The sequence below is a fragment of the Macadamia integrifolia genome, chromosome 10 (assembly GCF_013358625.1).
Source record: "Macadamia integrifolia cultivar HAES 741 chromosome 10, SCU_Mint_v3, whole genome shotgun sequence".
NCBI lineage: Eukaryota > Viridiplantae > Streptophyta > Magnoliopsida > Proteales > Proteaceae > Macadamia > Macadamia integrifolia.
The window spans coordinates 34,016,538-34,135,564 of record NC_056566.1 but is presented as its reverse complement, the minus strand read 5'-3'; the positions used below and the strand labels follow the sequence as shown (position 1 = coordinate 34,135,564).

Below are 119,027 nucleotides of genomic sequence, written 5' to 3'. Positions count from 1 at the left end.
TCAGCATTTTTTTCCTTTATTTATTTATTTATTTTTTTAATTGCGTGGGTTGTTTATTTTCAGTTATTTATTTATTTAATTGCGTGGCTTGGGTCTTTAAATTCTTAGATGACGAATGGTTAGGACGTTATTTTTAGGACAGTAATTAGAATTAGATCACAACCATTAATCAGTTCACTTTCGCATTATTAAAAGAAATAAAAAATAAAGTGGCTGCTCTCCCTGTGTTCGACCCGTAGCTACACTGATCCGTACGCTTGCGGTTACATTTTAAATCTCAAACATATCTAAAAAAAAAAATCATTCTCATATAATCTCTCTCAATTTTCACCATTTTATTATCCATCATAGATCGGCTAAAGTTACACATCATATACTTCATTTTCGATCTACTAATCTTAAAACCTCTTGCTTTTAGGGTAGATCTACATATCTCCAACTTAGTGTTAATCTCTAATTTAGTCTCATCTAGTAGAACAATGTCATCGGCGAAGAGTAACACCAACAAACCTCGTCTAGAATGCTCTTGGATAACTCATCCATGATAAACGCAAGCAGATAGGGGCTTAAGGCCTAACCTTGATGTAACCTAATCGTAATTGGGAATTCCTTACCTTAACCTCCTGTATATCTCACAATAATCACCACACTATCATACATGTCCTTAATTATATCCACATATGGCTCGACACCTCTCTCTTTACCAAGGCATATCGGATTAGATCTCTAAGAACTCTATCATAACTTTTTCTATTGGTGTGAGGCAAGCACAAGTGACAATGATCTTGGCATATGGTATCGAAACAATGAATAATCTAACCTAGATTGTGAAGCCCAAATGAAAGACCATTTCGTGGTTCTCATATCGAAGCAAGTTCACATGTTTCTTAAAACATAAAAAATATTTGTTTAGTTGTACGAGATCTCCTAGCTGACTAACATTCAAATACTATGCATCATTGTTTTCGCTCGTCCACAATCGAGACTGAACAAGATTGGTGGCTAATTCGATGGTTAGAAGAATGAGAGAAAATTATCTCCCAAGCCATAAAATTGCGTTTGAAGACCAATATTGTCTGCATTGTATGACAAAATATTTTTTAGGGGAAAAGAATGCTACTTGGTATTTTGGGCCCTATGCCCAGACACAAGAGGGTGTGAAATTGTTAATTATGAATTTTGTGGTAAAAAGTTAAGTTTCTGAGTGCCGGATTGTTCATGTACATATACCCTATTCCAATGGGAGGATGAAAATTGTCAGTTGAGGTGTATGAAAACATGGTTTAAGGGGATCCGGATCCTCTCCATGGAGGGCATCACTAGATAGTGTTCGTAGGGGCTTGTGCATGTGACATGTGTACTTGGATGATATAACGGATTCAGCTCTTCTCCTGAGCGCCCATCGCCCAGGTCGGCCTATAGCTACCTGGACGAACGCCATCTATCCCGGTGAAGATCCAACGCTTTGAAAAGAGGCATGACAAACGAGGTGCAAAAAGGGAGGCATTGAGAACCGTTGGATCCTCGCCTGGACACATGGCACTTGCCCAGGTAGCTATGGGCAAGACTTGGGCGATGGGCGCTCAGGAGAGGAGTCAGATCCAGATACAACCGCCCATATCTTTTCCTCATAAAAACCATTCATAAAAGGTTTTTGACCCAAACTCGAGCAGTTCTAGCTGGAAAGTCTTGTCCTCCCCAAAACGACTCCAAAGTTGGTGAGGGAACAAGTTAAGCTTCTCCCTTCTTACTCGACAAGTAAAGACCTTGCTTTCAAATGCGTCCTGTTTCGGACATGAAGAAGAAGGTAGGTTGTAGCTAGTATCTATAAGAGTTGGGAGAAGGGCAATGGAGTCACTTCCACATTCCTCACACATTTTTTGTTTTTTGTAAGATAAGATTTCCTATTTTAGGCTCCTTTTTTATAGAATAGTGTTGAGTATATCAAAATCGCGACCATTGATATAGGAGTCGAGCGGATCATTGGAATGTTGTCGTTATTTGGAAGAAGATAGAATAGTAAAAACCCAATAAAGAGAATTTGCCTTAATCATAGAATTGTCAATGATCCCCTATGGGCACTATTTGGTTGATGCTCACTATGGAGAGGAGTCGGATCTGGTTTAAGGAGGTGGCAGTGAAAGCAATAGAATTGAATATAAGAATAGATCAGTTGGCTTTTTTTTTTTGGTAGAACGAATTGGTTGGCTTGCTTAAGTAGGAAGAGGAATGTTTGATAAAACCATATGCCGAAACTACTTGGTATTGTACAATAATGGCTTACATATTTTACTTCACTAGGGCTAAATTTGGTTGTCAAGAAATGGATATAAAAATAAAAGAAAATTGGGTTCTTTAAGGCTATGTCTTGGGGAAAAAACTTTTTCCTAGGATAAAAATCATAATGACATAATCGTTGAGTTATATATTTATCTCTCTTTTAAAGTAAAAAAAAAAAATTGATTTTTTTTTCTTGACATCCAAATACAGCCTAATGGATCCATTGAGGGGTTTCTTTTGTGGGTCCGAATATATGTATCACATGGTAATGTGAATTGATATCTTATCTTGTGGATGGATGGATCTTTTGGATTGCAAATAGGTACATATAGGAACCAAGAAGAAGGCATCATAAAAGGAAATGATTTAGAGCTATGTGATTAAGGCATCTAGAAAGCAATTTTTCTTTAGGAACACGGAAATAAGAGAGATGATGGGTTGATTAATGGTAAAAAATGAGAGATGTTTAGAAAATGAATTTGGGGGAATATGAATCGTACTCAATAGGGCCTGTTTGGTTAAGGGGATTTTGATGGGGTGGGATTAAGGGGTGGGAGAGTTGTACTTATTTTTTCAAAAACATGGTAAAGTCATATGTTTGGATATAATAGGGTGGAAAATACTCTATACAACATTATGAGATGAGCTTTCCTGTCTGCTGATGTGGCTTTCACCCCATCCCCTTTCAAAGTCCTACCAAATTGGTGGGACTTTGTGGGATGGGAAGTCATTGCAATTAGACTCTCTTTCTTCATTCCTCTATTCTCTCTCTCCCACAACTATGTGCTAACCGAATAAGATTGGGGTGAGAAAGTCCAACTTTCCTCCAACTTTACTTTTGTTGCCTTTAATGATAGAAAACATATACGCAACACATGCATGAAAATTAGATAAGTATACAATACAATTACTACATAGACAAAAACGGTGTACCTGAAGCCATGGATGTAGCAAAATAATCCCTTGTTGCAACACGAATGTTGTTGTTAGTTTGGTCTACCCTCTTTCCCTTCTCACTTTAAGTTTTTATCTAGTCATCTACTTAATGGGCTAGTGATAACTATTTATAGGGGTGAGGGTAGGGACCAATCCTGCAATGAAATTATAGTTTCCTTCCCATTAAGGAAATAATACCTTAGGTCCACACATAGTAATATATATATATATATATATATATTTTATACCATTAAGGTGTGATAATAGAATCCAATATCTCCATAAGGATTACTTAACATTATTGAATCATTTTTGCTTACTCCATCTATAGTCAACACCACTAAATCGGTTTTAGAAAATAATCTTGGACTATGCTAACCCACCTAATTGGAAATCTTACAATTTCTCACTTGGACAACATATGTCACAAATTGTAGATTTTAAAATTTATTTAAAATGACTCTCCGGTTTAGATAAACTGAATGTGACCACAAACAAACAGTGTTGAATGGAGTGCACCTTAAATCAAATGCCTTGGTCCGAATGAGATTACAAATACCAAACCGTATTGATCATCACATCTAAAGCGATATGGAACCAAACATGTTAAAGTACTCATAACCTCACCGACTTGGGTTGAACAATATGAAAATGTGGTATAGAAATAACAAGCAATAGTGATCATCATGCCTATTTTCAAATTGGTCTAGGCTCGGAAACCAAATGAGTCCTATGAGACAGATACCGAAAGTCTCATTAATTACAAGAGTCTCCCAAATGCTCAAGCTTCGATCAAATAAACTCATTGGAACTGGGTCCGGATATCCCAAAACACTAGCAATAGACCTCAATCAATCAAGGCTTTACTAGTGACTAAAGATGTTTATTGACTGGAACCTCAAATACTGAATGAGGTAAATACATCTCATATAGACTCAATTTTCTGAAGGAGGCAAATAAACAAGTATATACACATAAGCATTTATCCATATTAAAAATCCATGTATATCGCGAGAACAATAATAATGCATCACAAATACAAAAACAAATTGAAAGTCAGATGCACTTGAATATATGAGTAAAACTCCCACTAATAAAATATATCAAAATAACTAACAAATCACTTATTAGTGACATGCTCTTGGAAAACTTTTGGAATCAAGTTCTTAACTATTTAACAAATAATTATTTTATCTGTAGTAATGTAGTTCTAGAGAAATTTATGATTCATGAGCTTACTCTCACTAATCTTTAAATAAACCTATTTGATTCCTCTCACTTTTCATAAAGAACCTTAGTTTGAACAAAATTAACAACCACTGGCTTAAGAGGTACATCAATCCAAGATTAAAATCTATTATTATAATAGTCAAAGAAATATTAAAGGATTAGTTCAATTCCTCAAAATTTGAACTATTCAATGTTTTAATAGAAAATAGTTGGGAAATCAAAGCTGAAAAATATAACCATAGATATTTACTAAAGTATACAATATATGCAAGAATATAAGGCATATTAACATCCCAACAATATAATTAAACATGACTAATTGGGGTATTAATCAGATTTATCCCAGTTTTGTTTTCAATAGTTATAGAAAAACACGATTAAGGAAAGATCCGACATCATTGGGGTCACACTTGTGGTGGTAAGATCGTCCAACATGTAGTAAAATATTTCATATGCAAAGTTAGACACTCGAGACAGCATCACTTTAAAGATTCCGTCACCTATGGTGGCAAGACAAGAACCTCCAAAGCTGTGAAGCCCAAAATGTCACCCTCACACTATCAAGCGAAATCGACTAAACGAAGACTCACCTATGGTGGTAAGAGCACATCGTTAGCCATATGGTCTCCTTGACTGCAACTCATCCTAAATAGTCAATAGCAATTTCACAATCTCAACAACTATCCCACTCAGTGGAAGCGTAATAATCAAAATTATGAAAACCTATCGATTTGGATTGCTACCAAATGTCCATGAGTTTAGATTTGAGTGCAAGTAACAAGATGAACTATTTCAATATGTAATCGAAATATTTTTAGTCTAAGCCCACAAGAGCAACTCATTGTAAACCCTAATAGTCAATATGACAACATCATAATTTTACAGTTATCAAAGTGAGTACATTTTTAGTATGACAATTTTATACTTCTGGCCATTACCATAAATAAAAGAAATTATAAATATGATAATTTTCAATAATGATAATATGTTAAATATGACAGTTCATAACATTTATTCATGATAGCAAAAACATATGAAATATGTTACCTTATCCATGATGCATTAGATATAAGAAATTGTATACTAGTAGGATCGTTAGGCCCAAATGACTTTAATATTTAGGGTAATTTACAATGCCACCCCCTGGAGAATACCAATATTAGAGGGACACCCCCTTTCTTTCACCAAATTGGACTTGGACCCCTTGCCGTCAGTTTATGTTAAGTGATGTGAAATGACAATCTTGCCCTTATGAGTAAAACACCAGTATTATACTATTCCAAAAATACCCTTTAATCACCCTTGTCACTTATCACACTCTTTCCCTCGTTCCTTTTTCATACCTCAACCTGTGAGTCTGGCGAGATCCAGAGTACCCGAGTTGCTGTCGCCGGTAAGTTGTGCTCATTCCATCGACAGCGAGTGGTGCTGTCTCTGATGGTGCCTGTGCAAGTCTCCATCTCTGGTATTTGGATCAAAATAAAGGATTTCACCGGACTCAGTTTCATCTTCTTCCTCCTCCCATTCCTATTCATGGCCATGACTGTTTCATAACCTTTACCTCTCTGCAACCTCTCTGATTCAGGTCCAATGAGGTCGGATCTGTCGGTGGCAGACATAGAGGCAAAGGTCGTGCAAACATGGAGGCAGAGGCGGAGGTGGCGACGGCGGCAGCGGTGGTGGAGAAACAGGAGTTGAGGGAGAAGGTTTGGCGCCCGGCATCGGTGACAGCGGCGAACAACAAGAACTCAAGGTGGTGACGGCAGTGGCATCAGTGACGAAACTCTCTCTCTACATCGGAGGTTCGACAGCGGCATCTCCCGAACCGCTATCATCGACGCCGCTGCCCCCACCGCCGTCATTGCTGTCTTGATTCTCTCTTGATTCTGGTTTTTTTTTAATTTATTATTATGTTTTATATATTTTTTTCTCTATACAGTAATCTGGGTGTTCAGATAATGCATTCCATATGCGATGGGCATATTGACTGTTGCAATTTGCTCTCTGCTATTACAGGTAATCCCAATGCCATAGAGAGTGGTGGAGGAGTGGTGTCAGTGGCGGTGGTTTGGAAAACTCAGCCGTCAAACCTCCAGTGTAGAATCAAGAACCATAGAGAGAGAGTTCCGTTGCCGATGCCGCTGTTGTCACACCGTGAGTTCGTGCCGATCGTCGTTGTCACCGATGTCACTGCCCGCCACCGCTGTGAGTTCATGCTGATCGCCGCTATCACCGACATTGCTGCCCACCACCGCTGTGAGTTTGTGTTGATCGCCACTGTCACCGATGTCGCTGCCCCCACCGCCGTGATCGCTGGTGCTTGATTTGGGAGAATGGTATAGGAACTATTGATTTGAGGATGAGACTCATTACATGGGCATTTTAGGGACTTCACATTTAGTAAGGGAATTTTCGTATTTCAAATAAAATATAATAACTGACATCAGCATAAAAGGTATATTCCTTAACTGAGACTGACGGTAGGGGGTCTGAGTCTAATTTGGTGAAAGAGATGGGGTGTTCCTATAATACTGACATTCTCCAGGGGGTGGTGTTGTAAATTACCCTAAAATTTAATACAAATATTTACTTATAAACTTTAAAGTCAATCACAATAAAATCTTATAAATTCTTTAAGTTAAAAAACTCATTAGCTAATAGGGCACATGAACCAAATAATTTATAGGCCAACATAACAATAAGCCCTTAACAAATAAAGGTAATGTTAGCTTAAATCCATAGTAAATATAAACGACTTCATAGACTTTATACTAATAAGTCATTAAAACTTCAATGGACTCATTTTAATTATTCAAGTACGATATATCTATTTTATTTCAATGAATTTTGAATAAAATTGCACTTTATCACAAGTACACATCAAACATAAATTCAAAAAAATATTACTTAAACAATGGGGTTTGTGATATTTTGATTAATAATGGGGTGTCAAAACTCATAATTAAGTGTCTCGTGACGAAATCGAATGTCACAAACCATAAATATAACATCGAAATACCCCAAATTGGCTTAAAATTCATGAAAACGACTAGTGTAGTGAACATAACTAAATAAAACATGTATAACATCCATCAGCCTCAATAGATAATATTTTATTCTCCCAGAAATATAACAGAATGGGGACTAGATGACCCAATAAGGGTACTGATTGTAAGAGTCAACACCAGTTCATATTAGAATTGGATATAACTGTTGGCTTGAACAAACATGGCCAAAATAGTTAACATAAATAGATTTTAGAAATCATTTCAATAAACGAAAATCAAATGATTTATGATTTCACTTGCATAAACTGTTTATGGTGTATCCAATTATTGGACTACAAAATTAGGTTTCAGTGAAACTTATGATCGATATAATTAACAAGCCAATAACATATAAAACAACATAGGATAATCTTGTATCACAAAATCTAAACTATGAGCATAGATATCAACATTAATATTAACCTTTAAGATGTCAACTTTATCCACAAGAATTTTAATTAAAGCTCATTTAAATAGTTCACACCAATAACAAAGTTTAATTTGGTGAGATTCACGTGCATTCACTGTAATGACTATATCGCTCAAGGGTTATAACTGAAACTGTATCCTTATCTTTTGGGACAGGGATTCAATGGCCCTCTCATTTCCTTGTATTAACTGTGAAAAGAATATTCAAATTTGAAGATTTAACCACCTTTGGGCAAAAGAACTCCTAAGTTAGTGTCCATTTATAATATGTGAATATTTATTCACAAACCTTGATGACACCACCTTTGGGAAAATATCATCTTTACTGTCAAGAAATACATAATTAATATGAATGTCTATAAACTTTGATGACATCATGTCACACCCTGTTCACACAGAACCAGACCAGTGATCGAGTTAACACCAGTTAACCCAAATCTGTCAGGATCATCTGATACAGTATCCAACCACAGCATACACACAACTAAGAAAGTGTTCATCAGTTCAGCAGAGACTTAATTTACCTATAAATATTCCCATTATACTTGATACCCAAATTTGTAATACATAGTTAAGTACATGTGGGACCGTAGGCATGATATTTACACAAAAGAATACAATTTACATATCAAGTACACAAAAGGGATCATCAAAAACACAAAGGGTACAACTCATCTTGGTATCAAAAGTAGAGCTCAGCTAGGTATCAAAAAGTAAAGCTCAGCTCGGTATCAAAAGGTAAAGCTCAGCTCAGTATCAAAACTGCGATCCCGCAACACAGCCCTCGCAAGAGCAATCCGTGCCGTGCTCTAATTCCTCGGGGACCCACCAATCCTCTTCAGGAAATTCAACTGTGGGGCCCGACCCGTGCTCTTCAGGTTGATGACCTGCAAAATCATCTAAAAAAGGTGCACATGTGGGATGAGCTCACTAGCTCAGTAAGTGAAAAGAAGGACCACACAGCAGTCCATACAACAAAACACATCCATTTGCACTATATGCTATGCAATTCATTTTAAATCACATCCACCTAAACAACATTACTAAATCCCCGGTTTAGTGCTACTACAATCACAGTGCGCATATACTCTGGGTACGAGCCGCGAACTCCATCCTGCGATACGCCCATACGGCTGTCGAAGAAGGCCCACCGTCAATACTCGAAAAAGTAAAACATGCCGACCACCGACTCTCAACATAAAATAAATGACAGAAATTAAAGGTGCTGACTCCAACAATTTAAAAGCAGTACGATTGGCCCTCTTGAATATACCACCGAGGTTACTGACTGTCCTAATGACCAGTCGGGCGTATGTCTAACCGCCACAGTGACCCAACAACTGCGACCACTGCTTCCCCCCAAATGGTAACCCAACACCTCAATCCCTATTGGGAAGGGTCATAGCATGAGAAGGTGATAATCTTACACCGCATGCTCCTATATGACATAGTACGATTGCATAGTGCCTCCGCATCCCATTCCATGGGCCACTAATGCTCTCGTTTCTAAGCCGACTACGGCATATAGTCTATTAATGCATTATACACAATGATGTCAACATTCATCTCATAAGCACATCATCATTTAACATTGAGAAAATAATCACAACACACATGGCATAAGATAAGATGAGGATGGCTAAGCTACATATAATTTGCATGATGACATGGTTAATCTATATACAATGGAATGATGCACAAAAAGCCTTAAAATAAGGCCAAATGTCCTCTCTCCACTTACCTGTAGTGTACAAGGACTCACGCTCGGTACGGGTGAGATCTGGTGCGAGAAACGTAAGATTTGGTGAACCTATCATAAGTGACCGGGGTTAGTATTTCACCATTTTGGGATCAAGATTAATACGACCTAATGAAAAAATCATGTTTGGAATCCTAAAAGAAGGTAGCACGTCCGTTTTGGGTCCGTTCGGACGTAAAAATCACGTTGGGAGCCTCTCGGGTGGGTCGGACAGTCCACCTGTTATGACCCACCGGTTGGCCCACCGGTTGGCCCACCGGCTGGGCCCGCCGATTGGGTCCGAGGGTCCTGCTAAGACCGGTGGGTAGGTTGGGCCGTCGGTCGGCCCCGAGGGTCTACCCTCTTAGGCGGGTGCCCTCAGGCGGGCCATTTGGCCTACCGGTCTGGCCCACCGGTGTTGGCAAGAAAGTGCAATTTTTCCCCAAACTTCCCCCAACCTTTGGGGAAATCAAATGGGGCTTTTCCAAATCCATTCTTCACACATTCAAGGTCTCATAAGATGGTTCTAACCTAGATCTAGGTTATCATCTAAAAGAGGTGCACACGTGAGATGAGCTTACTAGCTCAGTAAGTGAAAAGAAAGACTACACAACAGTCCATACAACAAAACACAACCATATGCACTATATGCTATGCAATTCATTTTAAATCACATCCACCGAAACAACATTACTAAGTCCTTGATTTAGTGCTACTACAACCATAGTGCACGTATACTCTGGGTACGAGCCGCGAACTCCATCCCGCGATACGCCCATAGGGCTGTCGGAGAAGGCCCACCGTGACTACTCGAAAAAGTAAAACATGCCGACCACCGGCTCTCAACATAAAATAAATGACAGAAATTAAAGGTGCTGACTCCAGCAATTTAAAAGCAATACGATTGGCCCTCTTGAATATACCACCGGGGTTACTGACTATTCTAATGACCAGTCGGGCGTATGTCTAACCGTCACAGTGACCCGAAAACTGCGACCACTGCTTCCCCCCAAATGGTAACCCAACACCTCAACCCCTGTTGGGAAAGGTCGTAGCACGGGAAGGTGATAATCCTACATCGCATGCTCCTATATGACATGGTACGATTGCATAGTACCTCCGCATCCCATTCCACAGGCCACCAATGCTCTCATTTTCAAGCCGACTATGGCATCTAGTCTATTAATGCATTATGCACAATGATGTCAACATTCATCTCATAAGCACATCATCATTTAACATTGAGAAAATAATCACAACACACATGGCATAAGATAAGGTGAGGATGACTAAGCTACATATAATTTGCATGATGACATGGCTAATCTAGAAACAATGGAATGATGCACAATAAGCCTTGAAATAAGGCCAAACGTTCTCTCCCCACTTACCTGTAGTGTACAAGGACTCACGCTCGGTACGGGTGAGATCTGGTGCGAGAAACGTAAGATTTGGTGAACCTATCATAAGTGACTGAGGTTAGTATTTCACCACTTTGGGATAAGATTAACATGACCCAATGATAAAATCATGTTTAGAATCCTAAAAGAGGGTCACACGTCCGTTTTGGGTCCGTTCGGACTTAAAAATCACTTTGGGAGCCTCTTGGGTGGGTCGAACAGCCCACCTGTCATGACCCACCAGTTAGACCCACCGATCATGACCGGTGGGCAGGTCGGCCCACTGGTTGGGCCCGTCGATTGGGCTCAAGGGTCCTGCTAAGACCGGCGGGTAGGTTGGCCTGCCGGTCGGCCCCGAGGTCTGCCCTCTCAAGCAGGTGCCCACAGGCGGGCCATTTAGCCCACCGGTCTTGGTGAGAAAGTGCCATTTTTCTCCAAACTTTCCCCAATATTTGGGAAAATCAAATGGGGCTTTTTCAAACCCATTCTTCACACATTCAAGGTCTCATAAGATGGTTCTAACATAGATCTAGGTTAGATTTAAGGAATGGAAAACCATCTTACCTTATTTGCTAAAGAACTCCTTCAAAACTCCAAAATCACTTCAAATCACCAATGCTCTTGCCAACCTTGTAAACACTTCTTCAAATCCTTCAAACTCAACATATAGATCATCTATTAAACCTTAGATTCATCATCTCAATGGGGATTTACAAAACCTTAAGAATCTCTACCCAAATCAAGGGTTTTACTTAGGTATGGTGAAAGTTTAAGAAATCTAGCCTTTGCTCACCTCTAAACGTAGATCTCGTACTGGAGATCACTTTTCCGGCATCGGAATGGAAAGATCAAGCCTCGGCGCCGCTAAAATCCATCTCTTCTTCCTCTTCCTTCTCTTTTCCTCTTCTTTCCCTTCTTTTCTCTCTCCTCTTTACTCTTCTCACCAAACGTCCGAGTGTCATAAATGAGAAAAAGGAAAAAATTATAATGATAGCTATTTATACCTTTTAAGATTTCTTGAAACCTCATGGGTGGGTCACTCAAGTGGGCGGATGCGCCCACCTGTGACCGCCCACCTGAGGGTCAAAAATTGGCCAACAAGTGGGATTTTGATGGAATTCGACTCTCGGCATAAGGTATATTATACGTATGCACTTTAAGATACGGCTACATACCTGTTTTATCCGTACATGGCCTTATGATATGTGCATGTACACGGCTTGGGTACACCCATCTCCTCTGGCACTGGCTCGGACTTGTCTGGCCAGCCTGTGTTTAAGGTCACCCTTGCCATCATGGTCCATAAGGAACCCGCCTTAACTCTCTCCGGTTCGGGTCCTACATGGTTAAACTGGGTCAACCGTGTAATCATACCGGGTTTAAGAAGTAGGGTATTACACATCACCTTTGAGAAATAACACTAACTTTGCTACTTTGAAAAAAAACCATAGAAGAATAAGATCGGCCACTTTGGTGGGTAACACACACCCTTTAATGGTTTCCATTAAATATATTATGTGGCCAAGCATGTGCAGAAGTTTATACTTAGTTTAATTTCAACATATTTATTCATCATATGGTGTTCCAAAAATGACATAAAGGCACAAAATGCCATTAATTTTCTATATATGTCATTCATCAATAACTTTTAATATCATGGTAATGATAAACCAATGCTGAAACATGAATATCGCTATTAAATAAAAACAAAACACTATAGTTGTTCCAAAACAGTTATGGAACACAAAATATGGGTCTCATTTTCTTATATTAAAATCAATCCAGTATATTGAACATCCACCTATTGGTAGAATCATAATATATATATATATATATATTTCATAGTACATAATTCCATCGTCCCACTAACTTGACCAGTCAAATAGAACTTGTCAAATCAAGTCAAGCCAGAGTTAAAACGGATCCTAAATGATCAACCAAAGTCAATTCAAATCAGGGTTGATCAATTGATCAATGCAAACCAATTGAATCGAAACTTATTAGATGGATTAGTTTCCTTGAGACCCATAAAGCTATTACAATACATTCCCATAGCCTAATTAACTAGGCTAGCTTGGCCTATAAGTTCAACAAGACAAATGGTTATATGGCTCTCCTATCTCCATTTAAACAATTTTGGGTATTTCACATAAAAAAAAAATCGAACATATTATTGCCCATTCCGGTGAAAACCCATTCCTAACCTCCTATTTACCTTTTGAAAAGAAAATCCCAATAACAAACCCACAACAAGCACGAATGATTTAAAAACATCTTCTCAGTCACCATCATTTCCAAATTGTTTCATTAATTATATTAAACTCAGTTGGGGATCAAAGGCCGCAATCAAGAAAAAGCTTACCACTTTTCTAAAGTACTATTCTATTTAGCGTGACTTGGGCCTATGATGTTGGCTAGTAATGACAAGCATACAGGTGCTCATGCACCTTCGATCAATGGGAGGAACCTTGGTATTAATTTTGGTTGCGACCACTTGCAATTGTAATCACAAAATATACGTAGGATAGCATCAACAATAATCTTAATTCTTAAACACCATTGACTATGGCATAGAGATAGGACCTCTTAAACAAGAAAGTCACATTTACCATATAAACATTGAACATCCATTCACCAAACCAAACAACATTAGTGCATTATAACTATAACCATCGCAACAATGCAATAATTCAATTGAGAATGAGAACTTTTATAATTTAAATAATTTAGATAATTTATGACAGATCAGTATTCTGGGAAAGAGTAACTCATTAAGGGAGTGGTTTCTAGAAAGAAAAAAACTAATGCGATTCAAACTTCCAATGTGTTTGGCCACAAGATTTCATTAGACTTGATTGTTCTTTATTATTAATTTCTGTCAACAGGCCCATCAAGCTTTAAATAAAACTTCAAAACAACCAAACCCATTATGTTTTAAATAAGCCCAAAACAATTTGACTTAAGGGCAGAGGTGTAATATCACACCCATAGGAGAAAAATCCCTTTGGCTGCTTCTTTCTCTCCTCTTCCCAGTCAAAGGGGGGTTTGTGCTCTACGGCTTTGGCCATGGCCCATGGGCTCGGTGGGTTTTGTCTCTGAGTGTTTTTTTTAACCCTTAAATGGATCAAATCAGTGGCCTTCAGCCCATTATATTAAACTTTTAGTTTATGAAACATGAAACACATGGGCTTAGCCCATTAGAAATAGCTTTAAATTTTAAGAAAACAAAAAACACATGGGCTTGGGCCAATGGATTCAAGTTTAAGTTTGAAACAAAATAAAAGATAATCACTTGTTACCATCTTTAACCGCGCTTCCTTTTCTCTATTCTTATTCTTATTTGCGACAAAAGAGTCGTCGCCGACCTATTTGGAGAACATAAATCAATTGAACGAAATCCTTTATAAATAAAACAATTTTAAACTTCAAATCAATTATTCCATTATTAAACTTTCTCTTTAATAGCTGACTTTTCAACTAATCAAACAAGGCCAGTGGAGCAGCCACAACCCATTTCTTCTCCTTTTTTTTAATTATTAAATTAAAACCAAAATGTAAATAAGCCAGAAGCAAAATCACTATTATATCCCATCATCTCACCAAATCAAAATGATGAAGGATCAACAATAACAAATTAATCGTTTAAGACACATGTTATGCACAAAAATAATAGAAAATTACAGCCCATCGTCTTCATGAACCGCTCTGATACCAATGATAGAAAACATATACGCAACACATGCATAGAGATCAGATAAGCATACAATACAATTATTGTTGTAACCCGGCAGTCACTGAGAGGGGGGGTGAATCAGTGAGTCCAATTCCGATCCCCAAAAACTTGTCTGATGTCTGACCAAGAAAAACCTGATATACCTGTCCCTGTTTGTACACAGTCGTATGCACACTCAGCCTCTCATAGGCACTTCCAAGTATGCACACCCATTCCACATTCCACGCACTTCAATATAAAATGCAAACAACAAGCACCCACAACACAGGGTTTTTACGAGGTTCGGCAATTTGCCTACATCCCCGGAGTAGTGCCTGTAAAGGCTTCGTACCTACTCAATACACTACTTTTGGCTGCACCCACAGTCGAGAGCACCCACACCCAATTTTCTCAAGCCGAAGCTAAGATGGCACTCATAGTGCCGATACAATGTGTAGCACCCACTACACGGGAACACCCACTCCCGGTGCTTAGCACCCACTAAGCACACAATAAATAATACAATTAAATTGGGCTTATATCAATGCCCTACAGTCAAGCTCTGCCTAGCATATGCATCCACAACTAGTTAGCATGCTTACAGTTCATCCACAACTAACCTAGCATGTATACATTCATCCACAACTAACCCTAACATACATACATACATGTAATGTAAAATCAAAGGTTAGAGAATCTCACAACCGATTGCCTGGGATGACTGGAAACTTGTACTGACAAGTTTGGTGCTCACACCTTCTCTCTCCTTGGCTTCTTGCTCTTCAAAGCAAACACATCCTTGCTTTATTCTCTTCTTCCTTGGCTTTGAGTTAATGTACCATTAACACACTTCAATCACCTCTTTTACCTCCTTTAATGGCCTAATAACATTTATCATTAAGAATGTATGTTCATTCAAGGACCAACAAAGAGGGGGAAGCTTCTCCTACCAAAACCGTAGCCTTCTTTCACTCAAAACCCATTTTTCTTGCTTCCATGGTGTAGGGCTTGAAAAAACGAAGAAGCTGCAACTTGGTTCACCCAAATCCGACTTAAAATGAGGGAGATATGACCTTTTGAAGTTGGAGCAATGAGATAGCCTGAAATGGAATCTTCGTACGGGTGGCGTAGGCTACACCGGCGGCGCGCGCAACAAGGGCGAAATCTGACCGTAGATCTCATATAAAAGATCTTATAATCCAAGCCGTCCGATTAAACCAACGGACAACAGATCCAAACCGTTAGATTTGAATCTCGATGACGTCATCATGACGTAGGCGCTGACATCGTCAGAAGTGTTGTCGATCTATGATTGGTTGCTTTTCCGGATTTTAAGGGAGCTTGTCTCCCACTCACAAAAGTGAAAATGATTATTGACCGTTGGATCCGAATCCTCCATGTTGGCTTTAATATGATTTCATGAGATCATTAAGATTGGAATCTTCTTTATATCTTCTATACACGCGCGAAACACACTAACATACTTGATAAGGTGTAGCGCCAGTGCATCAAGAGTTATGCACCTAACCAATCAAATCCTACGCGCAAGCATCTATCTCGTCCATATCACACCAAAATCTCAGCAGCCTTTGGATGGGCATCAAGCCTACGTGGTTGAATCTTGACCATCCATTTCACTTCCCTTTACTCCTCTTTATTACAATCAAGCCCCTGCCTCCATATGTTTCAGTGCTTAAAGACCCCTTGCAACTCAGACCTTCAAAATCTTTAAATTACACAAAAGCCCTTCGAATTTCAAAAATAAATTCCGAAAAATCCACCCAACACCGAGAGCAACTGATGGATTTTCGGTTTGGATTTTTGAACCGAATTTACGGAAACACTTATAAATTTTTCATACGATATCCGATCGAGATGAAACGAAGTGCGTTGGAATCGTAACTGGATGCTCTACGACTTTTCAGAAGAATCAATCTGAATCATCCATGTAAAAATACCAAAATGCCCCTACACATTTCCAATGACGTATATTTCTCATACGGAATCGGAACGTGATAAAATCAGAACTGTTGGAAATATTGTATTTTTTTCGTATTGTTACATGTAGAACACTTCCTTTAAAAAATTCATTTTCAATGCCGAAACTACCCTCGACTACCACAAATGCCGTAACTTCTTCATACGGTATCGGCATGTGACGAAATCAAATGCACTGGACTAGATAAATTACAATCTATCTTTTTCATGGAGAACCGATCTTCCAAAAATGTCATTTTCACTGCCGAAAATGCCCTCGATCGTAAATAGACTAATTTTACCAGTTTTGACCTAGAAACCCGCACCACCTATTAATGATGTATTAAACCACTCAATGCATACCAAGCTACTATGTTATCTCATCAGTGACACTGGACACTGCCATGTCATCATTTTCATCCACGTCACCCAAACTGATCACATCATCACCGCCACGTGGCCGAGTTGCCAACAAGAACAACCATAAAACAACAATTACTACATAGACAAAAACATGGTACATGAAACCATAGATGTAGCAAAATAATCCCTTGTTGCAACACGAATGTTGTTGTTAGTCTGGTCTACTTTCTTTCCTTTCTCACTTTAGGTTTTTATCTAGTCATCCACTTAATGGGCCAGTGATAATTATTTATAGGGGTGAGGGTAGGGACCAACCCTGCAATAAAATTATGATTTATTTCCCATTAAGAAAACAATACATTAGGTCCACACACACACACACACACACACACACACACACACACATATATATATACCATTAAGGTGTGGAATCCAATATCTCTATAGATATCACTTACCATTGTTGGATCATTTATGCTTACTCCATCTATAGTCAACACCACTAAAACGATTTTGAAAACAAATCTTGGACTATGCTAGTCCACCTAATTGAAAACCTTACATTTAACCCAACCATGTGAGATCCAATAATCAAACATTTCCACCACAATCTCCACTCTAAACAAACGGAGATGAGTGAAATATCTTTCCAAGAGGAGCATGGTGAAACGCTACTCCCAAGAGAAAATTTGAAATCACTTACTTACCTTTGCCTTAAAGGCGGTGGAGACGGGAGAGTCTCTGAGTCTCAACTGTCAACCATGTAGTGGAGAGAGATATTTTTGGGCATATAAATATTCTCTCAACAGACATTTTAATCCACTAGTAAACTTGCACGTGCAAATGCATGTTTGGTCAAATATTTAGATAAAAAATTCAAATTTTGTAGAGTTGTTACATTCAAGTGTTAGTTTTATTATTTAAAAACATATATTGCTCCTAACCAATTAAAACTGAAGTAGTAATAATACCAACCTTACTTATAGAAGCATAAAGTGAAAACAGAGGCAACAAAGAGAGATGGAGAAGGTGGTGTGGGTGTTGGTGGGGATCCAACAAAGAGAAATTGAGTGGATACTTATGCAGCAACCTCATTGAGTGACAGAAAAACATGAAATCACATAGCATTTCCCAACAATCTCAATGGGTAGAGTAAGATTGAGAGAGGGAATTTGAGATTGTAATATCTGAATTATTATTAATTAATAGAGGAGAATCTATATGGGAGTTTTGTCTATAGGATTCTGTAATTCATGGTCTATTCATCAGCAAGAACTTCCTGTAAGGTTGGAGCCTAGAGGAGTTCGACAGAATAATTGATCGGTTCTGAATTTCCATGTAGACACTAAAGTATATAGATTATAACTGTTTTTTTATCAAAGACAGAGGGTCCTATACAAGTCGAGGATTGGATATGTTTTGCTACCATAGAAGGAGTTGAAGAGGTTGATCTAGACTTCTCTCCAAGGAGGAACTTGAAGTTAATAAGGTTTCTGATTTTCTCTTGGATTGCGATAAATGTACGTTATTACATTAACTCTGTATGTTTAGGTCCTTGCTTTCAGCTTTCAATGGTTTGTGCCTACATACTCACCTGCCTATCTCTTAGACTGGTTGATGCCACTAAGACATAATCCAATATGTGTCTTAGACATGTTTGCTTATAGAGAACGTAGTTAGGCTTTATAGTCCAGATTGTTACAATCCATTTTAGAATTGAATATTAATGTCCCCATTCTTCGTTCACTGCATTTCTCCTCCAATTCTCAAGTTTAAAAGATGCAATGCTTGATTTCTCAGCTTCAATGCCTAAAGGGATTGATGAGACTTTATACATGAAAAACAAATCTTTCAATTTATTTATGCACGATAAGAGAATGAGCTGATGCGCCTCTTTCCATCTAGCACTCATGGGAAGATACCAACTGATCATTCAAGTACAAAAAGTATATAAAATTAGTGTTTTTACTCTAAACTAAAAAAAATCAAGAATCCAACTAATAATATTTTCATCGAGTTGAGCCAAAGGCATGCCCCAAAGTTGCTAGTATCTCTTCGCAAATCGAGATTCCCCTATACGTAGTACAAATTATCATATGATCTCCATATCTGATTGAATATTTTGGACTATCCCCAACGGAACTTTCAAGATAGGAGTTATCAACCAAATTTAGGTAAGCCCTTGCTTCCCATTTTGAAGTACTCTAAAAATAAAAATGAATTAATGAATAAGAAAATGAGACAATTATTGATTTCAAATTGCATAATGGGAAGGTTTACTCGGGAAGTTTAGAGGTTCATTTTGTTTTACCAGTATAGAAACCTATTGCATTGAAAACTTGACATAAACAAGCGTGAAATTTTTGTCAATTATGTAGAACCATATCATATTTCTTCATGATCTTTGAGAATGCTAAGAGTTTCAAAAATCTGACTAATGCAATTATTAAAAACGTCGATAACCTGCTACCAGAAATATATATTACCACTAACATAATAATTATTTGTCCATTTCTCAATTCTTCAGGGGATCTCATAATAAGAGAAAACCAAACCTTGTTACTCCTCTATTCAAATCTTCAAATATAAGAAACACGAAGTTCCTCCTTACATCTAGGAAAATACAAAAATTAGAGATGAAAATACATAAATACTTGTAAATTGGAACTGTAAGAAAAAATAGTCACACTAACTACATCCAGTAACAAGGGCTGTCTTTAGAGTTAATCTATTTCCATGAACGGGAAGAACTTGAGAGATTGAGACCACAATGTTCAATCCAACTAAAATTTCCACCGCAAATGAACCAGAAGCAGTAAAATCTGGTTTCTAAGTAAATATCTCGATCCAGAAATGCTTTAGCTATGAATCAATCTGAAAATGCAGGCTTTTACACAGTAGAGAAAAAGCATGCTAGTACGCAATAATCAAAGAATAAAGTAAGAAAGCAGTTTCTTTGTGATTTTCAGTGCTTTTTTAAAAACATTGAATAAAAGAAAAAACGAAAGAAGCATTACAGCTCTGGTTCCACCATGAAGAACAAAATCATATTCTAAAGAGGAAACCCAAAAAAAAGCAGAAAAAAGGGAAAGCGGTATTTATAGGAGAAGAGTAAGAGAGAATCTGAGGCAAAAAACCAGCGATTTTGTTGGAAACCTGATACTTAATAATTATAATTAATTATTACTCCCCTTTCTCCTCCACATTTAGGGAAAGAGGGAGAAGGAGTTATTTTGATCATCTTCCATTTTGAGGGATGAGAAGATAAGTGAGTTTTTTTTTTTTAAATAATTACAGAGATTTAAATATGGAGAGAGAGAGAGAGAGAGAGAGAGAGAGAGAGAGAGAAGAGAGAGAGAGAGAGAGAGAGAGAGAGAGAGAGAATTATTATTATGAATTACTTACCAAAGACAGTGAGAGGATGAGTGGGGTTGTTTTTTTCTTTTTTTTTAGTATATCTCTCTCCATATTTACTTTTTAATATATACATAATTGTTCATTCCCTCCCCATTCTCCATAATTCTCTCTATTTCCTCTATACTCTCTCCCTTTCTCTTCCACGTTTAGAGAGAAAGAGAATTATAGTGAGTTTGTTATTATTAATAATAATCATAGAGAATTATAGTGAATTTATTAATAATAATAATTATTGTAGAGAATTATAGTGAATTATATAATTATTATTTCTTTCATCTTTCATTTTGAGGGGTTTTTTGTCATTTGGATATTTTTTTTCAGTGTTTTTTGGTTATTTAGAAATTTTTTTTGGGTAGATGTCAATGGTTTTTTGGTATTTTTGAAAAAGTGTACCAAAGAAGGGGAGTACTCCCCTTCTTTGGTATACTTTTCAAAAAGACAAAAAAATCATTAATATCTACTCAAAAAAATTTCCAAATGACCAAAAAACACTGAAAATAATCTCCAAATGACAAAAAACCTCTCAAAATAGAAGATGAAACAAATAATAATTATATAATTCACTATAATTCTCTATAATAATTATTAATAATAATAAATTCACGATAATTTTCTCTCTCTCGCTCTAGACGTCGAGGAGAAAGGGAGAGAATATAGAGGGAATAGAGAGAATTATGGAGAATGGGGAGGGAATGAACAATTATGGATATATTAAAAAGGTAAATATGGAGAGAGATATAATAAAAAAAAATAAAAAAAAACCCCACACATCCTCTCACTGTATTTGGTAAGTAATTCCTCATAATAACTCTCTCTCTCTCTCTCTCTCTCTCTCTCTCTCTCAACGTGTAGGAGAAAAGGTAAGTAATTCCTATAACCAATTATGGAAATATTAAAAAGGTAAATAATAGAGAGAGATATACAAAAACAAAAAAAAAAAACCCCACTCATCTTTTCACCCCTCAAAATGGAAGATGAAACAGATAATAATTATATAATTCTCTCTCCCTAAACGTGGAGGAGACAAGGGAAGTAAAACTCTTTATAATTCTCCATAATTAATAATAATAATAATAAATTCACTATAATTCTCTATAATTATTATTATTACTAATAATAATAAATTCACTATAATTCTCTCTCTCTCTCTCTCTCTCTAAACATGGAGGAGAAAGGGGGAAGTAATTCTTATTATTACTCCTCTTTAAATCTCTCTCTGTCTCTCGCCATTATTAAATCTCTACAATTAAAAAAATTCTAAATGAGTAAAAACCTCTCAATACGGAAGATGAAAAAAATAATAATGAAAAGGGAAAGTAATTCTTGCTATACTCCTCCTTAAATCTCTCTCTCTCTCTCTCTCTCTCTCTCTCTCTCTCTCTCTCTCTCTCTCTCTCTCTCTCTCTCACCATATTTAAATCTCTATAATTATTTGAAAAAAAAATCACTTATCTTCTCACCCCTCAAAATGGAAGATGATCAAAATTAATAATAAACTCTTTATAAATCCTTCTCCCTCTCTCCCTAAAGGTGGAGGAGAAAGGGGAGTAATAATTAATTATAATTATCAAGTATTAGGTTTCCAACAAAACCGCCGGTTTTTAACCTCAATCTCTCTTACACTTCTCCTGTAAATACCGTTTTCTCTTTTTTCCAGGTATTTTTTGGGTTTCCTCTTCATAATCTAGTTTTGTTCTTCATGGTGGAACCAAAGCTTTAATGCATCTTCTTCTGTTTTTACTTTCATTCAGTGCTTTTGAAAAAACATTGAAAATCGTAAAGAAACTACTTTCTTACTTTATTCTTTGATTTCTTTCATTCAGTGCTTTTGAAAAAACACTGAAAATCGTAAAGAAACTACTTTCTTACTTTCTTCTTTGATTATTGCGTACTTGCATGCTTTTTCTCTACTATGTAGAAGCCTGTATTTTCAGATTGATTCATAGTTAAAGCATTTATGGATCGAGATATTCGCTTAAAAACTAGGTTTTACTGCTTCTGGTTCATTTGTGGTGGAAATTTTAGTTGGATTGAACATTGTGGTCTCAGTCTCTCAGGTTCTTCCCATTCATGGAAATAGATTAACTCTGAAGAAAGCCCTTGTTACTGAATGTAGTTAGTGTGACTATTTTTTTCTTACAGTTCCAATTTGCAAGTATTTATGTATCTTCATCTCTAATTTTTGTATTTTCCTGGATGTAGGGAGGAACTTCGTGTTTCTTGTATTTTGAAGATTTTGATAGAGGAGTAACAAGATTTGGTTTTTTCTTATTATGAGATCCCTTGAAGAATTGAGAAATTGACAAAGAATTATTATGTTAGTGGTAATATATATTTCTGGTAGCAGGTTATCGACGTTTTTAATAATTGCATTAATCAGATTTTTGAAACTCTTAGCATTCTCAAAGATCATGAAGAAATATGATATGGTTCTACATAATTGACAAAAATTTCATGCTTGTTTATGTCAAGTTTTCAATGCAATAAGTTTCTATACTGGTAAAACAAAATGAACCTCTAAACTTCCCAAGTAGACCTTCCCATTATGTAATTTGAAATCAATAATTGTCTCATTTTCTTATTCATTAATTTATTTTTATTTTTAGAGTACTTCAAAATGGGAAGCAAGTGCTTACCTAAATTTGTTTGACAACTCCTATCTTGAAAGCTCTGATGGGGATAGTCCAAAATATTCAATTAGATATGGAGATCATATGATAATTTGTACTGTGTATAGGGGAATCTCGATTTGCGAAGAGATACTAGCAACTTTGGAGCATGCGTCTGACTCAACTGGATGAAAATATTATTAGTTGGATTCTTGATTTTTTTTAGTTTAGAGTAAAAACACTAATTTTATATACTTTTTGTACTTGAATGATCAGTTGGTATATTCCCATGAGTGCTAGATGGAAAGAGGCGCATCAGCTCATTATCTTATCGTTCATAAATAAATTGAAAGATTATTTTTTTTTCATGTATAAAGTTTCATCAATCCCTTTAAGTATTGAAGCTGAGAAATCAAGCATTGCATATTTTAAACTTGAGAATTGGATGATAAATGCAGTGAACGAAGAATGGGGGCATTAATATTCAATTCCAAAATGGACTGTAACAATCTGGACTATAAAGCCTAACTACATTCTCTATAAGCAAACATGTCTAAGACACATATTGGATTATGCCTTAGTGGCATCAACCAGTCTAAGAGACAGGCAGATGAACATGTAAGCACAAACCATTGAAAGCTGAAAGCAAGGGCCTAAACGTACAAAGTTAATGTAATAACGTACATTTATCGCAATCCAAGAGAAAATCAGGAACCTTATTAAGTTAAAATTCCTCCTTGGAGATAAGTCTAGATTAACTTCTTCAACTCCTTTTATGGCAGCAAAACATATCCAATCCTCAATTTGTATAGGACCCTTTGTCTTTGATCAAAGAATAGTTAGAATTTATATACTTTAGTGTCTACATGGAAATTTAGAACCGATTAATTATTCTGTCGAACTCCTCTAGGCTCCAACCTTGTGGGAAGTTCTTGCCGAATAATAGACCATGAATTACAGAATCCTGTAGACATAACTCCGATCTAGATTATCCTTTATTAATTAATAATTATTCAAATATTACAATCTCAAATTCCCTCTCTCAATCTTACTCTACCCATTAAAATTATTGGGAAATGCCATGTGATTTCATGTTTTTCTGTCACTTAATGAGGTGGCTGAACAAGTATCCTATCAATTTCTCTTTGTTAGATCCCCACCAACACCCACACCACCTTATCCATTTCTCTTTATTGCCTTTGCTTTCACTCGGAGCAATATATGTTTTTAAATAATAAAACTAACAGTTGAACAATTTGAAAATTTTAAATTTTATATCTAAATATTTGACCAAACGTGCATTTGAACGTGCAAGTTTAATTGTATTATAAAACGAGGGAACAGGGGAGAGGAGAACCGCGAACCCTGAGAACAGTGATTTAACGTTCGAGTGACCAACACCGGCGTCTCATCCTGATCTCGTCCAGTCTGTTGAAGCTTTGGTAGTGCATTTCGCCTATACAACCATGACTTCTACAATAGGTGTGTCGTCCATTTACCAGACGCCGTCATCTGAACTTTGCGTAAGAAACTCTTATTTTCCTTCTCTACCCGTCTCCGTGAAGCTTCACCTGTTTGAAGGTTTAAGGGTTTCCAACAAGGGCTTCGCTGTTGCATCTTGTTCCCTGAAAAGGCTGAGGGATTCAAGGCGTGTTCCCCTGTTCATTCCTTATGCAATTGCCACCCCGAACTCGGTCTTGAGTGGACAGGATTTTAAAGGTTTTGGCAGCTTCTCTCAATCCCAGAAGACTCTGGAAGTGAAAGATGAGAAAGACGATTATCAACCTGAAACACGTTTGGTTGGGGGCGAGCAAGGAGGAGAAGACGAACATTCCGTCGCCGATTTGGGTCTACCAACACAGCTGGTCGAGTCCCTTGAGAAACGAGGGATTACACATCTCTTTCCCATCCAAGTAAGACTTTCCAGCGAGCCGACCCTCTTTTTTCATACCCTCTTTTGAACTTTCAGGTTTTACCTATCACTCCACGATCTAGTGTTTGGATACTTTCGATAGGGAGAGGGACCGCTGTACCGCAAGTTAGTTCCATGACCAGTTGACAACATACCCATCATCACGATGGGCAGCCTTTGAGAAGTGAATACACTACTCTGGAGGGACAACGCACAGTTGCCTAATTGTTCTATTTTCCAATTACATTAGAAATAAATCGTTAGTGAACTTTTAGTCTGAGGGAGAGTTTAAAAATCTAATTCTCATCTGACTATCGCCAAATTTCACTGGAATGTTCTTGCTTGGGTGCCTAGGGGCCGAGTTGGGAATGGCTTTTACGCTGCCTGTGTTGGAATGTTTTTTCTTTTTCTTCTTCTTCACCTTGCTACGCCCTTCGCACGTCAAGAAAACCAAAACTGTTTGTTGTTATTATTATCATATTATTTGCTTCTATTATTACTGTTGTTGTTGCTGTTGCTGTTGCTATTACTATTATGAACAGTTGTTTCTTGTCTGGTACAGGTTCACGTTGCAGTCCAACTGGCAATCAAACTTTGTGGGCATATTGTCCACATCAACCACTGTAATAGCAAACTCTGCTATTGTTCATATTTAAGCTGAATCACAAAAACAATAAAAGGTTTTCTAATTATGGACTTTTTTTTAAAAATAAATTTCTCAGCCTCAATATTAGAGTTGCGAACCTTGGAAGGTATAGGAGTGCCTTTAATTAGGAATAGGGCTAGCATCTTTAGTCACTGGAGCATAAATTGGACCTTGATATCTTTCTTAATTGTGGTTTGAATTTTTTGCTTGAAAAGTCAACTAATAAAGTCAAATCAACCTTTGTAGATGGGGCGCAGACTTTGGGAAAAGATGGGATGAGGTTAGGATAATAAAACCCAAAGTATTGCAATGATTAAATGGTGAGGTTGAAGCACAACCACCCAAACAGTGAAATCTGAACTTGAAAAACCAGAATTTAGGATATTTTCTGTCGCCGCAAAACGGAGGTTCTCATCAGCCTGGTGGAAATCCTCTTGGGTGGCCCTTAGATGCCTCAAAATATTGGAGGAATATGATGGTCAGATTCTCCGATACAGCCAATCTTGTTTTCAACAAAAGTGGTCCAAAAACAGGCTGCCATCAGGTTTATCTTGGTAATCTCTTTCTGTGAGTTTGACTCCAGCGGTAACAACACAGTATTCCAAGGTGATGAAAATGAGAAAATCCTTATCTATCTCAGGTTAAATTGAATTTCAGCAAGCACACAAACAATAGAAGATAACAATACTTACTTGAGAAGGAAAACAAAACATAGAGAGGAAGGATATGACCTTTGGCTTCCCACCAGCTGTCTTATATCAGAATCCACTAATCCCAGGGATTTCTAATGTAGAAGTAGGTTACAAATAAACTACCTCCAACAGATTACACTCAAAACAAGAGTCAAACTGACTTGAAACAATCAGAAATAGAACTAGGAGAACAAAAGGAATGAAACAGAAATAACCCCCAAAGTACAAAGCAAATCAACCACAGAAAACCAGAAAATAACCCAAACAAGAGGAGAGAGAAAATGACCTGCGTAGGGACACAAAGAGATACCTGCAGCTGGGGCTGTGGAGCTCAGACTGAGCTGTACTTCTGGTTGATGGTAGGTCCCAGTAAGGGTACAAAAACCCCCAAATATCAAAGACTTCTGACCGCTGGTTATGGAGTTATGCTCTTTATTGAATTCAGACCTAAGAGAGAGAAGAAGACCAAGAATTGCAGGATCAGCAGTTGGAAGCTTCAGATGGGCTCCCAGAGTGGATCGAGTGGTCCACTTGGAGGGTAGAACAGACCCTCAAAAGGCCTTGCAGATCAGACCTCAGATTGGGGAGGTATTGGAGATCGATTGGACTTCAAAACTGGAATTCCTTTGATTCTGGTTTAGTAGGGCTTAACAGATCTGAAAACTCTCTCTTGGAAACCTCACAGCAACAGTAAATAAGACCAGAAAATAGTAACGGAAACTAAGAAGACAAACAAGAAGAATGTGGGTGGGATGGCTATCTCGGCCCTGGCATCTCACCCACAACTATCTTGGCTGTATCAAGCAATTGACTGCAAACTTTATTTAGTCAATTCTGAGAAATAAGAGTACCAGAGCTCCTCTATATATATAGCGCAGAACTAGCTATTAGCAGCCATAACATATTAGGAATTGGACTCCAACTAGGACTAGACTGGATACCTAATTGGAATAGGTAATTGCTAGTCATTAAACTAATAGCCACTAATGGGCAAGTTACAATCGATCGGCCCAATGGGCCTTATTAATTACTTAATAACTTAATAACTTAATAACATAAGTGACTAATCGATGGGCCCAATGGGCCCTTATTAATAACAACTAAAACCCACACTTAAGTGGGGATCGATTGTAGCTTCTTGGACTGCGCTTTCCTCTTGCGATAGCGTAGTCCAAAGTGTGTATCTACATCAATTTCCCTCCTTAACTAAGTCTCACAGAAACTCCGTTGAAGCAAAACAATTCGTTCTTTTCACCAAAAAATGTGGAGGAGCTCTTAGGCTCTTACAACTTATAACTAGAGTGGAGTAATTGATCGAGAAAATGTAAAGAAAAGTCATAAGACTCATAATCCACTGGAAACTAAAAAGACAAGTAAAAAAGGAACTCTCAAACGTGAAGGAATTTGATCTGTCTTAACTACCAATATAATAGATAACTAGCCCACTTGTGGTCTGGACGACCCAAGCCGTCAGAACATAATGAAGGCCACTAAGGCCTGTTTGGCCCCACTAAGGTACTAAGGCACTAAGGCCTGTTTACCTTTATGCTTCGTACGGGAGAATATGTTATGAACTCCCCTGCATCACTACTTGGTGAACCAAAGATGGAATTGTAGGCACAAAACCATATTGTAGGCCATGCTTCCCCATAGCACGTTGTTTTAGATTCGGCAAGTCTTTACCTAAGGGTCAGCTGTTCTTAGCATCCACATGAATGCGATGCTCAAACTAGATTATATAGGGCTGTTTGATCAAGTGGGAAACGCTAAATGGCCTACCCTGATAAGTATCAATCATTCAATCTAGTCTCCAGCTTGTATCATTGTTGAATTCCCTTCATATTGTTAAATGCCTAAAGCCAAACTTAGGGGGGGTCTTCCTGAGTTAAAAAACTGAGTCCACTTGAATTTGTAATGATACAATCACGCAAATAGGGTAAAAAATGCTTAAGCAATTGCTCTCGTCTCTATATATCCTCAAGAACAAAAAGAACCAAAATTGAGCTTCATGGTACTTACTGGAAAGGAACTCACTGCCTAACCATTTAATGCTTAAATATGGAGAATCTAGCAAATCTCTAATCAGTCCTGGAGAATATATTCAAGTAGAATTTCATAAAATATATCAAATATTGTTGCCTTAAATGCCGCCTTCATGATGACTGGGTCGACAATATCCCAAATTAACTTCCTTCTATTCTGAACATTTCTGTTCTCCCTCCCTCCCAGTGCTTCAATGATTGAGATGATTTGAGTACATCACTGAATCTCATTAACCATAGCTTTGAAGTGGGGATCTTCGGCTTTGTAAGGTGGTATCATAGAACTGCGGAACCATCTGGATATTGCTTTGCCTATCATTTTGCGTGATGTCTTCAGCTGAAAGCCTTTTTCAATCCTTTGTTGGCTTTCATCCCTCTCTTTTTAAGGAGCACGACCCATTTCACTAAATCTGGGCTCTTCTTGTTATCGTATCACTCTTTGCAAACTTGTCAAACATTTCCTTCACATTGGTTGCTCTACTAAGCCCAATAGGCTCCTTGCCCTTGCTCTTATCTACATGTGGACGACATGAGGAGCCAACACCTTGCTCAACAATGGTAAGACCACCACATACTGGTCTTGTAGTTTGACTTCTTCTCAACTTCTCACTTCTCTAGTCTTCCTCTCGTGATTGATGCATTACCCACGCCAATTCTGGATCTTCCTTTGCCTCCCTATCTGAGCTTTCATAATCCTTAGGATCCATAAGTTCTCAACCAACCTCTCCTCATTTTCAAGGTCTTGTTTCGCTCTATCATTACTTTGCTTTAAGGAGCACGACCCATTTTACCAATATTTGGGTTCTTCTTCCTCTTACCTTATCACTCTTTGTAAACCTGTTAAACATTCCCTTCACACTGGCTGCTCTTCCAAGCCCAATAGGCTCTTCCATTGCTCTTATCTACATGTAGACAGCATGAGGAGCCAACACCTTGCTCAACAATAGCAAGACCACCACATACTGGTCTTGTAGATTGAATTTTTCTCAATTGCTTAGTTCTCCATTCTTCCTCTCTTGATTGACGCATCACCCACGCCAATTCTGGATCTTCCTTTGCCTCCATATATGAGCTTTCATAATCTTTAGGATACATCAGGTTTTCTACCAATCTCTCATCATTTTCAAGGTATTGTGGTGGAGGGCTGGTAGGGGTTGGGAAGAAATCCATGAGATGGGTCTCAGAGTTGTAAGGGAGAGGGAGAATCGCACTAAGAAAGGGGGGAAGAGAATCGCGCATTGCCCTCAGGCGCTCAACTCAACTCAACTCATTCTTCTATTGTTCAATCTACCCTCTGCTTGTTCGGTTACATGTATTTACATAGAAAAGAAACCAACATTAAAAGGAAACCTATTATAATTTGGAAACTCAAATTAATTGAAAACTAAATCCTAATAGCTCCCTATTACTTAAGCTACAAAAAATAAAAGATTGCATAAAATAAAAATAAAATCCTAAAAGATCATAGCTAAATACCCAAATTGGATCCGGTTCATCTATGTCTGGATATCTAGATGGGTCTGGATCAGTCCACGGATGCGTATCTGCATCAATTCTTTTGGTGTTGACAAAAAATTGTCCATGAGTTTGTGGAACGGGAGAATCAACACCAATCAATCGGCATCCATTCTTACATGTATGAAGTCACCATTGAAACCATGATTGAATGCTATGAAATCTGTAACACGAAGTTCATTCGTGAAGTAATGACTTGGAAAAATAAAATTGATTGGGTCACGGAAGAGATCAACCAATTTAAATTCTACCACAAGTTGATTTTCAACTTCCAATGGCTCTTTTTTGTCTTCCACCATGGGTGACTCATCTTGTTTCTCGTTCACCTGTTTCTCAATGGTTGAGATCATGTCGTTGAAGGTAGAGTGCATACAATTAGATGTGATCAATGCTTGGCCTTTGAGGTCCCTGCATTGACGTTAAATCTCCTAGTAGTGTTGTTGAGTCTCATCGAGTTTCTCTCGTATCAATTGCATTTGTTGATGAATATCTAGTAGAAGATCTAGATCCATCGTTCAGGTTTGCCATTTAGAATTGTTATGGGCCCACTATAGCAAGAGAACACTTTTAGGAAAAGGTTGAATGGAAAATTAGTAAATATATGGAACTTGTAAAGGAGGATGGCACAATTGTAAATATGGGGAATGCTATCTAAACGCAAAGGAAGGTCACATATGGGTGGGGGCAAACTTGGAAGTTAAAGAAAAAATTAGGATAGAAAAGGGTAAAGGAGGAAGGGAGGGGTATTTTAGGAAATAAGAAGATAATTAAAGAAAGTAAACAAAAGGAGGGATTGTGGGGTAGGTCTATCGTCTCCTACTTGGAGTATGTACTCTGTAGTTACAGAGAGTCCAGAGAGAAAATCAGAGGCTGTGGTTGTGACCTTATGACAGAAAAGGGGTGGAGAACCAGCGGAGTTCCAGGAAAGGTTGAAGAGAGACTTCAGGAGGCACGACGGAAGGCGTCAATGAGCAACAGAAAAGGAACCTAAGAAAACAAACCCAACTAAAAAGGAAACTAATGTCAAATGAAACAAATCAGTAAATCCCGTATGCAATCTTAATACCCCCAGTTTAGGCTCATAAAACTGGCCTATTACACTCAAAACACATGGGATCAAAGGCCCAACATGTATGGAACCCAACTATAAGCTTATTCCTAATAAAACAAGCGTAGTTTAGTGAAGAATCTGCCTCAAACATCATGTATTTTTAAGCCAAATGCATCTTCTGTATGCAAAAAGACATGCCTAAGAATCATGGTTTAACTAAAAAAAGTGGGGGTTTTCAAGAACATTTCTAGATCTAGGGCTTGAATTCTTACTTCACAAGTGTTGGAGATGTACTTTAGAATCATTTTGGGCCAATGAATCAAAGCCCCAACTTGATTTCTTACAAGAAGAGGGGGAGATTCTAATTTTTTCAAGAATAAAGGAGCCAAAAACTCGCCTCTCTGGTTCTGGTTTCGTATCTGAGAAGTGAAAATGCACTTCCGACCCTATGCTATTTGTGGACTCTACCCCTGCAAAAGTCTAGTGTTCCTTGCCTGTCACTGTTCTATTTGTTTCAAGATTAACTGCTTGACCTGCAATTCTGAGTTAGTTTGTGTTTGCTGACTATGATTTCTCTCTCTCTCTCTCTCTCTCTCAATGCTCCAGCGAGCTGTATTACTCCCAGCGTTGGAAGGCCGAGATATTATTGCACGTGCAAAGACTGGAACAGGGAAGACACTGGCTTTTGGAATCCCGATAATCAAATGTCTTACCGTGGATGAAGAAGTGCTAAATCTATCAAGGTACAGCTGTCATGCTGAACATCTGATGCCCTTGTGTTTCTGCTTTCTTTCATTGGTTGAATTTATTTCTTTGTTTGTTTGAAGGCGATTTGGTTGTCTTCCAAGGGTTCTGGTCCTAGCACCAACTAGGGAGTTAGCAAAGCAAGTTGAAAAGGAGATCAAAGAGTCGGCACCCTACTTAAGCACTGTTTGTGTTTATGGGGGAGTTTCTTACAATACCCAGCAAAATGCACTTTCTCGTGGAGTTGATGTTGTGGTGGGAACTCCAGGGCGCATTATTGATCTGATCAGTAATAACAGTCTTAAGCTTGCTGAAGTTCAATATTTGGTCCTTGATGAAGCCGACCAGATGCTTGCTGTTGGGTTTGAGGAAGATGTTGAAGTGATATTAGAGAAGCTTCCATCTGAGAGACAAAGCATGCTTTTCTCTGCAACAATGCCTGGTTGGGTAAAGAAATTGGCAAGGAAATACTTGGATAATCCTTTGACAATTGATTTGGTATCCTTCTATTTTTCATCTGTCTATTTGTCTCTCTTATGACTATGAATCTGCTATGGATGTATTTATATTTCTCTTGTATTTCTGTTAGTTTCATTTGTTAAGATGTCATTATTTTATGAGTGTCACATGTACATCTATGTCTTGACAAAAATCTGCTCACCTGTTTCTGACATGTTTTCAGTTTTAAGCTATTAATCTTTTATGCTTTTCAAAGGATAATCATATGTTTTTCATAAAAATAATGGAAAAGACAACAGGATTTTGCTACTTATAAAGTTCGATTATCTCAGTAATCATTCATTTAATGTCCCTCAAAATTGTTTATCCATAATTAATAGATAAAATAAAATTAAAAAAAGGTATACAAGACATGAACAGAAGTACAAAGCTAAGGTGGGATTGTACTTCAATGGAAGCATGTTTTGGTTAGTTTGTTTTCAAAATCATTATGCCAGGTAGAGTTGAGTGGCAAAACAGGGTTTGTGTCGCTGACCTCATTTACATGGGATAAAGCATAGTTGAGTCGTACCTCACCTGGATCTGTCTAGTAATATGGTTCACTTACATCAATGATCAACGATCAACTTTGAGCCCTTAATTGTTTGCGCTTATCATGAATGATTTAAGCAGGGTAATTCAAGATGATGTTCCTTGGTGTATGCTTTTTGTTGAAGATATAGTTTTGGTGGATGAGACAAAATCATGGATTAATGCTAAGTTGGAGTTATGGAGATCATCCTCGGAATAACAAGGTTTTAAGATAAGTAGAACGGAGATGGAGTATATGGTGTGTAATTTTCGTTATACATGCACGGCTAAATGCAATGGTGAAAATTGATGAAGTAGATTCCGCAAAGTGATTATTTTAGGTATCTGAGTTCAATCATAAACAAAGAAGGTGATATAAAGGATGATGTTTGATAGGGAATTAAAATAGGATGGATGAAGTAAAGAGGTACGCTGTGTACATTTGCCTCTCCTAGATTCTGCAGTAGTGGGAGCCTTGTGCACTGGGTTGCTATTTTTTTTTTTTTGGATGAAGTGGAGAGGTGCTTTTGGAGTGCTGTGTGATCGATGCATTCCTTTAAAGCTTAAAGGAAAATTTTGTAGGACAATCATATGACCTACTATGGTGTATTGTGTGGAATGTTGGGCAGTTAAGAAACATCATATAGATAAACTAAGTGTAGCGGAGATGAGGATGTTGAGATGGATGTGTGAAAAAAGTTGGAAGGACAAAGTAAGGAATGACAATATTAGAGCTGATTGGGAGTAGCCCCGATACATGATAAACTTTGAGAAAGTTGTCTTAGGTGGCATGGCCTTGTTCAGTGGGGGACTTGAGATGCTGGAGTACGGTGGAGTGATTTGATTCAAATTGAAGGAACATAAAGCGCTAGGGGTAGGCCTAAAATGACCTTAGAAGGAGTGGTGAGGAAAAATATGTATAGTTCAGGCCTTGTAGCAAGTATGACCTCTAATAGAGCTGAATGGAGGGTACTAATCCATGTAGCTGACCACATTTAGTTGGGATAGGGCTGTTTTTTTTGTTTTGTTTTTTTTTTTTTTTAACACCAGTAGATGAACAAAGAACATTTTTTGATGTAGAAGCAATGGAAAATGGTTTTATGAAATAAGAAGAGGAGGGGGAAGGAGTAGTAGGGATGGAAGGGCAATTATGATGTGTGCGAGATAATGATGATCATCTGGCTTCACAAGTTACCACATGTTGAGTGCTTAAGGCAGAAGTATAACAAGTTTCTGTTCACGTACTGTTTTGAAGACTTTTAACATTGTGCATTTATGGCGGAGAGGCAGCAGACTAGTTGATTCAGATCTGAAATCCTGCAGGATGGTGGTATAGCAGCTAATCTTTATTTTTTTAATGATGCCTATTAGTTTTGGTTTTCCTGATATTCCGGTACTTCCATCCTGCTTCCAAAGTATGGTGTCTTCGTTTTCTCCCTTTTTTTTTTTTTTGGGTGTGTTTTGTTTTGGGTTTGTTTGATTGGATGTTTTGAGTCCTTAACTTGGAGCTGAAGTTTCTTTACTAGTGGCAAGTATATTGGTTTATTTCTGTGCAAAGGTATTATAGGTCATTTTACAGGGAGATGTTTTGAATGAGAGGAGTTCATTTGTTGCTTTGCTTCAGCTGCTATCGGTAGATGCATCTTTCGTGAAGCCTTGATGTCTTACACGTAGTGCTAATGCAACCTAGTACCTCTGTTAGTTCACTATATTTCTTTTGTTGCGTTTTGTTTATTCCTGTCCCCTACCCTCAAATTGGGGGGTTGGGTTGGGCTTTAAGCCATAAATTATGAGGGCATGCATTGTCTTTTTCACTTGGTTCTTTGAAAACGTTTCTCGAACTGTATCTGTGGATGCATATTGTTAATTTTTTTGGCAGTTAGCTTAACTAAAAGAAATAAAAATCTAACATATTTTGCAAGCTGCTTTTGTATGTTACCAAAGTAAATCTTAAGGTTTTCTAGAGCATTTATTTGTTCTTGTAGGTTGGTGATCAAGATGAAAAGCTCGCAGAAGGAATAAAGCTTTATGCCATACCAACAACTGCAACTTCAAAACGGACAATTCTTAGTGACCTGATTATGGTATGGATTTATGTGTTTCTCCTGCTGCAACTATTTCTTTGTTCTCTCCTGGACGTGGTGCTCTGTGATATGATAATGTACTAGAACTTTAATATGCCATGTTGTGTCCTACTTTGTGATATTTCCTGCTTTCCATCCTGCAACTAATCCTCTGTCTCCTGGGCATGGCGTTTTGTGATATAAACATGCACTAGAACTTATTTTTTATCCGTTTGTCTGGTGTGGGGGTGTGTGTGTACAAGTGAAAATTAATTATAATGGTGGGAACAGGTTGTTTTGTGAATTTGTTTTTGGGTACTACCTGTTGTTACTTAATAAAATATTAAATGCAATGGAGAAATGAAGCTTGACCTGGTTCTCCTGTTCTGTACCCTTTTCTGTTTTGATGCATGGTCTTGGTTAAGAGCTTACTAATTGTTTTTTTTCTTTCTCTTGTGAAGCTCGACAATGTGCATCTGGTTTTCCTTTGTTTTTCTTTAATGTCTTAACTCGCCAAGTACATGCTTAAATGTTGGGTGATTATGTTATAATTATAATCATCTTTGTGTTTGCATCTTTAGATCCATTTTGGTTGGATAATTGAAGGAAATATTTTTGGTACCATGAAATAAACCAGCAAAGAAGGTGGCAGTGAAAGGTCAATTGAAGATGAAGAACTGGATCTTCAGCATGGGGGCTGGGATTGTCTCTTTGAGCACTGAGCCCATTACAAGTGATGCTATTGAAACTGAACCTACACCAAGCCGTTTGGAACTCCCAAGGATAGCATAGATCAATGGTGGAACCAAGCTGGAGTCTGAGTAAATCCCCCCTTTCAGGGAAGATTTGATAAGAAAGAAAAGGAAGACAGACTGGGGGGGAGGAAGATGTGGAGGGAGTATAGTCATAGTAGGAAGACAGTATGATGAATTAATTAAGGGAGACATTTTGGGGGGAAGAATGGGGTGTTGATGCAGTTCAAGGAAGAAAGAGGTTTGATGGTACTGTTCACATGGTACTTTCACATGGAGTTGTGTAGGTCCCTTAATGGACAGATGTGCTGGAGCTTTGTTATGATGCTAGATTTTATTTAATATCTATTTTGATTAGTATTTATATTTATTTTGTAGAATACTTTTTGTCATTAAGTAATTACAAGTAAGATTGTAAGAGTACCTTTCTAGGGAAAATGTTTTCTATGAGGGAGTGTGGCCCCTACGCCCAGACACAATTTTTTTTGGGGGGGGGGGTGAGTGGCCCGCCCCTATGAAAGGAAAAGGGCTCATCTATGGATGCTTCTTCATGCTCTCCAAAAAAATTCCTTATTCTTGTAATAGCAAGGATTGTCCTTTTTGGAATAATCCTTGACTAGGATATTCTTAGTCATTGAGACCATTAGTGGTTTGTATTTTTGTAACTAGCAATCAGTTTTTATAAATAAAGAAGAGGGGCGCACTAGCCCACAAATTTTAGTGCTAGAGAAAACTATGACTATGCTCCCTATTTCTTTCCTTGCTCTAGATATCCACCACTAAGGCATGATTGCTTTCACCTGACTCTCCTTCTGCCAGACCAACCGAGATTCTCCCTCTCTCTCCTAACCAAGATTCCCTACCAAGAGTCTAGATCTCTCCTTCCCCCTCCCGATTCTCCCTCTGATAGAGTTATCTTTACCCCTGTTGCTTGCCGCCCAACCAATCTGGCAGCCCACCCATTCCACCATCACTGAAATCCCCTTCTCCCTCTTGGAAAGAGCTTATCTCAAACCGCTCCAACCCAGCAACCTGCACCATAGAGGCGACGTGATGGAGGGCCTGTAGAGAAAGGGAAGAAATCCCTGAGTGAACTCAGTTGCAGGGGAGAAGAGAAGAATAGGGGGGAAAGGGGTCACACGTCTTGCACCATACTCGACACTAAAACCTTCAAATCAATTCATCATTCCAAATCTTCCTAATTACTTGGGTTATATGCCTTTATATAATAAACTGAAATTAAAACTTGCTAAATAAAATCTAAAACTGAAATAGAAACTTCTAATTACTTCCTAAGTTCTAACTAATGACATAAGAAACGTAATAAAACTCAAATTGGTAACTCCCTAACTAACTATCAACTACCCAAAATAAAAGATTGCAAATAATCCCCAAACAAAATAAAATCCTAAAGATCCTACTTAATCCAAAAATCCAATCGGATCATCTCGGTTGAGATTGTCCGAAGGGTCAATCCGGTTCAGCCTCAATTCTGCATCAACTCCCCGATGTTGAGAAAAACTCGTCCACGAGTTTTAAAGAATGATAACAATAAAAACTCACGAACGAGGGTGAATTGCTCGTCATCTACATCCCGAACAAAATCCATGATGTGAAGCTTTGGAGGTGCATTCAAGTTCGGAAAATCTTGGGGAAGAACGAACTTATGATAGTGAACAACTGGGATTGCATTGATGTCCGTCATTAATTGATCCATGATTTTCTCACTTTCCATTGTCATCACCTGTTCCACAATAGGACGGTCTTTCACTTGTGTTGATGCATTTGTTTCATCTTCTGGTTGTACTGGGGGTATCACTTTCTTTAACTCAATCAATCCATGAATATTAAATTTTTTATGCATATGGTAAGCCTGGAGGGTGCACATATTGTTGTCACGATCAAGGATACCGTCCCGTTGTTCCAACCAACCTCGACCCAATTTAATGATGCGTTTAGGAGAATCAAACACTTCACAAAAGCACCATCATAATAATGAGAAACGGAAAATTCAACAACCACATCATTCTCTGATTAAAAAATGATCTGATTGGTCTTTGACAACATATCCACCACAGACCTAGAGACAAAATTATCATTTAGTCGCTCGTCAATTAACAATTTAGCAGGCTTTCCATTAGGCAACTGCACTCGAAATTTGAACACAAAGGAATCCATGACCAATCTTGTGTCAGAATTGCTATGGGCCTCAGAAAAATAAGACACCAACTCCAATGATCAAGTGGGTGGCACAACCGTAAATATGGAAGGTCAAATTTTTTATTTTATTTTATTTTATTTTATTTTATTTTTAATTTTTTCAAGGATGGCAGAATTGTAAATGCTTGGACTGGATTAGAAAGCACAATGGAATATAAAGAGGGGAGGGGCAAATTTGGAAGCTAAAGAATAAATTAGGACGGAAAGTGATATGAGAGAAAGGGATGGGTAGTATGGGAAATAAACAAAAAGGAGTTAAAGAAAAAAGAATATAGGAGTCGTGTGGGGCAGTTATACCAACAAGGGGAGGTATTCTTCAACTTGGAAACAAAAGCTACAGAACCAGCTGGGGTTTGCGGGGTTCTGTTGTCGAAGAGGAAGCCGGTGATCAACGATGGCGACTTCAACTGCGATGGTGGTGGTTGTTCGAACCAGGTAAGCCTTTTTTTTCTCCTGCTACTATCCTCTTCTTCTACTTCTTCTTTCTCTTCGGCTACTTCATTTTTGCTTCGTTTTTTTTTTGTTGCTGCTGTTGAGACCCTAGGACGAGGGGAAGGTTTTGATCGACAATCACAGGGGTGGGGGTGAGAGGTTTCAGCAGGTGGTCTTTTTTTTTTTTTTTTTTTGAACTCAGTTCTCAGCAGAAGCTAGAAGAACTGAATGATGCAAATTAATCACCAAAATAGGCTTATTTTATTAGGAATAAGCCTAGGGTTGGGTTCCATACATGTTGGGCCTTTGATCCCATGTGTTTTGATTGTATTGGGACACTTTTATGAGCCCAAAAGAGGGGCTCTAAGATTGAGTATGAGATTGCTAGTTAGTTTTCCTTTTAGGTTGGCTTGATAAGGTTTATTTAGTTTCTAATATTCAGTACTTAGTTAGCTTCTAATTTAAGTATCTGTCATTCCTAGTTTGTATATCCAGTTTTAGTAACTAGAAGTATTTTCTTTAGTTTCCTATTTCAGTTTTTGGAAACTAGAGTTAGTTTCTATTTTCTTGTAACCCCATCATTATTATAAATAAAGGAGAGGGCTCCCATTAAGCCCCACGATTTATGAATGAAAAAAAGAAGCTTGCTACTATGTCTCTGCTGGGACTGCTGTGTGTTTGGTCACAGTGGAAGGAAAAGAAAAAAAGTTTATGGGAAGGAATCGATTCTCTGTTGGAACATAGTTTTTTTTTCTGCTGTTCTCAGTCTTGCCAGAAACTAGAATTGAGAGGTGGAAGAAGATAAGGAAGGAATCTTTGCAGGGAATTCTTCGGCTCTGATACCACTTGATGGAGGGCCTGTAGAGAAAGGGAAGAAATCCCTGAGTGAACTCAGAGTTGTAGGGGAGAAGAGAAGAATAGGGGGGGGAAAGGGGTCACACGTCTTGCACCATACCTGGCACTAAAACTTTCAAATCAATTCATCATTCCAAATCTTCCTAATTACTTGGGTTAGATGCCTTTATATAATAATCTGAAATTAAAACTTGCCAAAATAAAATCTAAAATTGAAATTAAAACTTGCCTAACTAAAATCTAAAGCTGAAAAAAAATCCAAAAATCTAATCGGATCCGGATCATCTCGGTGGAGATTGCCCGAAGGGTTAACCCGGTTCAGCCTCAATTCTTCATCACGACGACTGGAATTTGGATTCTTACCCATAACCCAACATTGAAGCTCGACCTATAGACCATCTTTCCACCCACAGGCACATACCCATCCTCTTCCCTATTCCGCCGCTGCTGCATATCCCTGTTGGAGGTCCCGAGCATGACTATGTATAAGGCTACACTGCCAAAACTATAGACCTCTTACAAAAATTACTACAATTGAATTATTGAATTTGTGAAATATCCTTTTATTTTAATGGGTTGTGTTAATGACTACGCGCTCACTTATTTGCAATGGTTTCTGGCTGTCACCTTGGCATCATGGCAACTATCGTTGTTACACCATCGCTGTGATGGTGCATAATCTCTCTGGTTTGTTTTGATCCACCCAACTTTTGTGGATAAATGGCCCAAAGGGAGATGTCACCATGTTTAAGCCTTTTCTTGGTTCAAGTTTGGTTTTGAGTGGCGTCTCCAAGTTTTGGGTTGTGACTGGTATTGTACAAGCTCGAAAATTACTTACAACATACGTGCTTATTTTTTCAGCCAGAAAATCATAACATATTTTATTTATTTTCATAACATTTTGGTTGAATTCGATATGTTTCCATGCATTAAGGTGATCCCTTTCCACTTCACCTAATTTTTTTCTTGTTTGTTGAACAATGTTTATCGTTATTGTGTTTCAGTTATATAATGCATCTGAATTTGAATTTAGGGGTAATATATGGTATTGGAGGACCTTCCTGAATAAACATTAGCTAATGTTAGCCTTTAAAAAAAATCTTGGTATATAGTAAAAAAATGGGCTTTGTAATGATTTTCAGGTCTATGCAAAGGGTGGCAAGACCATTGTTTTTACACGGACGAAACGGGATGCTGATGAAGTGTCAATGACCTTAACTAACAATATTGTTTCTGAGGCACTACATGGTGATATATCTCAACATCAGAGAGAGAGAACACTAAATGGTTTTCGGCAGGGAAAATTCACTGTCCTCGTTGCCACAGATGTGGCAGCTCGTGGGCTTGACATCCCTAATGTTGATTTGGTAACCGAACTACAGTTCTGTTTATTAGTCCTTCTAATTGATGATTTATGAATCTGTATGCCATGATAGAAAAACTTGTAGTTGCTTCTATGTCATGGAATTGAAGGGATTCCTTGCTTTTCCTTGAGCATATCTTGAATTTTTTAGTACTTTCATTAAAGGTTGTCTTACAATAAATTGATATAGATTGAAACAGATGCATCTATGAGCCAAAATTGGTGACTGATTGTGGATGCTGATCGAGTGGTGGACATTGTCCCCATACTTTAAACCTAGGGAGTTTTTTTCTCACACCAGGATAATTGGTGCAGTTCATCAGAATACGATCCCATATAATCTCGAAAAGTTTTTATATATATATTACACCTCCCATAAATTAAACATGATTCAAGTAAATAATATTGAGTTTTCTTAAGAGTTTTGGACCTGTTGAGCTGTACATATGGGATAGATATTCCAGATCTGGTCTCCCTCCTAATTTTGTTCATTTCTGGGATCAGGTGTGATCTTTCCTCTCTTCTTCTCTGTTCTTCTTGCTCTCTAATATCTTCTTTTAGCTCCTCTAATTTCTTCTCTGATTTTTTTTCCTTTCTAATTCTCTTCTTTGTGAGAGAGATGATTTCTCCTACCATTCTATTTTGGTCCTCTATTAGTTTTATCGATTCTACATTGATCCTGGAACCTTGAACTGCATTATTTGTCATGCCACAAATGCAAGGGCCTCTAGACCATGGAATTCATTATCATCATCCGAAGGAGAATCTTAAATTAAATTCCATTTAAGAGAATTGGGAAGTCTGTGTTAGACAATTAATGATTGTACCATCCATGTGAAGGATATTGCATAAATTTTAGAAGAGTTTGGGGAGGAAATAAAGACTCCATGGGCCAAGACTATTTGGTAATTTCACCCAAGGCATTATGGTAATTGAGTATAGGACATAGGAGTTAGCTTTGTTGTCTGAAGGAGTCACATGTCTCAAATGCTCTGGGGAGGGTCATGAGGCAAGACTGCATACATTATAATCCTTCCTCGATGCCGCAGTGGTGGGAGCCTTGTGCACTGGTACTCCCTTTATTAGTGATGCTTGCCTTTCACATGGTCATCCGTCTTTGTCATGTCGCAGATGTGGTTGGTCCCTGTGATAGGATCCTGAACTCATCTTATTGGTCAAATTTCCCCTTGAAGCAAACATGGGTAGTGAGTTTGAGTTTCATAGAATCACAAGAATGCCATTTCATATTTATAGAATTGAGTGGAATTTTGGTAAGTTTCTGTTATCTTGGACTCTGTTTTTGCAGTCGGTATAAGGAAGATGGGGAAAATTCTCCAAATGGACCACTGATCTGAGTTGTTTCCAGCAGCAGGCCCATTAGTTGGAATTGTGTTTCTCTTTGGTTTAATAGGTTTCTAGAAGTTGTCCTAAGCATAGTCGTCAAGGCCAAATTGAATTGTAGAACCACAATGAGGATTTATTGAATAGAATTGGGATTCAAATTGTGAATCGTTGGACTCAAACTTTTAAACTAAAAATAATACAAAAAAAAAAAAGATTAGAGAGAGAAATAACCTATTATCCATGCAATTTAATGCACATTTATGCAGCATATGAGATATAAAATACTCAATTGTACCAAAGTATAATAGAGCTTTAACGCCAAGTCATGATAAAAATATCTAGTCCAAAGTCCAAACACGAGTTACATGTCCAAAAGATACAAAACCAGAATAAAAAAGAAATAGAAATATGTCCATGAGTCCATCAGTTCAAATTTCCACTTGTAAGTACTAAACCTAATGTTCCAACTTCCAACTTCCAGGCTTCCAATTTGAATTCAACATTTAATTATCTTCCTCATCAAGGTTTGCCCCTTGGATGGAACCGTGAGAAAGACAAAGAAGACTGAACCCTCCCCCTGTGGGCTCTTGCCTCCATGGCTGGCATCCCTGGTGTGGTGGCATCACCACCAACGTCGCCTTCATCCCAATAGTCATCCCCAATACCTGGTCTTCCTCCTACCCCCTCATCTCATCAGAATGGTTCAGCACATAGTTGTCACGGCGTCATGGCGCTCCAAGGCGGTGGAGGGGTGGCTAATCGATTCGGTGATGAATCGCCCGTTATGGCATTGCCATGGCGGTCAAATCACCCTTGTGTTATTTTTTATTTTATTTTTCCTAATTTCTAAAATTATTTAGTATGGTACAAGTCTTACAATATATACCCTATAACATATATAAAGTCAACATTAAGCATCATCAAATCATCAATAATCAACATAGCTATATCAAGACATAAAAAATTAACATGAATTATTCACTTATACAGTTATACATCAATTCATAAAAAATTAACATGTATATTAAGTGATGGAGGGCCTTAGGGAAGAAGGGAAGAAGGGAAGAATCACACAGGGGAGGGGAGAAAATTCACATGACCAAGCATAACTATAAAGTTCCACCCAAAACAATTAATTCATCATTCAAATCATTCTCTTTTGTTCATCGGTTACCTCTAATATATAGAAAAATAAAGACATAGGATTAGAAACTTAATTGAAATGGAAACTAGCCTAAACTAGGAAACAACCATAAAAGGAAACCAATGCAAGGAAATAAATCCTAACTCCTACATTTAAATCTAGAAAATAAAAGGCGTGAAATAAAATACTGAGTAACTACTGATTTTATTTCCATCCCTTGTTGGACCAAAATCCTGGGTTGGACCGGTTCTTCTTGGCTCTTGGCTTCCAAAGCCGGTTATGTTGGTCCAACTAGGTGAGGGCAGCCATATCTGCATCAACTCTCCTCCTCTGAAAAGAACTCGACTCCGTCGAGTTAGGAAAAGGACCAAGGAGACCGTATGAAGGAATATGCTGAATGAGGAACGATCCCACCATCTTGAGCTTAATTTTAGGGAGATCTTTGGCAGGATGAAACTTCATAGTCTTGTTGGCATGCTTGAAACCATAGGTATTGGCATAGCCACAATGCTGTACTTTCTTGTCAAACAACCAAAGTCAACCAAGAAGGATTGACACACCTTCAAAGGGAGGACGTCACATGGACTGTATCCTTAAATCCACCAATAGAATATGTGGCCAAACACTTATCTGTGATTTTGAGATTAGTGTTGTTCACCCAAGCAACCTTATAGGGATTTGGATGTGGCTCTGTCTTCAATCCCAACTTACGAATAACGTCTTCAGAGACAACATTAGTGCAACTACCTCCATTAATGACCAAGGTTAACAACTGGTCATTGCACTTCACATGAGTCTGGAAAATATTACTGTGGCGCCAATCTTCATTGTCAGTGGCTTTCTGAGTGGTCAACACATGACGAATGACATAAAAAGGATGTTGGTCTTCATCACTGAGAGTGTCATTGACTTCACCTGGTGCACGCTCTTCTCTTAAATCAACTGTGTCAGAACCAAGTTGCTCTTCGGGAATATATGGTATAGGAGTATCCTTATCAATAAAAACAACCAAACGGTTGGGACATTGAGCACTGATATGTCTAAATCCATTGCTTGAGTAGCACCGAACTGTAAATTTTGTTGAATCAGAAGGTTTATTTGAACCATGCCGAGTGGGTGAGTATGGACGAGTAGGCCGTGAAGATGACATTTCAGAAACATGTCGAGGTGGAGAATACGGCCGACTAGGTCGTGAAGAGGCCATAGATATAGCACTAGCCTGTGGTTTGCTAGATGACATTTCTTGGGTAGGAGGCTATTGCAAGAAGGAACTAGTACCTCGAGGAAAAGTATTTGCAAAATTTCTCCAATTGTATCGGCGTTTCAGACTTTCCTCAACCTGATACGCTACTTGCACGACATCTTCCATGGTAGGCAGTTGACTAGATGCAAGGGCAGCACTAAGTTGAGGGTGCAAACCATTGCGAAATTGTGCCACTAATACTTCTTCATCCCACTCAAAATCAGAACGAGTGGCCAAATAATAAAATCTCGCAACATATTCTTCAACGGTCAAATTCTCCTATTTCAACTTTGCATAGATTCCATCATTGTCTTAAGAGAGGGACAATGGTACTGAGGGCATCAATTTTCTCATAAGTTTCTCCTTTGTAAGAGTTCAGCTGCTGGATAACTACGCTATTGGCTATCATGGTGATGATAAACAAAGAATACTAACAGGTAATGGCAACGTAGTAAATAGATAAAAATTAAAAGAGGAATGGCAGAATGGTAATTAGCTGAAAATTCCTAAGTGGATGACAGTAACGTAATATCTGGAAAGCACACAAAATATTACGTATGGGCAAGGGTATATTGGAAACAAGAGTAAATAAAGCATAAAGAGGGGCAAAGTGGGAAATAGAAAGATTAACAGATAGTTAAAGAAAGAAGAAAGGCTCGGGGGTGGGAGTTTGGGTTACCGACCAAGGGGAAACGTGCCTCTTTCTTGGAGATGGAAACCACCAGGGCTTTTTCTGTCGATTTCAAGACCAGCAACCACTAAGAGATGCTGTTGCGATTGGCTATGGAGATGACGACCCACGGCTGGACTTAAAAAACCATGTATGTTCTCTGTCCTTTCTCTTCTCGTCTTCTTCTGTTCTTCTTTCTCGTCTTCTTATTCTGTCTTCTTTTTTTTCTGTTCTCTCTTCTCTTTTCTGCTGCTTCTCTTTTATTTTTCTGGCGGAACCCTAGAAAAGGGTCGACTGAGAAGAAGTTCTGGGTATGGCTTCTTCTCCTTCGATCTCTTTATCTCCTTGCTTCTTCTGTCCTTCTTTCTCTCTGCTGTGTTGTTCTCCTTTTTTTTTTCCACTCGTTAGAACCCTAAAACAGGGAAGGGGAGGGTTCGATGAAGTTGGTGAAGGGAAAGAGGAGGTGGTGAGATAGAGAGGGTCGATCTTGTGAAGAATCGACTTTTTTTTTTTGTTCTCAGTTTCTGTAGGACCGAAACAGAGAAAGGGGGAAGGGAAGAGCAAGATGGAAAGAAGAAGGGGAATGAGGATCTTCGGCTCTGATACTAAATTGATGGAGGGCCTTAGGGAAGAAGGGAAGAATCACACAGGGGAGCAGAGGAAATTCACACGACCAAGCATAACCACAAAGTTCCACCCAAAACAATTAATTCATCGTTCAAATCATTCTCTTTTGTTCATCGGTTACCTCTAATATATAGAAAAATAAAGACAATATTAGAAACTTGACTGAAATGGAAACTAGCCCAAACTAGGAAACAACCATAAAAGGAAACCAATGCAAGGAAATAAATCCTAACTCCTACATTCAAATCTGGAAAATAAAAGGCATGAAATAAAATACTAAGTAACTATTAATTTTATTTCCAACCCTTGTTGGACCAAAACCCTGGGCTGGACTGGTTCTTCTTGGCTCTTGGCTTATGGCTTCCAAAGCCTGTCATGTTGGTCCAACCAGGTAAGTGCAGCCATATTTGCATCATCAAGTCATAGAAAATCAACTTATTGGCAGGATTTAATGTGTGACCGACTCCTTGAAAAAGGGCAGGGACCAGTAACTTGTTATTCAAGAATCAATCAGGAAAGCAAACTAAGATGGTTGATTATTTTTTTTGGGTGAATTAATAACTGCATTAAAAGAAGGGGGAGGGAGAATATATCCCCTAAGGGAGATTACAAACCCTATAAGGGTGACCAAAGTCCAAAAGGATAGCATCCAAGGCCCAGTGGGCTTGAGGAATGGAAGATATGTCATTTGAGACATGTCTAAAATAACTCAAAGTCCACATGGGCAAAATAAAAGAGCCAAAGGCCCAACATGGGCTGACAAGAACCAAGAAGCCTAAAGGAGGGGCAAAAAGGGAAAAAAGAGGTAGGGTTCCACCAAACCCTACCACCGTATCTCAACACTATCACTTCCAGCCGCCAAGACATGAACGGCGGCAGAAACGGAAAGCATGGCGGAGGGGTGAGGTCTTGCAGAGGGCCATGGCCAAGAGAGAAGTTGGCCTTGCGGAGGAGACAGCCGTGAACGGGGCGTGGGCCTTTTGGAGGGCAACGGCGAGGACTGTTGGCCGAGCGAGCTTGCCAAGAAACCACTAGACCAATTCGATTAGGGAGTTGGTCAGCCAAGGATCTAGAGGAGATCATGTCAAGGTCAGCGGCGCAATGGCATACTCAAACAGTGCAACGACTCAAGGGTGAGCAGCAGTAGGCCCAGCGAGTGTCGGTAGAGGGGGGGAGGGGCCAACGAAGTGGACAGAGAGCAGGACAGAGCGGCGGAGGACGGCGATAAGGCAAAACCTGATCGAAGCAGCAACTCTAGGGAGAAGAAGAAGTGCAACGGCAGTCCCTGAGAACGCCGGTGGAAGGAGCCAGCGAGTCTTACAGGGTGGATCGGGGGGATTCTGGCAAAACCAACACCCGATTTGGGGTCAAGACGAGAGTGAAAGGGATGGGGAGACGACAACAGTGGCACAACCCTGCGTGAGGCCAGGCTGCTCCAGGCGGCGTCCCGGTACCCTTTCTCTAGCGTTAGTGTTAGGGTTTTGACTCCAGGCGATAAACAATTTCAAGATGGTTGATTATTATGGCTCTAAATATAAATGAGAAGAAATGAAATTATCCTAAGTTCCTATGAGGAAATTTTTTCTAGATAACAACATTTGACTACTAGTAGCTTAACTAAATTTAGGTCTCATATATGCAGCTTCTACCAATGGACAAGTGCATTTTTTTATCAGCCGAACTGCAGTTCAATGGATGTATTTAATCTGGTAATGATTTGAAATTAGGTTCCTTCAAATTCGAAAGAAAAAGATATTTTTTTTTTTTGTTGTTAACCATTATTGATTATTGAAGACTTGCAGTAGCAGTCTTGCAGAGTTGAAGAAGAAGACTGAAGAAGAAGAAGAGGTGGAGACGAAGAAGACTGTAGATGAAGAAGAAGAAGAAGAAGAACAGTGGGGGGGGGACAGAGTATTACGGAGAAGGAAGAAGAAGAAGAAGAATAAGAAGTGACGAGTGAAGCAGAGGAAGAAAAGTTGGCCAAATAAAGGGGTTACGGACGAAGAAGAAGAATTGAAGACTGAAGATTGAAGACGAAGAGGAAGCGAAAGTCGGCAAAGGGAAAAAAAAGAGGATTAAGGAAGAAGAAATGAAGAAAAGGAGTAGAGCCGTAGAGACTTACCCTGGACCTGTCGGAAAATGAGGATGCCATGACCTGTGATCTGTCGGAGCCAGATGAATACTCGTCGGAGAGTACCGAGAGTTATCGGAGCCGGCAACAAAGAACAGTTTCACTTTCACTGTTGAGGGTTCACAATTAAGGTCTCGAGGGTTTCACACTTTACTGTCGAGAGTCGAGGACTCGAGAGGCTGAGGAATGAGGATTTTAGACAAATTTGCCTTTTGGGCTTTTACACTTGTTCACATTTAGTGGCGTGTATGGAAGCATAATACACCTGCCACTAACTTGCCAATAACAATCTAAAAAAGAGAATCACGGTTTAATAACTTGAAAAAAAAACCAAAAAAGGTGCGTACAAAAAACGACTGTTATGTACTCTAATCGTGATATCGCATCCATGGCGCCGATTTGGCGACGCCAATCTTGATATGGCGCACTCCAGTCGTGACTCAAGAAAATCGGTGGTGCTAGTAATTTTCCTCCGGATGCCAAATCGGCTCTTAGACGATGCCATGACAACTATGGCCATTTTACATGTTTCATAAACCCCTCTTGAAAGATCCAAAAGATTCAAGAGAAGGCATGCACTTAGTAACTGAGGAACAATAGCATTAAGGGATAGATATCCCAGGCCTAGTGACACCCTCCCACCTTGTTGAGTACTTGGGAGACAAGCTGAGCATCTAGCCACACTTTAATATCCTTCTCTCCCTGTTTGGTGGCTCTGCCCTCTAATTCTTATGGTGATCCTGAGAAACCAAGCTGTAAGTAAGCCAATAAAATATGGTCATGAAGAAGAATTCCCATTCAGATTACGTTGTTTGCTGAGAAATCTTTTACATGCCTGATGTCATTGATAATTTGATTTAAACAATAATCTTATAAGATGAGCTTGTGAGGCTTCTTTTTAATAAAAGCATTGTATACATGCTATTTTGCTTCTTTTTAATAAAAGCATTGTATACATGCTATTTTGATAGATATATGCTTCTTTATTTTTTTGCTAAAAATATTCCATTAGAAAAATTAATTAAAAAAATACAGGAAACCAGCCTGGGCAACAGAACCCGGTCATAAAACACAGACGGAGAAACCCCACTTTCAACAATGCCATCAGCAGGGACTCAGTTTGCTTCTTAAGAAAAGCGGAATCTAGGCCTAGACATTGCATCTTTAAATAATTCCACAACAATACGGGAAGGGAAATCATCCATAGAGGCTGAAATTTTGGTAGGAAATGAAATGAATGAGCTAATAGCTCCTTATATAATAACTTGAGTTCACTAGGGCTTGTTTGGGGAATTAAATGGGTTTTGCTAATTACTCTTTCTATGGTAACTTAAGTTTACTGAGGCTTGTGTGGGAATTAAATGGGTTTTACTAATAACTCTTTATATGGTAACTTAAGTTTACTGAGGCCTGGTTGGAATTAAATGGTTTTGCTAATAATTCTTTATATGGTAACTTAAGTTTACTAAGGCCTGTTTGGAAAATGAATGGGTTTTTCCCCATTATTGGGTTAATTTCCCAATTGGCACTAGCGGGCCCAACTGGTGATCTAACCTATTAATCCACCCATTTGTAAGTTGTACCATCTATTGGAGGTGGTCTTGTTGGTAGTAATCTTACATTCCATGAACGGACTAAGCATATTGAAGTTGATTGTCACATTGTGCGGAATGTTGTAATGCAAAAGCTGATTTCCGTTCCATTTGTTAAATCCAGCAATCAACTCAGTGATAAGTTTACTAAGGCGTTTAGGCCTGCCTTTCTTGGTGATCAGTTCCAAGTTGGCCACAGCAGATCCGTGCTCTAGCTTGAGGGGGAGTGCCAAGTGTTATTGGGTTTACCACTTTTTTGAGGGTATCTTTGGTAGTGTTAGTGAATTATTGGTAGTATTTTGATTGGTTGATTTAAGTTATGCCCTTATTGGTAATTGCACATTCAGTTAACTATTTACTATACACTATGGCTATCAGCTAGATTTTAATTCCTAGTAGAGACTTCTCTCTTCTTTCTCTCCTTTCGCCCTTTGGTTATCCTCCTCCTTTCTCTCTTTGTTTGCTGATTTATTAGGTTAATACTATTACACTCCTTAAAAAAAAAAATTGTAGTTTAAGTACTCCTTTTTTGTAAAACCATCACTATTGCTTCACTTTAGCTTACTTGATTATTTACCTTCATGTGATAAAGGACTTGAGGGAAAGGTAGTCTAAGAGAGGCCTCTGAAAAAAATGGAAAAAACCAACTGAGAGACAACTCAGGTAACATGCTCAAAAAATGAAAGGGTGGAAGGGTACTTGTTTCACGAAGGTAGACGGATGAATCTTCATATCCTCTTCCTTACTTGTGAACAATCGTTGGGTAGTTTATATATGATGGTTAAATATGTGTTCTACATAGTTATGGCCAATCTTGAAGTCGCCAAGTCGGTTTGAAACAGTATCCATGAGAATTGGTCATTGTGTTTCGAGTGATTGAATATTTTGGATCTATTTTTAATTTAGAACATTCAGTCCTAACATGGAGTTGACCACATTTGTGTTTCAAGTCAATCTCATATTTTGTACATTGAGAAGCTTGTGACCCTCTGTGCCTGTTTTCCCTCCATCCAGGTTATTCACTATGAGCTTCCCAGTGATCCAGAAACTTTTGTTCATCGCTCTGGTCGAACAGGGCGTGCTGGAAAGGAAGGTAATGCTATTCTGATGTTTACTAGTAGCCAGAGGAGAGCTGTCAAATCCCTTGAACGGGACGTGGGCTGCAGTTTTGAGTTTATCAGTCCGCCAGCAATTGAAGAAGTTTTAGAGTGTTCTGCTGAGCAAGTTGTAGCTACTCTCAGTGAGGTTCATCGAGAATCTATAGGTTTCTTCATCCCAACTGCAGAAAAATTGATAGAAGAACAAGGACCAGGTGCCCTTGCGGCAGCACTGGCACAATTGAGTGGTTTTTCCCAACCCAGTTCGTCTAGGTATCTTATAACTCATGAGCAGGTAAGTGATAGACCATCAACGTTTACTTTTCCATTTTAAAAACATCATCTCTTCTATGCTTTAACATGTAGTTGGTCATCAGAACTTCATACCTTGAAATAGAAAATAGGTAAGAGGGGGGGGGTTATATGTAGTCTAATTCTTAGTTGAGAATATCTCTCTTTCCACCAAGGATTGGTAGAGAAATTCATTGAAAACTAGATATGTGAATGGGCAGTAGTGGGACAAGATGCTTTAATGCCCGTTTTGTGGTGAACCATAGCTGTGTAGTCAGCAATGTGAAATAAAAATCCGTTTTCTTATGAACCTGTTTCTACTCCCAATCTTGCAAAAGAGCCCTCTAAAAATTGCTCTATGCTCAATCATTGGAGTAGTGGTTTCTGGATGGCATTGCTTAAGTACTCTGGCAATTGTCCAGTAGCCATTGTTTCTTATATAGTATGGCTTCCCCATGGAGGTGTAATGTTTATAGCAAAAAAAAAAAAAGGACGTGTAATTTTTCTTCTGGTCAACTCAGTGAGCAAACAAGAAGTTTTTTTTTGGACCGTCCATTCGCTTAATCTGCTTTGAGTACTGTATTTCTGGCTTCAGTATGATTAAAAAGTAGCCGACCCCATTCGGTAGGGAAAGGGCTTAGTTGTTGTAATATGATTAAAAAATTGTTGGTTGGATAATGCTTATCAAGAGGGGGCAGGGTGAGAGAAATATTGGCGGCTAACTTGAGTCTTCTTCATCTTTAATGCATGTTTTTGAAGTTACCTGGGTTCGAAGATGATGGCCGGCCTAGCAATAATAATGGTAGGTTTTCTAACAGAGGACGTGGCAGAGGAGGTCCAAGAGAAAGGGGAGGATTTAGAGGTTCCCGTGGTTTAGGTGCTCAGGATTCTGATGTCTTCCAGCGCAAGGGCAGGAACTACAGAACTGACAACAGTTGGTCTCAGAACTCAGGAAAGAATGACGATGATTGGCTAATCAGTAGTAGGCGATCGAATCGCTCATCATCTTTTGGGAGTAGAGAAAGGTATTCATCCCTCTTTTTCCTGATACCTACTGGCATCCATATTTTCCAGATATTTTGTGTACGTGTGCATGTGGAAATTGTGCTTATTAAACATGTTCAAAAACTTTTTGATTGCTTTTTGGAAGAATGTCAGGAGATCCAAAAATGTGCCTGCAAATCTGAAAACATGGAAAAGAAGGCTATGTGAAAAGAAATCATAGAAAAAGAATAGCTGTCAAACAGCCATGTCATGGTATCCTAGCCTTAAAGTTCAGTTTCCTTTCGTGTACTCCAATGCTTCTTTAAAGCCCCTTGGTTCAATATTAATATTGATGGACTTCTCCTTCAAGGATTAATTCTGTCAAACACTGAAACCCCGTCTCTTCCCACTTACTTTCCCCACTGCATCTCCTTCAAGGATTGACTCAAAATTCATTCCACCCCCCTCCCTCCTTTCTCTTCAATCTACCTACCTTATATGTGAGAAACTTACTTGGAGTTGAGACTCTAGAGAGTCTTGTGACTAACCCCTTATTTCATGATAAGAAGTGCATTAACAGTTTTTAATAAGAAAACTTGCAATGCTCTGTATTTTATGAAAATTAGGAGTTTTTTGTGTATCAAATGTCGATTTGATGCAAGTAACCATGAGGTCTGGGAAAAATGACTCTTCTCCTCCAGTTTTGCAGCTTCCCTATGCCCAGTTCTATGAAAAATCATGTAAAACACAGCCCCCATGTTTAATGCTGAAGCCTGACCTGAACTGAGCTCAATCGGCTGATCCTCCTGTTCCAACCGATCTGTTCTATTTTATTTATCTTGAAGGGCTTAAAATACCCTAAACTCCTGGAAGAAAAATGTATAATGGAATGAAGAGACAAATCAGACTTTAAAACACTGAAATGAGGACTTCTACTAATAGGTGAGTTTCTGAAGCAGTTGCATGTGTGTGGCTGGACCAGCATGACCTGATCTGAAAACCCAGATCGAGATGAACCAGTTAAACTGGACGGTTTCTGGTCCAATAGGGGTTAATATTGTAATATTTTATTTTATTTTGGAAGTTAGATAACGTTGGATAGTTTCCTAGTTTGAGTTGCAGATCCTGTTTTAAGATATGATTAGGAGTCTTACTATATATTTGTAGAAGCAACCCTAAATCAGAAAAAAATATTTAATTAGAATTGGTGATTGAATTACCATATAGCAGTGGAGCAGCCGGCTGCGTGTGACCTGGTTTGTTGACCGTCCCCTCTCTCTTGCTTCGTCTGTTCCAATTTGGAGAGGTTGGGATTAGTGATTAGTGATTAAATGCTCCCAAATGAGGTTTGTATTTAAAATTTTTTAGACTAATAAGTCCATGATTCAGTTGAGCAATGCCGCATCACATCTTAATACTTTCCATATTTTTTTCCCTTACAATTATTTCTGTTGTTTGAGTTTATTGCTGAGGGAATAATTTGGGGCGGGAGGAAGAGGTTATGATTATGACATCAATTGTTCAAGGAATTCATGCTTCCTTGACACCATTTTACAACAAAATGCAAACCTGATATGACTGCTGAATTGTGTACAACAGAAGCTTTGGAGGGGCATGTTTCAACTGTGGACAATCTGGGCATAGGGCATCAGAATGCTCGGATAGACAAACCTACTAGTCTTTTCTGTTGGTTCGTCGGTTCCCTCAACAGTTGTACAACCAACCACCAGCTGCAATGTTGTGGTTTAACATGCTGTATCATGTGGCAATTATAACTATCCAGTTGCTGGACGTTCAACAGCCCCCACCGATTGAGAGATGGAACTTCAAGGAGTCAAATTCCTGTGGGTTTTCTAGTCTTGTTGAAGATTCCTGTACGTAGAGCTTCGCCGCGCTGGTTATAGAGTTATTTGGCTTCTCATTTTGTGAATTATAATGAGAAGAGCGGAAGAAAAAAAATTGCCTCCCAACTCATATTTGTTAAGCAATATGTCCCTATCAAATTCACTTTGTACCACGAACATGTGCTCGAGCTATAAATGCTCAGCTGCTTTGAACTGAAAAGGCACTTTGAACATCTTCACTGTTTTTTATTCTGTATTCGGTTGCATTCCAGGGAAGATTGTGGAAAGGGAAAACTGCAGGTAGAGCGAGTTCCCTTTGTTGCTAGGCTTCATTTGAATGGACAATGGAAAAGTGAGGAAGGGATTTCCAGACAATGTTTTCCACCGTTTTTTGCGGAATGACATTTGGGGGTTACGTCTTCACAATATCATGTGTGATAGTATTTCCTTGGGAAAGCAACCAAGCGCTAGCTCCAAAAATTTCTGGGAACGGCTGTCTGTTTTCAGTTCTAACAGGAAAGTAATGCAACCAAACATACCAATATATCCACTCCACAAGCTCAGAGACTACGATCAATTGAATCTCAAAACCTGGTCCGTAGGAAAGTAGATTATGAGACAACCATTAGGGTATGAACCGACTCATGGATTCCTACGCCGAAATCACTTGAGGCTAACAGAAATGGAAAATATCCACAACTGTAAATCAATTGAAGCATTTAATCACTAATCCCAACCTCTCCAAATTGGAAATCCATCGTTCCTTTTGCATGGCAAGTATCACAGCCTACTTCATTTGGGAGTACAAAACCTCTCAAATTTCCGAAAAAAATGGTCGCAATTCCCAAGAAAATATGGTTTGCAGGGCACCCTTGCTCTACAGATTGTAAAAATTTCAGCTCCATGTCTCGGTCACATTTCGTTCCAAAACATTATTGTAGGTCAGTCTTCTAACCTGTACCTTTTCGGTTGTCTTCCTTTATTAATCAAGTTTGAACATTTACCCCCCAAAAAAAATCTAGTTTGCACCGAATCCTTTCCAAGTGTTGATGAATATTCAAAAATAGAGTTGCTGCCTTGGCCTAACTACTGAGGATAGGTTGGAATTCGACCAAAAAGAGGATAGGCATCTGCTCTCTTTAAAAATGGTCCCTTCTTCGTGGTATATATTATGGACTTTAGTTTCACAGGATCAGCTCAAGGAGGAGGTCCAGCCTAGCAGGGAGGGACTACATGGAGCAAGTTCATTGGAATCGTGTTTCTCATTAAAAAAAATTGTTTGGTTCACATTAACAAAAAAGTGATCCGGAGTCATGGTGTTCATTGGAATCACCCATTTACACTAGAAATGGCGATTTAATTGGATTAACCTGTAGAAACGCAACCTTAAAACGATGCAGAAGATAATGGAAAAAACAAAACAAACAATGCACATGGATTTTAAGAGGTTTGGCAAGGTTTCCTACGTCCCCGGTGAGATGAGATCCTACTTCACTATCAATGGAGAATAGGGTTATAGCGCTCGTCCTCACACCTCTCAGTATTGCTTGCATTACCGAGAAAGAAACGCTCGCTACAAATATATAGCGAAAAAACCCTAATCCGGAAAGTACATAATTGACCGCCGTCTTGCCTGTCTAGGTGTTGCACCAGTACTCCCTAGATTCAACTGCAACGGAATACAAGACATCGTACACCAACATTCTCCACCTTGGCTTGAATTCTGTCGAGCCTCCTGTAAAGATAACCTGTAGACATCTTCATCCTTGTACCTCATTAGAGGTACAAACCCGCACCTGTTTGGTGCGTCCCTCATCTTCAACAATGAGTAATATTAATCAAATCCAAATAGGACTCGAACTTCTCTGTAGTAACTGGCTGCGTAAACATATCTGCAGGATTGAGATATGTATGAAGTTTTCTCAAGTGAATACTGCCTTCTGATGCAAGCTCCCTCATCTTGTGAAATCTCACATTAATATGCTTTGTCCTTGCATGAAACACCTGATTCTTTGCAAGATGTATGGCACTCTGGCTGTCACAATGTAACACTGTACCTCCTTGCTCCAACCCCAACTCACGAACCAGTCCAGCCAACCAGACTCCTTCCTTGGTAGCCTCAACTACCGCCATGTACTCTGCTTCTGTAGTAGACAATGCAATTGTAGATTGAAGCATCGCTCTCCATGATATAGGTCCACCAGCCAATGTAAACACATACCCTGTAGTAGACCTCCTCTTGTCTAAATCACTAGCATAGTCGAAATCAACATAACCTGCCAATTTTATAGAACTTCCCTTGCCACTGAACATAACACCTATATCTTTAATCTTGTTCAAATATCTGAAGATCCACTTAATTGCATTCTAATGCTCCTTCTCTGGATTACTCATATATCTGCTAATAACACTGACTGCATGAGACAAATTCGGCCTGCTACAAACCATAGCATACGTGAGACTCCCAACTGCGCTAGCATAAGGGATCTGAGACATCTCCTCCACCTCTTCATGTGTTGTAGGACATTCCCTTTCAGATAACTTGAATTGGCCAGCTAAAGGAGTGCTAACCGGCTTAGCCTTTTCCATATTGAAACGCTCTAGCACCTTTTCAATATACCTCTTCTGAGTTACCCAAAGTTTACCTACATTTCTATCTCTAAGGATTTTCATGCCAAGGATCTTCTTAGCAGCATCAAGATCCTTCATCTCAAATTCAGTACTCAACAAAGACTTTAAAGAGACTATATCATGTTTGTTCTTTGTAGCAATGAGCATGTCATCAACATAAAGCATCAACAAAATAATGAAATTATCACTTGACACTTTATAATAAACACAACTATCATACTCATTTCTTGTGTAGCCAATCTTCATCATGTGGGAATCAAAGCGCTTGTACCACTGCCTAAGAGATTGCTTAAGACCATAAAGCGACCTCTTAAGCAGACAAACATGATCTTCGTTTTCTTGCACCTTGAAACCTTCAGGATGCTCCATGTAAATCTGTTCATTCAAGTCACCATGAAGAAATACAGTTTTCATATCAAGTTGTTTAAGCTCTAAATCATCCATGGCCACCAAAGCAAGTAGAACCCTGATCGAAGTCTGTTTCACCACTGGAGAGAATATTTCATTGTAGTCTATCCCCTCCTTCTGTGTATAGCCCTTGGATATAAGTCTGGCCTTATACCTTTCACGCTCCTTCTCAGATGCTGCCTCTTTCTTATGAAAGACTCATTTACACCCAATGATTTTTCTTCCCTTGGATTTTTGTACAATCTCCCAAGTCTTGTTTTTCTGTAGAGACTCTATTTCCTCCATCATAGCTGCCATCCATTTATCATGCTATGCATCACTTAAAGAATCATGATAGGAAGATGGATCACCTGTACCTACAGTGAGGGCATATGCAACCATGTCCTCAAATCTGTATCTCACAGGTGCTTTGTGAGTACGCTTCCCTTTACCCTTTTTCACAGTATAGGAAACTTCTACTGCTTCCTGTTGTCCTGATAAGTCACTTGATGATTCATTCTCTTTTATTGTTTCTAACTCACCTAACTCCACCTGCACAGTAGAACCTTCTTTATTTTCATCAATTGCTTGTGAATTGTAATTTGACTTTACTATATGAGACTCATCAAACACAACGTCCCTGCTAACCATAACTTTCTGTGAACTTGAATCCCACAACTTGAATCCCTTTACGCCTTTCTTAAAACCAAGAAAGATACACTGCTTAGACTTTGAGTCTAACTTGGAATGCTGCTCACTCTCAATATGCGCATAGGCTGGACAACCAAATATTTTTAGAATAGAATAATCTACTGGTTTTCCTGTCCATACCTCTTCAGGAATTTTACAATCAATCACTTTTGATGGAGACCTATTGATGAGAAAACATGTCATGTTCATTGCTTCTGCCTAAAATCTCTTGCTCAACCTTGCATTCAACCTCATACTTTGAGCTCTTTCTAGAAGTGTTCTGTTCATCCTTTCAGCTACACTATTTTGTTGTGGTGTCTTTGGAATTATGAAGTGATGTGTAATCCCTTCAGCTTTGCACAATTCTAGAAACGAATTGTATGTGTACTCTCCTCTATTTTATGTTCTCAAGTATTTAATTTTTTTTCCTGTCTTCCTTTCTACCTCAGCCTTCCATGCTTTAAATTTGGTGAACACCTCACTTTTATGCTTTATGAAGTAGATCCAGACTTTTCTTGAGTAATCATCAATAAAGGTCATGAAGTATTCTGCCCCACCTTTAGATTTTGTTGTTGAAGGACCCCATACATCGCTGTGTACATAATCAAGCACCTCTTTACTTTTATGTTTTGCAGTTTTAAAACTGACCTTGCACTATTTCTCGAACACACAATACTTGTAGAAGTTCAGTTTATAAGTTTTCACTCCCTTCAACATTTTCCTTTTATGAAGCTCCATCAATCCTCTTTCTCCCATATGCCTTAATCGCATATGCCACAGATAGGTATCATCTGTATCAAATACTGCATTTGTAGTCACAGATGCTCCACCTGTAACTGTGCTCCCTATAAGTCTGTATAGGTTTTCTGTTAGCTGTCCCTTCATACAACCATAACACCCTTAATAACTTTGAGAACTCTACCTTCTGCTATGTACTTGCAGCCATTTGAGTCAAGTTCCCCCAAAGATATTAAGTTTTTCCTTAATTCTGGTACATATCTCACATCTGCTAAGGTTCTTACTATCCCATCAAACATCTTGATTTTGATAGTGCCTATCCTAATGATCTTGCATACAACATCATTCCCCATTAGGATAGACCCACCATTATATAGTTGATATGTATCAAACCAATCCTTATGTGGACACATGTGATATGAACATCCAGAATCTAAAATCTAAGAATCAGAAGGTTGATTCTTACCTGATGATATAGAGAGTACATCTCCATCATCTCCATCTGAACTGTCAGCCACACTAGCTTCCTCAGATGCCTTATCTACACCTTTCTTCTTTAAGTCCGCCTTCCTCTTCAAGCACTCTCTCTTCAGATGACATTCCTTCTTGCAATAGTAACAAGAGACCTTTTTCTTTGCCCCTTTTGATTTCAATCGACTCTTCCCAGATCCATTTTGATTTAATCTCCCTCTTTCCTGCTCCTTGTCACCTCCGAAAAGACATTCTCCTTGAGATTTCGTACTACTGGCCTTCTTCCTTGTATCATTGGATATGAGGGCAGCTGCGACTTCATCCATCTCAAAGGTCTCCTTCCCGTACAAGAGATTCGTTACTAGGTGATCATATGATTCTAGAAGCGAAAACAACAACAGGAACGCCTTGTCTTCATTCTTGATCTTAACCTCCAGGTTTGCAAGTTTACTTACGATCTGATTAAACATGTTAAGATGCTCTAATAGATCTGTACCTTTCTCCATTTGTAGAGAATATAATTACTTCTTCACGAACAACTTGTTTGTTAAGGACTTCGTCATGTAGATGCTTTCAAGTTTTACCCATAATTGCGGTGTAGATTCGATACCCACAACATATTGTAGGGCATCATCAGAAAGATTTAATTCAATAGCACTTACCACCTTTTCCTCCATCTTTTCCCAATCTTCATCAGTAATTTTTGCAGGTTTCTTCGACTTTTCCAACAACGTTTTTGCCAAACCCTGCTGTATCAGAAGATCCTTCATCCTTTGATGCCATAGGGTGAAATTATTCTTCCCATTAAACCTCTCGATATCATACTTGACATTCGATCCCTTCCCTGCCATCGTGATAGTAAACCCTAGAAAACGAAAACCTAAAGCTTTGATACCAATTTGTAGAAACGCAACCCTAAAATGATGCAAAAGATAATGGAAAAAACAAAACAAACAATGCACACAGATTTTACGAGGTTTGGCAAGGTTGCCTATGTCTCCGGTGAGATGAGATCCTGCTTCACTCTCAATGGAGAATAGAGTTACATCGCTCGTCCTCACACCTCTCAGTATTGCTTGCATTACTGAGAAAGAAACCCTCGTTACAAATATATAGCAAAAAAACCCTAATTCAAAAAGTACATAATTGCCCTCAAATAAAAAATTCGAGTGGAGGGCTGCGCCTCCCTACACCCTCTGCTATGCAGGAGGCCTCCTTCCCCCCTTGCAACCCCCACGGCCTGCTAACAAGCTAGCGGGACAGCCGTCCTACCTATCTAGGTGTTGTACCAGTAGTACTTCCTAGATTAAACTGCAACGGAATACAAGACATCGTACACCAACATAACCTGGTTAAGTAAATCTTGGATCGAATCACTTGATTCCAGGGTTCTTATAAAAACCCAGAATCAGGGTGATTTCACTTATCGGATTTTCACCTTTCCCATCCTTCGACGAGAGACGAACACAGGCTTCTGAAAACCGAACGCAGGTGAGATTTCTGAAACTGTACGCATGTTTCTTCTTCTTCTACTTCTTCAGATTATGGAGTCTTTTTCTTCTACTTCAGATTATGGAGTCATTGGTCGTTATCTTTCAGATTCTTAACTTCATATCTAGGTTTTCAACTTATCTTTCTTCCTCATTGTGCAAGATTCAGGGATTAGCTTTGTCGATTGACTGAAGAAAGGGGTGTTTTCCTGATTGTAGGTATGGTTCTTTATCTTCTTCAAATCCAGCTGCGAAACCCTAGATTTGGGTTTTTTTTTTTTTTTTTTTTTTTTTTTCCAGTCTTGTTGAAAATGGTCTTTCGTTTCTTTTCTTTGCATCTTCCTCACAATTTCTGTTTCTTTCTCGTTTCCAGACATAATCACAAGAATCGTCTGCTGAGCTCTCTGTCTTACGGGCTTCTCCTTTCCCTTTGCTGAACTACAAGCTCAAATTTAAGGTATTTTTTGTTATTGTTCAGAATGATCTAGCCATTTAAATCATCCTCAAGAAATTTCAAAAGCAAAAACACCCAGTAGATCTGAATGAAACCTTTGGTTCTTTAGGAGTATATGGATATAGTAGGAAACTCATTGGGTCAGGAATATTTAGAATTACAGGCAAAACCCCTTCATGGAAGAGAAGAAACATTCCTCACATAATTAAATACAAATGGAGAGAATATATATTTACTTTTCCCCCTTTTCTCTATTGCTGGTGTAGTGCTTATCCATCCCAAGAGCTCCGAAGAGTGCATGTATACCAAAGATTATGATGAGAAAAAGAGAGCTTCTACTGGTGTATAAGGTACCTAAAATTGAATTCATATGGTGTTACTTTTACTAACTGCAAGAGAGGTTCCCTTTTCCCTCTCTCAATGCACTTTACATCCTTTCTGAGTTCATCGGGTAGCTGCAGGCAGATCCAGTCCAGAAAAGACTCCACATCTTTTGCAAAGTCTTGCAGATATCAGTCCCATCCATGTTTAATTTGATAACCTCTTCTTCTCACTTTGCCATTTTAGTCCCTCATTTCAAAAGTTTGTATTTATTAAGTAAAAATAAAATTCTGAATCTTGACAGTCATTTTTTATGCCGAAATCCATGACTTGATGAATTTTTATATTATTTCTTCAACTTTTGGTACATTTGGATTACTATTTTTGTTCGAGATTTGCTCTGAGAAGTAGATATTATAATATTAATATGGATTTTTTTTTTTTTAATGATCTAACCTTGGTTGTATTTTATGTAATTATTTTATTTAGTAGTTGAAATTGAGTCTTGGGCACTACTTGTGCACTTCTTCAAGCACAATATTTTGAGGTTTAAAGCTTTGTTCATCTAGCATGATTTGGTGTCATTTGAAAGGCTATTCAGCTATATTTCTAATGAGACTAATGTTGTATGAAATCCATGGATGGTGTGGAAGTTTTATATTTCTTGATAGTAAATACTTTCATTAATTGACACAATAGAAAGAAGCACATGGCACTTTTAACAGCATGCACCAACCCAGATGATAAGGGAGTTATGGGGTGAAGACTATCATCCTATTAGTCTGTGATGGTATTATTGTTTGTTAGGAGTTGTAATTTAAATGTAAGTTCGACATATAAATTTGAAGTGTAATAAAGCGAAATTGTCAACAGAATCGGTCTCCGCTGATTCTGATTCCAATTCAACTGAAATCAGGTGGACTGCTAGAAATAAAATATGAATTGACCAGCCAATGCTGATCCTAGTTCTCATAAGTGTCAACTGTACTTTCCATTTGTAGTTTAAATGTCGTTAGAATTCTCCATCAGGGGAAGATTATATTGTGTAGGACGAAATCCAAGACTGGATTGAATTCGAACAAATATTGAATTTTGCTGAAACCTCAAAATTCCTGTCATGATGCAAAAGGGGGAAAGCAAAAAAAGATAAAAATGACTATTTATCCCAAATTCCCGACTTTCAGTTTGTATACCTCATTCTCATGACCCTTTAACCAATATAAAATCTTGAAATCTCAGGAACTTCCAATGAATAAGAAGCTTATTGCCTCATGATCTCAAGTTATTGTTATGTAAATATGTTTTCCTGCTATAACTCCCACTACCCATTGTAGTGGTCTACTTGGTAAATTCTTATTAGATGATTCTATTTGCTTTATAGGTTGAAAACAAAGGTTGTGGAATGTTCGAATGGATATCAAATTCAAGCCCAAGTTGTCATAGTTACCAGGCTCCACCTCGGTCCAAACTCCCAATGCTCGGAAACCTCAACTTCATCATCTCCTTCCCTTTCATCAGACTATATCAAAAGAAACTTGAACGATGCAATTAAAAAATCGAAGGACCGTACGAGGATGCTGAGAGATGTTCTTGACACAGTCAGGAAACTTGATTTAGACAAAAGTGTAGAATGAACTCTGATAGGAGAGTTGGAATTTTTTGGAAAAGAAAAGGCTGATGTCATTGTAATGATATTTTATTCATTATCATTTGGTAGTACCTGGATTGTAATAGTTAATTTAGGCTCAGCTATGTTTTTGGATTATTACATGTTAGTACCTGCATTGGACCAGTTTTTGTAATGATTATTCTCTTTCTCCTTTAAGCTCTTGACTCATCAATCCAACAAATCAATTATCTTTTATGCCAAGGAAGCTTCAGGATGAGAGGTCCTTTGATCACAATTATTTAAAACCAGCAGCTAATAGGAGCAAACAAGCAATGAAACTAGCACCCTTTATGGGGAATTGGGCACATCACAACTTCCAAGTGCCCAATTCAGAAATTCAGAATCGATGGAAAGATTTCAGAATTTGAAATTCAGAATAGAGTGTTTCTGACCACATGAAAACCAAGAAAATTCTAGAATCATAGAGAAAGAAACAAGACCATAACAAGACATGGATCTCAAGTTATGGAACTGTCCTAATCTAAATATGGATATGAAAAATAACCCCTGAAATTCAGAATCAATGGAAAGATTTCAGAATTTAAAATTCAGAACAGAGTTAGATTCACATGTGTAATGTGACATGTGACTGAGCTCATTGTAATATGACCTGTGACTGAGATTCACGTGTAATATGACCTATTTTCCTATATAGAACCACATACCAAACTGAATAAAATATACCAAAAAAAGAAGTTCAAACTTCTTGTTTGATCAATAAGTTAGTAGATCCTTCCACATCCACATCAACAAAATAAAAACTTGTAGACATGTCCATTCCACATTTTTGACTTTAGGTCAGTAAGGAATGAAGACTAAGGAGAGAATAAGTGGGTGCCAATGTATTGGGTGCATTCTAAAATCCTCCCAACCATGGTTCTAAGTATAATGAATTAAACTGATCATATCTATCGAATTGGTCTGATTTAGTATGTCTCCAAACTAAATAGTTGGCATTTATAAATAACGTAAAAAATAAAATACAAAAAAGCTTAATACTTACCCAAAACCATTAGATAAAGAAATCAAAACATGTTTTTAAGAAAAAATTAACGATTCAATACTATATTAATTTTTTTTTAGATGCACGATACCTATTCCGATGCCATGCACTAAAATCATGCCTTGTAATTTTCTTCTTATTTTCCTTTTCAATTTAATAGGGCGAGTGGTAGCAGGACGTACGTATTGCAATCTTATTTTCACTTTCTTTTAATATTAACCGTCCATTTAAGTTTAGATTAATCTAAACCATCTATTAGTTTTTTATATTGTAACTGATTCCTAGTTTTTAGGGTGGAAAGATGACGGACGTGGTTACTTAATTTGTCTAATATTTTTTTTATATAAATAAATAAATAAAAAATAAAAATCAAATATAAGCGGATTCCTCCTTCGATTTTGTTGGGAAATCTCAATTCTCTCTCTCTCTCTTTCCTTGCTTTTTCTTCAACGTTGTTCCTTCTTTCTACAGCCGCCATCATCATCATCATCATCTCTCTCTCTCTCTCTCTCTCTCTCAAAATAGGATGAGATAAGAAAAAAATCAACATAACTATTTTCAGGCACTGAGCATATGAGAGACTTGGCCACACATATCCAAACACCATGTTTACATATTAATCATCAGGGAAGGGATTTGGACAGTAAAGTTTGCATGTATGACAAAAGACAAATTTAAATTTATAAAGTAAACAAAGCTGTTGAATATCTATGATTTTATTATTACTTATTGGGTAGATATTATTAACTTATGAGAATTTACCATGGATGCAAATCTTCCCTGAAATTGGTAAACAAAACTTCAACTAGATTTGAGAGCGGTGAAAAAGGAGGAAGAAAGAAGGAACAATCTTGAAGAAGAAGCACGGAGAGAGAGAGAAAGAAAGGATCAATATTTCTAAGCGGAATGAAAGGAGGAGTCCACTTATATTGGGATTTTTATTATTTATTTATTTATTTAAATATTAATAATATTAAACAGAGTTGTCACTGTTTACAACTCTATTAGTAGGATTAACATATTTAACACGTGTCAATCATATCACTTACGTGAACATTCACCGAGCTCCGAACATTCCGCATTCCTATTTTTCTACACATACCACAACCATTTGCCAATTAAATATATTTATTTATTAAAAATAATAATAATAATCTACTACACTTTTGGAATTGATGGCTCACGAGTGCCACTCTTTTTTTACATATTACTAGAAAAAAGAAAAAGAAAAAGAACAAAATAAATAAAGAAGTCCATGTTTGGAACAAATTTTTGTTTTTTGAATTTTTTTTTTCTTTTTTATTCTAACAGAATGTAGTTCACAGACTCACAGGTAACCAAACAGTTTTTCACTCAGAATCAACTGACAGAATCAGGATAACCAAACAGTTTTTCACCCAAATTCAACTGACAGAATCAAGGTAACCATACAGTTTTTCACTCAGAAAAAATTTGTTCCAAAGAGTTACATCCAGAATCCTGAATCCCTAGAATGTGGTTCGATGGAAAATTTGAACCAAACACCCCCTATAGGTTTGGTCCGACGCAGCCTCCAACATGCATTTCTGTTTTGGGCGAGAGCTGCCAAGGGCCATGGTAGATATATGGCATGACATTCTACAAGACATTTTCCGCTTTTCATAGCTTTAATTCTGTGCGCTATGTAAAGAAAACAGGAGCTGATATACTTTTTTTTTTTTTTTCGGGTATGGGAGCAGATATAATTTTTACACAAACTACTAGAGTCCACACACAAATTAAATAAAGGGTCACGTTGAAAACAAAAAAAACTGGGGGAACAGGAGTGTGGGGGTGGAGGAAGAGAGGGTAGCCATTTCTGCCACCAAATACACTTCACTTCTAAAGTCTAAAAGAACAAAACCCAGGCCACATTCAGAAAGGCATACCGCATGCACAAACTGGGTACAATAGCTACTACTCTTCTCCTGTTACCTCTGTTGCAGCATCTGACTCAACGAATCCAGGCCGATCCACAAGCCTTTCCACTGGTAGTTTTACTACATCCCGCCGTATTCCAATATCAGAAACAAACCTGCTAATGCAATACAAACCACAACCTACGGCTGTCAATCCCATAAAACTGGTGGTCATGAACCGAAGCGGTGAAGCCATGACTGTAGTGGCAGCAGCAAGGAATGATGCTGCCTGCCCACTCCGTCCCACACTGATATTGGTAATCACTAGCAAACCTGTTTTACAATAGATTGCAAAATCCTCACAGTTGTTCTTGAAAATATGGTAGACGCCAAAGCCATTATGGAGGAGGTAAGAAGCACGGTGAACGACATCAGATGGAGAATCAGAAGTAGCAAGCGTGCAAGTCCCTCCTCGAGCTTTGGCAAGAAAGAAAGCTGGTGAGACAGCATATTGGAAAAGGTACAGATCACCACCAGAGAGAAAGCAGTCGATGCAGGAAGAAATGACCCCATCAAAAACTGACTGATCACCACATCTTGGGCAAGGAGTATCTAAAGGAGAGGGGGAGGAGCTGAAGATGATGTGGTCCAAGACGGTACCTGTACCAACCTCCTGGCCTGCTTTTCGGGTGAAGTGTATTATCCTATCCTCACCAACATATATTCCTGGCAGTTTAATGGCACATAGCTTATCAAAGATTACAGTGATGGTATGACAAACGAAAATACAAATATTCAAGAGATTCAAGAGTCAAATAGGGGGGAAAAAAAGGGAAGATGTCAATTAATTAATTAATTTATTATTTTTTTTTGGGGGGGGGGGGGGAGAGAGTGAATATATGGACCAACAGAAGCATGCAGCAGATTAGGGAGTAGGTTTCCTGCACTAACTGTTCCAAAGCCACTACAGCATCAATGCATCCACCAAATGGCAGTTCAGTTGGCTCAAACTCTGTGGACATAATACCCATGTCATATGGGTTTTTAGTCCAATCTGATATCACCACATATCAGAATATTGCTTCAGAAATTATGTGAAAAAGTAAATTTTATTTGAAAAACATGGACCTTTAAAAATAAAGGGGAAACCACATACAAGGCGTAATTGACCATTAAATTTGACAAGTGGAATATAAAAAATATATCGATCTTTACAACAGTCAAAGTGAACTCTCCCAATGTTTTTGCTGCCGGTCCCAAGCTTGGGTAAAATGAGGGTTGGTGATAGAATCCTAAGGAGCCTATTAGTTTAGGCTAGGATTCTCAGGGACAATCAATATCACGGGGCAGAAAATTGAACCAGAACTGGGATTTTTTTTTTTTTTTTTGGATGAATAAAAATTCATGACCAAGAGAGAAGAACGAATATACAAACGGGGGAAACAAGGGGGGATGGTCAAACAACTAGCCAAGAGAAGGGGCACAACACATGGGGGAACAATGAACCTGTTCCTTGGGGAATCCCTAACTCTACGGTGATGAGGAGAAGCAAGTTTGGAGCTTACATAAAAATAACTGGCATTTCAAATCTCATCAAATTGATCTAGAGTTGGATGTCTTCGCTCCATCTGAATGTGATTGATGGTAGCACAATTTCTAGAAGATCCACCAAAAGTCGTGTCAATCCAAATTTAGGAGAAGGGGCAAGAGTAAAAAGATGGTCGACATCTTCTATTCCTCTTATGAGACAATTGAGGAGAAGGGGCAAGAGTAAAAAAGATGGTCAACATCTTCATTTCCATTTCAGCAAAGACAGAAAGAGGAGAGGACATCATGATTTGTGGGTTAAGCTCTCAAAGTTTGGGTCCAATCCAACGAATGGATTAGGACCTACGGCACTGACCAAAAAAATAGCAACTTTCCCAACACAGATTTAGAAACCTGCAGTTCCTTTTGAACAGTACACACAAGTCACATGGAGAAGAAGATCTGAGACTTGTATGTAACTAGAAATTATACACATATCAAATGTGAAATCTGCAACAGAACAGGACAGAAGAGATTGATCAAATCAATGGAAAGTGCAGTGATTTGATAGACAGAACAAGTGAGGAAAATCTTACCACAGAAAAATCTGGACTAAACTACAAACAAAGGGGGAAAAAATAAAAAAGAAGAGTGAAGAAGGATATGGTTGAGCCTTCCAATCGAACCTAGGTTAGAATTCCACTAACCCATGTAGTCCCCACTAGGGTTTATGCATCCCACAGACATGCATCTCACAATATAACAGCATAACAGCCATTCTTTTCCCGAACTTCAATCATCGTCTTTATTAATAGCTTTCATAAACAACCCCTCTAGCGTGGGAGATGGACCCCTTATGAAACACAATCCAATTAAAATAGAAACTTACAGATTTGGAAATAAAAAAAATAGTAACTGAAATCTAAATGGCCAAGATTGGTATTAATCCTGTTGGATAGGGTATGACTTGTCTAATAAATGGTGCAAAATGTTGGGCTGTTAAAAAGCATCATATAGATAAATTTATTGTAGTTGAGATGAGAATGTTGAGATGGATGTATGGCAAAACTAGGAAGGATAAACTAAGCAATGATCAAATTACAATTGATTTGAGAGTAGATATGATACATAATAAGCTACGTGAAAGTCGCTTGAGGTGGCATGGCCATGTTCAACTGAGGCCTTTAGATGCTCCGGCATGGAGGAGTGATTTGATTCAGATTGAAGGAGCCGAAAGAGCCAGGTGCAAACCTAAAATGACTCTGGGAGAAGTGATGAGGAAAGACATGCATAGCTTAGGCTTTGCATTAAGTATGACCTTGAATAGAGCTGATTCGAGAGTAAGGATCCATGTAACCGACTTCATACTTGATACAAGGCCTAAGATATGCATGTATTTCCTCACCACTTCTCCTAAGGTCATTTTAGGTTGATATCCTATAGTTGAATCCAAGAGTTAAATTTGTAGGCATGTGATGTATATGGCTACATATTATTCATGCCTCTCTTAGTGGTCCATGCATTAGGCATTAATGGATTTGATATGCTATAATGGTGAGGCTTGCTCACCATAGACTACCTCTTGTGCTTCTCAAGTAGGGATATCCTTCGAGAATGTTTTATTTGACTGCCTCATATGTGAATGGCTCTTTTACCCTTCAAACATTCAGTAAGATGACACTGCAAACATTGAAAGTTTTGCACTGTCATATTTAGGTATCAGCATGGCCGTATGACCATAAACCTAGCATCCCAGCTTTCGTGCAACCAATAAAAGAATATGTTTCTAGACACATAATTTGATTCATGATAAAAATTCATTCAGGCTAGCTCCATTTTGTGGACATATTGTCCATGTGATCATCTATCAATCTGCTAAAGTTTCAGCTAAATTGACTCTCTTTTTTTCTTTTTCAGAAGGGCATGTAGATTTTTCAAAGCTCAACAACTTCACGAACTTTGGCCCAACTTCAGGTCAACCTGTTGCAAGAAAACAAGGGCAGATGTTCTAACTTGTGGCCTATACAACGGAGATGAGATTCAAAACTCGACACATGACTAATTCAAGGTGTCAGCTTCCCATCCAACGGAGAGATGAACTGCTGCTGCTGACTAATAATAACTTTGAGCAAGCAGGAGAGTACAAAATTTATAAGGAAGTCCAATAATTTCCCTTGTTTTCTTTTGGTAATTAAATTGGTGAAATACAAAATCCAACTAAGTGCTAGTTAAGGCAATGTCCATCTTCGCACCCTTTATGCGTATAAATGAAATAGAGTTAATCAATTTAATCGACATCACCACAGTTGTTTCCGTTCTCCCTTCCTATAGAGACATGTTCGCAGTATCTAATCTCTCTGTTCCTTCCTTCCATCAAACCTCGAATGAAGAACTTAGCAAGGTTAAGGGTGAAGGGAAGTTCTTTCAAACGAGGGGAAAAGAGAAAGCAACGAAAAACCCTAATTTAGTAATTTTGAACGGTTGCAAATGCACGAACAAGGAGAAAATTATGAAAGAAGAGAATGTTTCAAAAGAAGCGAATTAACTTACCGTGATGCGCGTAGATGTAGGCGTTCCTCCATGAATATATGTGATCCCCGGGGTTCAATTCTTCCCTCTTGATCTTGTTCGACAACAGCCCCATCCCTTCCTCCCCCTTGCTTTTTTTTGGGTTAACTTCCTCTTCCTTGCTCGCGCTTTCAATCTGTGTACGCAACGTATGCTACCCTTTGTAATTGTGTGCGCGCGTGTGTGAAACGTATGCGTACTCCCGATCGGATTTCGAAGAGAAAATTAATCATTACGTACGGGATCCAAAATGCTAATTGCCATATGGGAATTATGTATAGTTTTTGGATACGGTCATCGAAGGAGTACTTGAGGTTAATAGATATAAAGGTTGTTACCAAAAAAAAAAAAAAAAGATATAAAGGTTGATTTGCAAAAATACCATATTCTCACCTTGATAATTAATACTCAGAAGTAATAAATACAAGAAAAAAAAATTTGATAGAATACAAGAAAATTTCGGTGAATCTTTCTTTCTTGTTTCGACAAAGAAAACTCTGTTACATCTTTCTTTTTGGTAAAAGGAAACTTTGTGACATTACAATAGCAATATTCTCTTTATTATTATTATTATTATTATTATTATTATTATTATTATTATTATTATTATTATTATTATTATTATTATTTTTCTGAGGGTACGGATCAATCACATACAAACCAAAGGGATAAAAAAGAGAGGAGGATTTTCACACATCCCTCCTCTCACCATCACTTTGTCATAGGGAGGACATCCTGTGCCTATAAAATACGATAAACAAAAATTTGAAGGAGAAATGAAAGGCTTCAAAACTTGAGCTAAACCAAAATTTTCAAACTTCCGATATATTTCGTAAAGCATGTTCAAAATTTTTGATTATCTAAGACACTAATAAAATATAGGACCAAGGTTGAGCAAGCAGCTAATTTTCCAAGAGTTAGTGGCTCTACCAATGGAGGGCTGCGATGAGAGGGACTGAGGAGACTTTTCAGAGAGAAAGGAGAGAGACACTGTGCTATGAACGACCAACCTAGATGCTCATTTCCATTCTAATAAGAAGCTTTCTACATATATGCGCATTGTGGATCTTTTGGACCTCTATGTTTCAAATCCAAAAGTTCACAGCTCATACAACCTACCACTTGACAAACTCCATTTCGACTAAAACTTAACATGTTATGTGCATTGTGAAACTTGTGGACCTTTATGTTTCAAAACCAAAAGTACACAGTTCATACAACCTACCACTTGCAAATTCCATTTAGAGTAAAACTTAACAAGTGAGCATGGATCCAATAATCTAAACTATCGACAAAATCTGGGCCCATGTGAATTGCCATGTTGCATGTACTTATGATTTTTTATTTTTTTTGGGTTGAAGTATTTAGGACCGTTAGGTAAGAGTTCATATACAGAATGGCTAGGAAAACTGTGCCTCACTACCATCCTGCATAACTTTGACATATAAATGGCTGTGTTGAAATAACTAGTTGAAAGAATCGATACAGGAAAACCCTTCTGTTCTATTTTCGTCGTATTTCACTGTATTATATCCACTTGTATCAACCCCCCATCCCACCCCGACAATAACAAAGACCCAAGGGGATAACACATCAGAAAACTATTATCTACTACCACAACTTTACAGCATCCACATGACTCCATGTCTGCAGGTTATGCAGAAACAGACGAGAGAACTAAATGTTCCGGACTAATTGGTGGAAGTTTTTCCATTTCAAAACTGCAATGATCAGTTATGCCAGCTTCTTTATCACTCTCGGCCCTTTCAAGCTCGTTCAAGGCATTCTTTGCATAGACAGTAAAAGCAACCGTGGCAACTATTGCAACAATGAAGGAGATAATGTTGTACACAATCTCCACAGTGGTCAGGTGATGGTTTCCATACTTCATGTCTGTCAACGTCCTTATTAATCGCCCACTGCACTCAAATCCACAAGAAGCAACAGGAATAGTATTGGAGAAATCAACGAGGTGGGAACCATAAAACCAGGTAAAGCAACAATAAATTATATATCCCGTTGAAGAACCCTTCTCAATAACCATTCCCAATGGGGTTCCAGAATCACATTCCAGTGGCCCCAGTTTTCTTAGCCAAAAAATCGATCCAGCCAGTCCCATCCATTGAATAACTAGTTGTGATGTAGGTGTAATGGGCAAAACACCCGGAGATTTGAGTCTTATTAGCGATGAGGCCCTTTCTCCATCATTAATGATGGGAAAAGGACCCTCATCTCCTTTCCTATAACAGTAAACAATCTCATGAAAGATTGAGAAACAACTAACCTATAGATGTAAATGAATGATTCAGGTACCATTCCAGCAATTGATCCGCATATGTAGGGCCAAAATCTCATATTTGTTACCACAATAGCATAGTTGAAAATAGTGTAGGGAAACGGTGAAACTCTGAAGAGTGCAACAACTCGAAACTGATGGAACCAGCTTCCTTCCCCAGCCAGCCTAAGAACAGCAGCGTTCTGGGGCCATCGCATCAACCATTGCTGTACATTTTTAGAAATTTAAATATGAATATTGGAAATGGAAGGAAATTAGGAACATTTCAAAATCAAGATTCATGCTACAATTATTGCAACGAAGCCCAAAATTAGAGAATATCTTACATGGATGCGGTCGCGGAACAGTAATCCAACCAAATAGGGCAAGGTCATCCCGATGGTGGTGCCAACCATGATGATCACAAACCCAATACCATATCCAAAAATCATCCCCGCCAGCCACATGGAGGGTCCAGAAGGAATTAAAACTACAGGGAATAATGCCAGAGAGGCAACAAGCACAAGAGCAAGAACAGGCCTCCCAAAGGCAGTAGCTTCCCATTGCATAATCGGGAGGAGAACCTGCAAGAGAAGACAGTGACAGACATGCCAGATCAAGTTTTATATGATGCTGGCAACAGCAAAGACATCATGTTTTTCTAAGAAAAAGGAAAAAGAACAGAAGATGTAAAGCTCACAATCCTTGACAGCACCACACAGAATACACGATATGTTTAACATTTAATTGGGTTAACCTTTACAGAAAAAATATACCCCTCTCTGCATATGCTTAGGTTGTCTGCGGCAAGACTTGAACTTTTGTGTCCAAGAACAATACCATAGACAAAAATATTACTACCATGGTAAGAAGAAATTTCGAGTAGCCATATGGAAGTAAGGCATTTTAGGGAACATCAAGGAAATAAACTCATGATCATAACTTTAAAAAAGTGAACTCAACAGCTCAGTCTCATCAGGTTAAGCAGAAGCAGCCACCATTTTACTTCCAGTTCCCTAGAGGCTTTCAGTAGGAAGAAAGCACCAAAAAAAAAGGGGGGGGGGGGGGAAGCAAAATGGAATGGACCCCATGAAAATTCCACTTCTAATTATGTTTATTTGACTAGGAAATGCCCTGCATGAGTCCCGACCGTTTATTCTCCAAACCCTCTTCCTGCACTTGGCTGCTGCAGAAATCTCATGGAAATGAGGAAAGTTTTCCTTTTTCCTCTAGGAAGTTGTCTTAAATTACAGAGGGCACTGCATGGCATCAATAACAGTCCCTTGAAAAGCCCTGGACTAATATGTTGTTAGTTATTAGCTTAATTTATGTTTTCAGTTCTTTGATTTTCTTTTCTACTGATAGTTTCCAGACAAAGAAGACATTCTGAAAGTTGGAATTTTCAACTTTATTTTTCCTTTCCCTTCTTTTCCTTTTCTCTTTTCTCCTCTTTCTTCTACTCTCGAGACCAGTGAACAAAGCCTTGGTGAAAAGAAGAGGTACAACAGGGGAAAAGAACTAGAATGGCCCTTTTCAGTTTGACGCCTGTCTGGATTTCAAGCTATGGATATGATTTTTGGGCTATTACCCATCCAAAAACTGAACCCATTAATTGAATGATATTCCTTAACGAATCAATAGCTTGACGATGTCAGGACTTAAACCATATGTCTCTGAGAGTAATCAGTTACGGTGAACAAAACTAAGGTCTGTATTCTGAACAACATCCCCCACCCAAAAAAAAAAAGAAGCAAAAATAAATAAGATCAGGAGCTACCTTTTCAAGAAGAAATGGTACTCCCCATTTCAAGAAAACAAGGAGAAGGACTATCAAAATGCAGCACCATAGTAAGGCTTTCATCCACCAGCTGAAAGATTTAAACCTAATTCCTGCTCGAGTTTGTAGGACATTGACCTCAGCTATCCTTGGCTCATTCGATATCACCAGCCTTACAGATTCTTCCTGCATAAGATTCCCAGAGTTTGCACTATGCTTTCCTAGTCCTCCAGAAGAATTCGACATCGTATCATTCACTGTACTTTAGCAACAAAAGAACTAAATGAGCACCAACATGAAGATAACACAACCAGAACAAACAAAAACATAGCATAGGGGGGGGGGATCTAGGAAAAAAGAAAGCTAAGAATTTCTCAAGAATGATAGAAATTAGTTTGTATACAGATTTTTCAATGTTCAAACCCTGCAATCAGTTGGTGCTATGCAAAATTTTATATGCCTGTACCAGGCAATTTAAGCTTTGCTACAGCATAATTTGAGATGCTCAATATCAAGTATCTATGATGGTTGATGCAGGAGCATCCCAATGGCCCAGTTGAGTAGTTTGGATATGCTCCAGACCATTGGATCAGTTTTTGGTGTTCAGTTGACGAATGGATACCTTAGGGTATTGGTATTGGTCTGGCGTAATAAGAATCATGGGCGATTTCTCCTTTGTTATTGCATTTTCTCCCAGGGTAGCAACCTAGTTGACAATTGACTTTGATGGTACGTTTGTCTAGCTTTCTACTTTCTACTATTATTCTCTTCCATTATTTCTGCTGTTTTCTTATTTTCTCCACTAAATCATCTTGGTTAAGTTTAGTTTTGTGACTTTCTCCTTCAAAATCCCCTTGGTCCAATTACCCACAGGAATTTTGTCCCCTTGCTGCATCAATCTAGTAACATGACTGGAGGTACTAGGGAAATTTATGGGAAAACTTGTCAAAAACAAAATGAATAATCACTTTTAGCAAAAAATGAATTTGAATTCTCCCTTTCAAAGCTGAAGCTATGTATTTGATGCCATACACGGATGTCCAGGCAATGTGACAGCAAAATGTCATGTTACAGAATATATTATCAAACAACAAAACATGCTATGGTAATCAGTACCGGTTTGGATGCGTGTGATGAAGTATTAATACTGCCCATTAAAGGGTCCATATACAAGGAGGCTTTAATCTCTTTAATCCATTCATGTCCAACTCAAATCTTGTTTAAAGATATTAAGCAGTTACAATATGCATGACAATGTGTTCTGCTAATTCAATAATCAGTTCTTGACTTGTTTAGCTTTCACTACATGCTTTCATAGGGATTGTCAAATTTGCCAATCTTTTAAGCATAAAACACTATAAATAAGCAATATGTTAAATATATCATGTATAAAAACTAAAAACGAAAAAACAAAGTACAACGAAAAAACAAAGTACAACGAAAAAAGTGTATTCAATTGATTATGTATGAAGGATGGGATTTCTTACATTAATAACATAACAAATAGAAAAAACTGCTTCAAAAAAAAAAAAAAAAAAAAAAAGCAAGTACGTCTATATTGCATCAGTTATATATATATATATATATTTTTCAGAAATATAAAAAAAAAAGATAATAAATAAAAAATAGAAAAATGCATCAATTAAAGTCCAATTGCATTTCATTCAATACATGTAGTTCTCACACTACATTGAACCAATTTACATCAATTATCTCTAATTTTTTATTTTTCCCTTATTTTTTTATATCCTGAAAATAGGGAAAAACAAAAAGTACAACAATTATGACCACTCAAATAATTTCCCAACATGATATCAGCCGTTTTTTGGCAAGAAGATCGGATTTTTCCACATGAACCCATTTTGGTTTTCTAGGAAAAGTCACAAATCAAGGCTCAAAACCATGCAATGAATACTGCCAAAAAAAAAAAAAGGGGGTTCAATTTCCATAATATACTCAAAAAAAAAAAAAAAAAAAAACCCAGAGCTAAAAACACGGAATTGAGTGACAAAGTAGAGATTTTTTAAGTTACCTCACTTACACACTATATATATCTGAGATTGATGGTGCTTCAACAATCGAAACAAAAAACTGATTGCAGGTCTAGAATCGTTATCTATGTATGATTCAAAGCCCCAAGTCAAACAATTGAAAAATCATCGATTAAGGGGTTGTAGAGACTCTCAGTTTTGAGTTCTATTGTACGCAACCTTTTTTTCAAACTTTTGCAGGTAAGTATCGACCGTATCACGTAGTATCCACCGATACAGTTCGATACGATAACTATTAAAAAAAAAAAAAAAAAAAAAGAAAAGAGAAAAAAAGAGCAGTTGATGCAGATCCCTGAAAAGACATTGAAAATAAAAAAAAAATGTCATTGGAAGTGGAAAATATTTTTGGGACTTGAAAATTAACATGAAATTTGATAAGACATATTGATGCATTGAAAGTTGAATAGGCATCATGACAAATCATTATTACAAAAAAGTGATGACTTAAACCAAACTACTTACCATTCTTTGTTGGCTCAATAAGCCAAGTTATCAGCCATTGGCCAAAGTCATTAGGCCATGTATGGTCAAGCCATTTGTTTTGCCCTTTCGAAACATCAACAACAAACTTAGCCTTATTCCAACTTAATAGGATCGGTTACATGGATCCGCGTAGAAACAAAAAAGACAAAAAGAAAAGGGGAAATGAGAGTAAAAAGAAAGAAGCCTAACACCTACAAATCAAAAAAATCTCAGCTAAATGGGGTCGGCTACATGGATCATTGCCCTCCAATCGGCTCAATTTGAAGTCATACTTGGGACAAGACCTAGACTACATATGTCATTCCTCACCACTTCTCCTATAGTCGTTTTGGGTCTGTCCGTAGATCTTTTAGCTCCTTCAATCGGAATCGAATCACTCCTCCTTACTGGGGCATCCCCAGCCCTTCGTTAGACATGGCCATACCACCTTAAATAACCTTCTCCGAGCTTGTCATTGATCGGACCAACTCCCAAATCATCTCAAATGCGATCCTAACTTAATCCTTCTATTTTTGTCGCACGTCCGTCTTAACATCTTCATCTCTGCTACACATAGCCTCTCTATATGACACTTCTTAACAGCCTAACATTCTACCTCATACATCATAGTCGGTCATACGCCAATCCTATAGAATTTTTCTTTATTTATGGTTGATCCCAAATATCTAAAATAGTCATTTGCAATATCTCTATCTCCTCAATATTCTCATATCGTTATCCATCATAGAGAAACTAAAGTTACACTTCATTTACTCCATCTTCGATCTTCTAATCATGAAACCTCTTGTTTCCAAAGTTGATCTCCTAAATTCCAACAACAACAAACAACTAAATCTTATCCCGACTTAATGGGGTCGATTACATGTATCCATACAAATATAAATACATTTTGGATGGTTCACATAAGATTATGGGCGCACCTTTCCGCTTCATCCATACCACTTTAATTCTCTGTGAAATATCATCTTATATGTCACCTTCTTTATTTATGGTAGACCCCATATATCTAAAATAGTCACTTTGTGGAATCTCTATCTCCTCAATTTTCACCATTTCATTATCCATCATAGAGTGGCTAAAGCTACACTTCACATACTCCGTCTTCAATCTACTAATCTTAAAACTTCTTGTTTCCAATTTTGATCCCCATAGCTCCAACTTAGTGTCAATCCTTGCTTTAGTCTCATCCACTAAAACGATGTCATCTACATGGAGCATATACCATGTGACCTTCTCTAGAATGCCCTTGGTTAATTCATCCATGATAAACACAAACAAATAGGGGCTTGAGGCCGATATTTGATGTAATCCAATCATAATTGCCAATTGGATATTCCTTGCCTCAACCTCCCACAAACCTCACATTAGTCATCATGCCCTCATGCATGTCTTTAATTATATCCACATATGTACTCAACACCTTTCTCTTTACCAGGCCATATCGGATTAAATCTGTAGGAACAATTAAGCATTAATCCCTACTTTTGTCTCATCCACCAAAACAATATCAACGGCAAAGAGCATATACCATAAGACCTCATCTTGAATGCTCTTGGTTAAATCATGATCATATGCAAACAAGTAACGCTTAGGGTTGATCCCTAATGTAATCCAATCTTAATTGGAAATTTCTTGCCTTGCCTTTTGAAACAATTTTTATTTATTATATTTTGTGGGCCACTTTAAACCAAACCGAATCTATTTATGTGAGCCTATGTTAAATTATATACTCTTTTGTTTCATATATATATACACCCATCTCAAAAATTAGTGAGTATAGGTTTTGATATATATTACATTGTTAATATAACCAATCCGATTGGTTTCAATGGGAGTATGGGTTCAAGCATTTGGAGTGGATAATTTTTGGGGATGCTTAGGGCCCGTTTGATAACGTTTCTGCAGTTTCTGTTTCAAGAAACGGCAGAAACATAAATTTTCGTTCCTAGAAACAGAAAAGGAATTGAAGGTGTTTGATAAGTCATGTTTCTGGAAGTCGATAGTAATCAGTGAAAGAATGGCCACGAGTCGTTTCCAAAACGGCAAAACAAGTAGAGGGTCGTTTCTTGAACCATAAATAGGTAGAAATTTCAATTTCTATTTGTGAAAACAAGTGAAACGAAACAGTTTTATCAAACGCTTTTTGTTCCGTTTCTTGAAACGTTATCAAACGGGCCCTTAGTTCATTGTTCCAACTCTTCGACATATTGACACCTATCGATTAAACACATAGACGATTTAGGAATGTGCATTGGCTGGTGGATCCCTTGTGTTGGCGCTCATCAAATAAGACACAATTGACCCTTGATTGACTGAATTCTTCCCTATGCCCATTGGATACAGAAAGAGTTTGATATCATCGGATTGATAATTGATTATTCCTTTGTTTCTTAATTGACAAAATTCCTATATGTGCCCATCAGATACGAGATGGATTTGAGATATCATTGTATTGTTTGATAATGACACATGTTGTATAATCTTTTATTATTTTGTGTAATGGTGAAATGGGTCTTGGCCTCAAATTTTATTATGCATGTTACACGCTTATGACAAAAGACCAATTCTTCCCGTTCTAGCTCTCTAAACATGTCGGACATTATAAAAATGCATCTTTTTTTTTACCCAAGCATGTTGAATGGAGGCATAAAATTGATTTGTTCATTGGTTGTAAAAATTATATTCTTCTATATTAAATGGGACTGTCCTCCTACACCTGGTGTACATCCCACCAAATCTTTCAAAGTTTCTTATAAGAAATAAACATAGACTGATAATAAGGTCAAATATTTGATGTTGGAATACAAGAGGGATTCTCTTATGCTTGGAAATATTAATAGTGCTCTGCTAAGCTATTTTTAAATATTCTAGCAATGAAATTTAGCAAGAAATCAAGCCAACATATTGAAGAACTGTGAGAAAAAATCATTAGAACTAAATTCTCTGAAGGAGGTGATAGAGAGCATGTGAACAATATAATTGCCATTGCTGGTGAGTTAGCTCTTCAGGGAAGACCAATTGAGAGGAAACAAAGATATCATTTATTTTACCCTCTTTACCTGATTCTTATGACTATAAGGCAATTTTTTTTCCTATGGTTTGGAATGGACTGTGGATGATCTCTTATCCAATGTCACAGGTCAAGAATATGCTAAGCTGAAAAAGAAGGATGTTGCAATATGCTATTTTTGGAAGAAGCTTGGGCGTAAGAACTCTTAATGCTACTTTTTCCTAAAGTCAAGCGAAAAACAACCCCAGGATATGTCAGCAACCTTGATTCTTGATGAGATTAATACTACAATTGTTAAGTATAGATTATGGTGGGTTCTGAAGCAATTGCACATGTCTCCAATACCTTGTAAGGGTTCAAGCAAGTGCTAATAATAAGTGTAACTTCATTTATATGGGAAATGATGACAAGACGCAGATTGAAGGAGTTGGAGTTTTTTAATTAAAGTTGAATGAAATAGATTTTTTTTTTTTTTTTCTAAGTTGACTACTTATATGCTTCTAGTCTTAGGATAAATTTGTTATTGGTTTCAATGTTGGGAAGTTGATCAAATTTAGTATATTGACTAGAGTAACTCTGATGCAAGTGCACAACCTTCGACTAATCCAAACCCATTTGAGTATCCAATGGAGATGAACCGTCCATTTGGGTATACAAACGGAGATGAACCAAATCAATATTTGAGTCTTTGGTCTAGTAGGATTTTCTGGATTTTATTTTAATTTATTTTTATTTCGGGATTAACATGCAATCTTTTATCTTGTTAGCTTAAGTAGGAGATAGATACGAAGAAGTTATTTCCTCGTTTTCTTGCTTGGGTAGATTTGGTAGGTTATTGTGTTTCCAATTTGAGTTTGTTCCCTAGTATCGTAGGTTTCTATTTTTGAGATTGTTTTCTCTCACAAATATGTAACCGGTGCAGAAGTATTGAGTAGATTTGAAGAATGAATTGAGATTAGTTTGTGGGGTGTGTACCAGCGTGGCTTGGCAGCCCTTGGCTGCGTGCAATTCACCTCCCCCCCTTTTCTTTTTGTGTGACTCCCTCCACCGATTTAGTACCAGAGCCGAAGGTTCCTTCCCCATCCATCTCTCTTCTTCCCTATTCTCTTTCCCATTACTATTCTTCCTAACCATACCAGCAGTGAAAAAAAAAAATAAAAAAAACTCCAGAGCTTTCCTGTCATCTGACAGAAACCCCATCGACCCGCTTCTAGGGTTCGTGTGATAAAAAAGAAAAAGAAAAAAGAAACCCAACCGCCTTCGTTACTTCCCTCTCCTGCAGCAGGCCTAATCCCTTCCTGTAACATCGACTCCAGTGAAACCCTACCCGTCACCTTTGATTCCCACAGAACCACCCTCACCGCTTTCCCTTCCAGTACCCCCACAAACGATCGACCCTTCCCCCTACCCTACCCTACCCTACTAGGGTTCCAGAGAAAGAAAAGTGGAGAGAGCGAGAGACTGAAAAAAAAAGATTTAAAAAAAAAAAAAAAAAAACCTGGTTTCTAGCTCCCACCTCGAGTTGTCCTCCGTCCAGGTCGCAGCGGATCCTTCCCCCGCAGAAGTCGGCTTACTCCCAAGTGGTCGCCCCCCTTCTGTGTCGCAACCTAGCGTCTTCCTCGCTGGTTATCTGGTTCGCCTCCAAGTAGGACTGTAGGAGAGAAGTCAGTAGCCACTCTCCCACACGACTCCTCTTTGTGTCCTTCCTTTATTTTTTATTTTTTCATTTATTTCCTACACTGCCCCACCATTTTAGTTCAACTCTGCCATATCCGTCTATTTTCCCTTCGTTCCATGTTAGTCCCTACTCTTTAATTCTTATTACCCTTCTCATCCTTTCTTTTAGAATCAGTGTCGCCAACACCAATCCTAATAAAGTATTCGGTATCATTCATTGGATGGAGTATTCAAGATCGCCCGATCCAATATGTCAATATGATGTTCTGTTAGTTGGAATTTTTTTTTTTTTTTTTTTTTTTTTTTTTTTCTTAATAAGAGAAATCTTTTGTTAGGTGATTTTTTTGGTTTAAAACCCAGAAGAAATACGATGTCATGTTAGGTGGTTTTTTTTTTTCCGTTAGAAATCTTCTGTTAGGTGATTTAAAACCCTGAAGAATTCATTGTTTGAGATCTTCTTCGTTCGAGGTTGAGTGTTGGACGAAGTCCATAATTCTTTACCTTTCCAAACCTCATGTCCGCGAGAAAGCAAAAGGATTACTCTCTGTCACAACGATCTCTCCACTCTATTTATTCCTAGATTATCTACCTCCTATTTTAGGTGCTCTTCCATTTTCTCTCTCATTCCCCCTAACAATCTCCGCCAATGGGTTATCCTCCATCTACCCGATCTTGTAACAACCCAACCTTTAAGTCAATCATCCAATCAATTTTTATTCTCACTTGCTGAACCTTCTATGCAATCCATCACTCCCATTATCTATTCCTTTAATTCCTCCATCAATTGTCCCATATTGACTTTTATAATTTTCATATTTTTTGAATTTTTTTTTAGGGAAAATTACATCCCCTCCCATATAGTTTGCCGAAATTATAAGTGGATCTAAGGGTTTGAGGAAATTACACCCCCTCCCCTGAAGCTGACGCTGTGAGGATGGATTCTATTAATTTCAAACATGAAAAGACTTAAATACCCTTTTATTAATCTAAGTCTTTTGTTGAGAGGACCATTATACCCTTTAGGGGAAATACCCATTAAAATGAGAATTTCGAACACCGAGCACCTCTGCAAATCAACCTCAACAACCATTCTAGGTGAAGGTTCTCTGTCTCCGATCGATGGTGAAGGTTCCCTGTCTCCGATCGATTCACGATGGCGAGGTAAGCAAACATTAAACCGAAATTGAAGAAGGTGAACACCGATAACCCCTGCAAATCAGCCTCAACAACCATTCCTGGTGAAGAAGCTTTGTCTCCGATCGATTCACGCCGGCAAACCCAGGTAAGCGAACATTAAACTGAATCTAAGCTTGAGTATGCCATTTCTCTGTGTGTGTATGCCCTTTCTCTGTTCTGAAATCGTATGTGTTGGAGATGAACCTAGGGTTTGGGCATTTGATAATATGTGATTTATGCTTGCTTGCTTCTTTTAAGCTTATGATGAGGAAGGTATAAAACCCACGTAAACGAACATTAAACCGAATCTGAGAGTGAGTATGCCCTTTCTCTGTGTGTGTATGCCCTTTCTCTGTTCTAAAATCTTATGTGTTGGGGATGAACCTAGGGTTTGGGCATTTGATGATATGTGATTTATGCTTGCTTGCTTCTTTTAAGCTTATGAATAGAGCATTAAGGATGGATTCCTACATAAGGAGGAATTGCCTTGAAAAATGCATTGGAGAGTTTGATGATAGGCTTCTCTTTAACATATGTAACAGGTAGTTGTATAAACAAATAGTTATGGACATTTGTTTGCTATATTCAAACTAAGTACAGCTTTTTCATTGGCAGTATAGGCACACTTTGAGGTTTTTGATACATATTGTATAAAATTTTGCGATTATTTCTAAGATGCAATGGTTGGGATTATTTTTTAGTATATCTTATTGAGTTTAAACTTTTGGGTATTGCAGATACGATGTCTACTTGCAGTGTAACTTTCATGAACCAAGTCGATGGTCTGAGGTATGTTAACGTTATATGCAAATGTCACAGAAGAGCTGCAGTCAAGGTATCGGAGTCCAGAGAAAACCCCAATAGACTTTACTACACATGTTCAGAGATTGTACAGGAGAATAAATGTGGTTTTTTTTTGCTTGGTGTGAGCTAGTGAATGTGACAGCAGTCAGAAGTGAACCTTCAAACAACCCAAGCCCTCATGATACATCAAACAACCCAAGCACTCATGAGTTTCAACAGTTGAAGTATGAGATACATAGTATGAAAATAAGATTGAAGCAGGTGGAGAGATTCAATGAAAGCTTGAAGCTGCTTGGACAAGTTGTTTAATGTTTTGTGGTTGTTTTATTGGTTGTAATGGTTGTAAAAGTTTAGATGTCTTTGTTAAGATGTTTCTTTAGGATTTTGATATCAATGTACCTAATCCAGAACTCTTTGATGTTTGGTATGGTTGGGCTGGTTGAAGGAATATGTAATTGAAACCACTATGGTAATTAGAATGTGATCTTATTTCTACCATTGCTGTTTTCATACATATATGTGAAGTAAGTTACAAACATCTAAAAATACCTGATTTAGAAAATTAAAAAATAATTTTTTGAAAAATTGGACAGCATTTCCCCTATAATACTAACATTTGAAAATACCTGATTTAAAAATCCCTCATATACAATCTTATAGATTCAAAATCATGAAATCCAACATCATAACTCCATCATATATCAAAAGTTTCCTACATTACATGATTCAAGTTCCAAAGGTCCCCATGACTCCATCACTTATATATCAAAAGTTTTTCCTATCACATGATTCAAGTTTTAAACATCATCATGACTCAGTATATCCATCAAATTACATAATGATTAAAAAAAAAAAAAAAAAAAGTGAATCTCCAATTCTCCACCTTCCTCTATCACCATCTCCTACTTCTTCCTTGCTTTCCTCTTCTCCCACTTATTTGTCATCTTCCTTTTAAGTCTTGCTTGTACTGAATCACCAACATCAGTTGTTGTAGAAACTTGTGACCTAGTAACCATTTGGGACAAGCTTGCATCTTCTTGGTTATCATTGTCGCTTCTTTTTTCCTTTAAAAACAAAAAAAATGCAACATCAGCATTAGTGTATATTATAGGTTTAAAAAAAAAAATGCAAGAAAATGATAATATGATATACCTTCCCAGTAGATCTATGGCTTGAAGAACCCTTCTTCTTTCTCTCATGAGAGCCTCTTCCACAATTTCTCTTATTATGGTCTGGTCTCTTGCAAATCTCACATCTAAGAGATCTTGTATTCTTTCTAAAGTCAGCAGGAGGTGCCTCCCCAGGTTCCCTTTTCCTTTCACCCTTGCTCGGTCTAGAAACTCCTCTATTCAAAAGTGGTGGTTGGACAACCCCTAGATCTGAACCAATGTTTAGCTCTGATACATCTGGGATGTGATATATTATATGTTCATATGTCTTCATGTAGTTATCCTTTGTGAAGTAAGTTCCACTGTAGTCTTCATTTTTTTCTTGCTTATGAGCAATAGCAGCCACTCCATGCTTGTAAGGTATACCTAATAATTCCCAATCTTTGCATCCACAGGTTCGCAACTTCAGATTGACTACATGTCTTCTCTAGAAAGAATCTGCTACCTCAAATTCATTTGTGTTACTAAGGTACACCTTACGTTTCCTCGAGAGTTCATATACTTCAGCAATCTTCTTCTTCACAACAGGAGTGACAGTCCCATTCATTGTACAACTTTGATAGTGTCTCTTATTCAATTTCTCTATTATTTTAATCCTAATACTATCAATCAAAGACAATATGGGTTTACTACGGAGTGGTCCAACCCAGTTGTTGAAACTTTCTATCATATTGTTTGTGATTGCATCATTCTTACAACCAATATAGAAAGCATGTCGAGACCATAATGCTGGCGGCTTCTTCTTTAACCACTCATATGCCTTGACATTTATCTCTTTGATGAAATTTATTGCACTCTAAAATAGATGCATAGTAGGTGTTGTGGAAGCTTCCCAGAAATACTTCTTCAATAAGAGACTATTGTATTTTCCCTTGAAATTCATGTAGATGTGTCTACTACAATTTTGAATGTGAGCATTGGGAAATATATCATGGATGACATCTGCCAGTCCCTATGAAACACACAATTCAATCAATTAAAAACTAACCATTCAAAAAAAAAAAGAGGAAATCCTAATACTATCTTCAAGGAATAGAATGGTATACCTTTTGACCGTCTGACATAAATGTCAAAGAAGTGTTATCACCAGCAGTTCCCAGTGCTTCATATAAACATTCAAGGAAAAATCTCCAACTTGCTTTATTATCAATTTTCACAACTCCATAGGTAATTGGTAACACTTAGTTGTTCCCATCAACAACTACGACTGATAATAAAACACCACCATACTTGCCCTTCAAGTAGCAACCATCAATTCCCAAGAATGGTCTGCAACCATTCACAAAATCTTCCTTACATGCATGGAAGCAAACAAACCTGGGTTTGTCATTTCTGTGCTCATATTAGAGTTTAAAAATACTTCCTGGGTTTCTATGCAGTATTAGCCTACCATATGCAGGTAAAAAAGAGTGACTTCGAGTGACTATCTTCATTTTTTTTCAATGCAATTTGTTAGGCTCTATAAAATTTCATATATGGAACGTCACAATTAACACCATAATTCTTGCGTAGTATAGCAACCATAGCATCATGATCCAGCTCAGGATCAGCCCGTAGCTCAGATTCAAGTTTCTCAGCTATCTAATGTGGGGAAGCAGTAGTCACGGGTGTCGGGTCACTGTGGCGGTTGGACATACGACCGGCTGGTCATTAGGACAGTCGGCAATCTCAGTGGTATATTCAAGAGGGCCAATTGTACTGCTTTTAAATTGCTGGAGTCAGCACCTTTACTTTCTGTCATTTACTTTTATGTTGAGAGCCGGTAGTCGGCATGCTTTACTTTTTCGAGTACTCACGGTGGGCCTTCTCCGACAGCCCTATGGGCGTATCGCGGGATGGAGTTCGCGACTCGTACCCGGAGTATACGCGCACTGTGGTTGTAGTAGTACTAAACCAAAGACTTAGTAATGTTTAGGTGGGTGAGGTTTAAAATGAATTACATAGCATGTAGTGCATATGGATGTGATTGTTATGTGGTCCTTTTCATTTATTGAGCTAGTGAGCTCATCCCACGTGCGCACCTCTTTTAGATGATTTTGCAGGTCACCAGCCTGAAGATCAAGGGTCGGGCCCCATAGTTGAGTTTCCCAATGAGGATTGGTGGGTCCTCGAGGAGTATGAGCACGGTACGGATTGCACATGTGAGGGCTGTGCTGCGGGACCGTAGTATTGACGCCGTACAAGGTTTTACTTTTTTATTCTTTTGATGACCCCTTTTTGTGTACTTGATATGTGAATTGTTATTCTTTTTGTATAAATATCATATTTGCGGGCCCACATGTATTTATCTATATACTACAATTTGGGTATCAAGTATATTGGAGGTATTTACAGGTAAATTAAGTCTTCCACTGAACTTTTAAACGATTATCTTAGTTGCGTGTATGCTGTGGTTGGGTACTATATCAGATGATCCTGGCAGGTTTGGGTTAATAGGAGTTTACCCGATCACCGGTCCGATTCTGTGAGAATGGGTGTGACAACGGTGGTATCAGAGCGTGATGCTCTATCCACTCACAGCATACCATTTAGACCCCATAGAATCTATAATAGGAAATGAGATTGGGTAAATGTAAAAACTTTAAAGAGTTAAAAGCCAAAAAAAAAAAAAAATGGTTGCATTTAATTATTGCATTTCATGGTATGCATTAGAGAAAGTTTGCTTGGAATAAATAAAACATTAATTATTGATTTCATAACCCATCGAGTATGGATTTAATGAAATTTCGATAGTATAACGACGCTAAAACAAGATTTCTCAAAATTTTCATACATAAACACCTGATAGACAACATATATATACAAATAAGTGTAATCGATAAAGACTAACTAACGTTGTTACAACTAAATTACAATAAGTTATCAAGCATACAACTAACCACAAGTCACCAACAACATCACAACACCATACTAGCAAGTCCAATTACAGAGAAGAGTACAAAAAAAAATATATAATAATAATATAAACAACATAGAGACAAGTAAAAAGCTGATTTAGACGGGCGAACTAAGTCCTCAAAGACCCTCGTTATTGTCTAACTCTACTACCCCATCTCTCCTAGGCCTCGATCTAACATTGAGCCGATGGTCGTAGTAATCAAACCTTGAGTTCATTAGTTGTATATCCCTCCAAAGTCGGGAAAATCCGCTGAAATAGTGTTGGCCGCTGTGTCCAAATCCTCGCCCAATCTTAGGAAGGAACTCTCTAATGTAGCCTGCCTTTCTAAGATATTTTCCTCTCTAGTGGCACTCTCATCTAGTCTTCTCAGAAGCTGATCTTGCCCATCTTTCAAGGCCCTCATAGTAGTCATCATACTCTCAAAGTCAAAAGCACCACTCTTAGGTGGTGGGGCTCTATGCTGTGGGCCTGCAGCCCTCGCAAAGTCAGGATCAGCATCTCTTGAATCAAGAGGCTCCTCCTTGAGGATATCCTCGTCCAGAAAGTCCTCCTCCTCGAATTGAGGAACATAATCCTCATCCTCCTCACTAATTTCCTCCTCCTCCATGGGGACATCCTCCCTGTGGGCATTCCCCCTGTCCCTGCCTCTTTGAGCTTCTGCTCTCTAAGGTACATCCATAAGAGCTTGGAGACCCATCCTTTGTAGGTTTCCCCTGTCAAATTTGTCCGCTGGGGTCTTTCCCTCCTCACCACTCAAATCCACCCCAAAGAACTCAAAGATCCTGGTGAGGATCCTACCATATGGGAATCCTCCGTCCTCAGGGTGTGTGGTATGATGCTCTATAATCTTAAGTATAATGTAGGGCAAGCATAAGTGATCGGCACCTCCCTCCAAGGCCTTATAGATGCAAAAGGCTATGTAGGCCGCCATGAAGCCTACTTGGTTCCGGTGACCTCTAAGGAGTAAATTAAACTGAACCAAGTGAGCAAATACACGAACCTCCGGGTAAAATGTCGTCTCAGAATCTGGACGCTCCTTGCTGCCACAAATGGTCTCGTAAATGTGGTCTTGCATCTCCGAACTTAAGGATGGGCCCACGGGCTTACTCCTTGGGGGACTATAGAATTGATGTCCAACTGACGAAATATCTAAAATACTAGCAAGGGTGTCCACAGTCAAGTGAATGTTCACCCCCTTCACCATGCTGGTGATTGAGTATTCCCCATACTGGTAAGAGACCTCCAAATTATAGTAGAATCTTCGAACCAGTTGTTCATAGCATGGACGATTGATGTTAAGGATGGACTACCAACCCAGTGCAGTAAATCTCTCTTGAAGTTGAATCTTGTTGAAATCATGGATTACCACGGTCTTCTCCATCATCACAGACTTCTTTAGAAAGGTTTGCCAATTGGTTGCCGCCCCCAAACTTCGGAAGAGTCCCTCATCATAGTCTAAAGGATCGATAGGGGCATGTCCTTGTCGCCTTGTGCGAAGGGCTGGGGAACTAGTCCCTACACTTTTTCACTTAGAAGTTGTGGCCCTACGTCGATTGGAAGAGGATGCGGGTTCCTTTCCCTTGCGAGAAGACATCCTAGTAAGAAAAGAGAAGAAATAATGATAAGTAAGGATGATGAATAACAAAGGAAAAAAATAGATGGGTGAGCATGCACATGTAAATGCACCTAAATACATAATGTGGATTATGATAGAAAGAGAAGTGGATAAACTATGGAGAAATGAAGAGGGAGGAAGCCCCCAAAACATGATATCCACTAGCACATTGCAAAATAGAAACGTAACAAAGGTGTATAAAGCACGGCAAGTGAGAAATGATGGAAAACCCCAAATCTCAATGTGCAAGTTCAATCTAAGAAATGAAAAGTCCCATAATAGTGTAAAGCTTGAAGCTTACATGTCTATGAATGAAATGCCTATCATTACACAATCAAGATTATGCAAAGAAATCTTCTATTATGACATTGAGGTGCAAGGAATGAAAGAGATTTAAGTTGTCCACAAGTATGAAATGATGTGAAGAGAATCATAGAAACCCAGAATTTTTTTTTCAAGAAACCCAACACAAAAGAGATGGGTTTTCATGGAAAAGAGATGGATTTTCATGAGAAAGAGATGGGATTTCAAGCATATACAAATTTCCATGATCTCTCCAACATTGTAAGTGCAAATCAAGGATGAGGAATTTCATTTGAGTTGTTAGTTGGGGAGAAAAGGGTAGAGATAGAAGAAAACCCCAAATTAGAAAAATTAGGGCATGGGTTGGGATTTTCTCTCATAGATTGGGTAGTAAAGCCCAAAACTATGAATGAATCACAAAGAAAGCATCATATTCTCATGGAATGATTGTTCTATGGAAAGAAACATGAAAAAAATCAAGATTTGGGGAGTATAAATGGATTCAACCTCCAAAATACATGTTCCAAGAAGAGAAACGGAGAAGAGGCTTACTTGAGAGTGAAAGGAGTTTGGAACTTCCAAAATCCACGGAATCGTTGAGTGAAATCGCGAGTGGACGAGCCAAGAATCTCCCAAAAATCGCCCCAAGTAGGCCAAGAGAAGGAATAAGAGAAAGAGGAGGAAACAGGGGATTAAAAGCCCCTGTGCATTTTCGGTGGCAGCCCGCCGACCCGACCTACCTGCCTGAGGGCAGCCCGCCGGTTGGGAGAAAAACACAAAAAAAAGGGGGGGGGAGATTAATATATATATAATATTGATAGGTAATAATTAAAAAAAAGGGAGATTAATATATATATATATATATATATAATATTGATAGGTAATAATGAAAAAAAAAAAAAGAGTCGAGTGGGACCATCGTCCTACTTGTCGAAGCACTAGCACCTTATTTTCGGGATTAAGCTGTGGCTAGTTGTAAGACATCATACACTATAATACCCCGTGGGTTGGCATATGATTGTGTGTCGATGTAAATTCTAAGGTACTTAACCAATGTTTGTGTATGGTATGTTCCAGGTGCAAGGACACGATGGTACGTACTAGATCCGGTAGTAATGCACAAGGTACCTCACGTGGTCCTCGCCCGATCGGTCGACCACCAAATCCTAGGAGGTCCCGCTTGGTGGGGCATACCCCACTCCCACAACCTCAAGAAACCTTTGATCAGAGTGTGGCATAAAGGGACCCACCTGTGACTACACTTCCGGATCCTCCACCAGTCATTACTCCGGGTGATGTTGCAACCATAATCCAGCAGTCACAACAAGCCTTCCAGCAACAAATGCTCCAACAACAGCAGGCATTTATGGCTGCTATACAGCAACAGTTAGACCTTCCTCAACTCGGTCAACATCCCTGGATAATCACTCCACAAGACCCACCTGTAGGGTCTGATATGGGGCCACCAGCTTGAGGTACACCTCCAATTCCGCCACTCAACATTCCTCCGTATATGGTGCCCCCTCTATACCCTTACTATACGGCATATGCACCCAATTACCCACCGACGAATAATACATCAAGGGTAGTGGAATATTTCAAGAGAAACTTGCCACCTGTATTCTCTAAGGTGGGGAGTGATCCTCTAGAGCCGGACCAGTGGATCCAAGAGCTAGAAAAGATATTTGAGGTAATTGAGTGCACTGAGGAACAAAAGCTTATTTGTGCGGGGCTACAACTCAAGAATGAAGCCAACTCTTGGTGGCAAGCCTCTAAGCCTATATTGTTGGCCGCACATCCGGACCCCACATGGGAGCAGTTCAAGGAGTTGTTTTTGGTCAACCATTATCCTCGTAGCTTCAGAGATGGTAAAGAGACGGAATTCATGGCATTAACTCAAGGGAATAAGACTATCCTTGAGTATCAGTAGCAATTTGAAAGCTTGTTCCATTTTGCCCCTAGGCATATGGGGTCAGCTGAAGAAAAGGCTGCAAGATTTCTGAAGGGATTAAAGGCATCTATTGGGTCAATGCTCGAGGTCTTAGATTTGACAGATTATGGCCAGATTATGCAAAAGGCTAAAACCATGGAAGATAAGCAGAAGGGAGAACAGTCCCTCACACCTGGGTTGTGGAAGAGGACTAATCCATTTCTGGACATGGGCAATTCATCCAAGGTATACCGTGGGTCGTATAGTTCTAGACCTACATATAGACAGCCCTATAGGCCATCTGGTTACCTTCCTCGACCAGCTGGTGGTTCGGGCTCTACATCTTTTCGCCCAAACACTAGTATGGCGCCTACAGCCACCAGGTCACGCCATCCCCCATCCGCATCAGGTCAGGTACAAAGGGGCCCTGCCCCAGTCTCGGCATCACAGATCTGTTGCTTTAATTGCCACTCCTATAGGCATTATGCTAAAGATTGTCGGGTCAGACCAACCTTACCATCCAGTCAGCCCTCAGTATACAGACCTCCCTTAACTCGGGGGAATCAGCCGCAAGGAAGAATGTATGCCTTATCAGCTGAGGAAGCTGAGGCCAGTACGAAAGTGGTAGCAGATACATTTTAATTTAAGATTTTCCTTATGCTAAATGTTGATGACCTGCTGTACTTATATGCATTATTGCACTAGGTGTTCTACCTATATCAGGTATACCAGCCTATGTCTTGTTTGATTCAGGAGCTACACACTCATTTATATCTAAGAGATTTTTCGAGAAACTTGGTATGTCACCCAGGACACTAGATCATGGGATGATTGTTAGTATACCTACCGGAAAAGTTACACAGTTGAAGGAGGTGTATGGGCCGTGCCCAGTGGAAATCAGTGGGAAGAAATTGGATGCACAACTCATTAAATTCAATATGCAGAATTTTGACGTTATACTGGGCATGGATTGGTTGTCGGCCCATTGAGCTAATGTGATGTGTGCTGAAAAATTAATTAGGGTGACAGATGATGAAGGGAAAGAATTGGTATACCGAGTAGATAAAATGAAACGGGCTAGAAAGGTCCTCGTCTCCGCTCTTCAAGCGGTAAAGTTGTTGGAAAGTGGATGTCAGGGTTACTTAGCATCGGTACTTGATGTTGATGCAAAGGTTACACCTCTAGAAGAGGTAAAGGTGGTTAAAGAATTTTCCGACGTCTTTCCAGATGATCTGATGCATCTACCGCCTGATAGAGAGTTAGAATTTGCCATAGACTTGATTTCTGGAGCAGCTCTAGTGTCTAAAGCTCGATACAGGATGGCACCAACCGAATTGAAGGAGTTACAGATGCAGTTGCAAGAATTATTGGAGAAGGGGTTTATTCGCCCAAGTGTTTTGCCTTGGGGTGCCCCAGTTTTGTTTGTCAAAAAGAAGGATGGCAACTTACGTATGTGCATCGATTACCAGGAATTGAATAAGCTAACCATTAAGAACCGGTATCCATTGCCACACATTGATGATTTGTTTGACCAACTACAAGGTGCAAAGGTATTTTCAAAGATAAACCTTAGATAAGACTATTATCAGCTCAAGATAAAGAGTGGCGACATACCCAAGACAACGTTCAGGACTCGGTATGGTCACTATGAGTTCCTAGTGTTATCTTTTGGGTTAACCAATGCACCGGCAACATTCATGGATTTAATGAATCAAGTATTTCACGATGTCCTTGATAAATGTGTGATTATTTTCATTGATGACATCTTGATCTACTCTAAGACAGAAGAGTCACACTCAACACTTGAGGATGGTGTTACAGAGGCTGAGAGAACAACAATTGTTTGCCAAATACAGTAAATGTGAATTTTGGCTTAAGCAAGTGGGATTCCTGGGACACGTAGTGTCTGAGGCCGGAATCGAGGTGGATCCTGATAAGGTTAAAGCAGTAGTAGAATGGGAAAGCCCTAAGAATGTTACTGAAATTAGAAGTTTCTTGGGTTTGGCTGGATACTACCGGCGCTTTATTAAGAATTTTGCTCGGATCTCAGCACCAATGACTAAGTTAACCAAAAATGATGTGAAATTTGAATGGGTAGAGGAATGTGAGAGTTTTCAGGAATTGAAGAAAAGGTTGGTGTCGGCCCCTGTGTTGACCATCTCTGAAGGCACAGGTGGAATGACAGTCTACACTGACGCTTCTAAGGTTGGGTTGGGTTGTGTTCTCATGTAACGTGGTAAGGTGATAGCGTATGCATCCCGACAACTAAAGGAATATGAGAAGAACTACCCCACTCATGACTTGGAACTAGCCGCAGTCATTTTTCCCCTAAAGATTTGGCGACATTATTTGTATGGGGAGAAGTGCGAGATATACAGTGATCACAAAAGCCTTAAGTACTTTTTCACCCAAAAAGATTTGAACATGAGGCAGAGGAGATGGCTTGAGCTCATGAAGGATTATGACTGCGACATTCAGTATCATCCCGGTAAGGCTAATGTAGTGGTAGATGCGTTGAGTCGGAAGGCACAGATTGTGTCACTCTCATACTTAGCAGTCAGCCCACCACTCGTACAAGAGGCGATGCTAATGGATGAAACCCTCTTATATGAAGGAGCAACCTTAGAGCTGGAACATCAACCAAAAAACCTTGAATGGTTGACTGTATCCCTGGCGGCCCTACAGGTGCATCAGTCTATTAGGCAAGAGGTGATAATGAAACAACCTTTGGACCCTGAGTTGCAATGGATCAGAGTTAAGATTCAAAATCAAATGACGAACGACCCTGATTTCGTTTTAGCCAGCGACGGGGCATTACTGTTTCGAGGTAGGTTGTGTGTGCCCGATGATTTGGAGATACAAGATAAGATAGTGCAGGAAGCATATAGATCCGAGTACTCACTCCACCTAGGAAGTACAAAGATGTATAAGGACCTTAAACAAAATTACTGGTGGCCAAGCATGAGAATCACAATAGCCCTATATGTGGCGACTTGTCTTACATGCCAAAAAGTAAAAGCTGAGAGGCATCGACCTTATAGTACTCTTCAGCCACTCCCAGTACCAAACTGGAAGTGGGATAGGATTACAATGGACTTTGTCACCGGACTACCATGCACACCTAAGGAGATGGATGCTATATGGGTGATAGTTGATCGGCTTACTAAGACTGCTCATTTCATTCCCATCAAGACCAAGTTCTCTATAGCCAAGTTAGCAAAACTTTATATGGATAACATAGTGCACTTGCATGGAGTGCCAGTGAGCATTGTGTCAGATAGGGATCCAAGGTTCACTTCCAGATTTTGGAAAAGCTTCCAGCATGCCTTGGGATCACAATTGAATTTGAGTACTGCTTTCCACCCACAGACTGATGGTCAGTCGGAGCGAACCATACAGATATTAGAAGACATGCTCAGGGCATGTGCAATGGAAATGTGTGGTAGCTGGGAAGAATATATACCCCTTATGGAGTTTGCCTATAACAACAGTTACCAAGCTACAATTGGGATGGCTCCATATGAGGCATTATATGGTAGGAAGTATAGAACTCCTCTCTATTGGAATGAGGTAGGCGAACGCCGAATGTTAGGACCTGAAATGATACAAATGACTTGTGACAAGGTCGATGTTATTCGAGAAAGGATTAAGGCAGCTCAATCATGTCAAAAGAGCTACGCAGACAACCGTAGGAAAGACATTGAGTTTCAAGCAGGAGAAAAGGTGTTTCTCAAGATTTCTCCAACTAAAGGGTTGCAAAGATTCCATCGAAAGGGTAAGTTGAGCCCGAGATACATTGGCCCATTTGAGATTTTAACTCGGGTTGGCTCAGTAGCCTACATGCTTGCTCTGCCACCTTCACTCGGGACTGTTTATAATGTATTCCATGTATCCATGCTGAAGCGATACGTTCATGATCCATCGCATGTATTACTCGTGGAACCAGAATATCTAGAAGCTAATATGACCTATATAGAGCAGCCAGCTGAAATCTTGGACCGAAAAGTAAAAACCCTTTGCAACCGTTCCATCTCCTTCGTGAAGGTACGATGGGCAAATCATTCACTTGAAGAAGCGTCTTGGAAGAAAGAGGATGAAATCCAAGCCAAGTATCCTCATCTTTTCGAACAACCAGGTATGCCAATTTCGAGGATGAAATTTTTAAAAAGGGGGGGTAAATATGATACCCTACTTTTTAAACCGGTCTAATTACATGGTTGACCCGGTTTAACCATGCAGGACCCGAACCAGAGAGGGTTAAGGCGGGTTCCTTATGGACCATGATGGCAAGGGTGACTTTGAACATAGGTTGGCCAGACAAGTCTGAGTCAGTGCCAGAGGAGACAGGTGTACCCAAGCCGTGCACATGCACGTATCATAAGGCCATGTACGGATAATGCTAGTATGTAGCCGTATCCTAAAGTGCATACGTATAATATAACTTGTGCCGAGAGTGAGATACACATCGAGAGTCAAATTCCATCAAAATCCCACTTGTTGGCCAATTTTCGACCCTCAGGTGGGCGCATCCACCCGCCTGAGTGACCCACCCATGTGGTTAATAGATATTTTAAAAAGGTATAAATGACATTTATTGTGTTTTTCATTTTCTCGTTATTACACTAAAGAGTTGGTGAGAAGAGTAAAGAGGAGAGAGAAAAGAAGGGAGAAGAGAGAACGAAGAAGAAGAAAGGGGAAGGAAGAGGAAGAAGAAATGGATTTAAGCGGCGCCAAGGTTTGATCTTCCCATTCCGACGCCAGAAGAGTGATCCCCAACACGAGATCTACGATTGAAGGTGAGCAAAAGCTATGTCTCTTAAACTTTCACCAAACCCAAGTAAAACCCTTGATTTGGGTAGAGTTCTTTGAGGTCTTGTAAATTCCCCTTGAGATGGTGAATCTAAGGTTTAATAGATGGTCTATGTATTGATTTTGAAGGATTTGAATAAGTGTTTATAAGATTGGAGAAGCATTAGTGATTTCTTGAGCTAAAAAGTGATTTTTTGGGTTTTGATAGAGTTCTTGAGCAAAGAAGGTAAGATGGCTTCTCAATCCTTAAATCTAACTTAGATCTAGATTAGAATCATCTTATAAGACCTTGAATGTGTGGAAAATGGGATTGAAAAAGCCCCATTTGATTCCCCAAAGGTATTTTTCTACCCTCACAGGTGGGCTGAGATTGGTGGGCCGAACGACCCTCCTGAGGGCACCCACCTGAGAGGGCAGGCCCTCGGTCCCCACCGGTGGGCCGACCGGTGGGCTGACCTGCCCGTCGATCATGATCGGTGGGCCTATCGATGGGCTGACCTACCCACCTGAGAGGATCGACCCTCGGTCCCCACCGATGGGCCGAGACCGGTGGGTCAACCCGCCCACCTGAGAAGACCGATGGACCGTGACAGGTGGGCTGTCCGACCCACCCGAGAGGCCCCCAACGTGATTTTTGTGTCTGAATGGACCCAAAACGGACGTGCAATCTTCTTTTATGATTCTAAACATGATTTAACCATCGAATCTTGTTAGTTTTAACCCCAAAGTGGTGAAATACTAACCCCATTCACTTATGATAGGTTCACCAAAATTTACGTTTTTCGCGCCGGATCTCACCCGTACCGGGCGTGAGTCTTTGTACACAACAGGTAAGTGGGGAGAGGACGTTTGACTTTATTTTAAGGCTTGTTTGACATCATTCAATTGTATCTAGATTAGCCATGTCATCATGCAAATTATGTGTAGCTTAGTCATCCTCATACGATTATAACATGTGTGTTGTGTTTTACTTTCTCAATGCTAAATGATTGATGTGCTTATGTGATGAATGATGGGATCACTGTGCATAATGCATTATTAGACTAGATGCCATAGTTGACTTAGAAACGAGTGCATTGGTGGCCCGTGGAATGGGACGCGGTGGCACTATGCAATTGCACTATGACATATAGGAGCATGCGGTTTAGGGTTATCATCTTTCCGTGCTACGACCTTTCCCAACAGGGGTTGAGGTGTTGAGTTATCACTTGGGGGGAAGCAGTGGTCACGGGTGTCGGGTCACTGTGGCGGTTAGACATACGCCCGGCTGGTAATTAGGACAGTCGGCAACCTCAATGGTATATTCAAGGGGGCCAATCGTACTGCTTTTAAATTGCTAGAGTCAGCACCTTTACTTTCTGTCATTTACTTTTATGTTGAGAGCTGGTAGTCGGTATGCTTTACTTTTCCGAGTACTCACGGTGGGCCTTCTCCGACAGCCCTATGGGTGTATCGCGAGATGGAGTTCGCGGCTTGTACCCAGAGTATAAGCGCACTGTGATTGTAGTAGCACTAAACCGAAGACTTAGTAGTGTTTAGGTGGATGACGTTTAAAATGAATTGCATAGCATGTAGTGCATATAGATGTGGATTGTTGTGTGGTCCTTCTTTTTCACTTACTGAGCTAGTGAGTTCATCCTACGTGCGCACCTCTTCTAGATGATTTTGCAGGTCACCAGCCTGAAGATCAAGGGTCGGGCCCCACAGTTGAGTTTTTTTATGAGGATTGGTGGGTCCCCGAGAAGTATGAGCACGGTACGAATTGCACGTGCGAGGGCTATGCTGCGGGACCGCAGTATTGACGCCGTACAGGGTTTTACTTTTTTATTCTTTTGATGACCACTTTTTGTGTACTTAATATGTGAATTGTTATTCTTTTTGTGTAAATATCATGCCTACGGACCCACATGTATTTATCTATATACTACAATTTGGGTATCAAGTATATTGGGGGTATTTACAGGTAAGTTAAGTCTTCCGCTGAACTTTTGAACGATTATCTTAGTTGCGTGTATACTGTGGTTAGGTACTGTATCAGATGATCCTAGCAGGTTTGGATTAACTGGAGTTAACCTGGTCACCGGTCCGGTTCTGTGAGAACAGGGTGTGACTCCACCTTATCAGTATTTATGCACCACCACAAACTGCTAGTAGATTTGATTTTTGGCATGAACTTGATTAGTTCTTGCAATCTCTATCATCACCTACCCTCCTTCTAGGTGACTTTAATGAAGTTCTTTCACAAGAACAAAGATTTGGAGGAAAACCTTTTAAACACTCACCATCCTCTTGGAAATTAGATGAAGTGATATCCAAGCACAGCCTCCATTGCCTCTCATTGAAGGGCAACCCATATACTTGGTCCAACAGACAACACCCACCTAACCTGATTAAAGAAACTTTAGATAGAGCTTATGCATACCACCTGTGGATTTTTCTCTGTCCTAGGGTCTCTCTCACCAAGAAAGCATCCTTAGGATCATACCATAACCCCATCCTCCTAAACACTCAACAGGTGATACCTTCTTGTAAAAGGCTATTTCATTACCACCATGCTTGGATGCACCATCCTGAATTCTTGTCCTTTTGTTCGAGCAAATGGCTCTCTCGGGGCCCCAATGATAACATCATTACCAAACTTACTTCATTAGGCAGATCTCTCTCACTCTGGAATCGAAATGTCTTTGGCCGTATTGAACACCTTAAGAGCAACCTGATTTCCCAACATCTTGTCTCTGAAAACAATTAATGTACCAATCTCCCTCCCCCCCCCCCCCCCCCCCCTCTGATCTAAGTGATATTGAAAATAAATTCTCATGGATTGTGGATGTAGAGGAGAAATTTTGGTACCAGATGTCTAGACAAGACTTTATTCTTTTGGGAGAATGAAACACAAAATTTTTTCATGCTATAGCCAAGGTCAACCAATACAAAAGACACATCAATTTCATTCTGGATAACAATGGAAATAAAGTTGAGAATCCTTGTGATATGGCAGCTGTATTTGCATCTTTTCTTCAAGAACTTTTCACCTCCTCAAACCCCTTGGATCCTCATTTTGTTAAATGTCTATTCTCCCCCTTAAAAGAGTTGGAAGTGAACACTCTAATTGCCCCCCCCCTCTATCGAGGAAATTAAGACTGCGGTCTTCTCTATTGGCCCTTTCAAGGCCCAATGACATGACGGATTCCAAGCAATCTTTTTTCAAAAATTCTGGGACTTGCTCCATGTTGACATCATTTCCTTTGTCCAACACTTCTTTCAATCAGGATCCCTTCCCCCAAACATCAATCACACTCTGCTCTGCATGATCCCAAAAAAAGATAATGCTCAGGGGGTAATGGATTTTCAACCCATTAGCCTCTGTAATATCACATACAAATTTGTGGCAAAAATCATGGTTTCACACTTAAAACCAATTCTTCAAAAGTTCATCTCCCCCTACCAAGCTGCCTTTGTCCCAGGGCAACAAATCACCGATAATATTGTTATTACACAGGAAATTTTTCACTACTTCAAGAGGAAAAAAGGTAAGTCAGGATTTGTTGCCATAAAATTGGACATGGCTAAAGCGTATGATAAAGTTGAATGGGGTTTCCTTAAAGCCATTTTCCAATTCCTGGGTTTTGGAGATTCTTGGACCAATTTTGTACACAATCTGGTAAGCACTACTTCCTTCTCCATTAAATTAAATGGCTCAGATCTCAATTTTTTCAAGCCCACGAGGGGGATCCATCAGGGGTGCCCCTTAAGCCCTGTCTTGTTTATAATTGTTATGGAAGGGATTTCCAGACTCTTGACCACCTATAGAGAACTAAACATGTTTAAAGAAATCAAATTTGCAAGATATGCCCCTGAGGTATCGCATTTATTTTTTGCTGATGATACATTCATTTTTTGTCGAGCTATAAAGGATGATCTAGTCACTATAAAATGCATTCTTGACCTTTTTTTTCTGACCTTTCTGGGTTAACTATTAATTATGATAAAAGTGGACTTCTATTTAGTTCCAATCTAGATGACCAGACCAAAAGTTCATTATGTCAGATAATTGGAATTAGAGAGATGGGACCCGATCACAATATTTGGGGACCAATATTGTCCACTCTAGAAATAAATCTAGCCTTTTCACTAAAATTGTAAATACAATTAAGAATAAACTGGGCATTTGGAAATCTAAGCTATTGTCTTTTGCTGGCAGAGGTATCTTATCTCTTGTTTTGCTTTTCCCAAAAAAATTTGCAAATCTCTAGATTCGATTCTTTTACATTTCTGGAATGGTGATAATGAAAACAATAGGAGAGCACACCTCATAGGATGGAACAAAGTTTGCAGACCAAAACAACATGGTGGCTTGGGTTTCAGAAATGTTGAAACTCAAAACAAGGCACTGCTCCTCAAACTAGGTTGGCGGCTCCTTTCCAATATGGACTGTCTTTGGGCTAGAATCCTCAAATCTAAATACTTTGCTGAGAGATCCATCTTTGACCCTTAAACTTTAAAAACTAAGGGATCTCCGTGTTGGAATAGCATCACCACAATTCTCCCAATCCTGAAAACGGTTGTTATTCGAACAATTAGGGATGGAGCCAGTACCTTCTTTTGGTTTGACCCATGGGTCCGATCACAAAACAAAACAATTGAGATACAAGAGACCTGCAACACCAGTAGCACCTCCAACCTTCCAAACATCCCTATAAGTTTTGTCACCTTGAACAATACTTGGAACTTGAATCTGTTGAATACTATGATTCCTGTCAATCTAACCACTGCTATTGCTCAAACCCCATTATCTCAACTACCTGACAAGTGGTGGTGCCTTCTCTCGAATGATGGATCTTTCTCAACTAAGTTAGCAACAACATTTCTTAAGACCCAATCACTAACTAGCTTCAATGACTGCTCAAACAGGTGTTGTTGCTCTTCTCCTTGCTCTCGATGATGGCAATTTTTTTTTAGAATCAGTGTCGACCTGAAGTTTAAGTTATTTTTCTGGAGAATGATCAATGAAGGACTCCCGACAAAGGAAATTTTGTCACAATAGGTGGATATTGACCCTCTGTTATGCTTTTCTCTCAGAGAGAATCTGCTTTTCATATTTTGTTTGATTGTGAACTATCAAAAAAGGTTTGGGCTTCGGGGACCCTAGGTCTCAAACCAAACCGCCTCCCATGCAACTCCATAAAAGAATTAGTTTCACTTTGTTTCTCATAGGGTTTTATCCCCAAAAAAGATTTGAAATGGTTTTTTTCTGTACTAATAATTACATGTTACTTCATCTGGAACCACAGAAATAAAACCTTGTTCTTCACTCATAAACCCAAGGTCTCAAGGATCTTCAAGGAAATTGAATTTTGGATTGCAAATAGTATCAAAAACAAAAATTCTAAGGCTCCAGTGATATCAACTCCAGCTCCTAGGTTAACGCATTTAACAAATTTCTCACCCTTGCCAACTACCTCAAACATGCTTATCATCACAAGTTGCAAGGATGAAAAATCCAAATTGTCTGCATGGGCTTATAAGTTTATTTCTCAAAACAACAATATCTTATGGGAAGCAAATTATGTGTTGACAAAAAAAAGTGGTGAAGCGGAGACCTTAGGACTACACCAAGGGTTGGCACGGGCGAGAATGAACAATCAGATCGTGGATCAAGTATGGAGTGATGCGGCAGAGATCGATCTTCTCTTTGCAAAACAGTTCCAAAAACTTATAGACTTATGGCCTAGAACACTAGTTATGCTATGCCATGAAACAGAAACTCATCCTAAGTATCCTTGGTTTTTCAAATTTCACCGGACACCCGTCCCTAACTGCCATTAAGTCCATAGCTTATGAAACTTTAACTCCTAGACTTCCTATATATAGATAGGACAGTATGTAACTTGACTTCTATTACCTAATGCATGCTTGCTTTTCCTTTACTCATTAAAAAAATAAAAATAAAATAAAATAAAATAGCAACTCTTTCACCGCCGATTTATAAGCCGTTGATGCTCCTCTCAAACATTACAAAATGATGGAATCATCTGCCAAACCTTTCAATCCTCCGACGACGTACTTCTTCCAAAGAAAGGTCCCGAGGCCTATTAGATGACAATCCATCTCTATGCCTTCTTGAACCACACATCTCACATATATTTAACCTCCCAGAATTATCGAAGGTGCAAGCTGAGCATCTCCACAAACTGGACACATCCCTTCCTGTCTGGCTCCCACCAACAGTGCCCCTGCCAGAAATCCGAGGTCTCCGGAAATTCAATAAGTCCCTCAGGAACCTCAAAGGCCAGCTCACCACATCAGTAAGTCCTCGAAGTATAGTTGTCACTGGATCCGGACCAGAATAAGAACTTTTTATCTGAAGGTAGAGAAATCCGGCAAGAATTCCACCAAGGTGACCCAAGAAAGACACACCTGGCACAAACATTTGAATGAGAATCAACTCAGCCCATGCTGCATATCGTGCGGGTACAATTAGTCCATGGACATATGTATAGTTGTCTGACCGAGAGTTGAGGACCACTTTCATTCCAAAGAGCACACCAGAGAAACCAACTGCATGTTCATAGTAGTAGGCTCTCTCATAATCAAAGAATAGAAGAAGGGCCTTCGAAAGGAGTAGGGTGATGCCTTGGGACATTCCTAGTAGTGCTGCAACCATTGAAGCAAACTCAATGCTTCCCATTGAAGTCTCCAATTGGATCCCCTTCCACAGGAGAGACATCATGTTGTAGACAAGGTGGGATTCACCCATGTGGTAGAATGCTGACAAGAAGAAGCGCCTCAAGTCTCTGTGCTGCTAATGATAACCAAAGATAAGGACAATGTGAAAGGAAGAAATAGAGATATTAAAGCTACATTTTGCAGGAATTGTGTTAAAAGCAAAAGAAAATTGTATAGAAATGAGAAGGGAAAAATTGCCACTTCATGGTCCAGTATAGAAATGTTTATAGTAGTGGCCGAACTTTAACACATTGCAAACTGAAGAGCAAGTCCGTCCATTGGATAGAAAACAGACAGTCTGTATGGGCCATTTGTCAAATTTGCGATTCAAATTCAACCATGTACTTCAGTGTATTGGCATGCATCCCCATGTTGTCCATGCATGCGTACAGTACTCCGAGCTCTACTGTGCGCTCTCCCAAATACATGGAGAGCTGAAACCTAACATGCGAAAGGGGACCTAGGAATCTAATTGTCCATAAAATTTAGCCCATCTGACATGCCATGAGGAAGATTTTTCGGCTGACCAAATATACTTTGACCCTCCCAGACCTGTAGTAGCGGGAGCCTCGTGCACTGGGTTGCTCTTCCAGATATACTTTGCTCGTGAAAAAAACATATATTATTTTTTACTGAAATATAATATAAAATTTAGAAGAAAAAAAAAATCAACTTCCATTTTAATTATTTGGATGTTATTTTTCCCAGAGAGGGAGGGGGCGCAACGGTGCCTTGCTCAACTATATAATTGCCACCCATGAAACATGCTACCCCTATTTGGAAAAGAAAAACAACAAAAAAAGGAGACAAATGAAAAATAAATTCAAAATTAATTAATAAGTAAAAATCAATTTCCAAGAAATCATTTTGCTGTTAAAACAAAGGCCAGAAATACGATTTCCCGTGAACACCATGTTATTAGCGAGAACTAAAAACATACAGTAGTTGCATAAAAGTAGCTTCTGATGCGTATCTTTCACCAAATCAAAATCACCTTCAACAATCCAGGATAATCAGGACATCACATCCATCATAATCCTAGGGATTTTTTTACTTTCCGAATAATAATTTACTCATTGAAAAATAACGGCTACTGAATCAGAAGCACAAAAATTAGAGCACAAACAGGTGAAGAAAAAATAGACTACAAATATGTATACAAGCAAAGGCACAATGCAGAATATAACATAAATTCGTTAGCTACTTAACGAGTCAGCTAACACATCAGCATATCTAAGACACCACAGAAATTAGTAGATGTAGATGGAGTCCACAAAGATCTTGCCCTCATTATCATAGTGTGAAATAAATCCATGGTCCATGATCCTAAGATCTCCAGTACTGGAACTGAGTCACCTTCAATGATCAGGTGCTTGGGCTACATATAAGGCGTTAAGGGTAAACGCTGCTGTCATTGAATCCATTATAAACATCATTTTATATCCTCCTAGACTAGATTTTAGCTAGAACAGAAATCATAACATCAAGTATCAAGGATATATATATATATATATTTAACATAGTCCTCACAGCTGAAATGCAATAAGTATACTGGCGGAGGGCTGATTAGGAGAGGAGAGAATTCTGAGATGAGTCTCAGTGTTGCAGAGAGGGGGGGGGGGAAGCATACGTTCACACACTCACATAGAGCGAAACCTAATTCAATTTTCTATTTACTTCACTACTTCCAACGTTGGGTTACAAAGCTTAACTAAACAGAAATAAAAGAGTCCTATTTGGAACATGAAACTCAAACTAAATCCAAATCCAACTATAAATTAGGATTTTGTTCTAAGTGTGTGAATGCAGAAATCTGTGATGGGTTTTCTACCAGTAAATCACTCATAATAATTCCTACCAAAAAAAAAAAAAATACTCATAATTCTCCCAACACAACTCAGAATTGTAATTCACCCAAAAATAAAAAAACTCTTCAAAGATTTTGATCCCAATGGATAAGTAACTCATTAACCATTCAAACGGCACCGATGTCACATAGAAATATAGAATATAGAAATTTTGACCATCTAAAACAAAATCCTGAGAGACTGCAAGAACTAACCAATTTCCTATAATACAATGCTCACAAGCACAAAAATTATTAAAATGGTTCGTATTGAGCAAGCAAACCATAGGAGTTCTCTAGTTCCTCCCACATCATTCTGCCTGGTTTTCAACCAGTGCTTTGCTCAGCAAAGATTTTTGACCCACTTCATGTCAGTTTTCCAAAAGTTAAACATGTAGAAGATATGAAAGAAATTAACATTATGATCTGTACAGAAAAGGTCATTGTCATATCAAATATACAGGTAAAAGAATAATAGTTTATGGTTATGTATTTCTGTAACAGGAATTATTATGTTGCTAGCTAATACCAAATGGGACCTTCACCAGCTGCAGCTATCACACATCATTGTTTATGTCTAGTTCATTCAGGAAAAGCAAACAAGCAATTCCAAACTGAACAATACCAGATAAATTCTGGACCAGGCAATACTAGAGCCTCCATAAGCAGTGAAATTCAGGGGTACGTTTTGAAGTACATGAGATCCGTCAGGCAATACTAGAGCACATCCGCACTACTAGAGCCCCAGCTATCAATATGCCCCCATGTGAATGGTGCATTCTCCAAGCCGCCAGCTTGGAGAACCCCCTCCCATGATCCAATATAAATAAACTTACAACTCAATTTATTGCCACAAACAGGACAGACCAGACAAAAATATCAAGAGCAAATTGGTCAAAATTAAAACCTGAAAAGCTCAATCTCAGTAGCCAGGAAAAAAAAATTTATACCAAGGCCGTAAAAAATGGAGACGATCGAACATGTGACCCTGAACCACCACAAGGCAATAGCTAAGAACTGAAAGGCTTTTTCTCAGAAGAAAGAAAACAACCAAAAGCCAATTCTTCTGCCACCAATCCCTATGACTTAAAACTCCTTCAGAAACGGGTAAAACCCACATCACTACTAACAATATTGAGACAAATTAGAATGGTTTCAAAATGTAAGGAGATAAAGAGGAGAACATAATCAGATTCTAACTCGTATAAGACCTAAACCACGATTAGAAGGACAAAACTGCAAAATTCATAACACCAGGAAAAAAAAAACTTAATTCGAAAGTCGAAACAAACAACCATCAGAAATCATCAAATGAAGGGAAAAAGTTGAGGTGGGGGTGGAGGTGGGGGTGGGGTGGGGGAAGGGATTGTTCCAAGGAGAAAATTCAGAGGAAAGGGAGTGGTGAGCCTCAACCGAACCTTGACGACGAGGTGGGGATTGAACCAGACCTCGTCCAGGGCGGGAAGAAGTTTATCGAGGAAACCAGGCCTCAAATAGACAAGAGCGTTAGCGACGAGGAGGCCAGCAGTTACAGGAGGCTTTCTCTCCAACCGGTAATACTCGTTGACAGCGTGAAGGGCAAGAAGAGGGAGCATCCCTCGCGAAACCCGCCTTCCACCTCCTCTTTCCATCTTCTTCGATTGCGAAATCTTCGCTACCTTGAGTTTTTGAGGGTTGCAGATGCAGAAAATTAAAAAGCCCGAGTAGAAGACAGGTCCTAAAAAACGTAACAATCTTATTAATTTTTCTTTTTCGATATGAATTGGGTCCTTGTGCTCGTCGGCTCACGCAGTCAAAACTTGAATTTCCTCGTCGAACTGGACGGTAAGCAGAGAGCAATGCGCAGACTATGTAAAGAGGATTAGAACCTTTGAAGGAATAAGAGATGGCCCAAAGGACAAGGCAGCCGGTCCGGTCTTTCGTAGTGAAGCAGTTATCCCCTCCTTTTGCTTTTTTTTTTTTTTAAGGATTAGGAAGTGGCCAGACACCCTTAATTGGCTGGATGTGGAAGGAGACGACGTAGATGCTTGTTTGAGAACCATACTTCATTTACTTTCCATTTCTTAGTTTTTGCTGTAGAGTCTTACTCTTTAAATCTAGTTTATTGATCGGTTGGTTCGATTTGATCTTACAGGGTCTAAATCGGAACGGATTGATGCCGATGCCTTGTGGTACATGATAGTAAGGGTGACGTCGAATGTGGGGGTAACCGAATGAGATTGATCCGGTACCCAAGATGATCCGCACGCCTAAACCATGCCCTTGCACATATCACAAGGTCATGTATGAATAGGAAATGTACGTTATCGTATTTGAATGATAGAAACTTGATCCACAACATGTGGCGAGAGTGAAGTACATGTTATGACTCCATTTTCCTCCAAAATACAGTAAGATTGGCTTGTTTGGCTAACTGGTGGGTGTCACTGGTAGGTGCGAGACCCACCAGTGTGACTCACCTGTTGGGGTATTGTGGATCCTAGCATGCCCGGCTTGGATGAGCACCTGTGTCTCGGCCTCCTCGTCGTAATGAGGTTTTGTATGCCCGATGATGTTGGTTGTTTCGCTTGGAAATGCGGTTTAATACTATTCGATCCATAAATGGACAAAACCAAACGGACCTTAGAAGATATTTATAACACTAGGGTATAAATAGCCTTTATAACTCTCTCTCCCTCATTTATGATTTTTTTTAGCAAAATGGGTGAGAGGAGTGAAGGAGAGGGAGAAAAGAGGAAGAATGAGAAAAGGAAGGGGAAAGAGGCTCACCCCTTGGATTCCGGAGCCGCATCTCTCCTTTCCGTCGCTGGAATAGTATCCAGTGACTTGAGATCTTCATTTTGAGGTAAGTAACACCATGAACCTTGAGATTTGATGAAACCCTCTTAGTATATGTTTGAATCTAGAGGATAATAAAGCTATTGTGTGATTTCCTTGAAGTATTTGAGAAGGGAAACAAAGATTTGGTGATTATTGAAGTGGCATTTAAGTTTAGAAAGAGGATTCCAAGATTTGGGGTTTTTCCAAGTAAAGGTATGATTTCTTCCCCCGAAATTCTTATTGTTGTCTTAGATCCATGGTACAATCAAGTAGATGAAACTTAGAATGTGTGGAAAATGATGTGAGAATCACCCTATTGGGGTTCCAAGAGTTGGAATGGAAGAAAGAAGGAAAACAGCAAAATCTGAGAGAACCGACGGGTAAGACTGACGAGTGCCTAACCCACTGGTGTGACCCACCAGTTACACCTACCCTCTCAGGTTCTACCGGTGGGTGTCTGACCCGCTGGTGTGACCTACCAGTCATTCCTACACCTCTGGTTCTACTGGGGAGTAAGACCGGTGGGTTCCTGACCCACCTGTATGAACAGTCGGTCTAGGCAGGCTGCACAGGTGGATTCTCCTACCCACTTGTATGACCCATCTATAGCTCAAATGAGCTTCGATTGAACTCAAACTCGTTACAACCTTCTTCACGCTATTATACGTGTCATGTCTATATCCTACGTCGGTTATAGTTCCGATTTGGACATATTTCTAAACCCTTTATCTATGATAGGTTTCGAAAAACTCATCTTCTCACTCCTGATCTTACCTGTACTGCGAGTGCTAATTCTTCCACAAGAATAGATAAGTGGGGAAAGGACTTTGATCTTAATTTTTGGAGTGTTTTTGGCATCCTATGCATCCATGGACTATATTGACATTCCGATTGCCATTCTCATGCATGTGATTGATGAATGAATGAATGATGCATTTATAACTGAACATGTTGTATCTTAAATTCTATATGTATGGTTACTTGCTTGAAATCTTGAATATGGATTTATTATATGATGGATGATGATGACGATGTTTTTTGATCATGTGTGGGATTTCTAGATTAGATGCAGTAGTCGGCTTGGAAACAAATGCATTGGTACACCGTGTAATGGGACACGAAAGTACTATGCAGTTATCTTATCTCATGTAGGAGCATGAGATTAGGATTTCATATTCCCTAGTGCTACGATCCTTCCCAACAGGGGTTTACGTGTTGGGTTATCACTAGGGGAAGCATTGGTCGCGGACCACCGTGGTGGTTAAAAGTACGCCTGACTGATCATTAGGACAGTTGAAAACCTTTGTGATATATTCAAAGGGCCAATTGTACTAGTTTTAATTTTTTCTGTGGTTCGGCCACGATTTACTTTTTCAAGTGCTCATGGTGGGCCTTCTCCGACAACCCTATGGGCGTATCGTGGAATGGAGAACGCGTCTCAAACTCGGGGCATACGCGCACTGTGATTGTGAGTAGTACATTACCTATGACCTAGAATGATTTGTTTAGATGGACTAGGATTAAAATGAATCTCATGCATAAAGTATCATTTGAATGCATTTGTTTGTGTGCGTCTTTCTTTCCATTTACTGAGCTAGTGAGCTCACCTCTCTTGTGCACACCTTTTTAGATGATTTTGCAGGCTATTCTATAGAGGAACTTGTATCGGGTCCCACTGAATAAACCCTAGTGGGGGATTGGTGGGCTCCTGAAGAATTCGAGCATAGGGTCGGCTGCCCGTGTGAGGGTTGTGTTACAGGGCAATAGTGACAGATTCTATTGACTGCACTATTTTTTATTCTTTTCATATATTTCCCTTTTTGTGCTCTCGATAATTAAATTGCTATTTCTTGTGTAAATATCATGCCTACGGACCCATATGTAAATATTTTATATATAACAATTTGGGTATCAAGAGTATATGAGAAATTACAGGTAATCATTTATGACAAGACTTCCGTTGTAGTATATTATCATAACTCATTAATCATTTGTGGCTGGTTGTACTCTGGTTACTGTATCAAATGATCCTGGTGGTTTTGGGTTACTTGGAGGGAACCCAGTCACCGGTCCGATTCTATGTGAACGGGGCATAACAATGGTGGCAGGGGTTGGGGAAAACCATAAAAGACTTCAAATAAAAAAAATTTAAGAGAACACAAAACTTGAAAATTTGGCCATGGATGCATTCGTATGTTGGGGGTACCAAAAGTGCACACAAGAACAAGATTACATAACCACATAAAATTTTTTCATATATATAAGAAGAGAATTCACAACATAAACATATCTAGAAATTTCTCTACACACTAGAGAACTATTCCAATAATTTAAGACAAGAAAAGAGAATAGAAATAAAAAAAACAGCAGAGTTCCCAAAAATTACAACCCATATGATAGAAAATAAAATAAAGAAAAACAGTAACAGTATTACTAGTCCTCATCATCAATGTCATTTAAGTCGATGACCTCCTCCACCTGCTCTCTTGAGTTAATACCCAAGCGGCGATCATAGTAGTCAAATCGACGGTTCACCAAGTCCACGTCGTCCTATAGATGTATGAGACTCCTCGCTATATCCCTAGAGGCTAAGTCCAAGGCATGGTCTACATCATTGATGTCTATAATCATGTTCGCTTGAGTTTCCTTCATAGCTGCCTCCCTTGTCAGGAGTTTTTCCTGACCCTCCTGAAGTGCCTTCAAATTGGTCAGCATACCCTGAAAATCAAACCCTCTGCTGGAGACGGTGGAACTGCTCTGAGGGGGACCTCATCCTGTATCTCCACATCCATCTCTATATCCTCCTCCTCCTCGGGGATATAGCCATCATCATCCTCCTCATCGTCACCACTCTCCTCCTGGGCTGCCTCCCCTACCATTGGCTCCATCAGATGGAATAGCTCCATCTTGTGCAAGATGCCCCAAGCAAATCGGTCTGAGGGGGCACTATCCACTTCACCCTCAAGGTCAACGTGAAAGTACTCAAAAATCTTAGTAAGTGACCGAGAGTAGGGGTAGTTACTGTCTGTAGGATGGGCTACGTATTACTCCATCGTTTCATGATCACATATGGAAGGCACAAGCGTGGAGGACCATCTAATGCAGTGTAGAGGCAGTAGGCCACATAAGCAGCCATGAAGTTCACCTGGTTCCGGTGCCTAGCACAAGGAAGCAGGTTGAACTGAGCCTGGCGGCTAAAAGCTTAAACCTCGGCATGATAGGAAGTCTTGGACTTTGGTCAGACCTCGCTACCACAGATGGTCTGGTAGACGTGCCTCTGGGAGCTCTCACTCATATGGGGACCCAAGGCCCTACCCCTTGGAGGGCAATAGTACCACATACCCTCCAGTGAGATGCCCAGGATCTCCGCCAGTAGATCAATGGGAAGCTTGATGTTCCTACCCTTTACCCAGCTGGTAAGGGTGTACATCCTATCATCATAGACCACCTCCAAGTTGTAATAGAACAGCCTCACAAGGTTGGGATAGCCGCGACGGTCAAAGGATAACATGGATTGCCAACCAAGGGAGGTGAATCGCTCGAGTAGGGGTGTCAATTCCTAAACCGAATCGGCAAAACCGGCCGGACCGAACCGATAACAACCCGGACCGAACCGAACCGAAGCCTTATTGGTTCGGTTCGGTTTCAAGTATTGTAACCCCAAAACCAAACCGAACCGCACCGAAAACCGGATGAACCCGAAACCAAACCGAAACCGGCTCAAAACCCGGACCGAAACCGAAACCAAACCGGTAAGAAACCGAAACACTCCAAAATTCATTAAAAAAAATTAAAATTTGAATAGTTTTGTATACATTTGTATGGAAAATCGAATTCAAACTAGACCAAAAATCAAAACCAACCCGGTTACAAATCGATTTAAGAAATCGAAGTTCAACAATTCATCATTTGGTTGTTTCCTAATGGCTTCATACCGGTTTAAAAAACCGATCCAAACCGAAATGAACCTAATAAATCCAAACCGGTACCAACCCGAACCCAAACCGCACCGAAACCGACACCGGACCGAAACCGATAAATCCTTATTGGGTCGGTTTCGGTCACTTCCAAACTCACACCGAAACCGGTGGAACCGGACCGAAACCGCACCGACCCGGACCGTTGACACCCCTACGCTCGAGTAGCCGAACTCGAACAAAGTCCTCCACTACAACAGTTTTCTCCAACAAGATGGGTCTCTTCTTGAATTCGACCCAAGAGTGTGCATGTGATACCTACTTTTTAAACCCGGTCTAATTACATGGTTGATCCGGTTTAACCATGCAGAACCTGAACTAGAGAGGGTTAAGGCGGGTTCCTTATGGACCATGATGGCAAGGGTGACTTTAAACACAGGTTGGCCAGACAAGTCCGAGTCAGTGCCAGAGGATACGGGTGTACCCAAGCCGTGAACATGCACGTATCATAAGGCCATGTACGGATAATGCTGGTATGTAGCCGTATCCTAAAGCGCATATATATAATATACTTTGTGCCGAGAGTGAGATACATGCCGAGAGTTAAATTCCTTCAAAATCCCACTTGCTGACCAATTTCGGCCCTCAGGTGGGCGGTCACAGGTGGGCGCATCCGCTCACCTGAGTGACCCACCCATGTAGTTACTATTTGTTTTAAAAAGTATAAATAACATTATTGTGTTTTTTATTTTCTCATTTATTACATTAAGAAGTTGGTGAAAAGAGTAAAGAGGTGAGAGAAAAGGAGGAAGAAAAGAGAACGAATAAGAAGAAAGGGGAAGGAAGAGGAAGAAGAAATGGATTTAAGCGGCGCCAAGGTTTGATCTTTCTATTCCGACGCCGGAAGAGTGACCCCCAGCACGAGATCTACGATTGGAGGTGAGCAAAGGCTATGTTTCTAAACTTTCACCAAACCCAAGTAAAACCCTTGATTTGGGTAGAGTTCCTTGAGATCTTGTAAATCCCCCTTGAGATGATGAATCTAAGGTTTAATAGATGGTCTATGTATTGATTTTGAAGGATTTGAAGAAGTGTTTACAAGGTTGGAGAAGCATTGGTGATTTATTGAGCAAGGAAGTGATTTTTGGGGTTTTGATAGAGTTCTTGAGCAAAGAAGGTAAGATGGTTTTTCAATCCTTAAATATAACTTAGATATAGGTTAGAATCATCTTATAAGACCTTGAATGTGTGAAAAATATGATTGGAAAAGTCCCATTTGATTCCCCAAAGGTTGGGAAAAGTTTAAGGGAAAAAGGGTATTTTTCGCCCTCTCAGGTGGGTTGAGACCGGTGGGCCGCACAGCCCGCTTGAGGGCACCCACCTGAGAGGGCAGGCCCTCGGCTGAGATCGGTGGGTCGATCGACTGGCCGACCTACCCGTCGATCATAATCAGTGGGCCGACTGATGGGCCAACCCGCCCACCTGAGATGACCGGTGGGCCGTGACAGGTGGGTTGTCCTACCCACCCGAGAGGCCCCCAACGTGATTTTTATGTCCGAATGGACCCAAAACAGATGTGCAACCTTCTTTTATGATTCTAAACATGATTTTATCATCAAATCTTGTTAGTTTTGACCCCAAAGTGGGAAAATGCTAACCCCATTCACTTATGATAGGTTCACCAAAATTTACGTTTTTCGCGTCGGATCTCACCCGTACCAGGCGTGAGTCTTTGTACACGACAGGTAAGTGGGGAGAGGACGTTTGCTTTTACTTTAAGGCTTGTTTGGCATCATTCAATTGTATCTAGACTAGCCATGTCATCATGAAATTTATGTGTAGCTTAGTCCTCCTCACATGATTATGACATGTGTGTTGTGTTTACTTTCTCAATACTAAATGATCGATGTGCTTATGTGATGAATGATGGAATCATTGTGCATAATGCATTATTAGACTAGATGCCCTAGTCGGCTTGGAAATGAACGCATCGGTGGCCCGTGGAATGGGATGGGATGGCACTATGCAATCGTACTATGTCATATAGGAGCATACGGTTTAGGATTGTCATCTTCCCGTGCTACGACCCTTCCCAACAGGGGTTGAGGTGTTGGGTTATCACTTGGGGGGAAGCAGTGGTCGCGGGTGTCAGGTCACTGTGGCGGTTAGACATACGCCCGACTGGTCACTAGGACAGTCGGCAACCTCGGTGGTATATTCAAGAGGGCCAATCATACTGCTTTTAAATTGCTAGAGTCAGCACCTTTACTTTCTGTCATTTACTTTTATGTTGAGAGCTGATAGTTAGTATGTTTTACTTTTTCGAGTACTCACGGTGGGCCTTCTCCGACAGCCCTATGGGTGTACCCAGAGTATACGCGCACTGTGGTTGTAGTAGCACTAAACCGAAGACTTAGTAATGTTTAGGTGGATGAGGTTTAAAATGAATTGCATAGCATGTAGTGCATATGGAGGTGATTGCTGTGTGGATTGTTGTGTGGTCCTTCTTTTCACTTACTGAGCTAGTGAGTTCATCCCACGTGTACACCTCTTTTAGATGATTTTACAGGTCATCTGCCTGAAGGTCAAGGGTCGGGCCCCACAGTTGAGTTTTTTTATGAGGATTGGTGGGTCCCGAGGAGTATGAGCACGGTACGGATTGCACGTGCGAGGGCTGTGCTGCGGGGCCGCAGTATTGACGCCTACATGGTTTTACTTTTTTATTCTTTTTCTGACCCCTTTTTGTGTATTTGATACGTGAATTGTTATTCTTTTTATGTAAATATCAAGCCTGCGGGCCCACATGTATTTATCTATATACTACAATTTGGGTATCAAGTATATTGGGGGTATTTACAGGCAAATTGAGTCTTCCGCTGAACTTTTGAACGATTATCTTAGTTGTGTATATGCTGTGGTTGGGTACTGTATCAGATGATCCTGGCAGGTTTGGGTTAACCGGAGTTAACCCGATCACCGGTCCGATTCTGTGAGAACGGGGTGTGACAGTGCAACCTTAAAACTGCAAAACACACTGTCATCATAATCCTCGAACTCCTCGGATAGGTCTCTAGCAGGTCGAGCCCAGGAAGCAGAGGAGCTGGAAGCAGAACCCCTCTTTCTCCTACTGGAAGCATGGCCGCTTCTAGATGAGGAAGCTACTCCTTTGCCCTTGCGAGATGACATTCTAAAAAGTTGGAAAAGGAAGATGTAAGGGAAACAGATAAAGTACAAAATGTGAATTTTGAAACAAAGGATGAAAGAAAGGTACAAATCAAAAGTCGTAAAGAGTGATTAGTGGAAACGACAACTCTAACAAAACACATTGAGTGGGAAGTGGTTTTTTGACAAATAAAGAGGAGAGAATATATAGTGAAGAGCCACAATCATAATGTAATGAAACGCATATAAGTGTGTTTTGACAAATATAAGTGTGGTAGATTGCCAAAACCACACTATTGACGAGTAAATATCATGAAGTCATGACACTTGAAGCATCATACAAGTATGATATAAGAGAGGAAAGCAATTATGAAATGCATAGATATAAATAAATACCAAATTGGAAACCATTGAGGAAATTGACAGATTTTTCAAAAAGAAGAGTAAATGGGAAAATTTTCACTAGTGTAGTATGACCTAGCATATCAAGTGCAATTACAAAATCATTGGCAATGACATGTGAGAAAAGGGAATAATTTTATGAAAAATGTGTGTAATTGGCATATTGATGTCAAACAAGTGAAAGCCCCAAATTTCCCAAGAACACTAACCTAGAAATGGGGCTAAACTCATGCCAAGTGTGGAAAGTGATACATATGTACAATGTAGCTTTCTTGCCACTAATGTATAACTAAATATGAATGTATAGGCTCATTCAATCTTACATTGTGCAAGGAAGAAAAGGAAAAAGGGGGAAAACCCTAAAACAACAAAGATTTTGGGAAAATAGGGATTTCAGTTCATATAGATGATATAAGTGATGATTAGAGATAAGAAACTCCAAAGAAACAACCAATCCACATACTACATTCAATTCATTTTGAAGAAATCAAAGGAAAATGGAGTTTTGAGATATTGAGCAAAGCAAACAAAAAAAAATCCCAAAAAGAAAGAGGTAAATCCTACTTACTTAAGGTTGAATGGAGTATAGAGATTGTAGATCCAAGGGAGAGGCGTGAGTAAGGTTGGAAATGGTGCTCTTAGATGCTCCTTGGGTGCTATGGGCGATTTGGAGAAGAGAAGAAGAAGAAGAGGGAAATGAAAGGTTTTGAAAATGTGGGCTTTTCTGCCCTTAAAATAGAATCCACGACAAAACTGGCGGGTCGGCACCAGCGGGTCATAAAAATGACCCACCCACCAGTGTAGGTTTTTGGGCTGAAAATCCTTGATTTTTTGGGGATTTGATTTTTAAACCTTCTAAACCCTATTTTTATGAAAATTATGAGATGATGTGCAATTAATTTCCATGCATACCTATGTGAAGTGAGTATGATACCATATGGAATGCAATGTGCGGTATGCGTACTATGATGATCAAATGCACCAAGATTGTGTAACGGGAGGCATGATGTGAAATTGATTTGTGCTTACATGAAATAAATGTGGCACTTAAATGTACCAAATCTTGATGCAATCCAAGCACGAAGCATCATGGTGGGAATTAGATCCGACAATAATGCAAGAGGGGCCCCATGTGGTTCCCGTCCTGTTGGAAACCACCTAACCCGTGGGAACCTCAACCACGGGTGAGTCCTAGGCAAGAAGATATAGTTGAGGGCTCACCTACCCCTAAAATTTTGGATCCTCCTCCTGTAGTTACTCCCAGTGATGTCGTGGCTCTTATCCAACAGTCACAACAGGCTTTCTGGCAATAGCTACTCCAACAACAGCAGACTTTCATGAATGTTGTATAGCAACAACTGCATCCTATGTATATGGGTCAACATCCTTGTGGGGTACCTTTCCTATAAAATCCTCCTGTTGTATCCAGTGTTGGAGTATAATCGGGGGGTGCTTCTCCTCGAGTGCCACCTGTTGAGACATAAGGGAGTGCATTACCTGTAGTACCACCACAAGATCAACCTGGAGGTACTCCACTTGGGGTTACTCCATAGTTTCCTCCTCATGGCACTCCACCATATATTGTGCCTCCCCCATACCAATAGTATCCGGCATATCCTCCATACTATCCACCAACAACCACTACTACAAGGCTAGTGGAATCATTTATGAGACACTTGCCACCTATCTTCACTAAGGTGGAAAGTGATCCTCTAGAGCCGGATCGGTCGATCTAAGAAATGGAAAAGATATTTGAGGTGGTAGAATGTACAGATCCTCAGAAACTCATCTGTGCCGGGTCCCACTGATAAAACCCCAGTGGGAGATTGGTGGGTCCCCAAAGAATTCGAACACAGTGACAGCTGCCCATGGGAGGGTCATGTTGTAGGGCAACAGTGATAGATACTATTGATTGTACTCTTTTTTATTCTTTTGGTATATTTTCCTTTTTGTGCTCTCGGTAATTAAATTGTTATTTCTTATGTAAATATCATGCCTACGGACCCACATGTCAATACTTTATGTATAACAATTTGGATATCAAGAGTATATGAGATATTATAGGTAATCATTTATGACAAGACTTCCGCTGTAGTATATTATCATATCCCATTGATCACTTGTGGCTGGTTGTGCTATGGTTACCGTATCAGATGATCCTGGTGGTTTTGGGTTACCGGAGGGAACCCGATCATTGGTCCGGTTCTATGTGAACAGGGCATGACATTTGCCTTCATTAGTCCTTGAAGAATGTCTTCTACTTCCACTGCTTCTTGCTGATTAGTTTTGGTAGCACCTGACTCTAGAAACCTAAACTTACCTTATGAGAGGATTCCAAAGGCCCATCCTAAATCTGACTGCAAAATATTAGAGGTACCAGCACAAACTAAAATTGTATATGTCAAAAAAGGAAGAGTAGAGCTTTGATTCATACTTGCTGGATCATCTATATGAATGAGAGCAAATATATTTAGTGTTCCATTATCAAGATTACGATCAGTGATCCATTGTTGAATATTTTTTAAGACAATGACAGGGTTAGGTGGCACATGAGATAGCAAAACATCATTCATGTGTTTCCAAATGAAATATATAGTAAATGCAAAGATATTAAATAGTCAAGTTCAATTAGAAGAAGATTTTTTTTGTGAAAGAAAAAATGCTTCACTACCTACACAAACGAGAAAGTGTTAAGGTTCTGCAACTGGAGACCCAATGGTCCTGCCATCCAAATGTGTGATGTGAAATCACAATGTAAGAAGATATGTTCTACTGATTCTGAATAATGATTGCAAAATGGACAAGTGTTGGTGATATCCTATCATTTACCCAAAAGATCTCTGACTGGGATCCCATTGTGTAGTGTACACCAAAAGAACATTGTGAATTTAGGATGGATTTTTAGTTTCCACAAAAATTTCCACCAACTTCCAGGTAAAATTCTCGAGCTTCGATGGTTAATGGAGTCAAATTTGGATTGGATAAAACAGGCTCCAGAATGGGTAGTTAAAGCCTACATTTGTTGTTAGAGACCATATCCATCGATCATTCTGATTTGATGGAGTGATTCTACCAAGGTTAGTGGGAATAATTGAATGTAAAGATTGTATGAGTAGAGTCGTATTCCAGGAGTTACCCTGTATGATCGTAGTCACCTTTTCCAATGGATTAATCCCAATTGTCACATTCAGTGATGAAGCCAAAGAATCTTGGATGATCCAAGGATCATACCAGATAAAGGTGTTTTTGCCATAACCTATTTTGGATTTGACACATTGCCTAGGACAAGGAATAATTGATGCCACACTATTCCAAACCCAAGATCCACGTTGTTTAAGGACTTTTGGATGAAATAAATATTTGTTATGGTAGTATTTGGAGCGGAGTTGTGCCCAAATTGAATTGGGTTAGGATAGCAATCTCCATCCTAGCTTCAGAAGAAGAGCTTGGTTTTGGGTTGTGGCATCCCTAATACCTAAATCCCCAAGTTTTTGGGGTTGGCATATTCTTTTCCATGCAATATGATGTAGCTTTCTCGAGCCATTGGAGGTACCTCCACTCCAAAAACAAACACAGATTGAGTCAATGCTCTTACAATTTTTGGCCAGGAATGCAAAACAGGACATCAAGTAGGAGGGGATGGAGTATAAAGTTGACTAAGTTAGTATTTTCCGACCTGCATATGATATCATATGAGCCTTCCAAACATTGAGGCGGTCATTAACTCTGTCAACAACCTTATAGACTGGAAACTCTAGATCTAGGGTGTAACAGGTTTGTGCCAAGGCAGATTGCATTGCTGGTGATTTCTTTGATTTCAATAATGGAGCTTAATCGGATGCGATCATTGTTAGGCACATTCTTGCTAAAAAAATAACCTACTTTTATCAAAATTGATATGCTTCCCTGAAAGGTCAGAGAAAAGGTCTAGCACAACTTTAATTGTCAGCAGGTCCCTAGTAGTTTCTCGACAGAAGATGAATATATCATCCGTAAAATGTAAATGGGATACCTCAGGAGCATTCCAAGCAACTTTTATCCCTTTAAAGAGATTAAGGTCTCTATAGGCGGATAGAATCCTAGAGACTACTTCCATAACAATTATAAAAAGGAAGGGGCTCAGAGAGCAACCCTGTCAAATACCTCGAGATAGCTCAAAAAAATCAAAGGAAGAGCCCTCTAACAGCATGTTACCGATGATATGAGGTAACTGATTATGTCACACCCCGTTCACACTGAACCGGGCCAGTGATCGAGTTAACACCGGTTAACCCAAACCTGCCAGGATCATCAGATACTGTATTCCACCACAGCATACACACAACTAATATAAATTCATCAGATCAGCGAAAGACTAAGTTTTACCTGTGAATAATCCCATAATAATTGATACCCGGATAGTGATACAATAATTATATACATTTGGGCCCGAAGGCATGTATATACACAAAAAGAATAAAATTCAAATATCAAGTACATAAGGAAATCCACCAAAACAATCAGAGTACACAGCTTGGCTCGGTATCAAGGCTAGAGCCTAGCTCGGCATCACGTAGTAGAGCTCAGCACGGCCTCAAAGGTGGAGCTCGGCCCGGCCTCAGAACTGCTGTCCCGCAGCACAGCTCTCGCACGAGCAGTCAGTGCCGTGCTCTAACTCCTCAGGGATCCACCAGTCCTCTTCAGGAAACTCGACTGTGGGACCCACCCCATGCTCCTCAGATGTATGACCTGCAAAATCATCTAAAAAGGAGTGTATACGTGTGATGAGCTCACTACTCAGTAAGTGGTAAGATGGACCACACAGCAGTCCACACATCACAACACATCATATGCACTACATGCCATGCTATACATTTTAATCACATCCACCTAAGCAACATTACTAAGTCCTTGGTTTTAGTGCTACTACAACCACAGTGCGCGTATACT

The 119,027-nt window shown here is 39.1% G+C and overlaps 4 protein-coding genes and 2 long non-coding RNA genes across 10 annotated transcripts; 3 read left to right on the top strand and 3 right to left on the bottom strand.

Moving 5' to 3' along the window:
• Positions 1-24,461: 24,461 nt before the first annotated feature.
• On the top strand, positions 24,462-53,796 carry LOC122092151 (DEAD-box ATP-dependent RNA helicase 3, chloroplastic-like). The gene is made up of 8 exons (XM_042662484.1): positions 24,462-25,051; positions 31,603-31,739; positions 31,824-32,238; positions 34,755-34,853; positions 40,234-40,458; positions 50,220-50,597; positions 51,353-51,618; positions 53,177-53,796. Exons 1-8 carry the CDS (start codon positions 24,605-24,607, stop codon positions 53,253-53,255), a joined length of 2,046 nt encoding a protein of 681 aa, XP_042518418.1. The 5' UTR covers positions 24,462-24,604; the 3' UTR covers positions 53,256-53,796.
• A 5,751-nt stretch (positions 53,797-59,547) lies between these two features.
• LOC122092056 lies at positions 59,548-62,444 on the top strand. Of its 2 annotated transcripts, none has more exons than XR_006144079.1 (5): positions 59,548-59,829; positions 59,992-60,047; positions 60,202-60,285; positions 60,549-60,632; positions 61,985-62,444. It is a non-coding gene; the product is annotated as an uncharacterized LOC122092056 (long non-coding RNA). The 2 variants fall into 2 exon arrangements; XR_006144078.1 differs by having other exon boundaries at positions 59,563-59,829; positions 59,998-60,047.
• A 2,495-nt stretch (positions 62,445-64,939) lies between these two features.
• Positions 64,940-69,442, bottom strand: LOC122092115 (protein LEAD-SENSITIVE 1). Its single transcript, XM_042662432.1, has 2 exons — positions 69,230-69,442; positions 64,940-65,878 (listed from the first exon to the last, which is right to left on the bottom strand). Exons 1-2 carry the CDS (start codon positions 69,321-69,323, stop codon positions 65,211-65,213), a joined length of 762 nt encoding a protein of 253 aa, XP_042518366.1. The 5' UTR covers positions 69,324-69,442; the 3' UTR covers positions 64,940-65,210.
• Positions 69,443-70,730: 1,288 nt separating this feature from the next.
• Positions 70,731-80,555, bottom strand: LOC122091990 (TVP38/TMEM64 family membrane protein slr0305). 4 transcript variants are annotated; one of them, XM_042662265.1, is made up of 5 exons: positions 80,342-80,555; positions 73,300-73,561; positions 71,870-72,106; positions 71,532-71,749; positions 70,731-71,166 (listed from the first exon to the last, which is right to left on the bottom strand). In XM_042662265.1, the coding sequence occupies exons 2-5, from the start codon at positions 73,543-73,545 to the stop codon at positions 70,902-70,904; spliced, it is 966 nt and encodes a 321-aa protein (XP_042518199.1). In that variant the 5' UTR covers positions 73,546-73,561; positions 80,342-80,555; the 3' UTR covers positions 70,731-70,901. The 4 variants fall into 4 exon arrangements, with proteins under 4 accessions (XP_042518199.1, XP_042518200.1, XP_042518201.1 ...); XM_042662266.1 differs by having other exon boundaries at positions 80,360-80,555; XM_042662267.1 differs by having other exon boundaries at positions 73,300-73,556; positions 80,360-80,555.
• Positions 80,556-81,614: 1,059 nt separating this feature from the next.
• Positions 81,615-82,998, top strand: LOC122091091. Its single transcript, XR_006143813.1, has 2 exons — positions 81,615-81,802; positions 82,434-82,998. It is a non-coding gene; the product is annotated as an uncharacterized LOC122091091 (long non-coding RNA).
• Positions 82,999-101,123: 18,125 nt separating this feature from the next.
• On the bottom strand, positions 101,124-105,746 carry LOC122091847 (rhomboid-like protein 14, mitochondrial). Its single transcript, XM_042662022.1, has 2 exons — positions 105,216-105,746; positions 101,124-102,024 (listed from the first exon to the last, which is right to left on the bottom strand). Exons 1-2 carry the CDS (start codon positions 105,426-105,428, stop codon positions 101,254-101,256), a joined length of 984 nt encoding a protein of 327 aa, XP_042517956.1. The 5' UTR covers positions 105,429-105,746; the 3' UTR covers positions 101,124-101,253.
• Between the last annotated feature and the right edge of the window lie 13,281 nt (positions 105,747-119,027).

What these genes read in the sequence shown, in the direction of transcription:
- LOC122092151 (XM_042662484.1), top strand. Translation starts at nt 24,605, where the DNA reads ATGACTTCTACAATAGGTGTGTCGTCCATTTACCAGACGCCGTCATCT. An exon ending in CACATCTCTTTCCCATCCAA is followed by an intron (nt 25,052 to 31,602) that starts GTAAGACTTTCC and finishes TCAATGCTCCAG; the next exon opens with CGAGCTGTATTACTCCCAGC. An exon ending in ACATCCCTAATGTTGATTTG is followed by an intron (nt 40,459 to 50,219) that starts GTAACCGAACTA and finishes CCCTCCATCCAG; the next exon opens with GTTATTCACTATGAGCTTCC.
- LOC122092115 (XM_042662432.1), bottom strand. Translation starts at nt 69,323, where the DNA reads ATGGGGCTGTTGTCGAACAAGATCAAGAGGGAAGAATTGAACCCCGGG. An exon ending in CTACATCTACGCGCATCACG is followed by an intron (nt 65,879 to 69,229) that starts GTAAGTTAATTC and finishes TTAAACTGCCAG; the next exon opens with GAATATATGTTGGTGAGGAT.
- LOC122091990 (XM_042662265.1), bottom strand. Translation starts at nt 73,545, where the DNA reads ATGTCGAATTCTTCTGGAGGACTAGGAAAGCATAGTGCAAACTCTGGG. An exon ending in TGTTCCGCGACCGCATCCAT is followed by an intron (nt 71,750 to 71,869) that starts GTAAGATATTCT and finishes AAAAATGTACAG; the next exon opens with CAATGGTTGATGCGATGGCC. An exon ending in TCATTCATTTACATCTATAG is followed by an intron (nt 71,167 to 71,531) that starts GTTAGTTGTTTC and finishes ATTTGAGTGCAG; the next exon opens with TGGGCGATTAATAAGGACGT.
- LOC122091847 (XM_042662022.1), bottom strand. Translation starts at nt 105,428, where the DNA reads ATGGAAAGAGGAGGTGGAAGGCGGGTTTCGCGAGGGATGCTCCCTCTT. An exon ending in ATCCCCACCTCGTCGTCAAG is followed by an intron (nt 102,025 to 105,215) that starts GTTCGGTTGAGG and finishes TATCATTAGCAG; the next exon opens with CACAGAGACTTGAGGCGCTT.